The sequence below is a fragment of the Amphibalanus amphitrite genome, unplaced genomic scaffold (assembly GCF_019059575.1).
Source record: "Amphibalanus amphitrite isolate SeventyFive unplaced genomic scaffold, NRLGWU_Aamphi_draft 000567F_arrow, whole genome shotgun sequence".
In the NCBI taxonomy this organism is placed as follows: domain Eukaryota; kingdom Metazoa; phylum Arthropoda; class Thecostraca; order Balanomorpha; family Balanidae; genus Amphibalanus; species Amphibalanus amphitrite.
Genome location: NW_024882061.1, coordinates 1 through 134,867, shown reverse-complemented (window position 1 = coordinate 134,867; position 134,867 = coordinate 1). Strand labels below are relative to the sequence as shown.

Below are 134,867 nucleotides of genomic sequence, written 5' to 3'. Positions count from 1 at the left end.
GCTGTCCGGCTCTACAACTGTAGCCCGCAGTCAGTCCGACAATTGCCCCTTGCAGTATCGGTCCGACCGAGGTGCCCCTGCAGTATGGTCCGACAGCCGCCACCTACAGCCCAACTCCACAACTGCCACCTGCAGCTACCCCGGCGCTCCCTCTAGCCCGCTCAGACAAATGGCACCTAAGAGACAACGTTTTTGTATATGTATTATCCAATGACTACTTGTTTGTGCTAAGAGTAAGGGTGGTTATCTCTACACTATGACGGAATTTGGTGCAGACATTGCCAGCCAGCTGTGGGGTTAGCCGGTGCACCAGTATCTCTAGCAGGAGCAGCAGCAGCGCGGCGCCGGTGCCGGCGAGCAGCACCCCCAGCACGGGCCAGCATTCGGAGAGGCCGAGCGGCGACCAGTGGGAGCGCGGCCGCGCCTCCAGGTCACAGCGCTGCAGACCGCGCAGCAGCCGCTCGGGCAGTCGGCGCCGCCTCAGCCGGTCCAGCACACCCGTCTCCATGAGTCGCAGCAGGGCGGCGTCGAAGGCGCGCCACTCGGCCAGACCGCGCCGGAACGGCAGAGCTCCAGAGTCCTTCGTCAGTGCCTGAGGGTGGCCGCACACTCGCGGACAACGATCCAAAGAACACGCAGACAGAACGTCCGACGCCGCACTGAAGAAGGCAAACTTTCCCGACTGGGCCTGGTCTATCCATTGGTTCATGCCACCTTTGAGATACGCCCGATCAATAGCATGTGTGAAGTTCATCCCTGGCCTCGGGTGGTCACGAAGCGCTAGGTAGGACAGCGATAGATAGTGCACGGCCCAGCGCCAGTCCTCCAGCCGGGTGACGTCGTCCGGCTGCGCGAACGGCAGGCGCGCCCGCTCCATGGTCACCTGCGACAGCAGGTCGGCCGTGTAGAACTGGAACGACAGCATGCCGAGGCCGAGCACCGCGGCGGCGGCCACGCGCTGCGAGAGCCGGCCGGGCCGCAGCGGCTCACCCTGCGCGCAGAAGGAGCCGAGCGCCAGCAGGCAGACTGTGGAGAGGCGCGAGACGGCGGCGCCGCTGGGCCGCAGCGCCAGGTACCCGCCGGCGGCGGCCAGAAGCAGCAGGCCGACGGCCAGCGCGCGCAGCCGGACACTCTCCAAACTACTGCCGAACGACGGCGACGACTTCGGCTGCGGGCTGCGGAGAAACATCAGCTTCCCGTAGTCTACGACACCAATCGGGAAGTGCATGAGCGGATCTCGGTCCGGCGTCCAGCTGAAGAAATCGGCCACAAAATCTACCCGGTTGTTTTGCAAAACGTCGCGAAATTGGTTCATATGATTAGATTGAATGATAATTGATGCATTCAGTTGAAACCCCATGGCGTCTTGCAGCAGGTGTACGATGTCTTCCGCCAGTCCCGTCATGCTGAATGCAGAGGGTGGGCTCGGGTACAGCCAGTCCACCCTGGCGACTCTGTAGGTTTTGTTGACGACTCGGAGGTCCCTCCAGCCGGCCGGAGGTGGCGCCGGCAGCGGCAGCGGGCTCAGGCGGCCGGCCCGGCAGTGGCCGACGGTGGTCACCAGCGGCCCGGAGTCGGCGTACTGGGCCACGCGCAGCAGCCGGCCCGAGTCGGGCTGCAGCAGCTCGGCGCCGCTCAGCCGGCCGGCCAGCCGCTGCAGCCGGTCCAGCGGCACCGGACTGGGCGGCAGCAGCAGCAGCGGCCGCGCCGGCGCCGCCCGCTCGGGCGCCGCCAGCTGGATGGTGCCGCCGCCGCCGCCGCCGCCGGCGCCGGCCGGGGAGCGGCGCGCGAACACGGCCCGTCCGGAGAGCTGCAGCAGCAGCGCCGGCAGCAGCCAGACGGGGTCGGGCGGCTGCCAGAGCAGCTCGGCGGCCGGCCAGCCGTGCGCGGCCGCCAGCTGGCCGGCGCAGCGCGCCACATCCGCCGCCGACAGCGCCATCGGGGGACGCCGGCGCGGTGAGGCTGGGGGCTGCCTGCCCTCACCCTGCTGTGACGAGAGCACCAGGGACACTGGTGAAGGAGAGAAACGGGCAGCTGTGAGCCTATAGATAGAAGATAGCTGTGCGCCACCTACGGGGAGAAGGTGAGAATACTTCCTTGTGCGCCAGGAGTCGTGGTAAGGGTGACGGGAGCGGTGCCTCGATATAAGCACGGAGTGCCTTTGCACCGCCCTGCATATTTTGTCTGATGCTTGTTTTGTTCGCAATACATACTGATGATGATGATGATGGCCTCTTTACTATAAGGATCTGTAATTTTACCAACTATCTTATAGATATTTAGTATTTACCTGCTGATTTTCTTCAACCAGAAGAAGAAAGCTCTTGGAGCCTTTTCACTTATGTGCTATGCGTTACTTTACGTATTGAATTTTTCCCCTGTTTCGATAACTACAACTCGATCACCCTTTATTTAACGCTCGAGAAGGTTCATTGGCTTCATATTCGGAGTCGGGTTCGTTTCACCCAAACTGCCTTGATTGCGACTCCGAAAATTGTATGCGTGTCTGGGCAATGGGTTTGATAAGCCCGTGGAGTTGAGAATCGGTTCACAATTCTACAAATATCTTTCAATTGCGCTCAACAGAAGCCAGCATAAGAAGTGTAACCTAAAATTGGTGAGTCAATTGGCAAGTGCTCCCAGCGCCTAACTGAAACTTGGCTACCTCGGAGTGGAGCAGCACTCCTGCCGACGCGGCCACCCGCAGCCTGAGTTGTCAGCTCAATCAGGACGAATGATCTGCACTAATCAATGATCGATGCATTACGGCAGGTGAGCGGTCTTTAGAATATGACTGGCGTGATAGCCCTCACCTGCACTCGATTCACCTGCCTCTTGCTGGTCTTTGGAGCCCTTCTTGCCCTCTCGTTTTTTGTCACTCGCTCCCTTATGACCGGCCACACGGACCTGCCCTGCGATATTTCACATGCCTTGCATTACGAAGTTAGGGCTCACAAACTTAAGCAGCTTCAGCCATTAACAATTCGTATTAATCAGCACCTACTATGGACGTCAAACCCCTTGAGACCCCACTTTTTTGCGATAATTTTTAAAGGCGTCAACTCTCGTTGACAATATTCTGGCAATGCGTGTTTCAGAACCTGCCGAAACTTTTATTACTAAGGTATTTTGACGCCAAACGATTATGAAAGGTACTTCTCATTCACTCGTAATGTTAAATTTCACGGAACGAATCTGCTGTTTGGGTAGAGGCTACGCGCTCATGAGGCGGAGCCACGTAATGACGTCAGCGCTAAGCTCCGCCCTACCCCTCTGGCGCTCCTTGCCCGGCGACCGGTCACTCGCGTCTCTCGCTCCATTCAGGCTTGATGGTGGGCGGTAGTTGGTAGCGGTAGCGGGCGCTGGTAGATGGCATTTAGGGCAGATGGCGCTGGTGGCGGGGCTCGAGTGTGGCCGAGCGCAAGCCTCTGCCCGGGCCTGAATTGACCTTAGCATTACGAGTGAATGAGAAGTACCTTCCATAATCGTTTGGCGTCAAAATACCTTAGTACTAGGGTTGACTATTAAGTAATGGAAGTGCCTTAAGCAATTAAAGGGGTTTACACGTGCACACATTATTTAGGTGTCATTTCATGCGCCGATCTTTTTTTCTATGCAATGGTGAAGACCACATGTCCCTAGCTACTTTTTGCTATAAGCTATCGTCGTTTTCCCAAGAGACCTCCCGAACCTGTGGCGCACCACCTGGCAATGGCCAAAGCCGCGCGCCAGCGCCGAGTGCAAGGTCATTAGAGCTCAGTTTGTCGTAAGGAAAAGGCCTACCAATATCAGAAAATTTCTTTTCTAAGTGTATGGAGCGACGCAGCCTCCCCACAGACGATATGTCGGTGGTTTCATCGGTTTGAGAAAGAAAGCGCCGATCAGTCCTCTGGCGGCGTTCCAGGAGTGGGTCAAGACGAGGCTGGAATGGTGTGTGATGCTTGAAGGCGATTATGTGGAGTAGTGTATGCTGTCATTTATCGTGCCAATGTGTATTGTTTTGATGAAAATATAGAAATTGTCCATTGTGTAGCCATAACAATAAGCCAATAAGCTCTGATGACCTCGCGCTGGCGCTTGGCGCGCGATTTTGGCCATTGCCAGACTCCTTTTTCATGGTGCGCCGCAGGTTCGGGTGGTCTCTTGGGAAAACGACGATAGCTTGGAGCAAGAAGTAGCTAAGGACATGTGGTCTTCACCATTGGATAGAAAAAACATCGGCGCATGAAATGACACCAAGAAAACATGTGCACGTGCAAAAACGTTTAATTGCTTAAGGCACTTCCATTACTTAATAGTCAACCCTAGTAATAAAAGTTTCGGCAGGTTCTGAAACATACATTGCCAGAATATTGTCAACGAAAGTTGACGCATTTAAAAATTATCGCAAAAAAGTGGGGTCTCAAGGGGTTTGACGTTCATAGTAGTCACCTAGACATAGACGGACAACGTTGATTTCCAAGTCCCGTTTCCAATTTCTTTACCTTTCAAACTAACCCTTAGATAAACTTAAAGATATTGAATGTTGTGAGTAAGGTTTCACTTACCTACATCCGAATGGCCATTCAAGCTAAGCGCCAGGGATTACGTCTGCACTGGAGTGCTCTCTGATGCAACAGTGCGCCGGGCCCTATGCAGCGCCCTGCGCGTTACCAGGCGTTGTTCATCATAACAATAGCTTTATAATGTACAGAACGGTGGGGGGGGAGGAGGTAAAGAAAAGATCAATGGTTCTCCAAGGCAACGCTATTTAGTCGCCATCAACGGAAATAAGTACACGGCACTTGAGACAGGGCAGGCGTGACCCCCGCAGCAAACGAGGCCTAGAATGGCTTTAGCTGCTGAGTATGACAATACGGACGACCTCATTAGCTCCTTCAAACAGTGGGGCATTTGCCCGCCTGGCACACCTGCTGCTGCATGACCCAAGGGTCAAGCGGCAGGGCCTGGATAAAGCGCCGACACGCGTCTTTGACACTGTCAACCTGGTCGGTCTGTGTGATCGATGTGGGTGCTGAGCATGGGCTTATGTTTTCACAGGAAGCATAGGCGCGGGAACGGGGGGGGGGGCAGTGGGGGCAGTTTGCCCCCCCCCCCCACTCTGAGGCCGTGGGGGTGGTGCCCCCAAAACTTTGAGACGGAATACCGCACTTTTTTGCAAATGTTTTCTTTTTTGTTGAAAAAGCTAAGGAATGAAAAATAAACGGCCTAAAACCGGTGAGAAAACTAGATTTGGGGGTACCCTAGGTCGATCTCTATTATGGTGTGCCCCCCCCCCCCATCTAGTCTGAAAGTAGTTCCTGTGCCCCTGACAAAGTGTGATATCGATAACTTTTGGTGAAGGTGCAGGTGAGTGCCAGCTATTGGCAAGACCACGGCATAGTCGCTGAAAGGGTAATGCAACAGTCTTTTGGAGCGAACCAAAGTCAGGTCTTGTTTCCTTTGTTTTGTTTGGAGCAAGCTCTTTCGACCTGAACAGTTAACAACTTGTCATTTTATCATTTGAAATGACATTTCAGAGCTGTGAGATGATAGGGTAGGGCGTAGACGTTAGACTGCGTGGACCACCGATGCTGCACGGCAGCGGCAGAGATCATCCCGTCGGACGGGAATATGTTGATGGGAATATATACATATTAGGGATATTCCCTACGTGAATATCCCTAATATCCCTCATGTTATTGGCCCCTAGCCGGAAATTCCTGGCTTTGCCCTTGCCATCTATGTAGAGCCTAGAACACAGGGTATATAGGGCCTTGCAGGACCACAGTGTGCATAAAAAGTCAAGAACACCAAGTAACATGATTCTCGGTGCCACCTCACGGCGATGGCAGTCGGCGGAGGTTCGTCCGTTTTCCACCAGGGAATCGCGTGGATCCTGCCTCTCGGCAACGTGAGACCACGTCATGCCGACGATGTATGTAGGTAAGTACAGTCCACAGCAGAAGTAATGTGTGGTTTCAGTCATGGGTATGTTCTGCTTCTGAAGCCTAGGAACGATTAGCCAGACTACAATGGAACTTTGAATGTAGCTTATATGTATCGTCACCCTTGCAGCTGCAACTTTAGCTATTGACATCTTCTTTTCGATCACTCCGCAGTAAACAATCGCCAGTCAAAGCCAACCGTTGAGATTGGTAAAACCCTACATTACTTTAGCGGTGGGCTGTACATACCTTCTAGGTGCACATATCTAGGCTCAGGTAGTCAATTACCCTTGTTTATTAGTTGCCCTTGTATATTCTTCAGAAATCAGCTTATCAACCCGGAGACTCAAATATTACATCGTATGATCGTAGGTACCTATATACAAAAAGCATGGCAAATCAAATGGCTATCTCGAAATTTCCAAAATAAAAGACAAAATCTCGAAATTTTCCAGCTCGAAATTTTGATTGCCTGAGATATTTGTGAAATTTGGAAAAATTCTAAAAACAGAATGAGTGTCAGAAAGCACCTTTCTGCCTTAATACTACCTTCCAAAAATCAACAAAACATTTAAACCTCCTATGTAGAGATATAGCAACTTAACCCTATTAGTGGCAGGCTCCTGGCTACCCCCTATTAGTGGCAGGGGGGGGGCTGTTTACGACCCCCCCCTTGATATCTCGAGATCTAACGGGCCGATTTTCAAAATTCAAACGGCATTCGATTTCGCTCAACGTGATCTACATTTCTAAAAAATAAAAATTAAAAAAATGTCAATAGGGGGGTAGAGGGGGGTAAAAACGGGCAAATTGCAGATACATTTTAGACTGTTTATCACGGCCAGGTTTCTGAACCAATCTTAACGCAACTTTTGCCGATCGATAGAGAATGAACCAAGAATTCACATGGATCCTAAAAATATGCATTTTCAAAAATCATAGGCGGATACAGATAATTGAGATTGGGGGTACACAAAAAGTATAGTAAATAAGGTTTTTGTTGGTACTGTTTCTAAAAAGGGTGGCAATGGTCTTGTTATGTTACAATTTTCTTACATGAAAACGACTAAAATTGTATTATTCTTGCATAGGCGGTGTCAGGGCACCTATGTTGGGAGGTAAAACATAACCCCCCTTTTTGGACGCCTGGATCCGCCTATTATAGCAAAAACGTGTCAAAAGAGGATGCACAATAACTGTATATGTTATCACATGATACCTTTCATTCACTGTTCGTAAAACTGGTGCAGCATCGTGATCTTCGGCCAAATGACTCGCTTCACGAATAGGACCCCCCAATTCCCAGTGCTCTGGAGCCGCCCCTGGTAAAGTTATGAACTTGAAATTTTCAGGGAATGTGCCCAATTTAGTTTTAGGAAAAGTCAGAAAATTTCAGCATCGTAGCTTCAGCGGTTTCGGAGATATTCCCGAAAAACCTGAGGGGTGGATAAAAGCAACCCCCCCTGCCACTAATAGGGTTAAAAGACTAAAAAAATGGAGACTGCTTTTATGACTTCACACTGTTTTCAGAATTTGTACTTGAAATTAGTTAAGGGTTAGTATTTTAATACTTACCCATCTCACACTCACTAAATACCTATGACCGTTAACGTCTCTTTTTTATGATCAAAGTCACTTCAGTAATACAATGTTTGCCAAAAAGAATTGGTACAATTTGACCTTTTTACCTTCCTGTGACGTCATAGGGCAAACCAAAATGGCTAAGGAAGTTTCTGTGGCTTCATATGAATATGTATGACATACCCTCATAGATACTCGAATATTCACAATTTAACATGTCGTTCCATGCGTAACAAGCATTTGTCTTTTGAAGGGTCGAGGCTGACCTCTCTTGTGAGTTGACTCACAGGTCATCATCCATTTAGATGCCTATTCTATGATATTCATCATCTTCTGACTCGTTTTAGAAGCCTACCTACCTATATGTACTTTTTTGGGATCGACTACATACTCTGTGGCTTATGTAGAGTATAGCGAAGCAAACCGTAGGCGACAGCTCGATATGTCGTGGATATGGCCGCATATCTACATTCTACATACGGGAGCTTTTAAATGCCCTTTCATGTTTCATTTCCTAATCCTGTGTCTCAGTAAAAGCCGATGGTTTTCTTTAGAATTACTACCAATTAAGTAACATCGTTTGGGCACATCTTTGTTCTTCATCGTCCATTCTCTAAATCAGATTACGATAATTGACATAAGCTCCGATATTTCTGTTGCTGTTCCCACCTGTGGTAGCCGTCGGTCCACATTTCCTTGTACACTGATTAGCATTTTTACGTCGTTATACGCCAGGCACGCGAGCATGTATCATCAGTTGTCATTTCCGTATATTTTCTCGGACATTTTATGACGTGTTCTGACAACTTTCTCCAAATAACGACGATTTAGCTGTCTGGAAAAGAAAAACGGAAACTGACACGCCACGTGTGTATACGGTAGCCCAATTATCCCTAACATTCCGGCTCTTTAATCCATTCTTTCTGCGTGTGTTAAAAATACACACACCCATCACATCGCGGTGTTAGCCGTATAGTTTGCAAACCCGTTTCGCACGCGTTGTTTCACACGGCTCCCTCGATCGGCCGCGAGTGGCGGCACCCGTTAGTGTCTGCCCCCCCCCCCCCCCCCCCACCTGTCCGGTTCGTCACTGTGTGGCCAGCACGCGCCCCCCGCGGCGGCAGACGATCCTCCGTCGGGCGGGGGGGGGGGGGGCTGTACCGTACCGGCGTTCGACGCCGAGTGGCATAGATCCCGGGACCGGCCTGACCTGCCCCGGCACCAGACTCGACGGAGGAGGCACGGGCCGACTCGGAGATGAGCCTACAGTGCTGAGCAGGCTGTGGTGTGGCGTGAGACGGTCCCGCTGCTCACGGAACTCAGCGGCGACTCACGGGAACTCACCGGGTCACGGAAACTGACCGAGGGTCACGGAAACTGGCCGAGGGTCACGGGAGGTCTCGGAAGCGCAGTGAACAGAGAGCGGTGAGGGATCAGCCTCCATTGTGCACCCAGACGTCAAGTCAAAACAGTGGCCGTGAACGGTGGTACCTCCCGACTAGCAGTGCTCACGACCAGCAGTGGCGGTTCACGGTTTGAGTGACACCTCACGGACTACCATCAGCGAGTCAGAGGGGCTGAGCTGCGACTCACAGAGCCGGCTGCGGCTCTTTGAGCTCGCAAAACCATGGTTGGTGAGTACTTAAACTTGTCGCTAAGGAAGTGTGCATGCCATTGACTAAGTCGATGTATGGGTGCTCCGGTTGACATTCATTGGCCCTGAGGTACGCATGACAATGATTTCCCAGATAAAGTTCTGGCCAAGGAGAAAAGGAACTTATTCGACCGAATCCTCAGTGCATGGAGATAAAAGCAGTGCAATGTTGACACCATTGCGCAACAATGCGCACCTGTAGTTGATATTTTTGTTCGGTAACGGTCAATTTGATTTACATAATAAACAAAAACATCGACATGTGATCCTTTTGTATGAAAAGTAACAGTCTACATGTTATTTATAAACCACTGCAGAATTCCATCCAACTTTCTCACACGGTCGAATGGACCCCTTTAGTTTTTACAAATGACTCGCGTAAAAGCGGCAGATCATGACGAAACTTTCAGCACCCACGGGTCCATCAATTTTACGCCTAGCCCCGCCTACTTCAGATGACTTCGGCGTTTTTAGTTTTACACGTTTTGGGTCATCGGTCATGAGAGGTTATCGGTAAGGTTATTGAAGTTACTCGTAATCAATTGCCGATCAAATTGAGCTAGCAAATCGGGAGAGCGGCACCCATGGACTCAGGAAAATATTCCGAATCAAATGATATGCAAGATGATATTGATCTCTTTTGATCAACTGCGTGATATGAAAAGTCATGACCACTGACCACCTCTTACCTAAGGTTAACACATTAACTTATCATTTTCCAGAAACGTATACGATTCGACAGCCTGGTCATGCCACTATGATGGTGCCGAAATCACATCTTGACCATTTTTGGCGAAGTTGGATAAGTTCGCCAAACACCAGACACCTCGGGGGTGTTGACCTGACCCTATAGAGATCACCGGTTATAGCCTGAGACCTAAAAGTCGTGAGTACCAGTTGCTGCGTCTCTAAAGGGGGCACACGCTCATCCTCCCTCGAGGCTCTAGCTCCATTAGGCACAGAGGCGGATCCAGCTCAGAGTTTTTTTTGGGGGGGTGGGCAAACCATAAAAATTTATCGATTCTTTCCATGCCTCGTTCATAATAATAATAATAATAATAATAATAATAATAATCCATAGGCGTAATGTTAAAATTATGCCGTTTGGGAGGGGCAAATGCCCATTTCCCCCCCCCCCCCACCCTGGATCCGCCACTGATTAGGCAGGGGCGTAACCACGCTCAAAAAAATGGTGCGGACAAACTGAGGGGGCGCCATCCCTCAAAGGGGCGCGATCGCCCAAGGGGGTGCCATTGCCTATGGGAATGGGGTATGTAGCTTATAGGGGCGCCTCCATGCGATCGCCTTGGTAGCGGAAGAGTCGTTTGTGTAACTTTTTTCAGAGGCGGTGCGCCGTTTGCGGCAAATATATAGATATTAAAAGAGAACAGAGAGGGAGCCCATAAAAAATGGTGTGGACTTTCCGCACTGTCCGCTAAGGTGGTTACGCCACTGAAACGACTTGTATGTTCTGCCCACCTCTCCCCTAGGCCTAGGTAGCTATATAGAAAACGGATAGGTCCAGCAAGGATTAATAAAGAGAATGACAGAAGCTGAAATGGAGGACGTTATCTTCAACAGCCTCTATGTCTGGGCCCGGTAAAACTCCGTTTCGCAACTCCAGAGCTCATTATGCATGTCAGGAATTATGCACTTACCATGCATTTAATTATGTGATTATTTAATCACAAGACTATATCATCTGATCATGTCATTCACCGTTAAAACCTGCGTCAAGAGGATTTTTGTGGCACATGGTGAAAGCTGGAATGCGATTCATTATTCAGGGCAATCTTTCTTATAAGCCTTACAATTTTTTAGGAGTCTGAACTTTGTCAATCATTAGTGGTTCCATCTTGTCTCAGCGAAAAATGAAAAGAAAAAATGTGTCTGCACTCTGCACTTCTGCAGCTCAAAAATTGGTTTTAGATACATTATGCTCGACTGACAAAATGAAAACTCATGCCAGAAGCTAAACTGGTATCGATCTTCACTGCACGACTAGTGCCCTTGCTTCTGCAACTTTGAAGTCATTCTCTAACTTTGTTTGCATTTGTTATGGTTATTATTTTACAAAGTTGTACTTCGTCCATCGTATAGTGCATTTTATCTTATGGATTGGGTACGCCTAAGGCTAGACTGAAGCAAGCGAGGTATACCGACTATCGTATAATGATCACTTCAGTAGAAAGCATGGACAAAAAACTGAAATCAACACCGCATAGACTAGTATTTCTTTCGTAGGAATCGTTGCCAAACGAGAGGGCCGCCGTAGTCTGTGAACCCATATAGACGGTGGCAGGCAGCTCGCATGGCCGGCGATCTATCAGGTTCAGAAAATTTCGCGGCACAGCGTCTGGATCACTGAAGGCAATCGATTGTCGTCCCGGTAAGTTTCCCCATCGTGCACTCACCTGTGCTGGAGCGATAGTGAGACCTCTGGACAGATAACAATCACTCCCTAGCTCCCAGCAGCAGCCGCTTTTTGCAGTGCACGTCATCAATGATACCACGTATGTCCGCGGCACGTGATGGAGCCAACGCATAGTTTTTTCTTTCTCTTTCTCTCTCTCCCTCTCTCTCTCTCTCTCTCTCTCTCTCTCTCTCTCTCTCTCTCTCTCTCTCTCTCTCTCTCTCTCTCTCTCTCTCTCTCTGTCCATGTAACATTGTGCCTTTAGTCTCTTATTCTTTAGGTATGTACGTTGCACTTATACCCGGCTTAGATGCAAGCTGTATAATACAATTTGGCTCGGCTTATTTAGAAACAGCATATTTTCTTGAGTGCCGTGCCTAATCTGATTGCTAATGGCACGTCCTCACGGTATGCCCATTCAATTATGCATGCATTTGAAACGGTAACAGCACTGTGTCCAACAAAGCTCCCCGGAGTATTTTAGCAGACCAATCAAGGGTAGGTAGTCCGGATCCGAGTTAGCCTATAGCACGGAGCCTATGCACTTAGCTAGTGGCGTTGGATAATCATGACAACTCAATGCCCATGCTATTATTTTTCTACCACGTCCAACAGCACGCAAATATTCAATTATTGAGTTAGCAAACGTGAATGTAAGCACGCATTAAAATATGCCATCAGTTCTATACAACTGAGAGAGAATGATAAGCCAAAAATGGTGCGAGCTTCAATCCGTTGACAGTAATGATACAAATGATGTAAAGAGTGAAGGAGCCGAAGAGAGAGAGAGAGAGAGAGAGAGAGAGAGAGAGAGAGAGAGAGAGAGAGAGAGAGAGAGAGAGAGAGAGAGAGAGAGAGATGCAGAGACAGAGAGGAAGACAGATAAATAAGCAATGAAAGAAAGAGAAATAAGGGCGTGATGAGACGGACGGATCATTACGCGACACGTTCGTCAGAAGGTGTGTAATATGATCGGGTCAGAGCCGTGTCTTTGTACCCAATCGGCGACCCGGCGGCAGTAATGCGGCGTCTCAACAGAGGGTGGGGTCGTATTCAGAGTCTCTGTTCCGGGAGGGATGGAGTCCTCCCTTCCGATCATACGGCGGCGCCTCTCCCAGTCACCAGCACAGCCAACCTCGCCGGGATTTGGGACGAAGAATGGCGACCGACAAAACAAGGGCACTGCCGGGGAGGGGTCGCAGATGAACCAGGTCCTCAGGTCGGATGTGCCATCTCTCTCGGCTTATCTCCGCATTGTCTCGGCTGCGGGAACTCCGGCGCTTTCTAATGATCATTTTTACCGGCTTATGTGCCATAGTGTGCCAGATTTAAGATGATATGAGATCCTGTACACATTCTAGGAAAACTGGCCGGACTGACGAATGATTATATCCTACTTCTTGAACATGATCATAGACCGGTTCCCGTGCAATAGGGCATTAGCCAAAGACATCGCGACTCGGCTCAAGTAGTAAATAACGACTGTCTTAGCTGGTATGACAGCTGAGTAGTGAATAGTTGCATCAGTGTGGCATTGTATAGTATGTGGGTGACTTTGAATTCTAAGGTAGCGTTGTCACAAATCTCAGATAGCATCGCCAAAACACGGTAACAGAAGATTCCCTTTTACTGTGAAATGCTTTTGAAATATTGCATGGTGCATTGTACATACTTACATTGCACAATTCTCATCAACTTATTTTGACAAAACATAAAATAAGCAACGGTTAGATAGAATAACATATCAGCATGACGCACTACACAGTTTGTAGTGCATAGTTCTGTGTCATAAGAATTAAGAACAATAGCCCACGGGCGTGACATTCCGAAATGTATTGGGAGGATGGTAACTTTTATGATATCTAAGTCATTTTCATCATGCAGTGCCATAGGAGTCATACTAAAATCCCGAAATTATTCGTAGGACTCAAGCCCTACCAAGCCTATACAAAACAACATCAATGAATGTACTCAATGTTTGATAAGCGACTGAGGTTGATGAGTGGAAGATTCAAACGTAAGTAAACGGCCTTCGTCTACATGACAACCTCAGAGAGCACTTATAAGTGAGATTCCTGCAGCTTATGTCCCCAGTGACCGGAGAAGACAGCCTTTAACCCGCGCGGGGCTGGGGAGGGGTAAATTTTACCCCCCTCGCGAATTTTTGCGATATCTCAAAAACGGCGGCGCGCAGCGCCGCCAAACTTTCAGTACCTTTTCTTACATCAATCTGACACGCTCCCTGAAAATTTGAGCGAAATCCGTCGGAAATTTTTTGAGAAATTGACGTTTTAGTGACGTCATGTTCGCCATTTTCGCCTCAAAAACGGCAAAAGTTCAAACGCCGCTAACATCTTCATTTTTAAAGAAATCAAGACGTAACAAAAAGGGTTATACGTAATTTTATTTTGTCTATCAAATGGCTATCTCGGTTTTTTGAAAATTTTGGATTTTGGCCTAAATTTAAAAAAAAACTGACTTTTTTGGGAAAATCATTATAAAATCCAAAATTTTGAGTCTATCGAAAAAACCGGAATATATGTCAGAGAAGTGGTCTATGTGCACCTACATACCAAATTTTAGAAGAATCGGTTCAAAAATGTGGGAGTTATTCAAAATTTTATGACGTCACGACACACAAAATTTTTAAAAAATGACTTTTTTGGAAGTTCTAGATCTCGTACGGAAACAAAAATAGCACCATTCGATTCGCCGTGAAAAACTGCATCAGATAGACACCTTTTTAAGCATTAACAACCAACTTCAAAATTTGACCTCACTTGACCTGACCTTGACCTGACCTCGACCTGAAATTCATCCAGAGGTGGTCCATATCACTTATTGAGTGTGCCTATTGAATTCTATGAGTAAAATGACCCATAAAACATGTGTCGCACATGCCCTTTTCTATATTTTGTTTTTTGGTGACCTGACCTGACCTGACGTGACCTTGACCTTGACCTCTGAATGATATTGTATGCAACGAATATTGTCTTGGTAGCCTAAGAACACGTTTTGGGCGATCAGTCTCAGTCCATGACTCCATTCTTCGGCAACTACGGTGCAAGGCCGATACTGTAGAAACTTGCAATTTGTACCCTTGACCTGACCTTGACCTTGACCTCAAACTTTAAAATAAAGTACATGTTTTTAGTAGTTCGTGATGAGAGCTTTCGATTGGCGTTTGAATTTTCCAAATCGGACCATTAGTTCGGGAGATAACAGGGGGGTAAAATTTACCCCCCCCCCCCAGCCCCGCGCGTTCGGCTGGAGACCCCAGCCCCGCGCGGGTTAACTTCTCGACCACGTGTATCTAGTGGTGGTGATTATTGCCCAGATCTGCTGTCAATCGGTAGGTCACACAGCAGTGTGACTGTCAGCCTGTCAGCCACAACTGTCAGCCACAATCCCCTCCTGTCTGCACTGTAGACCGGGCCGATGAACTCACCGAATTAACCGCACTGTCGACCTGCCACCCACCGAGAGGAGGATATCCTGGATTCATTTTTCAGACGGTAGGGATTAGAGGCACGCCATCCTTGTCATATAAATTTGGTGTTAGGCACGGTAAGCAGGTCATGTCATAACTCAACAGCTAAGGTTATGGAAAAAAAACTATTTGATGGCATTGACATCACAGGGATCACTCAGATAGCATGAGTTAATGACACACAGCTATGTAAGCTATAAGGGAGAAAACCGTATGCCTTATTGAGAAGAATACCTTCTAGAGAGAAGAATGCATGAGGAAGCTGTTGAAAACATTTTTACGATGCATGATATGTCAGGCGACAATAAAAAGTACCATGACCATTGACCACCTTGCCGCCTCGCATGCCATCAAGCGATCAATCGTTCGTTAAAACAACTGGTACGCCGACAAGACATTTGCTACGGCTAATTCAGTGCCAAGATACGCTGCAAGATGACTCTTCACTGCCCTGGCCTGTACTACAGGATTCTCGGTGAATGAGACACACTGTGTCCCGGTTGTGACCACGTTTGTACCGCCCTGGTTTCTCCGGCAATCGCCGCGGATGGGTTCCCAGAAGGTGAATGAAACATGACATGTCGACGGTATTGAGGCGACTTTTGGAACAGGCATAAGGCATTGTGAATCCGCAATTTCTCTAACGTACTTCACGTTTCTACTGAAGCTTTCTTTTGAAGCTTCAAACTCAAAACATGACTCAAAACGTATTTATATGGCTAGGGCAAGCTTCCATGCAAACATAGCTGATTCGGCGACGAAGGCGCGTGTTTATCAATAGTCCAATACAGCACGGTTTAGTGCTCGAGTGTACACGATTCCTCATTCAGAACATCTTATGCTCGGCACCTGTAAAAGTACCCTATCACACTGCATCACTACTGTGTGAGCGACGTATTGATCCACGCGTTCGGAATGCCAAAAATCGCATTCCATTTGCGGTAAAATGATTGATTAGGTGATTAGGCGACTGTACCAGACCCGTTTGTAATCATTACGACACGCCGTGAAAAGTCTAGTCGTTTGGCGGTGCAGAATTGCAGCAGGAAGATCTTTGCAGGCATAATTTGATCGATAAACTTGCATGCTATACGACCTCGTTCCTTGAGAGGTGATTGTTTTATAAACGACGTGCTACGCACGCGTGAGTTTCGGGAAAATGCGTAGCTATAAAACATTCAAATGCTAATCGTATGGTTTTATTTCAATTCCACTCAAGACTAGCATTCTTTGAACTTTGAAGTCCTGTAAGGGTCATAGGTACACCGGTTGACCGTTAATTATGTCACGTACCACATTTGCGTGCTATAGCGATTAGCGACGGTATAGGCCCCTGCCACATTTCAGGTAAATTGCACAAAAATGTAGCTTGCATTTCTTTCCTAGGATGCAGCCATATGTCAAAGGAACGACAAAGATGCGCACCTTCTCTTGAAATAAGAGTGCAGATTGGTATGTAAGGTTCTTTTTTTGCAGTCGGTATCCAAGTCGTATGTGAGTCTTCTCATCTTCTCTGAGTAATTTCCAACTCCTCTCGCCCACAATGCTTAGTCTCCTTCGGCGTTTTCTATGTAGGTGCATTCATTTTGCTGAATCAAAGCTATCTCATTTACAGCATATCTCGACGTACATGATAGTTATGCCTCGACAATGAACATATGTGGCTTACGTAAATCACATCCGGACCGGATGCATTGGCTTTAAATCTCCCTGGTCTCATTTTCTTATGAGTTAAGACGTCGGCTCTAATGGAATGGAGAAACCAAAAGAGCAAGTGTGTGGAGGAAAGGCAGATTATGTGCACTAGAAATATAATTGTGGGATATCTCGTTACGGTAATCGTCACTTCCAGCAAACATGGGACAAGCAATCATTCAATATCTTCATTTTTGCGATATTTAAGCCAAAAATGGCACATTCAAAGTGTACTCGAGCACTGCTGTGGGGCGGTGGACGTCAGCAGCCTTGGGTATTTGCTGTGCCGAAGGCCCATAATGCGGCTGTCTGCTGGTAACATGTTCTGTGCCTCTCAGTCCTCAGCGTGGACAGTGGACACGCTATATGCCTATCATCCACCAGCGTGAGCTGAGGCTGCAGACACATTCTGTGTCCGTGCCGGGCAGACAGAGACAGTCTCTCAGACCTCAGCGTGGGCCGAGCCGGCTCTCTCAGCCCTGTAAACCCCACTGGAGCCTCGGTACCGTCCTGGACGATAGTTCTCCGTCCTCGACTGCCCGCGGCCGGCGGCTGACACCGAGTGGCGCCATCCCGGATCGATGGCTTCCGCCGCAGATAACGCACGAGTCGACGGTTGTTAGATATATTTTTACCTCTTCGCCGGCCGCCATCCCGCCTTCTGCCTCGTGACCGGTGCTTACCGAATAGCCGGCTGTATTGCTTTTCTCTTGGAATTGGTACGTATCTGATCAACATTAACCCCATAAGCGCACTTTCCGTGGGGCGAATAATAGAGTGCGTCATTCATGTAGCTCATGGAAAGTTGGCGTGGCTGTACTCGTAATAGCAAGTATCACTGCCAGTGCCTGCGTCAGTTAGCACAATAGAGCAGAAGGTATCCATATCAATCGAAGTTATATGTACGCACACCGTTCGGAGAAGCCGGAACTGATATCTGCCTGGGTGATTCTTGTCATCGATTATTCATTATGTTCACCTCACTGTACCGGTGAGAGCGTACTGTGCTATTGCGTCTCAGACATATCCCGTAGCGAGGTTCAAGTGGAAGTTCATTAGGTACCCACATATCTGCCGTCTGGTTGCAACATTTTCTTCGCAGGCACCATTGATCTATTTCTCATTCATGCCTTGAAGTGATAGCACCTATAGGCTATAACGAAATGCTTTCAGGGCTGCTCGACTTCTCTGAGAAAAGAAGACACCACGTAGCATTCGGACGTGTTTGTGATAAATCGCACAACGACCTATTGGAGTCACTGGACAGATTGACACTGCCACCAACAACAGATAATGGAATGCAGCATGACGAACCTATGTAGACGTTCAACAGCCACTTGCAGCCATGCTTGGTTGTTTGTCCGTTTGTGACGGTCCGTTGGTGATTGGCAAGCGTGAACTACCTACTACTTTGGTTTAGAAAGAAATTGAAGTATTATGATTTTTTATCATTACCTAATGAATAGGACTACATTCGACACCTTAGGCTGCAAAGGTAGACCTTTTGATGAGCTGAAAATAATTTCCTAGTCGCAGGACGTTTTCAAGTCATGCCTGCTTAAAGTGAATGAAAATAATTTCTCGGACCCCGTGTCCCTGTCTCTGACCCCGTGTCTCTGTCTCTGATCGTGTCTCTATGTCTATGTCTCTGTCTCTGACCCAGTGTCTCCGTCTCTGACCTCGTCTCTCTTTCCACAGCCGGCTGGCTGGAGGTGCCGTCCGGCCTGTGTCTTTCCGTCTCTGACCTCGTGTTTCTGTCTCTGACCCTGTCTCTGTTTTTTTTTTTTTAGTCTGACCTCGTGTTTCTGTCTCTGTCCACAGCCGGCTGGCTGGTGGTGCCCTCCGGCCTGCTGATGCTGGCCCTCTCAGCCTGGTACGGCGTCAACCAGTACAGCGCCTCCAACGCACCGTCACTGGCATCGGTCAGCGCTCGCCGCTCCGGACCAGGGCCCGGCCGCTGCGAGTGCGCGCTACCCGCCTCACTTCGCGTGGTGCGCATGCTGCACCACGTGTTCCCGCCGCCGATCCAGCACAGGATGGGCGGCGCCGAGGAGGTGCCCGATTTGTCCCAGCTGAGCACCGCCGAACTGCAGGCGCTGCTCGGACTGCCCGATGATCTGATCCCAACCGAGCAGGAGATTGCCGAGCTGCAGGCGCTCCTCCAGGAGAACGGTGTGCCTCTCAGTGTGCTGATGCAGGCCGGACAGCAGAATAAGGCTCATGAGGATGAGCTGGCTACCCTGGAGACCGCTTCCGCGCCTGGAGACCTGCACGACGCCATGCTGGACGCTCACCCGGTGATGGAGGACGTGCACGCGCCGCCGCCACCCGATCCGCACGTGCTAGACGCCCCGCCGGATCCACACGTGCCCGACCCGCACGCCTTCGACGCGCCCGTGGCGGATCCTCACGCCGCGCCGCCGCCGCCGCCAGATCCGCACGAGATTCCGGGCGCGGCCGCGCCGGCGCCGCCGCCGCCGCCGCCGCCGCCCAACCCGCTGCCGTCGATGACGACTGGCTCGTTCGGCGTGCCGTTCAGCCAGGCGGCCATGGACGCGGCGCACGACGTGTTCGACGGGGCCAACGTGCCGATCGCGGCTGTGTCCAACCCGTTCCCGCAGCAGCCGTTCCCGGCCGACTACGCCGACTACGGCCAGCAGTTCCTGGGCCCAGCGGCGTTCCCGCTGTCGCCCACCTCCTACTACCATCCGGTGCGGACGTTCAAATTCAGGGTGAGTGTCAGGGGACAGGGGTGGAGGTGCATGGAGGGTGGGGAAAGGGATGAGTGCGGAAAGAAAGACAGCAAGGAAAGCCAGACCCACAGGAGGAATGTCGTGCCGTCAAAGAACGTGTTCTAACACCGACAGCTAATTGTTTTCAATGTATTTGCCCTCAAAGACTGAATCCGGTAACCAAGTAATAATATTTCATGGAGCTTCAGCTTCCAATGCACTTGGTCGCTAGGCTTTCTCAGCTCCCACCATAAATGGTGACGGTGGCTTCCGGATAGGAAATTTGACAAAACAACAAAAATACCTAAACATTTGTCTTTAAATGTGCGTTATATGTCTCAGTATTCCCCATCTTTCCATTGCATTGGGCTGCGATGTTACAGTTGGACTATTTTCCCAACTATATTTTCCACTACATAAGTATCAATAGTTTGTTTGAAACCTCGGCAATAGCGAAGGAGCGAGAGCTGGCCTCAGCGGCGCGAAGCGTGATAAATGGTTTGATGCAACGGAAAAGATCGAGCGTGTACGTAGAATGCAATGCAAGTTTAGACGGAGATGAAGAGTCACGAGCTTGAGCATTGTGATTCTGGGAGTTTGACCGATTATCTTGTTGTTCCGCTGTATCAAAGTAATCCTAGACACAAAGATGCTGCTCCATTATCTAACGGCATTTCTCCGTCGAGTTTCTAGTGGGTCATGCAAAGGTTATAAGGTACATGGCATTCAGATTGATGCGTTGGATTGAATTAAAATAATGAAATCACTCCTAATTCAATAAACCCTGGAAATCACTCGCAATAGAAATAGAGTACATGTCATTTAATGCTCCGGATCTCTCGTTGGTTTCTAAAAATACCAGCTAGCGATACTTTAATAGCCTAACTATGCCAACTTAACTCAACTCACTCGGCCAAATGGCAGTTCTTATCATATGCCTTCACGTCTTAGCCTTTTATTCGACGTTGAAAAAAGATAGCCTTCAATAGCAAAAGAAACCCAGCATATGTCGCGAGAGTAATCATGACAACCTAATTGTACCTAAAGGTGCGATATCAATCGTGAGCTCAACAGCCCCCAGAACCATTTCGGATATGTCTCTTAATTAGATCATACAACGTTGCAAACCTTTCAATCTAAACCAGACCAGATAGTAAATTGGCATTTAGTTCATACCTAATTATTCTTCGAAAATTTCCCTCACATTTTTCCCTATGTCATCCAATGTCATCCAATGGCATTTAGTTCATCCATGTCATCCAAAGTCATTGCATCACTATCTGTAAAATATGTGATCCCATTGATCGGGTTAGTTCTTGGATTACAAGGTAGATAGGTACATACATCTGATTGGCTTTTGACGGCAATGTGGTTGATGACATAAATATTGAGTGTCCGTCTGTCAATGTATCTGCCTATTTTCATGATGATGTCTGTATGTCGTTTTAGGTTTACCGGGCTGTCGATCTGTCGACCTGTTCGTCTGTCGGACGGTCTGTCAGGTTGTTTGTCGGTCTATCTGTCGGACTGTTTGTCGGTCTGTTGGTCTGTCGGTCTGTCAGACTGTCTGTCTGTCAGCCTATCGGTCTGTCGGTCTGTTGGTCTGTCGGTCTGTCGGTCTGTCAGTCTGTCGGTCTGTCGCGTTCTGTTTGTCTGTCTTTCCACTTGTCATTCTCTCACTTAAGTATTTCCTTCCCTCCTGTGCTGCACCTCCCCTACATAGATCCCTCGACTGCAGTCAGTCTTACATTCCGTTTCTCTTTTCAGCTGTTCGTGCCGACATTCCGCGAGTTTTTCGGCTTCCAGTTCGCCTCGCAGACCATTGTGGAGATCTACGTGGCCAAGAAGCCGGGCGCCAACCAGTTCACCGGTATCCCGGATGCCTTCTTCGAGAAGAAATACTGGAACGTTCTGTTCGAGGTGGACGGCAATAAGGTCATCAGCACGATGCCGACGGTGCTGGCCGACACGCCTGCCGGCAGGACAGCGCCAGGAAAGGATGACATAGTGGCCGAGACCGAGTATAACCCGGTGATCGGCCGGTATGAACCCAAGACGGGCGGGGCCAGCCAGCAGCCGGCGCCGACGCCCAGTGAGGACTACGGCTACGACTCTGGTACTGTTGACTTTGAAGATTACGACTACGAACAGGAGTCTAGTGATTATGGATACGATTCAAACAGTTATAGTGAGAAATCCAATGGATATGAATATGATGAGAATGGGTATGAATACGACTCGGGAGGCTACGAGCAGAGTTCGAGCGGCTATGACTACGAGTCCGGCGGCAATGATTACAGCTCCGATGGATACGGAAATGGGTGGCCAGCCAATCCAGATGACCAGTTCTCACGGCGCTCGGGCGCAACCAGTGCATCGTGGCGAAAACCGAACAAAACTCCCGGCGGCGCGTACCGTCGGGGTCAGAGCCGCACTCGGCAGCGGTCACCGGCCCGCGGCGTGAACCGCATGGGAACAGCCGCAGCTGGCAGCCGAGCCGCGCCGGCACGAGCGAAAAAGAGAACTTCGCACAACTCCAACCGGAGGCCGGCGCAAAGTTCTCGGCGGCCAGTTCCTTACGGACCTAACGCGGGAGTTCCGTCCAGAAACCGGCAATCTCCGGCGAGCTCACGGCGCCGGACGAAGCCCGTCGCCGCCCACAAGTCGAGCAGGAGAGGTTCGTCGCAGCGGCGCGGCTCGGCCCCCGCGCGGACAGCGCAGCAGGGGCATCAGGGCCGGCGCCCGGCCCGTCATGGGAAGCCGGCTCCTGCGCCGACCCCGCCGGGCTGGCGGCCGCCCCAGTCCACCAACTACCGCTCGCGGTGGCCCGAGCAGCTGGTGGCCGACTACGAGGACAACGAGCTACGCCGAGAGGCGCACAGGAACCAGCTCAAATACAAGGCCAAGCACGGCTACATGCGGCGCATGTCGCCCGAGCGCTACACGGCCTGGCAAAGCTCGCGACACCGGCGGTCGTGACGCGTTCGGCGCGCCCGACGACCCATTTTGCGACGCGCGTCGCGGATTTGGCTGTGCGAGACCGGTCTGGCGGGCAGTGGTGCGCCGGGACGGTGACCTGGACGCGTTCTGGGCGCTGACGCGCCAGGGGAGCGGCGCCTGCCGGGTCCGACTGCCGAGGGTCGGAGAGGGGAGCCGATCAGAACGGTGATAGCCGAGTGAAGTTGTGATTCGCGGCAGGTGTGGACAGACGTGGGACTCACACGACGTGTCGGGAGTTCAGTGTGAGACTGTGCAGTGTGCGCGGTGCGCCGATATACCTATGAGCATTACGTGATGTGTTCATCTGACTGACGGCTGGGAGCCGGCGGGCGGCTGGGTCCGCTGCCGCTGCCGCTGCCGCTGCCGCTGCCGCTGCCGCTGCCGCTGGGAGGTCGCCACTGGCAGACGGTCCGACCCACAGCGCCGTGGCCGGCGGTCGCCGGCGGTCGCAGCGCGCGCGGCACCCGTGCCTCGCCGGCGCCGGTCCGGTCCGGTCCGGTTGGTCCGGTTGGTCCGGTCGGACGGTTCCGGTTGGTGTCGTCTGCCGCAGACCTGCCAGACCTGCCGGCACATCCTCCCGGCTCGGTCAACTGGGTCAGCGCGCGCCAGCGGCCGGCTTTCTCTCGAGCGACGCGCGCTGCCGACTCCGAGGTACGCCGCGGAAGCGTCACAAACCGGCCCCTCCAGGAAAATCCGACACAGGGTACACGAGCAGGCGGCTGGCATTGTGCCGGCTCGTAGAGAAGCGATCGAATGGGCACTGATCGGGCATTTCTTGTCACTCCGGTATTTTGTTTTTATCCGCAGGGAACATGCTATACTGGTGCACAAGATTGGAATTAATGTCGCCGAGTTTAATGGCGGTCGAATTTCTAACGGCGATTGGTCTAGATTACCACGATTTTCATGCTGTGCAATGTTACATTTGAAGCTCCTCTGACATGGCATTCGTATTTTATTTATTTATTTTCAGAAAGGTAGCTTCTAGCTAAGGAATAGTCATTGTTATCTGTCTATGCCTTGGTGATATGTACTTGTATATTGACGGTGTTGAATGCCCGTTGATTAAATATTATTTTGCTCAATCGCCATTTTATGTTGGAGTGATGTTTGTTTCTAATATGTTCGACTCGGCATTATGACCAGTGTATGGTATGCTCCTGTCCTACCCTGTGAGGAACGGCTGGTAATATATGGGTGCGTGAACAGTGAGCTTTAACAGTGAGCATTTTGGCTTTATTTTGGTGGTATGGTGATATTTGATAAGATGGACCAATATTCACGTAGCAGAGCTCGATTCTAAGAAAACCAGATGATCTATAGATCATTGAGATGGCTCAAAGCGGTACTAATAGTAAGCATATTTCCTGTTTGTTTCATTCATACAGGGAAAAATTTGGAAGACATAGTCATGCACTTAACATTGAGCGCGTGCTCTTCATGAGCCCTTTTTCGCTCCAGACGCAGACCGACCATGGGAAGGGTCTTTTCATCAGACGGCCGCTCGTCTCTATCCCGATTCCCGACCCCGTGAACCGCCACCTCGATCCTAACAGATGCCCTGGACTCCGAACCGGTGAGCTGTATTTGAAGCATCCTGTCCTGTCCTGTCACGTCCCTCAGCTACCGTTTATGCAGGCTGCAGCTGCCATACTGCTGCTAAAGGCACACATCCCACCAGTCACTGGCACACTTCGAGGGCCACCCTCATCAAGTTGTTAACCCGCGCATGACTTGGGGTATTTTCCATAACGCGAGTGACTGAGGGGGGGGGGGGGGGCTCTCCAGATCCCCCCTCCTATCTCCGAAACTGCTGCGCTGATCGTCATAATTCAAAGAGCGTCTGATAGCCGTGGAAAAACTGTCGGGCGAAAGCTATTTTCATTGACCCCGAGGTCACTGATGACGTCACAGGTTAGGTCAAAGTAAAGATTATCAGCATTTTTGCTTGTTCACAATTTAGGCTCTCACCACCGGCTGACAAGTCCCATCAGGCTCATTTTGGGCTTAGACACGCTTGATATATGCACTTTAGATGCCCCTGAGAGTACCAAACTTTTACTTAGATTTTTTCAGGTCAAGGCCAGGTCATCCTAGGTCACGAAAATTGTATATCATGTATTGGTTACGTCACGCATGTTTTATGCTCCATTTTACTCGTAGATTTCGAAAACAATGTCGTCTGTGTCATTTGAGGTAATTTTCAGCTGAATTAACCGGAGGTCAGTCGTCTTTCAGGTCAGAAAAGGTCAAATTTTAAAAAACAATTTTTTTCAACAAAAAAGGTGTAGCAGATGCAGTTTGAGCCCAGGAACACGATGGTGCCATTTATATTGCTGTACGATGTAAAAAATGTACTGTAAAATTGTTATGAAAAATACACAATTGTAAAATTTTGACAATATGGTGCAAATAACTTAACCCGGCCGGGCCGGGGGCTAGTATTTGTTTGCGGAATAGTGTAGCGGAGAATCTGTATTAGAGTTGCAAAATTTCCCTACCGCACTACCGGCATGCCGGTAATTTTTCACTACCGCAGGTTTTTTCGTGGTATCTGGCATGTCTTGCCGGTAGCATGCCGGTATTTTTGATTTTGCACAAAAAATTATCAGCATATGATTCAAACTTTGGACACTAAGAGGCTATTGAATTGTAATAAGTTGGACAATGGGTGGCTGTTGGGTGGGGCGGTTACTGAAATTGCCAAAATGTGGCATCTCATGTAGGGGTAAGCCAGAATCAAGAATGCAGGTTTTTTAGTATGCCGGTAATTTGGCGGTTTTTTTTTGCTTGGGGCGTGGTAGCATGCCGGTATCCCAGAAAATGTTTGTGGGGCGGGGCGGTGCCGGTAGCAGCCCATTGGGAAAACTTTGCAACTCTAATCTGTATTCTGCCTCCTCCGCACCACTCCACCCACCAGGCGAGCGCGGTCGAGGCAGTGCAGTGTGATGAATTTAAAAACTTTTCAATGCCGTTTCTCTGCTTATGAGTCGATGTGTTCAAAATGCTTAAATCTCGAAAGTCTAACCTTCTATAACATGTATAGGTCTGGTCTACGATCTATCTTTAACCCTATTAGTGGCAGGGGGGTTGTTTTTATCCACCCCTCATGTTTTTCGGGAATATCTCCGAAACCGCTGAAGCTACGATGCTGAAATTTTCTGACTTTTCCTAAAACTAAATTGGGCACATTCCTTGAAAAATTCAAGTTCATACCTTTACCAGGGGCGGCTCCAGAGCACTGGGAATTGGGGGGTCCTATTCGTGAAGCGAGTCATTTGTGGCGAAGATCACGATGCTGATGTATTATAACTGTATACACCAGTTTTACGAACATTGAATGAAAGGTATCATGTCATGTGATAACATATACAAAGTTATTGTGCATCCTCTTTTGACACGTTATTGCTATAATAGGCGGATCCAGGCGTCCAAAAAGGGGGTTATGTTTTACCTCCCAACATAGGTGCCCTGACACCGCCTATGCATGACCAATACAATTGTAGTCGTTTTCTCATAAGAAAATTGTAACATAACAAGACCATTGCCACCCTTTTTAGAAACAGTACCAACAAAAACCTTATTTACTATACTTTTTGTGTACCCCCAATCTCAATGATCTGTATCCGCCTATGATTTTTGAAAATGCATATTTTTAGGATCCATGTGAATTCCTGGTTCATTCTCTATCGATCAGCAAAAGTTGCGTTAAGATTGGTTCAGAAACCTGGCCGTGATAAACAGTCTAAAATGTATCTGCAATTTGCCCGGTTTTACCCCCCTCTACCCCCCTATTGACATTTTTTAATTTTTATTTTTAGAAATGTAGATCACGTTGAGCGAAATCGAATGCCGTTTGAATTTTGAAAATCGGCCCGTTAGATCTCGAGATATCAAGGGGGGGTCGTAAACAGCCCCCCCCTGCCGCTAATAGGGGTAGCCAGGAGCCTGCCACTAATAGGGTTAAACAGTCCAAAATACTTTGTTAATTTTACTTTTGACGATCGTCGCTTACGATCGCAGCTTATATCTAATCGTCAAACCGCTGTGGCTGTGCTATGCGAGCATTTTGAATTAGCCTGACCACTTTGGCCAAGTCATGGCTACTACATATATATTGTATTGACTTTTGCCAGCACTCCACATACACCGGCGTGGCTATTCTGTGCCGATAGTCACAATATAAAAACAGGTAAAAGGCGGAATGGGTAAAACAGGCAAACATCAGGCACACGTGCACATCATAAAGCTTGCACTCCTATGCCCCCTCCCCCTCCCACTACATATCCCTATTACACTTAACCATCTTCACGGCACGTTTGAAAGAAATGGGGTCCAGCTCAACGATACTCACAGGCAGTTCATTTAAAAGTGATGTTGCGCGATATAAAAACGATCGCTGCCCGGCGGCCGTTCGCATAGCAGGAGGCCTCAAAAGGCGATCCTGACGCGTACTGCGCTCGGACTGCTGGCGCGAGTCACGAAACGTAGTGAACAGAGTAGAGATGTCCACAGGCTCGCCATTGGTGATCGCCTTATGGGCTACCGTCAAAGTCGACACCTCATACATTTGTAAGGGGGAGAGAAGTCTGAGGTCCTCTCGCGCGTGAGAAATGTGGTCGTATTTTCTTAAGCCAGTGATCACTCTCGTCGCAAAGTTGATAATGTTCAGAAGCCTCGCATCATTCTTTGAGGTTCCGCCGCCATAAACAGAAATACAGTATCTCACGCGCGAGAGGACAAGACCGTCAACAACAGCTCGCAGAACACCCCGCGGGAGGTAATGCCTCAGGTGACGGAGACCGATCAGGAGGCCAATGCATCGACGGACCACGTCACTGACGTGCGCGTCCCAGGTAAGGTGGCGATCAAAGATCAAGCCCAAGTTTTTCACGGTCAGGCTCTCCTGAACGGTCTCCCCACCGACCCGTACGCTGACAGGGGATAGGCCACGTGTGTTCTGTTTGGTACCAAGGAGGAGGATTTCAGTTTTGGATGCGTTGAGCTTTAGGCCATGGGCATGGAACCATGACGAAAGGGTGCAGAGGGTGGTTTCCATGCGTTGGATGAGGTAAGGAAGGTTGCGTTTGGTATCGGATAGAAGGATTTGGGTGTCGTCAGCGTACTGGGTCACATGAGCGTCCGGCGCGTGCAGGCTGAGGTCGTTGGCGTATATGGTGAACAGGAGAGGACCAAGGACAGATCCCTGGAAGACACCCATGGTATTAGGGAGGGGATCTGAGACCACTCTGTCACCAGAGGAAGATGTGATAGAAACGGACTGAGTGTGACCGGAGAGATAGGAGTCGAACCAGGCTGGGTGAATGTTGTACTGCTGGAGTTTGGTGAGGAGCTGGTTGTGTGGAATGACGTCAAAACACTTGCTGAGGTCCAAGAGGCAAAGGAGTGAGAGGTGGCTACGGTCCATATTGGAGAAGATCCGGTTTGTGACTGTGAGCAGAGCGGTCTCAGTGGAGTGACGGGGGCGGAAACCGTGCTGGGATTGGGACAGGAGGTGATTGTCGGACATGTATGAGAGCAACTGCCGCTGCACCACACGCTCGACAACCTTGGAGATGACAGGAATTATGGAAATAGGACGGTAATTGGATATCAGAGTTGAGTCACCAGATTTGAAAATAGGATGGACCAATGAATGCTTCCAGGTATCAGGGATGTCACAAGTGGTAAGGGAGGTATTAATAATGTGGAGAAGGATAGGTCCGATGGCTTCGAAAGACAGGATTAGGATGCGAATACAGATACCATCAGACCCACACGCACCGGAACGCTTCATGGAGAACATGACCTCCCGCAGGGCGCCCAGCGTCGTGCCCGACACCCGAAACCCGCACGCCCCCACACGCGGCAGACGGCACGGAATGTCCGGCGGCGGCCCGAGATCGGACAGGCCGGCCGCGACACGGGGTCCGACATTCACGAAGTAGGTGTTTATCTCATCCGGTGTGGCGGCAGGAAGGCTGGGCGCGCTGCTGCGCTTGCCGGCGATGACTGGTCGTATGACACGGTAGAGGGAACTGCTCCTCGGATCACGCAGCCTCTCCTGAATGTCCTCACGACAATCGCGCCTGATAGCGGACCTGACCTCCCTGTCTAAGTCGCGGAAAGCAGGCGACCTTCCCTCTCGGCGCAGCACGCCCCGCCGCCGTGCCATCAGGTCCAGTGTGGCCGGCGTAACCGCCGGCGCATCGGGGTTTCTGACCCTCACAAGTCGAATCGGGGCTAGCTTGTCAATGACCGATAAAAGACGACTGGTAAAATATGTCCACATGTCAGCTACAGAGGTACAACTAAAAATTCCGGTCCAGTCGACCCGGTTCAAGTCATTTATAAGAGCAAAACGATTTACATTTTTAAACGACCTTGATCTAATGCGAGAAGCACCCTTACGACATTTCGGTATAGATAAAAGAGAGCGAACAAAACAGTGGGGGCTAAAAGCACACGGGAAAACACCAACGCGTCGGACAATGTTATCGGAGTTTGAGATCACTACATCTAAGAGCGAGCCAGATGAAAAAGTGGGCTGTGAGACATATTGATACAAATGAAACGATTGAAACATGTCAAGCAATCGGTCTTTACAGATGTTTGGGTCTGCGTCTAAAAGATTACAATTAAGATCGCCCATGATGATGACATGTCCGGTATGCTGTAGTATCGCCCGCTGATACTGGAGCTCCAGCTCGCCAAAGTCCGCCTGGAGCGCCGCGGCCGTTCTCCGCGGCGGCCGGTAGACGGCGGCGAGCGTGAAGTGCGGCCCGGTAGCCGGCTTCACCCGGAGCCACAGCGACTCCAGCCGGCAGTCCGCGCAGTCAGCTGATGGCTGGGCGATGACAGCAGTCTGGTAGTTATGGTGCGCCAGGATAGCGACACCCCCGTAGCCCGCCTCGCCCGGCCGGTCGGCGCGGTGCAGGGTGTACCCGGGGAATGTCACCAGCCGGCTGGCAGTGGCGGATCGGAGCCAAGTCTCGGTGAGTACAAAGAAGTCGTATTCAAACCTCTTCAGTTGGTCGTGTTGTAGCGACACCACCTTGGGTAGCAGGGATTGGATGTTAAGCATCCCAACCAGTAGATGGTGTCCGTGTTTGGAGCGCCGCCACGCCTGTCCGCCCCTGCACCCCCGGCGCCGGGCGCTGGCGCCGCGCCTGCCACGCCGCGTGGCGCGGCCTGCCGAAGGTCGGTCTGGGTCGGAGCGACGGTGACCGGGCGTCCGGGCCTGGGCGTGCTGGGGCTGGGACGAGTGGAGTCGCTCAACGTGTCGGCAGCCTCGACGGTCGGTGTGGTGACCAGCTGTGGGTGGTGCAGGACCGCATTCCCGGGATGCAGGGGCCGCGGCCGTCACCAGCAGGTAGGTGAGTGCCAGGAACAGCAGGTGTCTGATCAGGTCACGGTGCATACTGATCGTCGGCAGCACCGTAGAAGTTCAGCCAGTCGTCACAGCACTCCAATTGCACTCACACCCTCACACACACCTTTCACACGGGAAAGGAATGACACACAGCGAAGTGGGAGCGGAACGGAGCTCCCGGCGCCGCAGCCGACCGCGGGCGCGGCGCGCAGGTAACTGGTCGAGAGTCGAGAATCCAATAGTCATCCAGAAAACCGAAAGCCTATTGGCAGCCCGCGTACAGGTCGCATTACTTAATTGCTTTCATTTAGGTATCTTATCACTTTCATTACATCTTTATTTCAACACTCCTTCAGATATCCATTTACTACGAATAGATCATCGCGGTAGGTAAGAAGAGGATGCAGATGGCGTTCTCAGAATCCTGAGTGACCTTCCCGTGACCTTCTGAAGCTTCTTGCCAGATCGGAGATGCACGAAGCCGATGAACCCATTTTAGCTAAAATTTATCACATCAGTCCGCGCCGGGCCGGGGTGTGGGATTGCGATCATATAGCCATTTTCACGACGGGCTATCCGGCGAGTGCACCTAATTTGACCAAATCTGCACCTAATCTCTTTTACAGCAAATATCTTTATTTTATGAATTCATTTCAGTGTTTTAACCCTCGCATGTGTAGGGGGGGGGGGGGGTCGGATGGACCCCCCCATGGTTTTTCGCGAATAACTCGCGTAAAAAGCGGCCGATCGCAACGAAACTTTCAGTACCCTCGCATTGATCAATTTTACACCTACCCTGAAAATTTCATGACCCTGACCCAAATGACCTTTGACCTGTGACCTCTTTTCCGAGACCATGTTTGGCCGGAATCGCGATTTCGCGTACCTATGTCGGCTCGCACTAGCCGCGTGTTTGCAAGCTTTTCGTGGTTTCAAACGTTCAAACATGTGATTTGATGTTACTCCCGTGTGTGTCAAGGTCACCTGAAGGTCAGGTCAGGTCATTGACCTTTGGTGACCTCAGGTGACCTCGGGTCACTTTTTTCGAGTTTTACATGTTTCTAGGCTAGTTTTTGGAGCTGAATTCGAATTTAGCAACCATTTGAACATTTATGAAGTAGTTTTGGTGACTTCGTAACATGTTACGAAGCTGTCAGAGGCGGTTGACACGTACTACGAATACCCGTCACGACGCCTACTGGTTGACCTGACCTGACCTGACCCGACCTGGTCTAAATGCTTCAAGACATCATCTGTGATCAAAACTAACACGATATTCGTGATCAGCACCCCGAAAAACCCCATAGCAGCCACACTTTACGACTTTCTAACAGGTCCCGATTTTCCCGACTTTGGGTCATTGACCTGACCTGGAAGGTCAACCAATGACCTAGGACCTTAAAATTGGGTATCATCGGCTTCCTCTCGTCACGGGCAACACGCTCGTTTTTTCCGCGAAGCTCTAGCTCAATCAGGGGCCAAACGGCAAGGGGGGTCCAACCGACCCCCCCCACACACATTAGAAGCTGGCAAACGCCGCACACATGCGAGGGTTAATCAATGATACTCTCTGATAATATGACAAAAAGCAGGCTTATAAGCAATTAGTGCAACCCTAGCTGATAGCTACTAAGAGACTCACTGAACCTAATTTGACCAAATCTGCACCTTATCTGCACCAGATGTGCACCAAATGTATACCAGATGGCCGTTGTGAAAACGGCTCATGTGGGATTCCATAAATGTCTAAAAGAAAATGGCGGCAAGTAGGGCCACAGTTCTTGGTACACCTTATCGTATCATGCCTCTTTATTTCAGATTTAGTTCTTTCAAGGTCAGTTCACAAGGTCAGGCCAAGTAACCTCACCTCATAAAAAGTTCCAATGCTTGTCTTGCATATACACTGAAAAAAACTTACTCCCCATTTTCTAATTTTAGAATGCCAAAAAGCACTCCTGCAATCGAATAATTTTATGACCTGGCATAAGCGCCTAAAATGGGGAGTTTTGGGGAATAAAACTAGCATATAGAATATATTTAGTATCCGAACGCTTATTTTATTCGTGCTCGGGAGTAATTTTATGACGGAGGATAAAGGTATGCTATCTTTGGATAAAATTACACCAGATGATAATTTTATTAACTTAATACTAAAATTGCTCCCATTCGGGGAATAATATTGCCATGCCAAAAAGCACTCCTTTTTTTGATAATTTTACCCCGGAGTAACTCCCCGGTAAAATCAAGCCCCGGTGTAAAAGTACCACCCCTGATAATGCGGGGTGATGTGATAATATTATGACCAAGTGTAAAATAAGGAATGCATTTAAACAATGTATTGAAACACCAACAATTGATTAACGAATGGTACCTGAGCATCAGCAGGTACATCTTAATTTGGACGCACTTCCAGTGATGGCGCATTGCGGCCGACAGGGACGTAATTTTGCTTCCTAGTTGAGAAGCGGCGTCTCAACTGGGAGGCAAAACTTCGTCTCTGCCGGCCGCAATGCGAAATCACTGGAAGGACGTTCAAGGTCACAACTCACAAGGGCGTTATGGTTAACACTGAGGCTAACGAATAACATCTGCGCACAGAACCACCGCCACGGATGACAGATAAAACGAGCGTGTATGGTTAACACTGAGGCTAACGAATAACATCTGCGCACAGAACCACCGCCACGGATGGCAGATAAAACGAGCGTGTATGGTTAACACTGAGGCTAACGAATAACATCTGCGCACAGAACCACCGCCACGGATGGCAGATAAAACGAGCGTGTATGGTTAACACTGAGGCTAACGAATAACATCTGCGCACAGAACCACCGCCACGGATGGCATATAAAACGAGCGTGATCTGGGGTATAAAAGACGTATGAGACTCATTGGCGTACTGAGACCGCCGCAGCTGAATTAGTCATAATACAGAGGCTCCAGTAGTGTGAGCCACACGTTGTGAGTCACTTGAGCCACAGGTGAGCCACAATTGTCACGAGTCACTTGAACCACAGGTGAGCCACAGGTCGCCAGTCATTCGAAGTGGGCATCTCCGATGCTGGTTCTACACTACCTGGGTAACCTCCCACACCTTCTGTGATAAGCCAGATAGGTTTACATCGAATCCCACACTCCGGTAAAGAATCTCGGACAGGGCCCTGCAGGGCCCCGTGAACTTTGTGTAGAAGACAGCGTGGGCGGCCGTCATTAGGGCCACGGTCTCCAACATGGTGGCCGGCAGTTGGCAGACCACCACACCGTCCACCGATAGTTCCTCGCCTGCCTGACGAACCCCGTTTCTCGGATCCGCCAAGGTGCCAATGGTTGTTCCACAATCCACAACCATAGGCAAGTAGAGCTAGCAGCTCGTCGTCTGCCGTGAAAAAGAATATTGCTGTCAGTTGGCATCAATGCATATCGTACAAATAAACGTAAAGGAAACCTAGGAGAGAAACAAGGAACCGCGTTCGTACAGTAGCTGGCTATGCCATCTACAGTATCTGGAGACGATTCTTCGCTTCTTCCTGATTTCTTTTCTTTTCACTCTCAAAATCGTAGTACGATGCGTAGTACGTTTGCGTAGTACGATACACTACAACTAAACGTGGTGCATAATTACAAAATAATTATACGTCGTTAAAATATTTCAGTGAAATAAGAAATTAGTACCCGATGTTCCGCTGTCATGGTTAAGTATGGAGTGCAAGTAGGTATCAAACTGCATGTAACTGTGGTAGATTTGGAGACAATGAAGACAACCATGAATGGAGACAACCTGAATGGAGACAACCATGACTTTTCAATATCACTAGAGTTAAACAACACTTTTTGACTAATAGCAAAACCAACGACGATTGGCTGTCCAAAGGTGAGGTACAACATGTTGTCCGGCCCGTCGTTAACCCTCGCCCGTAAACGGCGATCTGCCACCTTCGCCCATGCAGGGGGGGGGGGGGGGGTTGGTGCGACCCCCCCCTTGGCGTTTGAAAACGGAGCGTCGTAGAGCTTAGCGGAAAAGACCAACGGATTTCTCTCGCCGAGATCTCGCGATTGGTGGTATATTTTTTGGTCCTAGGTCAACATTTGACCTACTTTTGACCGGTCAAAGGTCAAATTTTCGGAAAAATAGACTTTTTCAAATTTTCCGCGGCGATTGCGGCAAAATGGTAGGAGATATCGACTTGAAACCTTCACTTTCGTGTTCCTTGATCAATTCTCTATCGTTTGGTATGTATTTCGTTTCCCTAGCTCTAAAAATGGCGCGTTGGGAGCGCCGGAAGTCGGCAAGGTCACAGTCGGTGGCAGAAATTCGAAAAATCAAAATTTAAATTTTTGAAATCTGATTGTATATTTGGATTTGGGATGTCCATTTGCTCCCTATAGAAACTAATATTGCTGCATATTCCCATTGAGGTGACAAGAATTAGCAAAATAGTGGTTCGGGCGCTTTTCAAAAATAGTACCGGACGCTGTTCCTCTTGTGACGTCATAGCTCCGTGACCTGACCTGACCCGGTCAAGTTTCTTATACCATATGATAGCCAATACTTGCCCCAACATGCATGGGAAGTTTCATCACGATCCATCAACCGATGTCCGTACCACCGGCAGGAAACCTCGGGCGTTGGCACTCAGTTTGTGAAAATCCGGCCGGAGGCTGTTCCCTTTGTGACGTCATAACTCCGTGACCTGACATGACCCGGTCAAATTTTTTTATCAAAAGATGCGCAAGGTTTGCCCCATAAGGTACCCAAAATTTGGCGGCGCTGCGCGCCGCCGTTTTTGCACTATTTCCGAAAAACCTCAGGGGGGGTTGCACCAACCCCCCCCTACATGGGCGAGGGTTAAAGTGCCACCTTTTTACGGTTTTCGGTTTAAAACGGTTTTCAGTAGACCTGACCCACCTATGACCTACCCTGAAGTCCGTTTCCCGAAATTCGTCCTAGTTTTCGAGATATCCGCATTCGAACTTCACATTGATGCCATCACAAAAAGTGTGGGAGATGGGATTTTAACATGGTAATGTTACATTCCCATATTCCACACATTTGTGATGGCTTTAATCTGAAGTCCAATTGCGGATATCTTGAAAACTAGGCTTCAGGGTAGGTCATAGGTGGGTTAGGTCTAGTGAAAACCGTTTTGTGTAAAAAAGGTGGCAGTCTTCCTTTAAGCCAAAAAAAAAATCATCAAGAAAATAAACAGCCTGCCCTCTGCTATTAATGTATTACGCCATTGGGATATGTGAAACGTCATTTCTCCATCGTGCAGGAAGAAGCATGCGTGGGAAATACCTTCCTACACTTGGTCTTGGCTAATGTTTTGGCCTGACCTCGTATTTATCGAAAATACCCCGGGCCTAACTTTACATTCGCTAAAAAAAATCAGTCAGATCTAAACATTATTCCAGCCCTGGCCAGGAATATATTGTCTACGGTGATCGGCTCGAGCCCAGTTATATAGAAGAAGAGTAGGTATCCCTCCCCCCCCCCCCCGGCACGATGTGTTGCTAGCGGAACACCTCATCCGAAAAGGTGTGCTTGTGCCCGTTCAAAACTCACCGTCTTTGTCGGCCGGCTCCACGTTTATCATCGTCTGGGCATACCTCTTCGCGGTATGTCTGATTTTGTGCAGGACATGCTCCTTCACGTCCTCCTCGAGCCCCATGATCATTCCCAAGTCAGTCCACACCTGGAAACATCGCAAAATCACATTAATGAATGGAATTAACATCAAGCAACATCAAGTGAACATTATATCATTGTGGAAGGTCAGGTCAGGTAAGGTCAGGTCAGGTCAGACAAGGGAGCCCAACCAGGTAAGAGAACCAGGTAAGAGAACCTGCACTTAAAGGGACCCTCCCACCTTCAAAAAAGTTAATGAATTGGCACGAAAGTGATGTCGCTCGGTTCAGAAAGAGCAAAAACGCATATCTACCAAATTTCATCGAAAAATATTCACCGGTTTTCAAGATATTAGACTTTTACTTTTGTTTACTTTTTGGGATCTCCGCTGTTCCTAGCGACTATTTGAAAGTGCGGCATTTGTTGCGCGCAAAGCAGCATATACCACCGCGTGCTACCAAACGTTTTAGTAAAAGATTTAAAAATCGTTAGATCTGCGCTGACGTCACAAATTCTAAGGGGGCATACCAATGCACTAGCCCCTTAGAATCCGAAAACTGCAAGTTTGAAATTCCATATCTCCGAATTGAAGCATTTGTCGATGTTGTGAGTGCCCAAACCGGTATTTGCAGGCCATGGCCACCAATTTGGCTATCTCAACTCAAAACTAATGTTAAGGTGGGAGTGTCCCTTTAACATGTTGGACGAGTTCCTCCCTGCTGGGGTGCTTGCCTACCTACTTTTCAGCACCTAGAGCCCCTGCCATACGTAGGTATTTGGAGCATTTCCATACAGTGTCCCTGAGTGAGATGCTTATATTGTTACTTACACTGTGAGTTGCATGGTTTAAAAAATATCACAAAATCTATAACTTATTAGCTCTACATAACAATCTTGATCACAACTTGAACTAAATCAGGGTAATTGACATGGCTGTTTCCCCTGGTTTCAATGGCCTTGAGCATGTCATGGGTGACAATTCGTCTTCCAGAATTTCATCATCGCGGAAATCTTCGTCCGCAAATCTACGTCAACGCATTTCTTGGATTGTATGGTCATACTACGGATTACTGTAAAGTCATACTAACAAAACACAAAGTATACAGTAATTTCAGCTTACCTTCGAGGACTGGGACGCTTGCTCGGTTCTCTGATGCAGAAGGCCTTGGTTCTGACGACTTGAGCACAATGGCGGTCGCGAATGCAGTCGCGAAGTGCAGAGACATTCCGAAAATATTATTCTTGGAATAATACTGTGCTGGACGAATAGATTAATCACTTTTAGATTAGTTATGTCACAACGGAATAGGATTATCAAGAAAGTGATACAGTATTGCTTGAAATACGCTCCCGAATACTCCCGAAGAATAATGTTAGTAATGCTACCACATAATATTACTCCATGGTTATAAAATTATTGTCCGGACATGATAGTTTTATCACGAAGGAAGTAATTTTTACACCTACATAAGAATAGTTTTATTCTGTTGCGTCAATTTATCAGCCGTAATGGAGTATAAAAATTACCCTAATTACTCCACAGCGGTTTACTTTTATGCAGTTTTGATAAAAGTACTCTAGCTGTCAATTTTATTACCATCTAATGGGAGTTCAGCACAAATATATTCCAATGACCTTGTTTATCACTGTGAAATAAGCTAAAATTACCCCATGCCTCTTTGAGACTGATATAAATTTATAACCCGAAAGAATAAAAAGGACACGTGATAAAATAAGAAGATAAAATTAGCACTTGCTAAAACACAAAATAAATGATTATAGTACCAGGTTTAAGAATAACTTTCAAAAACGCCCTTAATGCAATGCAGAGAGTAAGAATACGCTACAAAACATAATCATTATATGCCATTGGTGCGTGATTATTCGCCAAACTGGAGTGGGAAAACTCCAAAAATAACTCTCTAGGTGTAAGTTTTTTTCAGTGTACCTAGGACTAATCGCTTTGAAATTTTCAGCGATTGATGAAGGCCTGAGAAGTGAGAACTCATAAAAACGGTTTATTTCAGTTTTTATATCGGTTACCTAAGGTCAGGTGAATTTTGCGACGTCTCAAATACCTACCATTTCCTATAAAAAAAATGGGAAAATTGAATTGTGCTTTTTTTGAAGTAAACACTCGATCAAACATCTGGCAGCAGCTAAAAATGAAGTATTTAATCGAAAAATTGCCCTGTGACCATTTTTTATATTCCTGAGGTCATCTCAGTTCAGGCGAAAGGCCCCCAACACTTTTTTGACAGTAACTTTAGATAGAGACATACTGGAGCGATGAAAACACCTCAGATGTGGATCGAGTGCAATAACACGACCATTTGCGGTCAGGTCATGACGTTGACCTAAGGTCATATATTTCAAAGTGAACCTCCAAGGTCAACTTTTATTCATACGACGTGTCTCGACAAGAGAAACACGATGCTGGTAAATACAATTTCGTGTAAGTTTTAACCCTCGCCCATGTAGGGGGGGGGTTGGTGCAACCCCCCCCCCCCCCCCCTGAGGTTTTTCGGAAATAGTGCAAAAACGGCGGCGCGCAGCGCCGCCAAATTTTGGGTACCTTATGGGGCAAACCTTGCGCATCTTTTGATAAAAAAAAATTTGACCGGGTCATGTCAGGTCACGGAGTTATGACGTCACAAAGGGAACAGCCTCCGGCCGGATTTTCACAAACTGAGTGCTAACGCCCGAGGTTTCCTGCCGGTGGTACGGACATCGGTTGATGGATCGTGATGAAACTTCTCATGCATGTTGGGGCAAGTATTGTCTATCATATGGTATAAGAAACTTGACCGGGTCAGGTCAGGTCACGGAGCTATGACGTCACAAGAGGAACAGCGTCCGGTACTATTTTTGAAAAGCGCCCGAACCACTATTTTGCTAATTCTTGTCACCTCAATGGGAATATGCAGCAATATTAGCTTCTATAGGGAGCAAATGGACCTTCCAAATCCAAAAATACAATCAGATTTCAAAAATTTAAATTTTGATTTTTCGAATTTCTGCCGTCGACTGTGACCTTGCCGAGTTCCGGCGCTCCCAACGCGCCATTTTTAGAGCTAGGGAAACGAAATACATACAAAACGATAGAGAATTGATCAAGGAACACGATAGTGAAAGTTTCAAGTCGATATCTCCCACCGTTTTGCCGCAATCGCCGCGGAAAGTTGAAAAAAGTCTATTTTTCCGAAAATTTGACCTTTGACCGGTCAAAAGTAGGTCAAATGTTGACCTAGGACCAAAAAATATACCACCAATCGCGAGATCTCGGCAAGAGCAATCCGTTGGTTTTTTCCGCTAAGCTCTACGACGCTCCGTTTTCAAACGCCAAGGGGGGGTCGCACCAACCCCCCCCCCCCTGCATGGGCGAAGGTGGCAGATCGCCGTTTACGGGGGAGGGTTAAGTCACAAGTTTACGGAGAGAGCGAAGCGAGCGGAGTCTTTCGTAAATTAACGGAAATTTCTGAGTATGAGCGGCCGGCCGGCCGAACAAAAATACAAAACATGGAAAAATAACCCGCCAAAACGTTTTAATCAAGTTTTTGCCCCACTGGACTGTAGAGGCTAAAACGTTGATTTAGGGCATCTCTGAGGGAAATATGCAAATGGACATAGTAAAAAAGGGTAACAAAGCTATCGAATGCGCTTTTCCGAGGCGCTGTACCTCTGTCCGCTCCCGATTTATGCCGAGGCAGGTTCGAGGAGATTTGTCGAAGCACAAATTTGTACAAAATGTAACTATAGGTGAAATTTTACATTTGATGAACTCTGGGCTCGGGTGACCTGACCATTGACCTTTGGCTTTATGGCTTTAAAAATGACCGAAGTAATTTTTTACTGAATTTTACTCTCTTTCGAACGTCGCCTAATGCTTATCACTACGTGATTGTTTGTCGTTTGTTTTGGTGGGTTAGGCACTTTCGGTCCAATGGGACCATTTCAGAGCCGGGAGGATGATAGGATATCCCTCGCGGGCCCGGGGGGCGTTTTTCGCCCCCCCCCCCCCCTGGCGAATATTTGCGATAGCTCCCGAACGCTTAGGGATAGGAAAGCGAAACTTTCAGTACCTTTTTTCCCATCAATTTGACATCTTCTGAAGTAAAAAATTTGGACCTGGCCCCCTTGATGACGTCACAAGGTCCATTTTTCTAGACCCCTGCACGGCAAACTTCGGCGTCACAGACGCAAACTTCAAATAGCTACTAAAAATAGAGTTTTAGAGATAAAGACAAATTACGAGCACGGTTGTGTAGCGTTTGACCTAGAGAAAAATAGAAAAATAGTTTTGGTGACCTGAGGTCAGAGGTCAGGTCAACGACCCCGAAATGTGGTTTTAGTTTTTCGCAAATAACTTCGACAAAAATGGTCCTAGAGCTACGGCAGTGGTACCATCGCATTCGCCTTGTCAAGCCGCGTCGAATGATATATATTTTGTTCGGAAAAGGTCAAATGTTATGTTGACCTCATGTGACCTCGAATGACCTCTGGTTGACCTTGACACATGAAAGGTCGTATATGATGGATTTGTATCCGCTGATCACGAATCTGGCATCTATTTTCCTCTTAGCCTTCATTTAGAGCTTCCAGATGGCAAAATTGTCTTATTTATTATAACTAACTTGAATTTGTGAAATAGCCTCTAGCAGGGATACTCTTCTGTGACCTTGACCTTTGAGCAGCCTTGTATCGTAAGATGAACCACAAATAGGGAACGGATAAGCCTCAAAACATTTCAAAACATCTTGGAAGTTAGCACGCAAGATGTGCGAAAAAGTGCCAAGTTTGAGGTCAATTTTGAGCGTGACCTTGACCTTGACCTTTGATTTTGAGCACAGTTTCGGAATCCCCAAATTCTCTTCTTTCGTTTGACACCCAATTTTACCGGTTTGATGCAGCCTGCCGTCCTCTAGAAGGCTTACTTTGAGATCTCTACACATGTGCCGGTTTTTGCCTTTGACCTTGACCTCTGACCATGAAAATTGACCTGAGGTCAAAAATTTTAGGTGCTTTAGAATCGTCTCGTAAGTACCTTTCGTTTGGTATCGCTTTTGTTTCCGTAGCTCCCTTATTTACGGAGTTAGACAGGGGGGGGGGGCGAAAAACGCCCCCCCCCGGGCTGCAGTGGTTGGGATTACCCCCCGGGCCCGGCCGGGATATAGGGGGAGACATTGGTCTGGGCAGGCACCCTAGTGAGTCACCGGGGCTGAGCCCGTCCAGAGGACAGGCCACCCAGCCCCAATGTACTCTGCAACCGGCTACGGGGTGCGCTCCCTCGGGAGCAGCGATGCCGCTCCAAGGGAGCAGCCCGCATGAGATAAAGTTGCCTTTCCAGCCCGGAGTGTGGGTTGCGACGTGGAGGAGAAGGATTTCAGTATCCTGAGGATAGAAGCACGGAACGGTGCACTACGTGAACCAGAAGCCGAGTTATAAAAGGGAGGGAGATGTTCAAGCACCTCCCAGAGGTCGTAAAAATCAAGAACTCATGAGACAGGAGGCCCAGAGGGGCGCGGGATAAAGCAACGGTGGATTCCGAACATTATTTCGCTTCAGGGTAGTTGCCTTTTCGATGCGAAACGTTCTCACAATTACATTTCCCTGATGAGTCGACAGCCGATGGTTTTTAGCTGCAGCAGTGCCCACTACCCACCTAGGGTCTCGCTCGTCAAACTATGTTTCGATTAATGCCTCCTAGATGGCACTAGAAGTCAACGCCTGAAGTCATACTGTACCGCAAGGCCCGGCCGTCCGAGTCGGGCGGCAGGGCTCGGGCCCCAGCCGCAATAACTAATATAACTTCAATTAGGTAAAAAAGGGGGAGCAGAGGAGTAGTTAGCTATCGGATTGAACTCACAGACGTCCTGATCAAGTTCGTTATAGCTGCTGCACTAGGCACTAGGCAGCATACAGGGTTGGGCAGATAAATTGGGACAAATTTCAACTTCCTCTAAAACGACTATTTTTTGAGTGATAAAGATAATTTTTGAACGTAAATATAGGCTAATGAATACGTTTCCATGTTATGCAGGTTGCGTTGTAATTTTGAGCCGGCTGGTCACAGAACGTGGGCTTGAGCAAGCCACTAACAACTTAGTCCGCGCGCACATGCATGCCAATACTCTAATTATGCTCCATCAAATGGCTGAAAGTAGTGTGCATCGAACAGACGTAAACGTTGGAGGAAGAGATGATATTGACTCATCCTTACATACCTATTGCATTGACACCGGCCGCTCCCCCGGTTTTCCAGGGGGCTAAAAGGCAAAATTCAGTTAAATCAGAGGATCCTCGCGAAAACAGTGGCGCGAGCTTACCACGAAGGTAGCCGCGCCATGAGAAAGCGACATACCAGCACCTCAAACATATACTCTTATGCATTGATGCATATCAACCTGTCAACATAGATGTTGAAGCAGCTGTGACGTTCAAAAGATTGTTTCCTCTTGAAGGGCTTGGAGAAGCGAGCAAGCACGTGCAGATCTTTTTCGACGATGGTATCCCCATAACCGAACATATGAACAACCGCAAACACCATGTAACATCGCAACCAGCCCAGGAGACGTGATCTTAGTTCCAAAAAGCAATGCAGCAGACATCGGTGTTGCCATTCCACTCAATGACTTCTGACGGTCACGTGGGGCCCCCTTATTTTACGGAATCGGGAGGGGGTTCGCCATTACAGGGTACCTAACGATTATTCCGGCAGTTCGAATCAACAAGATGAAAGAAGGCAACATCCTGCATGGAGTGATGCTCTTCGAGGAGTCAGCTCCCCGGCATACAGTAAATTAAATGCAAATTCTCCTGAAACGGAGGATCCCGCAAACTGTACCCAAGGGAAAATGCCCCCTTCCTCATTAAACCTCAGCCCACACAAGTTCTGGTTGCTGGGGCGTTTTTGCGGGTGAGTCTAACGAACGTCCCCATGTGACTGTGGTGAGCCTCAGCAGTGCCAGTTGACTACAATTACGAGCCATTTCAGACGGGAGATCTCGCCGCGCGTGCGGCCAGTTCAGGCACCGATAAGGACTGATGCAGGTGGATCACGGTGACCACATTTGGTGAAAATGTGTAAAATTGGTGTGACAATATGTGATCCGAATTTGAAATGCCTATGTTTACAAATTTCTACGCTACGGCGTTCTAAATGCAAATATGTATTTTGTCCCAATTTATCTGCCCAACCCTGTACCTACCTCTTTAGCATTCATGTCCAAGATAATTGATAAATTTCTGTGGTTTCGCCTCGGGCGGCTGGTGCAGGCTACTACAACCACACACGTCTTTAAATTAGCAAACCTGTCACGTTTCAGCAACGCCCCACTCCAGAGGGCTCCAGCTGGTCATAATTTCTTGTTCGGCCGATAGCCTTGAAGCGGAGAACAGGTGGAATGCGGACTGCCCGTGCCTCGGGCCAACCGAGCTGATCTATTTATAGTCCAATTACTGGGTAGGTAGCGCCGTGCGCCACCCAGCAGCAGCAGAGAGGGGGGGGGGGGAGGTATCGATACAGTCGGCTCCCGCTGCACACACCTGCAGCCGCCCCAGGGCGGGAAGAGACGAACGGCAGATAGTGAGGTAGGTGCACGGCCATCGCACCGACATCAAATTAGGCGGCCAGCTGCCGTCAGGGAGCCGTGATGTGCATACGGATGCGGACATTATGCAAAGTCAATCTATGAGCGGCGCCGGTGGCTATAGTACGTGCCATGTGTCCGTACGACTACGGGCAGGAGCGGACTGTTACTATAGTGCCTACTGCCTACACCTATGTGCTGGGGGCAGGAACGACGTGGCGGCATTAGTGGTCCGCCTTGCTTGTGGTCTGGGCCGACGATTGCCCGTGACTAAATGATGCAGATTTTACATTTTACAGCATTTAATTCCATTTTATCACTTTGGAGAGCAGTACGTGTGCCTCTTCCCGTACGGCGAAAATACATCATGTGAAGTATGAGGGCAAAAGGCTAAGAACGGGGAAACGGCATAGATTCGAAAGGCATAGATTAGATTCATGATTAAATACTTGCTACCGGTAACAGCCGTGGACAGTCTATATACAGTTATAAAATAATATCGGGATAGGTTGCATCGGTGCACTGTTACCCGAGCATAGCTAGGGCTTGGTAGAAAACAATTACGTAAATAATTGAATTTAACAAACTAAAAACGAGTAGGGGGACCATTTTCCTTCAATCATTTTTTAGTCTGATCCATTCAGCCTTTACTCGTTAAACCTTATCTTTGACCTTATCTACGTTACGAAACAATCGGCATAAGTGGCACCGTAATAGCGTCACATGATCATTGCTAGAGGTCGGCAGTAAATAAATGAAAGAAAGAAAGAGACAAATAACAAAGCAAGTAAGAGGGCTTGTTGTTCTTCAATTATCTTTAACCTATTCGTAATACACAGACAGCACAATCAGACAGAAGTAGGTAGAGCCGGTGAGTCCTTTGTCCGCAATCGAGGACGGGATATAATCATTGCGTGATGGACAGAATAGGATACAATGTAACTAAAAGAGAAACCTGCACTGCCTGCTCCCCTGTCCAACGTAATCAAATGTAACTACAGAGCCACTGGCGATACCGGCGATTACAGCTCTGCCCATCAGACGGAATGAAGTTAGATCGACGCGCATCTTGGTAGAAAACCGTTACACATTATTACACATTATAGAATGCCGTTACACATTATTGATGATGCCCATTTGCATAATCTATACCAGAAAACTTTTGATCCATTTCATGGCGTCGAAAGCAACTTTGAACCAGAAACTCAAAGAATGTTTGAGGACATTATCGGTAAATGTAAATTCTACTCAGTTGATGTCAATAGATCTAAACCTGATGATCTAATAATTCACCAATGGTCAATTTTACACCTGAATGTCAGATCCATCCTCAACAATGAAAAGTTTGACTCACTCACAACATTTCTACACACAACTGGTATCAAATGGGATGTAATCTGTATATCTGAAACCTGGCTCAATCGTGATACTGAAAAACAGCGCACAATGGCTGGCTACTCTGCCTTCTTTGAAAGCAGAGTAGGAAAGGCAGGTGGAGGAGTGGCCGTTTACGTGCGCAACGATCGAGTCAAATCTTGTGTGAAGTTACAAACAGAAGGTCTGAGAGGTACAGAATCATTATTTATTAAATGTGAACTACCTTGCTCTAAGGTATTAATCATAGGACAGATTTATAGACCTCCAGGTGTATGTCAATCCGAGTTCATTGACTACATGGACACCATTTTAGAATCACTTACACGAGCTCAAACCAATTGCTCATGCATAATTGCAGGTGATTTTAACTTCGACCTTTTCGACCTTGACAACGATGACTCTACCCGTGACTTTTTTAATCTCCTTACATCGTACGGATTCCTCCCATCCATATGTAAGACAACAAGGTATGGAGAAAAAAAGTGGTCACTATTAGACAACATATATTGTAATAATATAGAAATTGTAAACAGCTCTGGAGTGATCAATGATGATCTGTCAGATCATTTTCCTGTGTTCCTCACGCTCAGCATCAAAAGCGTTGAGCGAAAACTGCAAAGGGAAGAAATAAAATCTTTCGACTACAGGAAAATTGATGCCCTTAAAACACACCTTCAAAATTCATTACATGGATTCACTAATGTAACAGACCCGAACATTGCCTGTGAAACTTTACTACAAGCATACACAACAGGAATAGATAGGTATAGCATTACCTATAGACCCTCTAGGAAAAATACACCAATTAAACCGTGGATCAGTCCAGGTATTTTAGCATCAATAAACCGTAAAAATGTATTGTTTCTACAAAAGAACAAATATCCCAATCGAGAAAACATATCCACATATAGCAATTACAGAAATGCCCTTAATAATATTCTAAGGGAAGCAAAGAAAATGTACATCAAAAACGAATTAAAAAATGCAAACCCTAAGAAAACGTGGGATATCTTAAGAAAGATAACGAAAGGTTCATCTGGCCACTCAGCTTTGCCAAAATCCTTCCATACCGCAGATGCGAATGTCGAAGGGCCTCAACAAATAGCTAATGGATTTAACACATTTTTTTCTAATGTTGGTAAGCAGTTAAGAAATAAAATACATCGAAATGATGTAGATCCAACAAATTATATACCTGTATTTACAGGGAATAGCCTGGATTCCCTATCACTCACTAATGAACAGGAAATTACCAACATCGTAGACAATATGAATAAGGTCGGTGGAGGCCATGACAAGATAAATACTAGAATATTTAGAGCAACTTATGCCTCAATAATGCCAGAAATCGTACACTTCATGAACCTCTGTCTGCAGGAAAGTACTTTTCCTAAACTCCTAAAATTTGCTATTGTTAAACCAATTTTCAAAGCAGGCAATAATCAGCATTTTAATAACTATAGACCGATATCCCTTTTACCGGTGATTTCCAAACTATTGGAAAAACTTCTACATACTCGTTTTAACGATCATTTAGTTACAAATGGTATTATTAATCCACACCAGTTTGGATTTAGAAAAGGTATGAGCACGTACATGCCAATATCACTCTTACAAGAAAAGATTGTAAGTGCTCTTGAACTAAACCACATTGCATGTGGGCTTTATTTAGATATCCGAAAAGCCTTCGACACGGTGAACATAGACATTTTATTAAACAAAATCAAGTGTTATGGAATAAAAGATAAGGCGTACGATATGATATCATCGTATTTGAACGAGCGAGCTCAATGTGTTCAAATAGACCAAACAAGATCTAAAACAGTATCAATAGATATGGGAGTCCCGCAAGGATCTATCCTGGGACCGCTCCTGTTTATTTTATATATAAACGATTTTCCGAACATTAGCAAGGATTTTACTGCATATTTGTATGCAGATGATACAGCAGTCTTCATGGAGTGTGAAAATGAAGCAGATTTACAAAGTTCCATCGATGCCATTATGCCCAAGATATCCGAATGGTTTTCTGCAAACCAGCTATCAGTTAACACAGATAAAACCTTGTACCAAATATATTCAAACAAGAAAAACAGACAGGATGTAATGCTGAAACTAGGAGGTGTCGAAATTCAAAGGACTGGAACTGTTAAATACCTTGGAATGTTTATTGATGAAGATATGAAGTGGAACACACACATTAACAAGCTATGTACCGTGCTGTGTAGAAATGTTGGTATGATTACCAAAGTAAAATATTTTCTAAGCAGTGACCATTTGTTACTGCTTTACAATGCTTTGTTCTTATCGTATGTCAATTACTGTTGCTTTATTTATAGTAATACATACTCATCAAGCTTGTCAAAAATTGAAAAACTCCAAAAACGTGTTATAAGAGTTATAGATGGTCAGCCGAAGATGGCACATGCTGATCCAATTTTCAAAAAACTTAAGCTTCTCAAGATAAAAGACATTGGAAATCAGCAAATGCTGCTCATCTTGCATAGAAAAATATGCAATAATCTACCAGATGGAATAGATCGGATGTTCAGATTTCATCCCATCGGCAGAAGCAATCGCTCTGCTAGACATTTTGAAGAAATATTTACACTGAAAAAAAATTTTACTCAGGCCAGGCATTACTCAGTAATAACTCATGAAGAAACTCAGTGAATACGATAGTGGTGCTCACTTATTGGCTGGTCTAACTCACATCACCAGGGTGACTTCGTTATGCGTGAGTTCTGAGTGCTTAGTTTCGTGAATTCGAACTGAGTCGGAAATGAGTTTTGCTTGGGCAAATCTAGTTTCCTGCGCAATGCATGAGTTCTCGCGAATTCACGTGCAGTTGTGCGTGAGGTACCCCCGGCTTGAAGATGCGCGCATGCGCGGCAGGGTGAGTTTCCTGCGTGATGCGTGAGTTCGCGTGATGAGTATTATAGCCGTTGCGTTCGAAAACCGCGGCGCGCGCTTCAGTCCGTTGTGGCGCGGTGACTCGCGTAGTTCACGTTGAATTGTTGAGGCTATTGTGAAATTGTGCGGGAGAGTGCAGGAGCGGGGAAGGCGTGCAGCGAAGGATGGGACGGGTAAGTTATCTGTGAAGAGCTCGGTGATTGTCGATGAAGCTTTTATCAATCGCATGCGCCGCGGAGAACAGGGAGGTGAACGGATGGACCAGCAGACATTCCCCGCCGGCGTCAGGAGGTCGGTGCCAACCGTGAACGGCGGAGCAGATCGATCGAGAAACTGAGGGATACCTACCCGGCATAGTTCGAAAAAGAAGAGGTGAGTTATGTTATATTTAAATTTAACCCTTGCATGTGTGCGGCGTTTTCCAGCTTCTAATGTGTAGGGGGGGGGGGGTCGGTTGGACCCCCCTTGCCGTTTGGCCCCTGATCGAGCTAGAGCTTCGCGGATAAAACGAGCGTGTTGCCCGTGACGAGAGGAAGCCGATGATACCCAATTTTAAGGTCCTAGGTCATTGGTTGACCTTCCAGGTCAGGTCAATGACCCAAAGTCGGGAAAATCGGGACCTATTAGAAAGTCGTAAAATGTGGCTGCTAAGGGGTTTTTCGGGATACTGATCACGAATATCGTGTTAGTTTTGATCACAGATGATGTCTTTAAGCATTTAGACCAGGTCGGGTCAGGTCAGGTCAGGTCAATCAGTAGGCGTCGTGACGGGTATTCGTATTTCGTAGTACGTGTCAACCGCCTCTGACAGCTTCGTAACATGTTACGAAGGCACCAAAACTACTTCGTAAATGTTCAAATGGTTGTTAAATTCGAATTCAGCTCCAAAAACTAGCCTAGAAACATGTAAAACTCGAAAAAGTGAACCGAGGTCACCCGAGGTCACCAAAGGTCAATGACCTGACCTGACCTTCAGGTGACCTTGACACCCACCCTAATGCATGGGAGCAACATCAAATCACATGTTTGAACGTTTGAAACCACGAAAAGCTTGCAAACGCGCGGCTAATGCGAGCCGACGTACGCCGAATCGCGATTCCGGCCAAACATGGTCTCGGAAAAGAGGTCACAGGTCAAAGGTCATTTGGGTCAGGGTCATGAAAGTTTCAGGGTAGGTGTAAAATTGATCAATGCGATGGTGCTGAAAGTTTCGTCGCGATCAGCCGCTTTTTACGCGAGTTATTCGCGAAAAACCATGGGGAAAGGGGGTCCATCCGACCCCCCCCCCCCTACACATGCGAGGGTTAAAAAAAAACATGTTTGTGGGATAATGTTGTCCTTATCCTAAAAGGACGTTCATTTGACCCTTTTTACTTCTTTAAACAAGAACTCCGTCACGACCCGATGTTTTTTTTTGGGGGGGGGGGGCGAAGGTTGTTTGAAGTCGATTCTTTCCATGCAGCATCCATAGGCACAATGTTAAAAATGTAAAATATTGGGGGACACGTCCCCCGTACCCTTCCCCCCCCCCCGGTGGTGGAGCCCATGGTCTTAATTCCGCTCGCTGAACCGTTTAAGATTCTTTTGTCTCGTTTGTGCTTGTTATTTTTCCACTGTTATTATTTTTTCCGACTGTTTTTTTTTTTAATGCCTACACACATATTTTCGTACACTATTCGATTTCAGCGAGCATTTTTAACCTTTCTTACATATTAATTATTAGATACCGCGGCGAGACTTGGCGTGACATACTTATTTCCATTACTGTTAAGTATAACACATTTTATGTGATTGTTTCAAGCTGATTTTAATATTGGACGCCCATGGAAGTGTTTTGCGAGTCTAAAACCCGACTGTTAAGGTGACCATCCGACCTTGACCCGCGCTGTGCTGGGTGGCGTTTTACGCCCCCCACCCCGCCCCCTCAGGTTTTTCGCGAATATCTAAGAACGGCGGCGCGCAGCGCCACCATTTTCGGCACACCTGCTCATACATTTGTTTCTGCATATGAAGAAATTTTAGACCCAGGTCGTTCAAGGTCAGGTCACGTCAAATGACTTAACATCGGAAAAAATTTCAATGGTCGCTGACGATCGCACCGTTCGCAACGTGCCATGGAAACCGTTCGATATTTTTGTCATTTTCGCTCAGGGAATTCACCGCTCGATTTCACACCAGTTTGAGGTAAAATGTCAAAAAAATATCGAACGGATTTCATTGTATAGCGTTTTTGATACTGTCCCATCACCATGTCTCAAGTATCAACCTTACGGCATGTATAAAATATATTTGCTAGTGCAATAAAACACCTCATATGTGTTCAGCTTGACGGTTTGGATCGACTGATATGCAACATGACCTGGTCAGGTCAACCTAAGGTCAAGTTTTAAATATGGCCTTTCAAGGTCTAATTATAGTTCATTCGTCCCGACGAGAGGAACACTATGCTAACGGCAAAATAAATGTCGTGACTCTTGAGTGGAAAGTATTACAGAAAACATTTTGGTAAAAACGGCTTTTTTAGAGTTCTTGCTCTCTGGAGGCTTAATTGTTGACCTGAGGTCAAATCTGAGATCAAACGCCAGCAAAAAAAAAGTCGAAAGGGCTTTTGACTGCATTTTTCCGCGGGCAGCTCTTTTGGTTCCGAGTTAAGCACCAGTTTTTCGAAAATATTGAAATAAGCAAAATTTGGCCTTTCCTGACCTCTGGTGACCTGGCACTTGACTTGACCTTAAAATTACCCAAGTATTTCCTTAAATATCTTTAATGCTTTTTCGAAAGCCGCTTACTGCGTGTCGCTACGTGGCCCAACCCCAACAGCCGAGTTAGAAGAGGGGACGTGAAGACGACCCCCTCCCCCCAGTACATCACGGTAAACTCAGAGCACCAGCACGGCGCGGTTTAACATTAATTTTGAGCTGAAGTAACTTGATAACTTTTGATATTTCAATCACCTTGCATGCCCTATAACTTCTGTTTCTCTTACTGGCAAAAGAAAATCTGACTTTTTTATTGTGTTTTCAGGGAACGGCCCATTGAGCCTCCTCTGCATCTTGGCGGAGAAGGCGTCAGTGGTGGCGTACACGGGTGACGAAAATTTGGATCACCCCTATCATAACAAGTCCGAAGAAAACGAACGGTGCCGCCTCATCGTGGAGCGAACGGAAGTCTTATGGGGATCCATGGTTTGGAAGGGAGTCTTTTGCTGTGGGCGACGGCGCACTTTGTGCTCAGTCAACAAACGGCGCACAAAGTGCGAAACACGCTGTGGTTTGTGTGTATCCATGTGCTCCACACACCATTCAATGCTGAGCGCCAGCCACCTGTAGCCGCGAAGACTGAGGTCGAGAAGCTGGCAAAAGAGTGAAGCTGAGCTGACGTGGAGTCGATCCCCCCCCCCCCCCCGACGCAGTTTGGCGTGTGTCAGAATTGAAATACAGCGCAATGCGACCGTTTCTACAAACATGTATTTCTTGTAAGGGCTGGGGCGAATAGTGTAAGACTAGACGTTGGTCGGGCATGGTATAATACAGATATGTATGCTGGTTTTGGGCAATGATTCGTTATATATTGGCCAATCCCAATATATAGACTAGCTGCCTGGTAGTGGCTGTTGTATCAGCATCATGCATGCATATTGCATAATGCTGATGCGGCAGCTGTTATCATGGGCGGCGAGCCTATACATTGGCTTGAGCCAATATAAAACGAATCAGATCAGCCGTTTCAGGCGGCGCCTGAGTAACACCCGAGTATCGTATGAGTTATCGACGTGAGTATGTCCTGAGTACAGCCCTAGTTTTCACTGAATAACCGATGAGTTCCAACTGAGTTATGGCCGTACTACCACCTGAGTTATACATTAGTACCAGCTGAGTTACATGTGAGTTACTTCCTAGTTTTTCATGAGTAATGACTTACTAATACCTGAGTTTGGCCTGAGTTGTCTGAGTAGGACATGAGTTACGCATGAGTACTTACTGTGTTTTATCTGAGTTTTACCATCGGACAAAATGGCAACTCACTTTGTTACTCACATGCTACTCACTTGCAATGAGTTTTGCCCGAGTTTTACCTGCGTTCCGCCCTGAGTTTTACCTGAGTACGCGGATTTAGAGTGAGTTTTACCATTGGACAAAATGGCAACTCAGTCATTACTCAGAAAAGTGAGTAAAAAATTTTTTCAGTGTACTTACAAAAAGTACAAAACGCAAACAATAGCATGGACTGGACCTAGAGTTTGGAATGAAATTATAACCCCCCTGTTTCCTCAAATTCAACATGTACCTCCTTCCAAACATACATTGAAAAGAATTGTAAAAGAGCGTTTAATTAATAAATACTGAGTATTGATAAACGCATTACTCGCAGCCCGCAGGCGATGTTTTTGACTTCTCATCCTATACCTACGCTACCATGCCTATGGTAATGAATATGTATATTTGCCTAGATACGTATACAAGTGTCTATAATGTATGTAGTATGTATATGTATAATTGCTTGTGCATGTATTTGTACGTAAGTGTGAATGTTTATGATCTTAGGTGCGTACCTACATTGATTAGGTACGCCCCGTGCAGTGTACATTGTGACAATTGACAAGTGTGTAATGAGTAAGTGTATGACATTCTGTTCATGCCTACTCTTGTGCATAATGGCATTTAATTATGTTGAACTAAGTACACACAAGTGTGTAAGAGAATGAGAATGGACCTTGTTGCACACCTACACTGTTGGGTGTGCATCATGGCATTTTATCATGTTTGAATTGAGTACACACAAGTGTGTAAGAATATGTGCCTAAACTAGGGCGCATACCTACATTGGCTGGGTTGCATGATATCATTTATTTGTGTAAATGAGTGTGTAAGTGTGATGTGTGCATGATACTGTAATATGCCACCCCATCTGTTTGGCGGCCTGGGACCTTGGAGTGCCCGGCAACAAGCCTCGCTTCGTTGGGTGCTCTGGGAGCCCGGGCTACCTTGCTGCTGACATGCGCTGAATTTGACCAGAGTTTGATGATGACTTGGCTATGACTGTGGATCCCCCTCTAACTAACCTGCCCCAGTGGACTTTGACACTTTCCCCGGCGTGTGTGGGTGTTGTGAGTGTGATGGATGTGTGAGTGTGCTGATAAATTGGGGGCTTTCAGTAGTGGGCAGTCACCACTGATTGCAGTGTTGACTACTTTGCTTCTTTTTTGTTCCCCTAATTCGTATGGCTTTCTCCCTTCTGCTTTTTTATGTTACATTTCATTTCCTAGCAGGGAGTGCCGCGACTTGCAATTTTAAGTTATTATGGTGTTAACGTAAGGTTCTGTGTGTCGCTGGGATAGAGGGAGGGGGCACTCCTGGTCACCTGATAATGGGTGGCGGCATAGAAAAAAAAAAAAATCTGATCTGAGAGGCTGCGTCCACCCATCAGACGAGTGGCCACAGCCAGCAGTGTGTGCCCTCAGCAGTCATAGCAACTGCACGGAGAACAGGCACGGAGCGGCGGTGGTCACTGGTCGATGCAGACGCGTGTGTATGTTCATTAACGAAGCAGCAGGCGAGTCGGGCGCGGTAAAATGCCAGTCCCAGAACACAGAACACAGTAATATCGTGCTCTAGCACTGCACTGACGTGGCCGGTGCTGCTCTAACGATTTATTCACATTCAAACTGTATGTGCCGCGGGTTTCAGACTTCTAGTGGCGCCCGGAATGGCAGTGTATCACGAACTTGCGGGACTGTGAATCTGTGGAACGGCGACATAAAATACGGTAGGTCAGCACTGATTGCGCATATATTACGGAGCGGATACGCGCCAGTACACATACACATACGCACACACGCACACAAACGCAGACGGGGCGCTCTGAACATCGGGGCGCCACTCGGCGGAGGCTGGATATGGCACCGCGGCGCGGCGGCGCCGGCCGCTCGTCCCGGCCCGGCCGCGCTGAACACCCACACGGCGCGGCGGTGTCGGCCCAGTCCCGGGGCGGCGCTGGACGCCCCTCGATCCGCGGCGCCCGGCCGGCCGCGGCCGCGACTAGGAGGCGCGGCCGGTTCGCGACCTTTGTACTGAGAGGAGCCTGAGAGAGGGAGACGCGCCGCGCGGCCGGCCGGCGACTGCTACCGCGTCGGTCGGTCTGCGCCGCTCGCCGGCGGCAGTGGCAGCTCGAACAGCATCTCGGAGGAGGGAGGGACGCCGCCGCCGGCCGGTGCGCCCGGTGACGACAGCAGCACGCGCGACAGCGGCGCCGGAGAGCTGACGGGCGCTGCCGGCGGCGCGGTGAGCAGCAGCGCCCCGGAGCGCGGCGGCGCCAGCGAGGCCAGCTCCACCATGCTGTAGCGCGGCTGGCCGGTCGGCGAGGTGAGCAGGAGTCGCGGCGGCGGCGGCGCCACCGGCCGCGCCGAGGCCGGCGGCATCACCATGCTGCAGTTGGCCAGCAGCAGCTGGTTGATCTGCGCCAGCTCCTGCTGCTGCTGCGAGATGCGCTGCTGCAGCTGGTGGTGCTTGAGCAGCAGACTGTCCTGCACCTGCAGCTGCGTATGGGTTACCGCCGAGCGCTGCGGCGCGGCCACCAGTTGCTGCTGCGGCTGCTGCTGCTGTGCCTGCTGCTGCTGAGGCTGCGCCTGCTGCTGAGGCTGCGCCTGCTGCTGAGGCTGCTGCTGCATTGGTGCCGGTAGCGGCGGCGCCGCGTGGTGTTGCCGGTATTGCTGCTGTTGCCTCTGCTGCTGCTGCTGCTGCTGCTGTTGTTGTTGTTGTTGCTGCTGCTGCTGCTGCTGCTGCTGCTGCTGTTGCTGCTGTTGCCGCTGTTGCTGCTGCTGCTGATATTGTTGCTGCTGTTGATGATGCTGCCGTTGCCGCCGCCTCTGCTGCTGCTGCTGTTGTTGTTGTTGCTGCTGCTGCTGCTGCTGCTGCTGCTGCTGCTCCGGTGTCACAGTCTGCTGCTGTGGCTGCTGCATCACCTGCACACAGTGCAGCCCCAGTGGACTGGGCGCACCCTCCGACTTGCAGAGGGGCCCGCCGCCAGCCGGCTCGGCGGCCGCGCTCGCCAGGTACAGGCTGTCAGCCGGTGAAACGGCCTCGTAGCTGGCGCAGGGCGAGGCGACCGTGGCCGGCGGCGGCCCGCTGACCGCCGGCGACCACAGCGGGTCAGCGTCAGTGAGCAGCTGCGGCGCCGGCGCCGGCTGCGGCGTGGCGCAGCGGGGCCGCGGCTGCTGGGCGCGTACCTCGGCTAGACTCACCGCCGAGTGCGTGCACACGATAAACTCGGGCTTCGAGTTCCACTGGTGGTAGGTGATGTAGTACTTGGTCTGCAGCCACAACCACTTCTGGCCCTTGGTGAGGAACCGGTAAAAGCACGAGGTTCCCTGGCCGACCCTCATCAGCTGCTCGTGGCAGTCGGCCACCCCGTGCAGGTCGTCCCCGTGGTAGTAATCGTACACAGACGTGCCCAGAACCTCCATAGCCGAGTAGCCTATCAGATGGGACGCCCGATGGTCCAGGAACAGAAACTTCCACTCGAGACTGTGCCGGGAGGAGAACTCGCGGCGTCCGTTGTCACTCGGCGTGAGCACCAGTTCGCGCACCAGCTGGCACGTCCGCAGCCGGCAGATGCCGATATAGACGGCGCCGGCGTGGTCGCCGCCGCTGCCCGCCGCGCCGGCCGCCGTCGGGTGCACGTGGCCGGCGAGTTGCACCAGCTCGTACTGCGGAGCGGCGCCCGTCGAGCCGCCGCGCCGCAGGTGAAGCATCACGGAGAATCGGCCGCGCTGGCCGCCGTCCTGCGCCGGGGCGTCTCCCCGGCTCAGCAGGTCGTACAGCGCGGCACTTTGTTCCGCGGGCATCAGTTCGTACAGCGACTGGAACAGCACGTCCTCGGGCAGCAGCGACAGTAGCGACGCCACGTTCTCACTCACGTACAGGATCTTCCCTAGCCGGTTGAACGCCAGAATGAACGCGTCCAGACCTTCGAGCATGAGCTGCGTGAACTCATCACTCGTCAGAAAGGACGGCTTCCACTCCTCGCGAGTATCATCGTCTCGGCTGCGCGCTGACGTCTCATTGTGCGCGCGCAGGAAGCCGATGGTGGCGCGCAACACTGCCGATTTGTCCATTTTGCGGCTGGCGCCGCCCACCAGTCGCGAAAGCTCATTGACGAGCACATTGAACTGGTCGCGACGTTTTTTCTCGTTGGTGTTGCGCGACTGCCGCTTGGTCTCATCGCGATCGTCGGCGTCCGAGCAGGACATGTCTGCCGGCGCGCCCGGCGGAGAGACGGCCAGCCGGCGCTCAGCCCATCCGGGCCGGCGACGGCGCTCTCCGGCGGCGCCGGTCCGCGCCGTGCCGGCCTGCGCGCGCTGCACCGGACGCCGGGCCCCGCCGCGCGCCTACACTGCACTACGGTGGCCGGCCGGCGGCGGGCTCACTGATCACCGGCCGGCGGCCGGCGCGCCAGCGAGACCGACACGCGCTGCATCCAGCTCTGGTCCAGCGTCTCCAGCTGCGCCAGAAACTCGTTGGTCATCAGCTGGTGGCACTGCTCGGGGGACAGGCCGGACGCCGTGCCTGCCGGAGACAGAGACATACAGTCAGGATAATGTATAGTACGGTCTGTAGGGCGGGCAGGGAGGGGAGAGAATGGGGGCCTGCTGGGCACACAGATATACTATACAAGCACGGTATAGCATAGTACGAAATGTATGTCGAGCGGGACTGAGGGTCGGGGTCTGCCGAGCATACAGACATACAGTCACGGCACAGCACAGTTCATTTACAGTGCACTGCAGAGCGGACAGATGGGCGGGGCTGGGGTAGGGCCTGTGACTCGGGCGGGGTATATGCTGATGCCGGACTGGGTACGCCAAACAGATTCAGCCATTGGCACACACACGGCCACGGCCACAGTTCGCTCTGTGGGCGGGCCGGGCGTCGCGGGCCGCGGGGAGGGGCCTTATGGCAGCAGAAGGTCAAACAGAGGCACCCACTGACACACAGTCATGAGAACGTGGCCAGTCGCGCGCGATAACTCGCTTATGTAACCGATAAGACGCGCCACGGACTCCACATAGCAAACACAGTACAAAGTCCCCGGTGCGAGTGTCCCGCGGAGGCGGCTGTGCTCGCCGCTCGGACACCATAGGCGACTCCAGTGACCCCGAGGCCGGGACTTAGCGATGCAGCTAAGAACAGAACGGGATCAAAGTTGGGGAAACTTCTTTTGAGTATTTAACTTTTGCATACGAGAAAAAACAAGGAGTTATACAACACGTTCCAAGAGGTTGGTGTTTTTAGCTTAACCGCCGAAGATAAGCAGTCAGACATTTTTAGATCAAGTCACTGAAGTTGAGCTGTGTTCTTTCCAGAATATTCAAAACACCTCATTTTATGAAAATGTTAGCAGCATAACTGGCGGGCTTCTACTGGCTTTAGCAAAATTTTACATTACCCTAATGCAACGATGCTTTTGTGCTACTGCTATGAAATACAGTAGGTGTTCGAATAAAATTCAACCATAACCGCTATGTTGAATAGATCGATATATCACCCAGTCAAGTAATCAGGTACCTAATGAGGGAAAATATGAGGTCATTTCTCATTTCTGTTTCTGTTTTTACCGATACTGGTATAGCAGAATGGCACGGATGCTCGCAAGTCGCAAATAACAAAGAGCTGTATACGTAACGCGACACATGCAATATGTGCCAATAGCAATGAGCAACAGGCTACCGGACTCCGGAGCCACCCTTCGCTGCAGCCAGTCGAAGCCAGCAGATGCGAGTCAGCCACAGCCAACACCGGCCAACGCAGACACAGCGAGCCACGGGAAACCAAAAACCAGCCCCAGCCATGCGCCGTCAGCCAAGACGTCCAGGAACCAGCCACAGCCTGTCGAGCCACCGAAATCCTTTCGGCACCGCCCCCGCCGCGCGCGGCAGCGTCCGATTCCGTGAGACGGTCGTGCCATGCCTGGCACGAACCCGGGGCGGGACCCGAGCGCCGCCACATAGTAACCTCTAGTTACGAGATTCGCCGCTAGGGAAGGAACGAAAGCGACTTCAGCATTCTGGACACGCTTACTAGGTATGCATCATCACACCCTTGTCATTGACGTGGACGATGTGTTTGAATAAAGCACACACGTAACCTGAGCTTCACCTGTTGATCTGACATTCCGTTTTTGAGTCATGTTCTTTAATTAAGTGTTTTGTCAACAGAACGCGAAAACTCTGTGAGCGCTGTGGTCGTGAGCCCGACTCGCCCAGTGTGATGGACGCTTGCCAGCATACTTCAGTCGGTCTCTGAGGTTTGAGAGGAATCCCCCAGTGCGGGCAGAGTCTCTCCTGACCTCAGCACTGGACAGGACAGCTCGAGTACCTGATCACCCTCAGAACCACAGGCACGCGCCGGTACCCACACGAACCCATTTCGAATGGCTGCAGACAGGTGTCAGCTCGAGGGCGGAAAGGCGTGATTTATCGCCACACGCTCGGTATTTGTAACCGTACCACACAGCTGAGCCAGGACTGAGGACGACCCGTAATGCAATAGATAGATACGGACAAGAGCACCCTGGTACTGGTCCAGGACCATAAACTGACGTTCTGAAAACTTTCTCTGGTTCCAGGGTGGTATCTACATATGAACCGAGGACTGGGCACGTTATCAGGCTGTGGAGTAGGACGTACGAATTCAGATAGACTGAAAATAAAGTATTGGCCAGAGTCCGTAACTCAGGTGCGCCAGATAGGAAGCCAGCACACGCCGCATAGCACAGCGCACGGGTACAGTCCACAGCAGAAGTAATGTGGGGTTTCAGTCATGGGTACCTTACCTATGTTCTGCTTCTGAAGCTTAGGAACGATTAGCCAGACTAAAATGAAACTTTGAATGTAGCTTATATGTATCGTCACCCTTGCAGCTGCAACTTTAGCTATTGACATCTTCTTTTCGATCACTCCGCATTAAACAATCGCCAGTCAAAGCCAACCGTTGAGATTGGTAAAACCCTACATTACTTTAGCGGTGGGCTGTACCTACCAGGCGGGGCGCGCTAGCCAACCCAGACTGTGACTGTACTCGGGTACCGGGGTACAGCAAGACGATATCCGTGAACTCAGCCGGTTATGCAACTAACCGTGCCCGAGTCCCATGGGGACAGACAGGGGTACATGAACCCAGCACCGACTGCAATGTGGTCGTGAATAGCATGACATGCATAAGTCAGGGGGCAATGATAAAATCATAGTTTGACGTAAATATTGCCGCTGTTAAAAATCCACAGTGCATAATAATTGGGTGCCTGCGGACATGAATGAAAGAAACAAATTGTAACGGCATAACGATTCGCTATTAGCCGTGCACCACGCCATTTAGCATGCAGCGGACAGGCAACCGGGCAGACCTCACGGAAATCACGCAGGAGCGCGGGGGGGGGGGGGCGCCGGCGGTGGCGTCACCGACCTGAATAGGCGGCGGCCGCTGACGTCATACGCTTACGTCAGAGGTTCGCTCGAGTTGACGGCTGTGTTGGCGATCGCCAAAGATACGGACCACGAACACAAAAGTCGAGATTCCAACAGTAAGAAACGGCCAACTTAACGGCATGAGCTTCGGCTGTAAGTGTAGGCGGACAGGACATGCCTAAAGGTACGAATGCGGCACGGCTGCAGATATACGAGTATAACGGCGACACAAATGCAGTTGCATCTGCACGCACGACTGCATATTCGAGCGTACGCATGACTGCAGGTCCGACGCATGGGCGCCTGAAAATAAGGCCCGAACTGATCATACCGAGCCCATAGGGCGGAAACACAGGAGCCGCTCAGAGGCGCAGGCATTGCTGAGGAGGGCAACGGAGTACAGACTGAGACGTGGTCCCAGCCTACCTTAACCGGTGCTCCTTGAAATGAATTAACGATATATTTCAGAAAAAAAATATTTGGTATGTTAAACAAGAAACTCAGTGAGGCAATAATCGAAGCCTCACAGGTTCATTCTTTTATCAATCGGTACTCAAAAGCGCCAACAAAACCTATCATCAGAAACTGTTCTAAAAATATAGGCATAGTCATTCCCGATGTCTATGAATGCGGGTCTAGCGTGCCGCATTCATGCCGCGATAGGATACTCTGTAGTGCCATTAGTCTTCTGGCGGGTAATGTTCGGCGAGTTGATGAAAGCGAATCAATGCCATGCCCATGTCGCGCACTTTGACAAAATGCCAGGGGAGTGCAGTTCACAGAGCTGGGTACTTGGAACAGCAGCAGCAGTACGGCAACAGCAGAAAGCGCCAGTTCATGGCAATTTAGCAGGCTGACATTTACAGTGGTTATATAACTAGCTGCAAGCTTCAGACACGGCAGGCTTAGGCTTCAACACAAGGATTAGAGGAAGTCCTCAAATGACGCATTTACCCCTTTTTGCGGCGTTTACCTACGCAAGCCTTGCACAGTGAACATGAACCGCTGTATAGAATAAAAGATTGACACAGGAAAAGACAAATGACAATTAAATTGGATATTAATTATTCATTGTTTAATTTCCAAAAGCTGCAGCATATACCGCGAACTGTGCTGGTGATATCTCAGAGAAGGTTAGTATTTCACAGGGCCTCCTCTAAGGATTTTTCACTGGGTGGGCAAAATTTTCGCCACTTCCCCGCCCAAGGGCGGATCCAGCCACTTGTTTTGGGGTTCAACCAATTTCAAAACCTGTTACCGGGGGGGGGGGGGGGTGCGGGGATGAGACGAAATAAGCTGTGCCATTATTGGAAATAAGATGATAGTTAACGTTTGTCGTATGTTTTATGGCTAGCGATGCTCGAGCGATTCGTTCCAGATTACATGTACAGCCCTCAGCAGACTGCGTGGTAGGTATTCTTTTTCCGACAAAACTGATTATAATTCAAAAGTCATGTTATCAGTCGGTCGAAGCTCACTGCAAATAGATGCGCCATGCTCCACTCCTTCGATAGGGCCTATTTATCAATAAACAAAGCATACCTACGCCTTGTGTGGCAACAAAATGTTTAAAGGGATTATCAGGGTTTAAAAATTGAAAGGAATCGGCATAAATTTCCAATCAATGAACTCCCCAGACTCTGCCGATTCTAAAGATATGCATAAAATGTAAATCGGTACCAAAATTTGCGAGATATAGCCGTTTCAAAATTGACAAAATTGTACTTACTCACGCAAAACAAGTACTTGGGCGGCCAAGTTGGCCCATCGCTAAAATGTAAACAAAGAGCAGCCTTGGGAAATTTCGCCAAGGCCGCCGCACCGCACTGGCGATTTCCACAAGACTGTTTTGTTTTTGTCTGTTGTTTTTAGGGCCTTGCAACAAGATTTCAGTGCTTGGCATTGGATTTGGATATGAACAAATTGAAGATTTGCTTTTCAATAAGACAGCAAGAGTTATCAACATTGCCAAAATTATTATATGGGTGTGATTTGAATAGCTTGTTTGCTGATCATCAAAATCTTGATGTTAATATCATTTAAATGTCAACAATTTTCAAGGGTAAATTTGAGTGTTTTATTTCAATAAATTGAAATGTAAGTGCATCAGGCACAAGAGCTAAGTTTCAATCTGATTATTTTGTCAAGAGTGGTGAATCTAATGTAATGTCTTGCGAGAAAGCTTACCTAAGTGACTGAAGAAAGCGCTACAGTTTTTCAAAATCAATGTTGATCTGTTTTTTCGAACAACAGGTTGTACAACATGATGTGACATGACCTCTGTGCCCTGTACGTCCCCCCTGCTGCTGCAGCAGAGCCTCGGCTTCAACTATAGTTTGTTATGGGTGGGCTCTCCGTGAACGTCTTGGTGCGTTTCTACATATTGTTGCTGTGAAAGGACTTTACATGAAAAAAATATGTAACTTGTATGTTTTTTATTGTCCTGGTACCTACTTAATGTATATTTTTGTTGTTTATGAGTGATAAATGAATATATTTTGAGGAAAATTGAGTCATTTCAGTTTTAGTTTGTGGAACAGAACAGAAGAAGCTGCTGAGTGTGGATCATGCTTCAATTGAGAGAATCATCCTCAGTTATCTACATATAAGCATGCTTTGTAAGCTCCTTGCATTTTGCCAGCTTCTACTTGCTAATCAAAGTTGTAAGAAGGGTTAGGGAGAACAATTGGTACACATGCCACCATGTGCAATCACCAAACGAATGAACGTGAGGGCCAAGTCCTTCACACAGCATGGATACTTATAGGTACTGCACTAATGTATAATGTTCATTATGTTCATATTAGCAACTCACCCAGGCAGCCTGCCTTGTGGTATTTCTGAGTTTAAGATTTTGCAAGACTCACACTAATCAGTAATCAATAAGGTAAATTATATTGATATGTATGGATGAACAATGTGCAAAGGGGTCGCACGTGCCTGCTCAGTGCTCAGCCATGGATGCACGTGCCTTCTCAACAATGGTCATGCTTGCAGACATCTCCATGGACGAACAATGTGCAAAGGGGGGGGGGGGCGGGGGGGGCGTGCCTCCGCGGCCGCCTGTTGGCTCAGCCGCTGCTGCTGCTTGGCGCCGCTGCTGAGCGCTGCCGGAGACGCCGCTCGCTGCCGGAGCTGCCGGAACAGTCACCGGAGCTGCCGCCCGCTGCCGGAGCTGCGGGAGCCGGGCCCGCCGCCCATCTGTCAGGACCGCCGACGGCAGCACGCCCGTCTGTCAGGGTCTGTCAGTGCCGGCAGTGGACGCGCGCGGGTGCGGGCCGGGTACGGACTAGTGGTGTCAATCGGAACTTGAATCTTCGGAATTCCGATTTTGTCCAATGTCCAATTCGGAATTCGGTTGGACAATGACAGCAGGCTTTGGACAGCTTTGGACAATAGCTTGCTACACCTCAACATTTTTATAAAGTAATCGTGTTTAACATTGCTTGGCTATTAGAAAGCTCAGCTTTCGATATGATTAACACTTTTGAGCTGGTAACGATACATTAAAAGCAAATTAAATAACGGTGTTGAGTGTAAACTATTGCGTAGATGTCGGACATCTTTGGACAAATGGCTGGCTTGGACATTTTTGGACGGACAGTCGACGTAAGTATTGGACATTGGACGGACATTGGACGAACACTTTCTGAAATTGACACCACTAGTACGGACGCGCGCGGGTGCGCGCCAGGTACGGGTGCGCGCCGGCTATGGACGCGCGCGGGTGCGCGCCGGCTATGGACGCGCGCGCGCTTGCGTGCCGACGATGGGCGCGCGCGCGTATGCCGACCATGGCTGCCGCCCGCTGCCGGAGCTGCGGGAGCCGGGCCCGCCGCCCATCTGTCAGGACCGCCGACGGCAGCACGCCCGTCGGTCAGGGTCTGTCAGTGCCGGCTGTGGACGCGCGCGGGTGCGCGCCGGGTACGGACGCGGCGTTCTCGCCGGGTAAGGACGCGGCGCGCGCGCCGGCTATGGACGCGCGCGCGCTTGCGTGCCGACGATGGGCGCGCGCGCGTGCATGCCGGCCATGGCCGCGCGCGTGCGCCCCAGCCATGGACGCGCGCTAATGCGCGCCGGCGATGGGCACGCACGTGCCTGCTCGGCAATGGATGAGCGACGAGCGTGCCTTCTCGGAAATGAGTATACATGCAGACATCTTCATGGATGGACGCTTTCAATATGTTCAATGTGTTGAGACGGATCTGAGTAAATTGGAGAGAAACTAGGATAGTTTTAGTCCTGCTCAACTGGTTCTGCCAATAAGTACAAACACCACCTTGCTGCCAACTGCTTACCAAATACCGCATCTGTTGTACCCTTGCATGATGCATATGTACATACAGAAACAATTACAGTCTGTTGAAATCTGAAAACATGCACTGCTGAGCACTGTGGATGAATCTGTATGAACCGTGTGGCCCAGCAAAACCTTCTGGACCAGGTTATAATTGACAGTGAATTAGTAATCAATCCTTGCAAAGAGAAAATAGATGATTGTGCCTTAGATGAGCATAATGAAGAAGCGTTCCTAAAGTTGAGTTAGTGGCTTTCCATCATCCATGCCAGATGGCCAAAACACACCATTTCAATACTGTCCCAAAAATATATTTCAAAACACTTATTGCATGGCTATACACACCAGCTTACTCGGTCACCACACTCAAACCAAGGCCACATAAGGGTAGTAGTATAGCAGGCGTCACACTTGTTTTTTTTTTTGCAACCATGAACGAACGAAGAGAGGCGCTGTAGGTTAGGTTGTAGGTAAGGTTAGGTTTGGTTGGGTAAGGTTGGATGACAAAGCAACTCTGGGTATAGCGCTTCTCCTTGGTTGCAAAAAGAAGTGTGACGTGACGCCTGCTTTATGACTACCCATATAAGTAGACTCAAACACAGTCTACTGATACAAACGTCACTGGTCTCAAGTCTGTGCTCAATGCACCAGCTGTATACTACTCACAATACGTAAGGACTCAACGTCAGCCACCAATTTTCTACATCAAATTCACATCAGGTTTTCAAAGTAACAATGTATGTGCCACTTCTGTACTTTGTGCTACAAACACAGAATAAATGATATCAGTCAGCAATGCATTGCTCATTGTCAGCCAGTCTGCAAAGTCAGTCCGCAGGCTTTGCAAGTAAGTGCAAAGTCTGCGGAGATCAGTTGCTTTACACCACACCACCAATATCATGCTGCAATGTGCTCAAAATATGCCCATACACCAACAACAAAGCACAACCATGAAGCACCACTGATAACACTCAAAGCACACAACATGATAATTTATTTATTTTGAGTACCTACAGAAACAGAATGTCTCAAGGCCACTCGTGCTCACTCCGAAATCTGCCAGTGGCTCAGCCTTGAACATTGACATTATTTCATCTGAAATCTATTTTCTTCACTTGATCAAAGTTGATCTGCGTCATACATCTTACAACGGATGTCTCGAATTATTGGTAACGTTCAGCACTTGCAGCATTTGCATTACAAATGATAGGTAACTTTGATTCAACGTTCCATCCAAGCTTCTTCATTGCTGGAGCTATATCACTTTCAAGTTAAATTGCTTGAACTAAGACATTCTTGAATTACACTCGGGATGAGCTTAGTTTGAAAGCACACAACATAATTTTTTAATTATTTTGATAACCCACAGGATATCTAGAAGCTACACGCACTGGCTACAAAGCCCACAAGTCTTGAACATTCAAATATGAATAGGAACAGCTTTGTTTCGCACAGATTTCGCACATGGCGGGATGGCGCCATTCCGTCCAACTCATACAGCCTCAGAAATTACAACAACACACTCAACTTACGGAATATACGTCAAACAAATCTTATTTACGACGACACGAGCCAATGCTAACAACGCTTGCCAGTTGCGCTAGAGATATTGGAGTGGAGACGTCAGAGAAAAAAAGTCTTTAGATTTCTCCCATTTCCCCACGTAACGTTGAACGGCCGTTGCGGCCTTATCTGGTATGCGACGGCCTTATCTGGCATAAAAAATATCTCTAGAAGTCTCTAGCTAGTGTTAAGCCTATGGACTTATAGGGAAATGTATCCGAGTACTTGGTACTGCCTCCTCCAGGTACTGGCTGGCAGACGGATCAACTTTGGAGGCCCACCATTTGGAAATTAGGCAATTTTGAGACGAATGACTTCGGATTGGGGCCTCAGCCACCTTCTTCTACACGTTTCACTGAGTAACTCCGAAATTTCGGAAAAAACCCTGATAATACCTTTAAGTTCGTTTTGGGGGCAAATATAAACTTTTGGGTTTTGTTGCCAAACTGGATGGAAAATGCATACGATGATAATGCCAATCTAAGCTGCGGAGTCTCGCGCATCTTTCTGTTACGATTTCCGAGTGCCCGATAGCATAGTATTCGCGTTATTCTCGGTTTTGTCGAAAAAAGGATACCTAGCAGTCTGCAGAGGGCTGTACTTACAGCCCTCCGCAAACTGCGTGGTAGGTATTCTTATTTCGACAAAACCGATACCTAATATCTCAAAGGTTATGATTATCAGTCGGTCGGAACACATTGCATATAGATGCGCCATGCTCCACACCTTCGATTAATTCAGTCACTGAACAATGTGTACTCTTACCGTAGCAAAAAAGCAAAAGTTTGTTTTGGGGGGAAATATAAACTTTTGTGTGTTGTTGTCAAACTAGATGGAAAATGATACCAAAATAAGCCCAATCTAAGGTGCGGAGTCTCGCCAGTCTTGCTGTTACGATTTCCGAATGACCGTTAGCGTATTCGCGTTATTCTCGGTTTTGTCGAAAAAAGATACCTACCACGCAGCTTGCAGAGCGTTGTACCTTTATTGTACGTGCCTTTTCACTTACGAGACAATTACTTGATAACTCCAATATCGGCAGGGGCGTGGCCAAGGGGAGGGGCCACGGGGGCAATGGCCCCCTCCCTTGAGCGCAGAAGGCGCCATGGGGGCCTCACAGGCCCCGGGATATTTTTTCCAACACTGGATAAAACGTATTTTACTCGGAAGCAAATTTATATCAATTCAAGTTTCATTTCTGTTTCCCTGGTTATCCGAGGTGCCCCTGATTACCCAATGGGCCCCTGCACTCATCCGAGGACCCCCGGTTTCCTGGGGCCTCTGGTCGCCCAGGGGGCCCCTGGTCGCTTGGGGGAGCTAGTCGCCTGGGGCCCCTGGTCACCTGGGGTCCTGGTCGCCTGGGCCCCTGCCCCCTGGTCGTCTGAAAGAACGTTTGTCACCTGCAGTGGCATAGCCAAGGAGGGGGCCAAAGGGACCATGGCCCCTCCTGGAAGCCAGGGGTCCTTATTCCATAGGGCCCCTGACTGACACAGTGGGCCCTTGGCGACGCAAAGGCCCTGCGGCAGATCCTTTGACACAGCTGAGTAGTTATTCTTTGGCCAAGAGAGACCCAATTTTAGAGCCTTGGGGCCCTATTGAAACCAGGGGGCCAGTTGGATGGGATGGGTCCAACTTGGGTCCAACGGTGTGTAAACAGAATCAATGCGTTCAGACTGTTGGTCTGACCCTATATCGGTTTGAGGGAGCTCGGATCGGATCCACTGTCGATCTGAGGGGCCCTTATCGGTTTGAGGAGGCCCTCAAATGACCTGAACGGGCCCTTAGTTTGTCTGAGAGGGCCCTATGTCGGCCTGACTGGGCCTCTGCAAGTGCAAGGGGCCTTTTGTCGGTCTGAGTGGCCCTAGACGGCTTATATGACCCTCAGACGGCTTACGAGGCTCTCATGGGCTATAGGGGCCTGTGACGGTCTGAAGAACCCTCATCCGACCTACGGGTCCTCAGACCGCCATCAGAACCGGCTGGCGACTCTATGAAGCTATTCGTGGGCCTGTCTAACAGGGGCCCATATACTGCTTACCCCCTCAGTTCTAACATTGTTTGTTAATGAATATTTTTTCCATTTATTTGGGCCCCATCCAAAAAAATATTGGATGCAACCCGATGGCTTTTTGGATTTTGAGGGGGTTATCTTGCGCCCTTGTGCGTTTAGCCCCCTCCTTGAGGAAATCCTGGCTACGCTCCTGAATATCGGGCAACCAGAAAACTTTTTTTGACCTTCAAACAGCATCCAGTTTGCTTAAGACCGGAAAGGTAGTACCGGACGTCCGGCCGGACCTTTATTTTTGCATTTGCTTCTGGGTGGGCAAATCGACGCCACTGGGTGGGCAATTGTGGCGACTGGGTGGGCATTTGCCCACCCAGTGGGTATGTTAGAGGAGGCCCTGGTATTTCAAGTTTTAATCTATATTATGATTTATAAGTCGTCCGTGCGTTCTCCATCCATCCATCCGTGTGTCATGTCTTATGTGTCTTATTGCGCCTGAAAGGCGCCGCGTATCGGCGTGAAATTTGGCATGCCGAATCTGTGGGCGTGGGCGGTCTTTGTATTAAAATTTGGGCGTGATCGGGCCAGGGGTGCGCCGTCGGCACGTGCAAAAGGGTGCTCCCATAGGCTTAACACGTGGCGGGCGAAAACCGCCAACGGGCGAAAATCGGGCCTGCAGCGCTCCTTTCCCGAGCTTATATCTCGGTAACCGTAAGTCGCAGCGACATGCGGTTTTCACTGATGAATACAGAAGAGATGGGCCTATCGTATGCAAGAAGTATTTTTCTTAGGTATGTACCACGTGCAAAGAAATAGCCTCTAATCTCGAGAAAACGGGCATTTTTTACACATTTCAGGAAAAACGTTGGCATTTGAAAACGATGCATTGGAATGACACGGGATGCATTTCACGGACTACAAGAGGATCTGAACTGTTCAGAAAAGATATATTTTTGCCCATTCACTAGCACATTTTTATAATTAAACGCTTACAAATTGCGAGTTTTACGTGAAACAGGCACGCTCACCTTTACAGCATCATAATATATTGATAACGTAGACGTATGGCTATAAGTCCTTAATATATTGAAAGAGCACTCTTTTCTGATCAATATCCACCCAAAATACTTTCAAAAAGTCATCAAGGGCTCTAAGAAACAGAGCAATGATTATACCGTTTTCGACGCATTTTTACCGGTTGAGCGGCGGCCGGGCTTGAACGCGGCAGCCGCGCGGTAATATTACCGTGTGCTTTATATTTGTCTAATACTCGCGGTATCCTCGCTGACAGCGCGGCCGAGTGGTTAAGATACCAGTCCGATAATCCGAGGGCGAATGGTTCGAGGCCGGTCGGCTACAAAGTTTTTCGCCCGTATTCGTCCCTAGGTAGCATTTGGCCGGTGCAGCCGGCAACCGCCGAGAGGGCTGCGAATGTTACATTTTAACGACCTGGCGTACCGTTAGGGATCGACTCAGCAACAGATCATTCTTAGTCTCAGTTCAATATACCGATCCTCACGGATATATGCGTATTGCGTTACCCGGAATATCACAATGCGTTATCGCGCAAAGCTGGCCATCTAGAGTACCTATAAGTAGTGTATGGGCAGAGTAGGTATGGGCAGGGTAGGGTACAGGCTAGGGTATGGTTAGGTGAGGGGTAGGATAGGGTAGAAGTTGGGAAACTTTTGGATCTGTAGTGCTCCTCGAAAAGCCATACCTACCTACCATGCAATTAAATGAAGTAACTACAAAACTCAACCCTACTTACTTATATAAACATACCAGTTTTGACAACCAAACTTTTCACATATAACTTAGATCTATACAGTTATCGCGCAAACATGGCCATCTAGTCTATATTATGATTTATAAGTCGTCCGTGCGTTCTCCATCCATCCATCCGTGTGTCAGGCCTTATGTGTCTTATTGCGCCTGAAAGGCGCCGCGTATCGGCGTGAAATTTGGCATGCCGAATCTGTGGGCGTGGGCGGCCTTTGTATTAAAATTTGGGCGTGATCGGGCCAGGGGTGCGCCGTCAGCGCGTGAATCTCTCCCGCATGACGGGCCGCGGCTGGCGCCGAGCGGAGAGCACGTGCTCTAGGCTCATTTTCTTCGCTGCCAAAACTGAACGAAAAGCAGCAGAGCCGGCAGGTCATTGAACTTTGACAACGAACACCGGCGCAGGGCACCGCTCGCCAAGGGGATTCGCCAGTAAATAAAGCAAATTTATTCTTGCAACAACTCAGCCACTACTGGGCCGATTGTGCTGAAAGTTGAACTGTGGGTGGGCAGGGCACTCACCAGGCGATGCATGGTCATGTGATACAGGTGCGGTGGACAGACTGAACGTGCGCACGTGAGGGGTCGGTCCTATATCTAAGGAACGGCGGGGCCAATTGCGCTCAAATTTGGTACACAGCTTCAATCGAGTATGAGTAGGGTATGAGTAGGGTAGGGTAGAGTATGTGGAGGGTATGAGCAGTGTATGGGCAGAGTAGGGTATGGGCAGGGTAGGGTATGGGCAGGGTGGGGTATGGGCAGGGTAGAATATGGGTAGGGACCCAAATAATACAAATAAACTATTTTTAACCCAGCATAATGCATCCGTAAAACCAATTTAATCAAAACGTACAGTTATAGCGCAAAACATGCCGTCTAGTCTATATTATGATTTATAAGTCGTCCGTGCGTTCTCCATCCATCCGTGTGTCATGTCTTATGTGTCTTATTGCGCCTGAAAGGCGCCGCGTAGCGACGTGAAATTTGGCATGCCCGATCTGTGGGCGTGGGCGGCCTTGGTATTAAAATTTGGGGCTGATTGGTCCAGGGGTGCGCCGTCAGCGCGTGAATCTCTCTCGCATGACGGGCCGCGGCTGGCGCCGAGCGGAGAGCACGTGCTCTTGGCTCATTTTCTTCGCTGCCAAAACTGAACGAAAAGCAGCAGAGCCGGCAGGTCATTGAACTTTGACAACGAACACCGGCGCAGGGCACCGCTCGCTAAGGGGATTCGCCAGTAAATAAAGTAAATTTATTCTTGCAACAACTCAGCCACTACTGGGCCGATTGTGCTGAAAATTGAACTGTGGGTGGGCAGGGCACTCACCAGGCGATGCATGGTCATGTGATACAGGTGCGGTGGACCGACTGAACGTGCGCACGTGAGGGGTCGGCCCTATATCTAAGGAACGGCTGGGCCAATTGCGCTCAAATTTGGTACACAGCTTCAATCGAGTATGAGTAGGGTATGAGTAGGGTAGGGTAGAGTATGTGGAGGATATGAGCAGTGTATGGGCAGAGTAGGGTATGGGCAGGGTGGGGTATGGGCAGGGTAGGGTATGGGTAGGGATCCAAATAATACAAATCAACGATTTTTAACCCAGCATAATGCATCCGTAAAACCAATTTAATCAAAACGTACAGTTATAGCGCAAAACATGCCGTCTAGTCTTACTTAATAAATTTCAAGTTGTCTCTGCGTCTGTCAGCCTCATGTGTCTTCTTGCGCCGGAACGGCGCCGCGTATCGACATGAAATTTAGTGGGCACAAACTTTGGGTGGGGCGGACCATCGTATCAAAAGATGGGCGCAATCGGACCAGGGGTGCGGCGTCAGCGCGTGCATCTCTGCCCTAGGCTGGGCGCGGCCGGCGCTGAGCAGAGAGCACGCGCTTTAGGCTCAGTTGTTCGCTTAAAAAACTGAGTGAAAAGCATCAGAGCCGGGAGGTCGTTGACCTTTGACAACGAAGGCCGACACAAGGCACCGCTCGCCAAGAGGATTCGCCAGTAAATATACAATTAATTTGTTTGTTTTTTTCAATATCTCAGCCGTTTCTGAGCCGATTTAGCTGAAACTTGGACTGTCGGTGGTAGTGTAGTGCAGTGTAGGGTAGGGTAGGGTAGTGTAAGGGTAGGGTAGGGTAGGGTAGTGTAAGGGTAGGGTAGGGTAGGGTAGTGTAAGGGTAGGGTAGGGTAGGGTAGGGTAGGGTAGGGTAGGGTAGGGGTAGGGGTAGGGTAGGGTAGGGTAGGGTAGGGTAGTGTAAGGGTAGGGTAGGGTAGGATATGGTAGGGTAGGGTAGGGTAGGGTAGGGTAGGGTAGGGACTAGGGGTAGGGTTGGGTAGGGCAGGGTAGGGTAGGGTAGGTTAGGGTAGTGTAGGGGTAGGGGTAGGGTATGGTAGGGTAGGTTAGGGTAGTGTAGGGTAGGGGTAGGGTAGGGTAGGGTAGGGTAGGGGTAAGGGAGGGTAGGGTAGGGTAGGGTAGTGTAGGTGTAGGGGTAGGGGTAGGGTTGGGTAGGGTAGGGTAAGGTAGGGAAGGGTAGGTTAGGGTATGGTAGGGTAGGGTAGTGTAGGAGTAGGGGTAGAGGTAGGTACCGTTTCTGATTGGCTGAGTGATTCCATTTCAAATATCATCTTCACGAGGGTAAACAAGATCCACGCATGAAACGACTATCTGTACACGAGTCACGATACCCAGAAGGAAAGAGTTTTCGTGATGTTCTGGATCGCGAGAGTAATATTGATATTTACATGGTAATAATACTCTTCGCTGGCGAATAAGTTCATATTAACCACGTACCGTTACTATGCACATAATGGTAGCAAAGAGTTACCCTACAATAAAATGTCCACAGAGGCTCTATAGGCGATGAACAACACGCAAGCACAATCACCAACGGCCACGCCGCGCGGCACCGACACTGCTCACATCCGCTCTCGGAGACCAACGGCCGAAAACTGACAGATGCGCGCGGCCTTCAAACCGCAAACGGCCGATCTCGTTGTCTCTGCGTCTGTCAGCCTTATGTGTCTTCTTGCGCCGGAACGGCGCCGCGTATCGACGTGAAATTTATTGGGCAAAAACTTTGGGTGGGGCGGACCATCGTATCAAAAGATGGGCGCAATCGGACCACGGGTGCGGCGTCAGCGCGTGCATCTCTGCCCCAGGCTGGCCGAGGCCGGCGCCGAGCAGAGAGCACGTGCTTTAGACTCAGTTGTTCGCTTAAAAAACTGAGTGAAAACGATAAAAGCCAGCTCGGGAAGTCAACTCTGTGGATTTAAAGAATACAGGTTTTCAATTAGGATCAGGTATAGGCGCAGGTACAGGTATTTGGTACAGGTTTTATCGGTAAATGAAATAAATTTATTATCAAGCGAGCGAAGCGAGCAAAGTGCGAGCGAAGCGAGCAAACTTTCGGATCTGCAGCGCTCCTCGAAAAGCGCATATACCTACATGCCTACCATACAGCTAAATGAAGTAAGTAAACAAACTTCCCTACTGGCATAAACATACAAGTTTTAACAACCAAACTAATAATCCCCTTAAACATATCTCTCGAATCTATACAGTTATAGCGTAAACCTGTATTCTAGGCCGGCCGGCCGTGGTCACGTTTTTGCGAGGCTTATATCTCAGCAACCACTTGACCGATTTACATGCGGTAATTTTTGCAGGGTAGCTTCATTCTTTCTACCAAGTATTGGACTATTCCCGATGTACGTGGGTGACCACTTATGCACGTGCCACGTGCAAAACGAAGAGGTGTTGGTTTTGCAACAATTGCAATATCTCGGTAACTACTTGGCCGATTGCGCTGAAAGTTGGCATGTAGTCTTACTTAATAATGTGTCTCAATGCTTCTAAATCCTCTGCCGCTCATTCTTCGTCACTATATCCACCGTAATCTGTGTTTTCATTTAAGAGTAGCGAACCAACTTTCAACACGGCATTGCCGTACAGTATGCACTCAGGCGGCTATAACCGCCTGAAGCGACATTGCGGTACAGTATGCAATCAGGCGTTTGATGGCTCTGCCATCTAGCGCGAAACAGGAAAGGTGGGGTGGCCACGCAATGGATAGTAGCCGGTTCACGACGGCCATCTGGTACAAATTTGGTGCAGGTTTTGTGCGATTAGGTTCAGTGTGTTTCTTAGTAGTTTCATAGTATCAGACATTATTATCGATCAACCCTATTACTGGTGGGGGGGGGGGGGGGGGGGCATCGGCCCCCACCTGTAGTATTTTTGCTGTCGATGGAAAATCGCCTTAGGGGTTCGAAATTTGGCGACTTTTCCTTAGCTAGAGACGTATCCAGGATCAGTTTCTCGGGGGTAAATCTGGTCACACTTAAAACAAAAATAATTTCAAAACAAACGTGTCCATCTGTATGTGTGCATATGTCCTAGAGACAGTATTGCGGTACAGTGTGCATTCAGGCGGTGATACGGCAGACGCGGCACTGCGGCACAGCGTCCATTCAGGCGCTTGACGCTCCTGCCATCTAGCGAATAAAAAGGAATGTTTGGGCGGCTATGCGAGCCGCACTTATTGGGTAGGTATGCGCACGCGATTACCTACCTGGCAATCTTCAAGAGAACAACCTTTCAACATTTAAAGCATTAATTATGTCCATGATTTTGAACAAACGAATGTGATAGAATACAATTAGAAGAGTTTACAGTACTCATGTTAAGAACGTAGGTGTGTTATGTTACGACTTACTGGTGGTTATAGGAATGCACTAGAGTAAGGTGGGAATAGAGCCTATGAGTAGGGTATGGGTAGGGTATAGGTAGGGTATAGGTACTAGGTAGGGTAGGAAATGTACATGGGTAAAATAGCGTTTTTTGCGGCGTTCCCGATTGGCGGCGGGCGGGCGGGCGGGCGATGCGGGCGATTTTCATTTCTTTTGTGGCGTTTGCGGTTGGCGGCGGGCGGGCGGGCGCACGGTGCGGGCGGTTTTCATTTTTTTCGAGGCATTTGCGGTTGGCGGCGGTCGGGCGGGCGGTTTTCATTTTTTTTCGAGGCGTTTGCGGTTGGCGGCGGTCGGGCGGGCGGTTTTCATTTTTCGCGGCGTTTGTGGTTGGCGGCGGGCGGGCGGGCGATGCGGGCGGTTTTTATTTTTGCGGCCTTTGTGGTTGGTTACGGGCGGGCGTACGATGCGGGCGGTTTTTTGCGGCGTTTGTGGTTGGCGGCGGGCGGGCGTGCGATGCGGGCGGTTTTTGCTTTTTTGCGGCGTTCCCGATTGGCGGCGGGTGGGCGTGTGATGCGGGCGATTTTCATTTTTTTGTGGCGCTTGCGGCAGGCGGCTGGCGGGCGGGCGATGCGGGCGATTTTCACTTTTTGTGGCGTCTGCGCCCTGCGGTTGGCGGCGGGCGGGCGGGCGCACGATGCGGGCGGTTTTCATTTTTTCGAGGCGTTTGCGGTTGGCGGCGGTCGGGCGGGCGGTTTTCATTTTTGCGGCGTTTGTGGTTGGCGGCGGGCGGGCGTGCGATGCGGGCGGTTTTTATTTTTTGCGGCGTTTGTGGTTGGCGGCGGGCGGGCGTGCGATGCGGGCGGTTTTTATTTTTTGCGGCGTTTGCGGTTGGCGGCGGGCGGACGCGCGATGCGGGCGGTTTTTATTTTTTGCGGCGTTTGCGGTGTTGTTTGCGGTTGGAGGCGGTCGTTTTTTTATTTTTGCGGCGTTTGCGGTTGGCGGCGGGCGGTCGTTTTTTTTTAATGATTCCGTGTCCAAACTTTGGGATCCGTAGTGCTCCTCGAAAAGCCATCCCTACCTACTATACAATTAAGAGAAGTAACTACCAAACACCACCCTACTTATATAAACATACAAGTTTTGACAACCCAACTAATGGCCCCATCAACAGTATCTATCCAAACGTACAGTTATCGCGTAAACCTGTATTCTAGTCTATATTATGATTTATAAGTTGTCCGTGCGTGCGTGCGTGCGTGCGTCATGCCTTATGTGTCTTATTGCGCCTGAAAGGCGCCGCGTATCGACGTGAAATTTGGCATGCCGAATCTGTGGGCGTGGGCGGCCTTTGTATTAAAATTTGGGGGTGATCAGCCCAGGGGTGCGCCGTCGGCACGTGCAAAAGGGTGCTCCCATAGGCTTAACACGTGGCCGGCGAAAACCGCCAACGGGCGAAAATCGGGCCTGCAGCGCTCCTTTCCCGAGCTTATATCTCGGCAACCGTAAGTCGCAGCCACATGCGGTTTTCACTGATGGATACAGAAGAGATGGGTCTATCGTATGCAATAAGTTTTGTTCTTAGGTATGTACCACGTACAAAGAAATAGCCTCTAATCTCGAGAAAACGGGCATTTTTTACACATTTCAGGAAAAACGTTGGCATTTGAAAACGATGCATTGGAATGACACGGGATGCATTTCGCGGACTACAAGAGGATCTGAACTGTTCAGAAAATATACATTTTTGCCCATTCACTCGCACATCTTCATAATTAAACGCTTACAAATTGAGGGTTTGACGCGTTACGTTCATGCTCACCTTTGCACCGTCATAATGTATTGATAACGTCGACTTATGGCTATAAATCTACCCCAGATCGAAAGAACACTCTTTTCTGATCAATATCCACCCAAAATATTTTCAAAAAGTCATCAAGGGCTCTAAGAAACAGAGCAATGATCATACCGTTTTCGACGCATTTTTACCGGTTGAGCGGCGGCCGGGTTTGAACGCGGCCAGCGGCGCGGTAATGTTACCGTGTGGTTTATATTTGTCTAATACTCGCCGTTTTTCCGCTGACAGCGCGGCCGAGTGGTTAAGATGCCAGTTTCATAATCCGAAGGCGGATGGTTCGCGGCTGGTCAGCTACGAAGTTTTTCGCCCGAATTCGTTCCTAGGTAGCATTCGGCCAGCCGGCAACCGCCGAGAGGGATGCGAATGTTACATTTTAACGAGCTGGCGTACCGTTAGGGATCGACTCAGCAACAAAGCATTCTTACTCTCAGATCAATATACCGAAAGCTGGCCATCTAGGGTATGAGTACTAAATAGTGTATGGGCAGAGTAGGTATGGGCAGGGAGGGTATGGTTAGGTGACTGGTAGGATAGGGTAGTAGTTGGGTATGGGCCGGGTAGGGTATGGGCAGGGTAGGGTAATGGCAGTGTTAGAGTATGGGCAGGGCAGGGTATGGGCAGGGCAGAGTATGGTTAGGTGATGGGCAGGATAGGATAGAAGTTGGGTATGGGCAGGATAGGGTATGGGCAGGTAGGGTATGGACAGGGTAGGGTATGGGTAAGGACCCAAATAATACCAATAAAACGATTTTTAACCCAGCATAATGCATCCGTAAAACCAATTTAATCAAAACATAAAGTTATAGCGCAAAACATGCCATCTAGTCTATATTATGAATTATAAGATGTCTGTACGTCCATCCATGTGTCATGACTTATGTGTCTTAATGCGCCGGAACGGCGCCGCGTATCGACGTGAAATTTGGCATGCCGAATCTGTGGGCGTGGGCGGTCTTTGTATTAAAATTTGGGCGTGATCGGGCCAGGGGTGCGCCGTCGGCACGTGCAAAAGGGTGCTCCCATAGGCTTAACACGTGGCGGGCGAAAACCGCCAACGGGCGAAAATCGGGCCTGCAGCGCTCCTTTCCCGAGCTTATATCTCGGTAACCGTAAGTCGCAGCGACATGCGGTTTTCACTGATGAATACAGAAGAGATGGGCCTATCGTATGCAAGAAGTATTTTTCTTAGGTATGCACCACGTGCAAAGAAATAGCCTCTAATCTCGAGAAAACGGGCATTTTTTACACATTTCAGGAAAAACGTTGGCATTTGAAAACGATGCATTGGAATGACACGGGATGCATTTCACGGACTACAAGAGGATCTGAACTGTTCAGAAAAGATATATTTTTGCCCATTCACTAGCACATTTTTATAATTAAACGCTTACAAATTGCGAGTTTTACGTGAAACAGGCACGCTCACCTTTACAGCATCATAATATATTGATAACGTAGACGTATGGCTATAAGTCCTTAATATATTGAAAGAGCACTCTTTTCTGATCAATATCCACCCAAAATACTTTCAAAAAGTCATCAAGGGCTCTAAGAAACAGAGCAATGATTATACCGTTTTCGACGCATTTTTACCGGTTGAGCGGCGGCCGGGCTTGAACGCGGCAGCCGCGCGGTAATATTACCGTGTGCTTTATATTTGTCTAATACTCGCGGTATCCTCGCTGACAGCGCGGCCGAGTGGTTAAGATACCAGTCCGATAATCCGAGGGCGAATGGTTCGAGGCCGGTCGGCTACAAAGTTTTTCGCCCGTATTCGTCCCTAGGTAGCATTTGGCCGGTGCAGCCGGCAACCGCCGAGAGGGCTGCGAATGTTACATTTTAACGACCTGGCGTACCGTTAGGGATCGACTCAGCAACAGATCATTCTTAGTCTCAGTTCAATATACCGATCCTCACGGATATATGCGTATTGCGTTACCCGGAATATCACAATGCGTTATCGCGCAAAGCTGGCCATCTAGAGTACCTATAAGTAGTGTATGGGCAGAGTAGGTATGGGCAGGGTAGGGTACAGGCTAGGGTATGGTTAGGTGAGGGGTAGGATAGGGTAGAAGTTGGGAAACTTTTGGATCTGTAGTGCTCCTCGAAAAGCCATACCTACCTACCATGCAATTAAATGAAGTAACTACAAAACTCAACCCTACTTACTTATATAAACATACCAGTTTTGACAACCAAACTTTTCACATATAACTTAGATCTATACAGTTATCGCGCAAACATGGCCATCTAGTCGGATATATTATAAAAGAGAAGTTGTCGGTCTGTACGTCTGTGTGTCACAAACGAAAAGTGTCATCCACATCTGGGTGTCTTGCGCCGGAACGGCGCCATGTAGGGGCGTGAAATTTGGCAGGCTCCAAGCGTGGTCAAATCGAACGATCGTATTAAAATTTGGGCGCAATCCGACCAGGGGTGCGTCTCTGGTAGGGTCAAGAGCACGAGGCACGCTCGCCATTGGTTTAACACGGGGCGCGAAAAACGGCGCCGTCGGCCGAAATCGGTCCGACGCGTGCTCCTTTCCGGGCTTATATCTTGACGACCGGTTGTCACAGCGACACGCGGTTGCCACCGATCGATAGAGGAGAGCTAAAGCTAGCGTATTGATGTGGTTTTATAACGTTGGGCGCGTCACGTGCACATCAGGACCAATTGTTGTGAAAAAATGACCGATTTCGTGCCTCGTGGAGGAAAAATCGTTGTCGTTAGAGAACGCCTTGACCGAATGAAATCGGTGTGGTACCATTTTTTAGGTAATTGCACGTGTGATGCAATGAATAAAAAGAAAAAGTGATTGTTACTACCACTTTCTTAATAACGAAAGATTTATTTGAAAGTTTGATGCGCGCAGAATGCGCTGTCCTTTACAACATCATAACGTATCGAAAACGTTGAAAATTGTTCATGAAACACACATATTCGGATAGCGCATACTTTTCTCATCAATATTCACCCAAAATATTATCAAAAAGTCAATAAACTTCCGTGAAAATGACTCAGGCATACCACCGTGTTTTGTTAACGTTAGACATATTTTCCGATGAAATCCGATCGATGGCTTATAGCCGGCATGTCATTGCACTTTTGCCAATCAGTCAGCACGGCATAGGCTGCAAGGCACCGCCCGCTTAGGGATATTGCAAACCCTTGAAAATTGTACTTATATATAACTCAGCCGTTTCTGGGCCGATTGCGCTGAAACTTGGACTGTCGGCAGGCAGGGCACTCACCAAGCGATGTAGGGTCATGTGTCACAGGTGGGGTGGACTCATGCACGTGCGCACGTGAGGGGGTCTGCTTCTACATCTGATGAATCCCTGGGTCGATTTCAATCAAATTTTGTTCACTGTTAGGGACAATTCAGACAGGTGGCTGACATAAGCCATCTGGAGTTTATTAAGCGCGTGCGCACATGCAGGGGCCCATTTATATATCTCAAGAACAGGTAGGACGATAGCACTCAGATTTGGTAAAACCCCTCGGTCAAGTATGAGTAGGGCATGAGTATGCCGGGTATAGGTAGGGTGCGGTATGGGAAGGGTAGGATATGGGTAGGGTAGGCTTTGGGTAGGGTAGGTTTTGGGTAGGGTAGGCTTTGGGTAGGGTAGGGTAGGGTAGGGTATGTATTGTTAGGGTAGGGTAGGGTAGGGTAGGGTAGGGTATGTATTGTTAGGGTAGGGTAGGGTATTGTATGGGTAGGGTAGTGTATAGGATGGAGGTAGTTTTGGGTATGGGTAGGGTATGGGTAGGACTAGGGTATGGGAAGGACTAGGGTATGGGTAGGACTAGGGTATGGGTAGGACTAGGGTATGGGTAGGGTATGTATATTGGTAGGGTAGGGTAGGGCCTTTTGCGGCTTTTCCGATTGGCGGCGGATGGGCGTGCGATGCGGGCGGTTTCCTTTGTTGCGGCGTTTGCGGCGTTTTGCGGTTGGCGGCGGGCAGGCGTGCGATGCGGGCGTTTTTTTTGCGGCGGTGTTTGCGTTTTTGCGGTGTTATCGTTTATCGGCGGGCGGCCGTTTTTTGCGGCGTTTTGCGGTTGGCGGCGGGCAGGCGTGCGATGCGGGCGTTTTTTTGCGGCGGTGTTTGTGTTTGGCGGCGGGCGGGCGGGCGGTTTTGATTTGTTTGCGGCGTTTTTGCGTTTTTTGCGGTTGGCGGCGGGCGGGCGATTTTTTTGTTTCCTTCTTACGGTGTTTGCGTTTGGGGCGAGCGCGCGCTTTTTTGCGGTGTTTGCGTTTGGTGGCGGATGGGCGATTTTTAGGCGTTTTCGGTTGGCGGTTAGCGTGCGTGCGATGCGGACGTTTTTTAGGCGTTTTTGCGTTTTTTTTTTGCGTTGGGCGGGCGATTGTTTATTTTTTTGCGACGTTTGCGTCGGCATTTCGGGCGTGCGTTTGGCGCATTTTGCGGTTTTAGCGTTTGGCGGCGGGCGGCTGTTTTTTCGAGGTGTTTGCGGTTGGCGGCGGGCGGGCGTGCGATGCGGTTTTCATTTTTGCAGCGTTTGCGGTTGGCGGCGGGCGGGCGCGCGATGCGGGCGGTTTTTATTTTTTGCGGCGTTTGCGGTGTTGTTTGTTTGCGGTTGGAGGCGGTCGTTTTTTTATTTTGGCGGCGTTTGCGGTTGGCGACGGGCGGGCGTGTCGTTTTTCTAATAGTTCAATATCCAAACTTTTGGATCCGTAGTGCTCCTCGAAAAGCCATGCCTACCAACTATACATTTAAATAAAGTAACTATCAAACTCAACCCTACTTATATAAACATACAAACCAAACTAATGGCCCCATCAACAATATCTATCCAAACGTACAGTTATCGCGTAAACCTGTATTCTAGTCTATATTATGATTTATAAGTCGTCCGTGCGTTCTCCATCCATCCGTGTGTCATGTCTTATGTGTCTTATTGCGCCTGAAAGGCGCCGCGTAGCGACGTGAAATTTGGCATGCCCGATCTGTGGGCGTGGGCGGCCTTGGTATTAAAATTTGGGGCTGATTGGTCCAGGGGTGCGCCGTCAGCGCGTGAATCTCTCTCGCATGACGGGCCGCGGCTGGCGCCGAGCGGAGAGCACGTGCTCTTGGCTCATTTTCTTCGCTGCCAAAACTGAACGAAAAGCAGCAGAGCCGGCAGGTCATTGAACTTTGACAACGAACACCGGCGCAGGGCACCGCTCGCTAAGGGGATTCGCCAGTAAATAAAGTAAATTTATTCTTGCAACAACTCAGCCACTACTGGGCCGATTGTGCTGAAAATTGAACTGTGGGTGGGCAGGGCACTCACCAGGCGATGCATGGTCATGTGATACAGGTGCGGTGGACCGACTGAACGTGCGCACGTGAGGGGTCGGCCCTATATCTAAGGAACGGCTGGGCCAATTGCGCTCAAATTTGGTACACAGCTTCAATCGAGTATGAGTAGGGTATGAGTAGGGTAGGGTAGAGTATGTGGAGGATATGAGCAGTGTATGGGCAGAGTAGGGTATGGGCAGGGTGGGGTATGGGCAGGGTAGGGTATGGGTAGGGATCCAAATAATACAAATCAACGATTTTTAACCCAGCATAATGCATCCGTAAAACCAATTTAATCAAAACGTACAGTTATAGCGCAAAACATGCCGTCTAGTCTATCTATATTATGATTTATAAGTTGTCCGTGCGTGCGTGCGTGCGTGCGTCATGCCTTATGTGTCTTATTGCCATGGGCGCCGCCACCGGGGGGGACGGGGGGGACGCGTCCCCCCCACTCTCAGAATTGAAGGGGGACGTCCCCCCCCCAAACTCATTACGGAGCGAGCGAAGCGAGCGTAGTCTTTCGTAGGTTAACGGAAATTTCTGAGTATGCCGTGGTCACGCTTTTGCTAGGCTTATATCTCAGCAACCACTTGACCGATTTACATGCGGTAATTTTTGTAGGGTAGCACTAGATTCATTCCTTCTAACAAGCATCGGAATATTCCCGATGCATGTGAGTGACCCCATATGCACGCGCCACGTGAAAAACGAAGAGGTGTCAGTTTTGTAACAATTTCAATATCTCGGCAACTACTGGGCCGATTGCGCTGAAACTTGGCATGTAGGTAGGTATACCCACTAGACAATGCATATCCATGTGCCACAGTTGGGGTGCTGCTGCACGTGCGCACATGCAGGGGTCGATTCCAGATCTCGAGAACGGCTGAACCGATTGTCCTGAAATCTGATACATGGTTAGGGACCGGTTAGTAAGGTGCCGTGCAAAAGTCATTTGGGACCCATTTTGCACGTGCGCACGTGCAGGGTGCCGCTTCCAGATCTCGAGAACGGCTCGGCCGATTGCGCTCAAATTTGGCACATCGTTAGGGACCGGTTAGAAGGGTGCAGTGCACAAGTTGTTGGAGGTATCCCCTCGCAATTTCGCACGTGCAAGGCCCATCCCACCCTCTCGCTCGCTCCGTTGGTCGCCCCAAAAGGCGTTTTACTGGTTGTTATCCTACTCGAAATTTGATTAGGCCCTTCGGTCCAATGAGACCATTTCAGAGCCGCAAGTATGAAAGAATTAGTGGGAGACATTGGTCGGGGCAGCCACCCCAGTGAGCCACTTGGGATGAACCCGACCAATTGAACAGGCAGCCCAGCCCACTGGCACTCACTGCACCCGGCAAAGGACTATAGCTCCAGTGGAGCCATTCCCGCATGGGATAGAGTTGCCCGTCCAGCCCGGAGCAGGGGGTTGCGGCGTGGAGGAGAAGGATTTGACTGTCATGAGGATGGAAGAGATGGAACGGCCGGTGCCGAATCTGAGAGGGTCCAGGAGGTTTAGAGTTACTCAGTATATGGGGTGTGGGCCTACAGGCATTGGTCTGACCCCTGCCACTTCGGCCATCAAAACCTCCAGCTCTTATCCGACCTGTCATCGCGGAACTGCCGATTTTTGATATCGTGATCAACGTGTGTCGTATAACACGACTGGCTGAACACGGGCCTAATATATTTCGTCTAACCAGCCAAGAGCATGACTTTACACCAATCCGACCTCGAAGTTAAAATCCGAACATTTTCGAAGACTTCAACTCCGACTCTGGCCAAAACTGGCCAAAACAGTCAACTCCGACTGATTCCGGCTCCGACCCCACACTTCTGCAGTCACGCTACACTAAATTTCCAGCTTCTAAGAAATAAGCTATACGGTCGACAGGACCACAAAACTTTGAGGCGACTTGACTACTTGACTTGGTTTTCCTGACCTAAGGTTTTCTGGTATCAAGCTTGTTACACGGGCTGCAAAATTCGTATTTTGGAGCAGTTTTGCCTAATGTTTTTTTTTTGCCAATTTTCGCGGCGCTTCGCGCCGATTCGTGCACAAACCAAAAAGAGAGATTTGTGACTATACAACGTCCCCTCCCCCACGCGGGTATGCAATATGCATTACCCATGCAATATGCATTATCGATCGTATTAGTGGCATACATCAGCAATCATACCGTGATAGAACACGAGGCTTTGCCGTGTCAAACTGAATCGGACATCAGATGTGTATATAGGTAGGTACTCGGTGGGAATGCGGTCTATAGCCATTACTTTAAGGAAATACCTACCAAGCATAGTACGTAGTTCAAACCAGCTGAATGCTGATTGGCTAGCATTTTTCCGTAAGGGAATGGATTCCTCGGTAAGAGAATGACAAAGTGTAATCTATGGGAATGACTTTAGTCTTCAAACCTAAAATCGATACCGATATATTTGGCTAGGGTGATCGTTGGGCCATAAAAGCTCCTGATTTGTTCTCGTCTCAGCTCAAGCTATAAAACTGTTACTTCAGTTCAAAACCCTATGTTAAAAGTGGCATATTTGCTTTAAACGTTGAATGCATCCGACTGAAAAAGCCACGGTAAGAATGTCTGCTATTGGGTTTTCAGTCGGTCAGTCCGTCCCCCCCAGTCAAAAATCCGTGGCGGCGCCCCTGCTTATTGCGCCTGAAAGGCGCCGCGTATCGACGTGAAATTTGGCATGCCGAATCTGTGGGCGTGGGCGGCCTTTGTATTAAAATTTGGGGGTGATCGGCCCAGGGGTGCGCCGTCGGCACGTGCAAAAGGGTGCTCCCATAGGCTTAACACGTGGCCGGCGAAAACCGCCAACGGGCGAAAATCGGGCCTGCAGCGCTCCTTTCCCGAGCTTATATCTCGGCAACCGTAAGTCGCAGCCACATGCGGTTTTCACTGATGGATACAGAAGAGATGGGTCTATCGTATGCAATAAGTTTTGTTCTTAGGTATGTACCACGTACAAAGAAATAGCCTCTAATCTCGAGAAAACGGGCATTTTTTACACATTTCAGGAAAAACGTTGGCATTTGAAAACGATGCATTGGAATGACACGGGATGCATTTCGCGGACTACAAGAGGATCTGAACTGTTCAGAAAATATACATTTTTGCCCATTCACTCGCACATCTTCATAATTAAACGCTTACAAATTGAGGGTTTGACGCGTTACGTTCATGCTCACCTTTGCACCGTCATAATGTATTGATAACGTCGACTTATGGCTATAAATCTACCCCAGATCGAAAGAACACTCTTTTCTGATCAATATCCACCCAAAATATTTTCAAAAAGTCATCAAGGGCTCTAAGAAACAGAGCAATGATCATACCGTTTTCGACGCATTTTTACCGGTTGAGCGGCGGCCGGGTTTGAACGCGGCCAGCGGCGCGGTAATGTTACCGTGTGGTTTATATTTGTCTAATACTCGCCGTTTTTCCGCTGACAGCGCGGCCGAGTGGTTAAGATGCCAGTTTCATAATCCGAAGGCGGATGGTTCGCGGCTGGTCAGCTACGAAGTTTTTCGCCCGAATTCGTTCCTAGGTAGCATTCGGCCAGCCGGCAACCGCCGAGAGGGATGCGAATGTTACATTTTAACGAGCTGGCGTACCGTTAGGGATCGACTCAGCAACAAAGCATTCTTACTCTCAGATCAATATACCGAAAGCTGGCCATCTAGGGTATGAGTACTAAATAGTGTATGGGCAGAGTAGGTATGGGCAGGGAGGGTATGGTTAGGTGACTGGTAGGATAGGGTAGTAGTTGGGTATGGGCCGGGTAGGGTATGGGCAGGGTAGGGTAATGGCAGTGTTAGAGTATGGGCAGGGCAGGGTATGGGCAGGGCAGAGTATGGTTAGGTGATGGGCAGGATAGGATAGAAGTTGGGTATGGGCAGGATAGGGTATGGGCAGGTAGGGTATGGACAGGGTAGGGTATGGGTAAGGACCCAAATAATACCAATAAAACGATTTTTAACCCAGCATAATGCATCCGTAAAACCAATTTAATCAAAACATAAAGTTATAGCGCAAAACATGCCATCTAGTCTATATTATGAATTATAACATGTCTGTGCGTGCGTGATCCGTCATGACTTATGTGTCTTATTGCGCCTGAAAGGCGCCGCGTAGCGACGTGAAATTTGGCATGCCGAATTTGTGGGCGTGGGCGGCCTTTGTATTAAAATTTGGGCGTGATCTGACCAGGGGTGCGCCGTCAGCACGCGCTCGCGTGCGCCATAGGGTTAACACGGGAAACGGTCAAATCGAAGATCGGGCGAAAACCGGCCTGCGGCGCTCGCTTCCCGGGCCCAAAACTCGGCGACGGATTGCCGTAGCGAGGTGGGGTTGCCACTGATGGGTAGAGGAGAGATGGGCCTAGCGTATTGATATGGTTTCATAGTATAGCACGCGCCACGTGCAAGACAGCACCCCCGGTTGTGAAAAAATGACCGATTTCATGCATTGTGGGAAGAAAACCGATGCCGCTGGAAAACGGCTTGACGGAATGAAATCGGTGTTTTATCATTTTGCAGACAAATGTACGTGTAATAATAGGAAAGCAAATAAAAACTGCTGATCCGTACCATTTCTTTAATAATGAAAAATTAATTTGAAAATTTGATTTGCACGGAGCGCGATGTCCTTTACAACACCAAAACGTATTGAAAACGATGATCAACCGTTATGAAACCTACATATTCGGAAAGAGCATTCATTTCTGACCAATATCCACCCAAAATATTATCGAAAAGTCAATAAACTTTTGTGAAAATGACTCAAGTATGCGACCGTGTTTTGATAACGTTACGCGTATTTTCCGACGAAATCGGATCGGTGGTTTCGGCAGGCAGGCCCAGGCAGCCGGCAGGCCATTGAACCGTTGACAACAAACGGTAGCGGAAGGCACCTCTCGCCATGGGAATTCGCCAGTAAATAATATATATTACTGACCGGGCCGACGAAATTATTTGGAAACGAGGTTTGCAAAATTGACGGAGGCCCGAGTGCGGAGCACGAGGGCCGGAGTCAAGTTTTGCAAGCCGAGTTTCCAAATAATTTCGTACGGCTTAGGTCAGTAAGATTTTTCCTACATGCCGCATACCTATTAAAACGTTTTGACAGGTTTTGGTGACACTTATACAATTGTTTTGTCCATAATTTCCTAACAGTGATTGCGCTTCTGCTGTGGATAAGGCTTTGAAGGAAATTCGTAGAAGAAAATGCGTCAAAATACCTTACTTCAAACGGAATCGTCTCTGAAAATATTACCTCAGAATGGCACAATTGGATATCCAAGAAGGAACATAATACATAAACGATTTGGCACGACATAAGAACAGGAAGAAGATATACTATTCCTAATGATTAAACGTGAATTTTCCTGTCCTTTTGCAAGAATGTTTACTTTCTTTATGTAATCCTGCTTTGTTGATGCCCTATGGCAAAACTTTCGTGAAATACATTATATTTTCAATATTTCACATGTTTGTTTCATGGAAAGGACTACGACTATATCAAATAATAACGCAATAGCCAATAAATATAGGTATAAACTTTGGCCCAAGGAATCGGTAGACATATAAAACGAAGATAAGACAACAAGCGATAATGGATTTCGGTCATAGTTTTGGCTTTGTAATTAATACAAAATATTTCAAAGCCCTGATAAACAGAGTAGATATTTTTGTTCCCAGAAAATGTTAGTTTTCTAATTTTACGATGCAAATATCATGCAATTATGATGTCAATTATACATTCCCTGGGTCAATACCTCTGGGCTGATGCGATAGGCTCTATAGTTTAGAGGTCATTGCCCTGGGCAGTAAACCCAGGCAGTAAACTTTTGTTTCCTGCCCGGCCTATCAAATAACATGGCATTTTGACACCGGCAGTTTCTTGGTCATAGTTTTACTGCCCGGCTCGTGCTGTGCTTAAGACATACCCCGGCATGTAGGAAAATAAATTTATTCTTGCAATAACTCAGCCGCTGCCGGGCCGATTGTGCTGAATTTTGGGACTGTCAACGGGCACGTATCGAACGACACATTACCATATGTAGGGTGCTAAATGCTAATGCACGTGTACACCTGGAAAGGAGCAGTTTCCTATCTCAAGAACGGCTGGGCCAATTTCTCTCAAACTTGGTACACACTACAGAAATCGTAAAATCAATTAAATACCATACAGTTATCGCGCAAACATGGCCATCTAGTCTATATTATGATTTATAAGTCGTCCGTGCGTGCGTTCTCCATCCATCCGTGTGTCATGTCTTATGTGTCTTATTGCGCCTGAAAGGCGCCGCGTATCGACGTGAAATTTGGCATGCCGAATCTGTGAGCGTGGGCGGCCTTGGTATTAAAATTTGGGCGTGATCGGGCCAGGGGTGCGCCGTCAGCGCGTGAATCTCTCCCGCATGACGGGCCGCGGCTGGCGCCGAGCGGAGAGCACGTGCTCTTGGCTCATTTTCTTCGCTGCCAAAACTGAACGAAAAGCAGCAGAGCCGGCAGGTCATTGAACTTTGACAACGAACACCGGCGCAGGGCACCGCTCGCCAAGGGGATTCGCCAGTAAATAAAGTAAATTTATTCTTGCATCAACTCAGCCACTACTGGGCCGATTGTGCTGAAAGTTGAACGGTGGGTGGGCAGGGCACTCACCAGGCGATGCATGGTCATATGATACAGGTGCGGTGGACCGACTGAACGTGCGCACGTGAGGGGTCGGTCCTATATCTAAGGAACGGCTGGGCCAATTGCGCTCAAATTTGGTACACAGCTTCAATCGAGTATGAGTAGGGTAGGGTAGAGTATGTGGAGGGTATGAGCAGTGTATGGGCAGAGTAGGGTATGGGCAGCAGGGGCGTCGCCGACGGGGGGGTCGGGGGGGTCGTGACCCCCCCACTCTTGAAAACTGGGGGTGTCGACCCCCCCACTTTTTGCGATGCTGAGTATGCTTTTTTAGCTTTTATGTCAGTGAAGCAGGCGTCAGCAACACCAACAAATACATCAGATTCAGAATCGCTTCAAGGGCTCCCTAAAGCCAATTAGCCAATTACCTAAAGTTCAATTAGCTGTGGGCGGGGAACACCAGCACAACAATATTTTTAAGTAGCCACCATTCTAGTACCTTTTTATCCCTCAAAGGATTGGACGCGCCAAAACTGCCCCGAGCGTTCGTCTGATCGATTAAAAAAATGGTCGCAGTCGATTCGTCGGATCAGTACCTAACTACAAAACTACAAACTAGCCTCAGCCCCATGGCTACCGTCACAACTAGCTGTACAGTGCACGTGTAGGGGAAAGGGAGTCAGATGAAACCGCCTCGGGCTTTCGCAAAGAAGTCGCGCAAAAAGGAGCCGATTGCAACGAAACTTCCGGTGCGCTCGAGTTAATCACCTACTTAAAAATAAATCGATATCCCTGATTCAAATAAAGATTACCTTGGTTCACTTTTTCATAACATGCTTTTAATTTAGGTATAGGATAGTTTTTGGAGCTGATTTTGAACTTAGCGCCCATCTGAACATTTTAGAAGTAGTTGTGTTGCTTATACATTTGTATAATATATGTTAGGAAGCGATCGGTGGTGGTCATCCCCTATTAGGTACTGGTCGATCTGACCTGACCTGATCTACCCCAAATGCATGGAGTCATCATCTTCGTTCAAAACTAAGATAACATTCGTAATCAGAACTTCGAAAAACCATCACAACCTACATTCGGAAAGCTCTAGCAGGTCCCGAGTTTCCCTACTTATTGGCGATGACCTGAGTCCTGAGATGACCCGAAACCTTGTAAATGGGTATCATCGGCTTTCTCTCGTCACGGGCAGCATGCTCTTTTTTCCGCAAACCTCTAGATCGATCAGGGGTCGAAAGCATACCTCAGCGTTACTTTAGTACGTTATACGTTAGCGACTGGGAACCCACCAATAGAAGGGCTACAGTGAAGCAGAAAACATATTCGATAGCTCTTTCAATGCTCTTTCGCTAGCTTCGCGTCAGATTTCATCTCAGGTCTATGTTTTGCCCATAGAAGGCAAACAGCTAACTGGACAGATTCTGCCGAAACATTTGCTTTGCAATAACTTTAGATTCCGTGAATTTGTATGGTATTTACATATTTTGTCTTGTCACCAACGTGTTTATCTCTTTGAGACGCGTCACAGAGTTAAAATTTGACCATTCAGAATTAACGTCAAAACGACCTCAGGTCAACGTTATGTCCTGATCGAAAAAGGACCTCCTGCTGCATATGAATGGATCCGTGTTGTTGAGCTGAACAGTGAACACCTTCCAGGTGCTGTCATCGCTCTACGGCGTCTTCGTCAAAAGTTGTAAAAAAAAAAAAAATGTTGGTGGCCATCGATGGACATTTCCACTAATCACCTTTCGAGTCATCACTCGCCATAAGTTGCACCCTGTCCCTGGCAATGATGAGCTGATTTGTCATGGCTCCAAAGATATTTTGCGTTTCTGACGAACTTTTTCAAAGCAGGAGGCATTCGTGCTTTTTCTAATTTCTCATTATTTTCTAATGATGAGGTCACGTATTTGACCTGCCTCCAGATCATAGATGTAAATCCTCAGAATCATGAGTTGCTGACACTTATAACCCCATACATTAGGTATACAGTGTACACTTTCGAAGTTATGGGAGAAAAGCTACAAGAATGGCGAGAGGGGAAAGTTTGATAGAGGTATACCGTATAACTGAACTTGACATGGCGACCTGACCTTAAGTGACCAGTGATAATTTTTACGCAAGTGATGTAGGTAGGTATACGTACCTAATAGGTTATACCAAATTTCGCGGCGCTGCGCGCCGATTTGTTACACGCGCACACACACAATACGCACGCACAAAACTGGGAAGTGTGGCAAAAAAACACCCCTACCCATCGGGTGAAGACTACAAACCCGACCCCCCCACTCAAAAATCCGTGGCGACGCCCCTGATGGGCAGGGTAGGGTATGGGCAGGTTGGGGTATGGGCAGGGTAGGGTATGGGTAGGGACCCAAATAATACAAATAAGCGATTTTTAACCCAGCATAATGCATCCGTAAAACCAATTTAATCAAAACGTACAGTTATAGCGCAAAACATGCCGTCTAGTCTATATTATGATTTATAAGTCGTCCGTGCGTGCGTTCTCCATCCATCCGTGTGTCATGTCTTATGTGTCTTATTGCGCCTGAAAGGCGCCGCGTAGTGACGTGAAATTTGGCATGCCCAATCTGTGGGCGTGGGCGGCCTTTGTATTAAAATTTGGGGCTGATTGGTCCAGGGGTGCGCCGTCAGCGCGTGAATCTCTCTCGCATGACGGGCCGCGGCTGGCGCCGAGCGGAGAGCACGTGCTCTTGGCTCATTTTCTTCGCTGCCAAAACTGAACGAAAAGCAGCAGAGCCGGCAGGTCATTGAACTTTGACAACGAACACCGGCGCAGGGCACCGCTCGCTAAGGGGATTCGCCAGTAAATAAAGTAAATTTATTCTTGCAACAACTCAGCCACTACTGGGCCGATTGTGCTGAAAATTGAACTGTGGGTGGGCAGGGCACTCACCAGGCGATGCATGGTCATGTGATACAGGTGCGGTGGACCGACTGAACGTGCGCACGTGAGGGGTCGGCCCTATATCTAAGGAACGGCTGGGCCAATTGCGCTCAAATTTGGTACACAGCTTCAATCGAGTATGAGTAGGGTATGAGTAGGGTAGGGTAGAGTATGTGGAGGATATGAGCAGTGTATGGGCAGAGTAGGGTATGGGCAGGGTGGGGTATGGGCAGGGTAGGGTATGGGTAGGGATCCAAATAATACAAATCAACGATTTTTAACCCAGCATAATGCATCCGTAAAACCAATTTAATCAAAACGTACAGTTATAGCGCAAAACATGCCGTCTAGTCTATATTATGAATTATAAGATGTCTGTACGTCCATCCATGTGTCATGACTTATGTGTCTTATTGCGCCTGAAAGGCGCCGCGTATCGACGTGAAATTTGGCATGCCGAATCTGTGGGCGTGGGCGGCCTTTGTATTAAAATTTGGGCGTGATTGGGCCAGGGGTGCGCCGTCAGCACGCGCTCGCGTGCGCCATAGGGTTAACACGGGAAACGGTCAAATCGACGATCGGGCGAAAACCGACCTGCGGCGCCTGCTTCCCGGCTGTATAAATCCGCAACGGAGGGTCGCAGCGAGAAGCGGTTTACACCACTCGATAGAGGAGAGATGGGCCTAGCGTATTGACATGGTTTCATAGTATAGCACGCGCCACGTGCAAGACAGCACCCCCGGCTGTCAAAAAATGACCGATTTCGTGCATTGTGGGAAGAAAACCGATGCCGCTGGAAAACGGCTTGACGGAATGAAATCGGTGTTGTATCATTTTGCAGACAAATGTACGTGTAATCAGAGGAAAGCAAATAAAGGGCGATGCTTCGTACCATTTCCTTAATAATGAAAAAATAATTTGAAATTTTAATTCGCGCGGAGCGCGATGTCCTTTACAACACCAAAACGTATTGAAAACGATGATCAATCGTTATGAAACCTACATTTTCGGAAAGAGCATTCTTTTCTGACCAATATCCACCCAAAATATTATCGAAAAGTCAATAAACTTTTGTGAAAATGACTCAAACACCCGACCGTGTTTTGTTAACGTTACAGGTATTTTTCGACGAAATCGGATCGGTGGCTTCGGCAGGCAGGCCATTGAACCTTTGACAACAAACGGTACCGGAAGGCACCTCTGGCCAGGGGAACTCACCAGTAAATAAAATAAATTTATTCTTGCAATAACTCAGCCGCTACCGGGCCGATTGTGCTGAATTTTGGGACTGTCAACGGGCACATATATCGAACGACACATTACCATATGTAGGGTGCTAAATGCTAATGCACGTGCACACCTGGAAAGGAGCAGTTTCCTATCTCAAGAACGGCTGGGCCAATTTCTCTCAAATTTGGTACACACTACAGAACCCGTAAAATCAATTAAATACCATACAGTTATCGCGCAAACATGGCCATCTAGTTGCAGTCATTTGTAAGTCAATATGTCACTAGATGAGCCAAAACATGATTTTTTACTAGTCCGCATGCCAAACGATACGCTACCTATGTCTAATTGTTCATATCTGATGGTAACATACTCAACTGCGCAGTGATGATCGACACATAAGTGACAATCGTTGTGATGTACCTAACTACTACATGGATAACAGAAAATAGATATGGGATCTGATTTCACAGCTCCTGCTCATGGATCCGATGGGATCATAGATCTAGATCTTTAATAGTAGGGAGATCAACTGGGATCATAGATTTGAACCTAATTTTTATGGAAAGACCCAAAGTGAGATCACAGATCCTTATTCAATTTCATCGATACTTTCAAGACAAACCTGTTGCGGTTCGCAATTGTTTAGTTAAAGCGATCTTATGTGATCACGCATCACATACCACAATTTTAGGGCGCTATTTGGCACAGGACACTGGATTCACGGCTTCACAGGTTGTATGTTGTGGGATTCACTCGTTTCATAGACCCCTGTAGGTTAATCGTCAGATCCTAGGATTTCATAGATAGTTTCACATCTATGAACTCCTATCACTAATCACTAGTAGTTTCACTACTACGAAGTTTGTAGTACACGTACACGTAGTTCACTTGTACAAGTTTGTAGTTTACTACACGTAGTTTGACGTGCAGACGTAGTTATTCAACGAGATCATAGGCCATAATTTTGAGTTTGTTAAAAACCCTAAAATCTCAGATCCTAGGCACTAGGATCCTGGCACACGTCTGCACATGAGACAGCCTGCTTCATCAGTTATAACAATACGGAAAGGCTGGCATAAAACAAGAGGGCCGCAGAAGACAGATGACTTAAACAACATTTAAATAGGATATTTTCAGTTTATTTGTTTAAATTTAGCCTTCACCATTTGAATGGACATATTGTCAGAGGCCAGAGCCCACGCTAAGAAGCAGAGCCTGTTGCAGAGCCCCCTACACCTATCGTCCGATCAGGTAATCCAGGTATCGGGAGAATTCGGTTGAACGTACCAATTCAAGCAGGAGGCGGACACACTCCGCCTGCATCACTCCAACTTCAACTGGCTGCGGCTGATGCTCCCACCAACCGCGGACCATCCCCGACAGGTGCCTCGTCTATCGAGCGTCGAAGCGACTCTAACTTCGGCTCTCACCATCTGTCTGTCTGTCTGTCTGTCTGTCTGTCTGTCTGTCTGTCTGTCTGTCTGTCTGTCTGTCTGTCTGTCTGTCTGTCTGTCTGTCTGTCTGTCTGTCTCTCTCTGTCTCTCTCTCCTCTCCCCCTCTTTCTCTTTTTCTCATTATGGCAGTACAATAGACACACAGAAGGTCAAACGTCGGGCAACAATTCAGTTTATAATATTCGAAATATTGTTATAGATTTGCAGTCATACGGATGATGTTGACCGGCTTCGATATTGGATATAGCAAACGCAGCACGTAATCGAGCTGCGATCCGAGGACACTGATGAAAGGCCTAACGGTATATTGCACACTGCTCACAATGGAAACACACGAGCTACATGGAAGGGACGGCGTTATATAAGCGTCACTATTTGTTTTACTCTTTTATTTTTTGCTTCGTCTAACAAGCAATAAGAGAGTATATAACGGCCAATTAGATGTTTATCCGGGCGGGATCGAGCCGGGAGCCATTCCGGGACGGCGATTGCGACTCTATGGGGACTGACGCATAAAGCGCGATCGGCACGTCACACCAGACTACTAAAAAACGTCCCTATGTAGTTAATGCATACATCCTGTCGAGCCTGACCCGAGGGCTGAGGAACGAGCCAGCGAGCTCAGCGCCGAGAGAGTGTATGTGCGGGCGGGAGTAGTTTTCCCGCTTCGGTGCTCAAACCTTTGATCTTTGACGTCAAGAGGTTGGACATTGTTACGGGACTGTAAAAGCGATAAAACCTTTGATGCCTGGCCCACGACCATACCACCCCAGCCACCTCGATGTGAAATTGGGGCACTGATTCCATGCAAACCCGTGACCGATGCAGTATTGGCTCGACGTAGGCTGCGAACTCAACACGTGTCTATGCCGCTCAATGTTGCATAGTTTCTTCTCGCAGTCTGACCATCTGCAATTTTCTTCAGTCACAAAACCCTCATCACGCGAGATTGGATATGTCGCGTGGAAACTGATGTATTCATAGAACCCATCAATGGTAGGCTATAAACCGTGGGTGGCAATGGCAGTAGGGTAATGGGGGCAACGTCCGCATTCATTATTAGCTTACTGACGACTAAAACACCGAGTAAACCATGAAACAGCTTACGACAGTTCACAATCAGTTTGGTACCAGTCATACTTGCTGGTCAAGCTCAATCTATGGGGAGCACAGACTATCGCGTTCTGCTGTGTCCACATAATGTAACGGGTGTGCACTTAGTTTCTGGAAAAAGTTTGTGCTGCCATAACTTTAGTGTTTTAACTTAGATTAAGATGATATTTGACACATATATAAATTGCAGCAATAGTCGAGAGTTTTCAAAAGAATTAGGCGCTCTCTCCTCCCAGGCGGTCTACAGCCCACGTGCTATACAGGCGCCCCCTGTTAAAATTGCGCGGCACCTCCGGGTCCAGGTGTGGCGATGGCTAGCGGGTTATGGACTTCAAATAGACGCTAATATGCACTTAACATCTTCCTTAGTACTATATTGTCTTCAAAAGTCCCGATTCGGTCGCCGTGAGATATACCAAGAAGATTCTCTTCGCGGCTCACAAACGGTACATGTGCGCCGTCCCGTAGATCCAGCGCTCCGCGCGCACAGTGACTGTATTGTGGTGTGATCATGACACCTATACTTTCCTCGGGCAGTGATGTTCCCAATGTGACAAAAATTCCTTATTTAAGCACTGCTGGGGCATTCCACGATAGATCGTACCAGGCCCGTCACCCTCATCTCTCAGATTTGAATGAAAATTGGTACAAGGGGTAATGATAGGCTCCAAAAACACCTGCCAAAATATCAGGCTTCTCAGATGAAAACCTTTTGAGTTACATTGCATAATATTTTCTAAACTTCAGATTGTAAGGGTGAGTTTGATGAGCTATAACTCAAAAACGAGCTAAGCAAGCAACAAACGGTAAACAGCTTTGAACTAACGATGAATCAAAGATTAATACAGTATTTTTAAAATTGGAAAGAAAAGCTTTACATATTGAAAAAATCGTAATATTTTTTTTAAATTGTCTACAATGGCCCTTGGGACCAAAATTTTTGCCATTTTTATTTCTTCAAAATAAACCTCAGGTCCTTTAAAATCGACATGCAAAAAATTAGAAAGGTGTTCTTTCTATAAGTTCCTCATTTAAATGTATACAAAATGGGTTTCCGGGGGTTCGGTACGACCCCAGCTCGCCGTTTCGCCTCTAATGGAGCTAGAACCTTGCGGAAAAAAACGAGCATGTGCGCCGTTACAAGATGCATCGAATGATACCACATTTTAAGGTCTCGGGTTCATTGGTGACCCCTGAGGTCATTTCAAGTGACCCAAATTACGGGTCCGGTTTTTGATAGATAACTTCGCAACAAATGGTCGCAGAGCCGCGATTTTAGCATCTTTGTGTTTGCCTAGCTCCGGCGCGTCGAATGGTATACTGTTTGTTCTGGTGAGGTCAGCTTAAGTCGCTGACCTCGGGTCAGCACACTGCCGTGTATTTGGCTCCGCTCCCCGACCGGGCGGCCCAGCCGGCAGCCAGCCGCCGGGCATCACGTGACCGCCCCGAGTCCGCGGCAAAGCCAACCAGCTCGGCGCTGGACAAACAGCGCCGCCACAGAGATGGTTAACAGTCCGGTCAGGCCACGAAGCTGGGTGAATGAGATCATATTGCACATCATTCGATTCGCAACGTCTTCCCGAGTCCATTGGTAGCTTTCCCGTCTCTCTAGCTCAATTTGATCGAGAGTTATTGACGAAAAACTCTTATGACCCTAGTGACGTACGAATGACGTCACGCAGAGGTCAACAAAGCAAAAGTGAGGCAAAAATCACTTCAATTGAACTTTCAGTAACCAGTGATGTCACTAGGCAGCTTTACCACACCATTTGTAGGCTCTCTTCCGAAATCACAATTCGAGACCATTACGGTGACGCAAAATAAGTACATTTATAGAAAGAACACCTTCCTAATTTTTTGCATACTACTTAAAAATGATCCAAAATTGTTTTTAAGTAAATAAAAATTAAAAAAAAATTGGTCCCAAAGGCTTAAAAATGCAAATGAAAGGAAACTCGAGGTGTTATATATCAAAAATAATATAAATTTCAAAATTTTAAAAATGCATAATATTCTTTGTTTCAATGCAAGTTCAATGCCGTATAGCATTTGGCATTTGGATTATCCGTCTTAGAGTTACAGCCCACCAAACTTGGGGCTGCAACGCAAGATCCAAAACATGTTATACAATATAACTCAAAAACCACTCATTTGATAAGCCTGAAATTGTTACAGGAGGATTCAGAGCCCCTGATTACCCCTTAGACCAATTATCGTTAAAATCCGAGAGATGAGGGTGTCAAATTGGAAAAAAGTGGTACGATCTATCGTGGAATGCCCCTGCTGTCAAAAGATATCGACGTCGGCATCGGCTACATAGGGCTAACATAATGATTGGATACCGCACGTGGGGATATGGCGGTCCACTGACCAGGAGATTGCGTCGAAAGTGGTCAACAGGCTAAGGTTCCACATTTTGTGAGCGCCTGCTTCTCGAGGTGGTGTTTTACCCCATTTTCATTACATAAAATTTCCCTTTTAGGTGATCTAATTCCAGCATCCACAGGTGATTGCTTGATTCGTCTGTGCACTCAGCATTTATCGTGATAGCTTACAGATCCATGTCTCATTGCTCCTCTGCTGCTTTTATCGGCTGCCGAGTGCTGGATCATGGTATTTCTACCCTTTTTGGATACAATATCACAATTTGAAATTTTTTCTTACAAACTTGGAAAACGGGAGGACGGGAAGCGTATCGGGAACGCTTACAAGATGGTGAATGCCTTTTACCAGAACGAGCCTCTTCTGCTGGGGCACTTTCGCCACGAATCAACACACCTGCACACTGTGCATGTGCCACGCCCTTCCCCGTGCTTGTGTCGTTCCTCTAATGGCACAAGCTTTCTTTCTAGCAATACCTAGAAAGCGCCAGTGGGAAGAGAAGTTGTTTCTCTGGAATTTTTGTTATTTTGGTGAAAATTCCGCCACTCTTTTCCGCGTTCATGACTTAGTTGTAAGCTCCTTTCTGTATGAAAAAATAGTCAGTTAGGTCTGAATTTGGGCATGCTCATTCCCAAATGAATGATTATTCACTATACGAAAGTTTGTATTGATAGCTTTAATAGTTTAAAAGACACGGATGATCAATCTTTTTCCAGAAACTAAGTGCACACCCGTTAAGGTGCAATGTTACACGGACAGGTCACTGGGAACGGTATCAAATATTGATGATGTCTGCAGCCAAAGTAACAGCTTGCGCTGAAAGTTCTTGGGGCACGTCGTAGCTTGTTATTTAAAGTTCTTTGGTGCTCTATAAAAGTTTAACTGTGCCCCGAGTAAATATGTATTTTATGCTTCGAGAAGTATACCTATTTTTAAGCTAGAAGCATATGCAATATGCATTACATACTCATCACATCCGGGTATTTAAGACTGTAGTGTTAAATTAACCGCAGGCCATTTTTTAAATGCAATCTTCTGGATTCATATTGTTCACGAAGCACGACAAAAAAAAGCTCAGCATGATGTGTCAAAGCAGCAGAACAGCTAACGAACAGTATCAGCGGGGACGGTGGGAAGGCACCACGATATGTTCTCGGGGACCCGGCACAGCCTGCGTCTCAGCACGGGCCGCTGGGACGCTGCGCCATAGGCGGTTCAACACACACGGTATACGAGCGATCGATGACACTGAAGGTCGACACACGACCCGACGGCCACCAATGGCCAATGAGCAGCCAATGACAGCGATAAATGGGTCAATTAGCGATAGCTAACCACCAGAGGCAGCTTGCATTGATCTAAAATTCTTAGAGCTTACTATCAGTCGAACAGGATATCTTTCGCAGACGAGCAAAGGCCATCGGGCAGACGTTCGAAGAACCTTCAGATAGCCTGCAGGATACATGAGCTAGCAAACAAAAAGTGACGTGATTTCAGTTTCCAACTACAAAGTTGTTCGCACTTCGCGGACTTCACGCAAATATCAAATTTGGGACCGGTTAGGTCACGCTGCGTCTGACCTTGGACACACAGGATTCAGAAAGCGGAACACAGAAGTTGATAGCGTACCAAGGTGGATGCCGGGCCTGTCAAACGATCGGGCACACAGTCACACGGCCAGGTATAGGCCAAACGCCAGTCCAAAGTTGTACGTAGGCAGCCACAACTTGGATTCCGATGAGACTTCATTATCCAAAGGGAGACGTCGATTATCATCTAACCTTCAAAGGCCAGGGGTCAGTTTAAAAGCAATGAGAGCGATAAGTGTCGGCCTGACGCATAAGTCTTTTGATTAATTGTCGCAGGGCTCCTGCAGCAGGTCTCGAATAGCCTGATTTGATCACGCTTCTTCTAATATGTTGAAAACCTGTGTCGAAAACTCGTCTGAATATACCTGTGTATACTGAATGTAGGAATATATGCGACGGTTGCTGGGGATTATCAGCCCGACCAGTCGACGGAGCACACACAGTGCGTGTCTGACGCAACTGCTGCTTATCGTGCACCGGCTGCCCTGCAAGATAGTGTTACGTCATATCAGCAGCAGAGGTGGACATTAAGCGGCAAGCGCCGGCCTGCTTTGAGAGCTCAGATCTGCTATACACAAATGGAGACGGAGCAACGACCTGCTTACAAAGTACCTACCGACCTGCTTAGCCGACAGCTGCCTGCCCTCAGCATGCAGCAAACAAGCCCTCTTCCTCTCCCATCTCTCTCCTCTCTCTCTACCCTACCTTTCTCCTTGGATCAGACTACCTGCTGTCGCGGAATACCATAAAATGGGAATTTACAGAAGACTAGACTATGAGGATCTGTTGGCTGTGACGCCGTCGATTTTTGTGGCCATCAACAAAATAAAATAAAAAAACCTCACAACGAGTAAATACATTGCCGCAAGAAACTTGGTATAACTAAACCGGGATCATGATAAAACCCGACGTGGCAGCGGATCTTGTTTGTGCAGAATCACATAAACCGATTCCAAATTGGAATTCACCCTATAATTTAAAAGTCGGAAATTCGAATATCCGAGTGACACTCCGGTTTCACATACCTCGAAAGGCCCGGAGTTTGGTGAAATATGTACAGTTCACGCCTTATAGCCGAGCATCAAGGGAGGTATTACCGGTTGAAATGTCACCACAGCCAGAAGGCGAAAGTGAGGTGTTTCCGGAGGACCCCTGTGACTTGGGGACCGGCGGACTACTCTTCGGTAAAGAATGCAGCCGTGACATATAGCCTGACACGTGATATGCAACATACATGAAGTCAAGGCATCTCATTGATTATCAATCACAGCATGCTGAAATGAGTTGAGTTGCTGGGTAACAACAACAAAACAACGAGTTTTTCATACATTTCACTGTTTCAACTGTGACTGTATTTTCGTAGAAATCTAAAGGAAAAGGTAATTTGGCCTCCACAGTTACTTAACATTTCCAATTCAAATTTTAAAACTTTCACTTCCGTTCGATGGAAACTAGAGCATGTAAACGATTCGCGCAGAGAAGAGCAGCCAGGCCAGGCGGCAGCGATTCTTTCTCAGATGAGCTGTGCTGCGCACGAGCCAATATCGACGTTCTGCGCCCCTCCCCCCCCACACACAATAATTGCGACGTTCCCTGGTCTCTGAAAGACAGCACGACGCCATCGGTGCAGGGTGGCGGTCCCATTCAACGCAAGACAAGGCGTTGAACTGATATTGTCCAATGTCCAATAGATTCCCTTCATATCCGTGTTCAGCCTGAACAGAATAAGACACCAGCATCCCGTGTCGATCACACACATGCACTCATACAGTATGTAGGATGTGTATGTATTGTAACAACTACTGGATGGATTACGCACAGCGACGCCGCGGGGAATCCGGAACACACCAGGCCGACGGACGCGCTTATGTCACCCGATACCGCATGGATGGAGACAGAAAAGCGATAGCGCCGGCACTCTCCCTGTATACAATAATGCGTAACCCACGGTCCGCTGCCTATAGTTGTGTCCCTCAGCCCAGCGCCGGCAGCAGTGAGGAGGAGCCTCAGCTCCGCGCTGGTAGCAGTGAAGAACGTCCCATAAAAGCCCGGCGTGTCTCCCAATCCAGCCCGCAGTAGCAGTGATACTGTTCCCCCGTATATAACCGGTAACAGTGGTGACGTCCCTCAGACCAGGGTCAGACCAAAGCGAGACCGTTTCGGTAGAAGCGAGCTTGACCCTCAGCCCAGCACAGGCAGCAATGAGACAGCCCCTTATCCCAGCCCACCTCCCCACGCACCGTCCGAGCAGCGTCCACTCGCCAGCGGACAGCCGGGATAATATCCCGACTGGTCAGTGGTCAGTCGCCCTCGGGATGGCACCGCGCCATTCAGAGTACACGGAGCTCCAGACGAATCGGTCGGCCGTGCACACACTCCTCGATCGATCCGGACGGCGCACGGCACCGCTGCCGAGAGCTCTCCGACCCAGACGAGCTATTGAGCTCCGCGACTGAGCGCACGACGCTCACTCTCATAATGCAAAAACACCGGCCGACGAGCGTGGAACAATCCGAGCCGGGGACGGCGGAGCGCGGGAGGATCGCGACGGCAACTAGAGATGGGCGGTAATTCCGTGCGGGCTAGTGAGGCCGAAAATCGGAGCGAGGGAGTTGAGAGAGGAGAGAGGGATAGTAATGAACCGGGGGAGGGCCAGGTGCGTGTGGAGATGAAGGGAGAATGGGAATAGGGTGGAGCCGTTCACCTGAGAGGACACGCTCCCGCTCTCCTCTGCGGGGACTTTGACCTGATCGACTGCGATAAATACACCGCTCGACAGGCCGGCGTCTACCGATAAGGACGGAATATGAATAAGAACATAGGAGAACAATGGGACAAAAATAGACCACAGACAATAGAAGCCAGAAACCCTGAAAAGGGTGCGAGTGTTGGTGAAAAGATGCCGTGTCTGCAGCTGCTGGGAAGCCCGCCACCTGAGAGTTACTCAGAGTGAGTGGGAAAGTCAGCGGCACTGGTCAATAATATCTCTACCATTGTCACAGAGACGAACAAGGCAGCAAACTTCGTATAGCAGGTCATTATGAGAAGAACTTGAAGCTTAGATTGTTTGTCTATTGTCGAATCAGATTCAGGTCAAATAAGTAGGGTGATTGGGATTTCAAGGAACTTCAAAAACTTGTTCTGATTTTTTTTTGTCATAAACTCGGTCAGAATTGTACAAAATCTATCGTACATATACAGCCATTTGAGGTCTGCCGAAATGGGTAGCAGTCGGATTCACAAAGTCACTAGTCACTACCCTCAAACAGATTCGGTTCACGTTTTCGACCTTTCTTATTCATTGTACTTTATCGATTTATGACAAGCACTGAAGATTAAGCACGCTAAAGAGGATGACACCCCCTACCTGAGTGAATCGTTAGTAGTTGAGGTTGATTTAAGGTTAATAAAATTGCAAGTTGCAAGCACCTTTCTGGGTAGCTATGAGTTTTTACACGCACACGATAGAGAACAACTCTTACAAATGTGTCGCATACGGTAAATATACCAGTTAGTAGTTACGTCACGCAGACACCGACGGAAAGAAAGCAGAACAAATCAGCTGATGAGAGGAGACAGTACCTACTGTCATCTGATGTACCAATGAGAGGAGGCGGCCACTGTCACGCACTGTCATCTGATTTACCAATGAGTGGAGGCGGGCACTGTCACGCACTGCCGCACCGCAATCGATCCTGACGGACGCGACGCGGGTCTGCTTTTGGAGACGACAGGGGATGCCAGACAGAAATCCAGCACAAATACGGTACATACCCGGAACACAGAACCTCTCACCAAACAGAGAGACAGTCACAGAGGACTTTCAGCGATGTAAGGACAGCAGCCACACAGCCTAAAACAGAGGAAGGTGAGGATAGACACTCGGCAGATCAAGGACAGCAGGCAGGTACACAGACCAGTAAAGGTCAGCCAGTGCGGGACCTGACCGACCCAGGGCTGTTCGATAACAGACTGGTCGACTCTGCTTCAGGCAGCGTCTGTTCGGTGTCTGCCTATTCCAGACAATATCAATGTTTGTCACAAGTCTGATAGTAGGGGAACTGACGTCCAAATCAATACAAACATGCCCTGACCATCCATTCAGTACCAATATCCGAAAACAAGCATAAATAGACCGCTTTGCGGTCACCTTGTATGCATCGAGCACAAAAGCAATGGTCGCAGTCCAGAAGCAATCGACAGCCAGAACCTATGCACCATTGTAAAACGTGGGTAGGTATATAAAGCTGTTGTCTGACCGAAATTCAACCGAATTAGAATGAAGATGGAATTAAATTGAGCTTGTCAACGATTTATTGATTTCCGATCACCATTTACGAAAGCAGTTAACCTGTAAGAGGGGACCGATCTAATTCGCTCGCCGAGCCCCTTTCCCCCTCATTGGGCGCCCCTCCCTTTCCCCTCCCTCAGTACCCATACTGCCACCGGCCGCACACCTGTGAACGGACGCGTGCCGGTGGCTCACAGCCCACAGCTCGCAGCTCAGTACAGCTCGCGCATCCCGTCGGCGCGCAGCTCGTCGGTGCGGCCTGCCGGCCATTACATAACCGCCAGCTCAGTCCCGGCTGGTCTGACGTCCGCAGCGGCCCCCCCCCCCCCCCCCGGCGTATTACGCAATCGGCGCAGGAGCGGCGCCAGCGGAACCGAGAAGGTCGGTCGCACCGAGTCGCCGGGCGGCCGGACGGCGACCTTCGCTCGGCGCCGGCCGGCGCAGCGTCCTCCGAGCGCTCAGCGTCGGCCGGCCGGCCGGGCGTGCGGCGTGCACATTCAGCGCACCCGTTTCTGCGCGACGGCTGCCTATCATCCCCTACACACACGACACAGCCGCTGCAATGCAACAGTGCACGCCGGTGACCCACATCACCATCTAACGCGGCCGTAACTGACACACAGACGTCATACCAAACCATCACGCCATAGCTCCCTTCGCCTGTCATCGCTCGACCCGCGATGGTCCCGTGCACTCGTCTCGGAGAGCCCCACTCGACCGGGTCGAGCGGCGCGGGCGAGCTCCAGCGGCATTCCAGAACGCATCGATCGCGCAGGGCGCACGAACGGTGGCGGCCGCCGGTCGAACGCGTAGGTGTTGGACAGGGAGGCAGGGAGGTGGGAGGGAGGCAGGGAGAGCGGGAGGCAGGTAGGCAGGGAGTAAGGGAGGCGGTAAGATGAGGCAGGAAGACAGGCAGGTAGGCAGGGAGGAATCGCGACGAGGCAGGGATGAAAAAAGGCAGAAAAGAAGGTAGCCACCATGAGGCAGGGAAAGCAGCCAAGGGAGGTGTCGCGCTGAGGCAGGGTCGCATGGAGGTATGGACAAGGGAGGCGTGTATGGCAGGAAGGTGGGAGGAAGGGAAGACAGAGAGGAGTAACGATGAGGAACAGACGCAAAGAAAGCAGGGAGGGGTCGCGGCGAGACAAGTAGGAAAGGAGATGTGAGCCGCGACGAAGCACGGAGATATGTAGTTGAGGAGCCACGGTAGTGGAACAGGAAATGCACCCGACAGATAATAAGGCAGCGATGCGGCTAGATGGAGGGCAAGATAAATGAGATGGTCAAAAGTAAATGAACACTGAACATCTCAGAAAGAACAATGTCGTTCCAATAGAGCCTGTAGGTGGAATGGAACATACTGCAACTGTATCAGCGATGCAGAAACACTTACAAAAGGTCGAGTAACTGTATCACGAGATAATATATACCGACACATCCAGTCACCCCAAACCCACTGTCCGCATAGCGATCATTCACGGCGACTCATAGAAGATAAAAATCTCCAAAACGAGAGGAATTCCGTGAGAGAAGGGATTAGACATTAACTGCTAGCTCCAAGGATCAGCTGCACTTCAATGTCATAAGGATTACTTACATAACTTATATAACTTACATAAGCGCTGCAATGAACTCCATAATCTGTCGGGATGATAACCAAAGCTAACAGCTCATGTGGGTTTTCATGGCAATGAGTCTTAGTTGTCATCATGCTGATGCTCACAGACGGCGAATGGAATGATTAAATCAAATAAGCATTAAGCGTTTCTTCTATTCAATTTCTATCAGTTCGACGAGGGTACTTGGTGATAACTAATTAGTTGTAACTAGCTCTTCAGCCTCAGCTCACCCATAATAGCCACGCCTTTTCACATTATTGTCAGCACGCTCTACCGCGTGTTCTCCTGGCTCTGGTGCCAACCGGCCACTTTTCTGCTAAGACTAGCTGCTGTAGTGCATTGGCTGGCTGATGGGAAGCCGTAGAGCAGTCAGCCGCGAACGACGGACGAACGAGCGGAACAGACGGAATACAGCGGAAGGGAGCGCTTCTCTGCCTTCCCCGCCCCACCTACGTCCAAAGCGAACTGCAGCGATCAACCGAGACACCTGACCTAGCCGCACGAGCAGGGGGAGCAAATCAGGAGGCCCGCTCTCGCTGCCGGCAGCTATTATCGCATTACTCGGGCCTCGGCCGGCGCTGCGTCCGTCCGTCCGACGGCATGGTCGATAGCGGCGCGGCGACGACCGACCGCGCGTGCTGACGACAGGCCGACAAACAGGACAGGAGGAAAGGACAGGGCGGTGCGGTGAACAGTGCGGAGGACAGACGGAGGACTTGGGACAGGACAGTACTTACAGTGCAGACAGTACAGGACAGGACATAGGTGGGTAGTGTGGACGAGGACAGGCCGGCAGACTGAGAAGTCTGCCGGTCTGTCGACACATACCCATCACGGGACGGGGTGGTGGATACTGGGTAGTGGGTAGTGCTGGCAAGTACGGACGAGGACAGGCCAACAGACCGAGGAAGGACGAAGACAGGCCGACAGACCAGGACGGACGAGGACAGGCCGACAGACCGAGGACGGACGAGGACAGGATGGGGGACGGACGGACATGACGGAGAACAGGATGGGAATGGACGGAAGACAGAAAGACGAGCGCACAAACGGAGGATCAGGATAGGCAAGGTTTGAGCGAAGAACAGACGAGGATAGGACAGAGGACGGAGGACAGACGGTCCAGCTGGACAGCAGAGCTCGCGGCCGCCCTGTATGCCGCTGCGGACCGCCCACCAGCGCGGTGCTCCCAGCCAGGTGCGTCAGTGCAGCACGGCGGGCCGACCTGAGAGAGCGCCCAGCCGGCCATGGGAACTGGCGCCTGGCCCGGCCGGTCGGGCTGGCGGCCAAGGTCCGTCCTGCGGCCACCGGCCACCGTACATCACTGCCCCCCCCCCCCCCCCAGCTAAAGGCAGCGACCTTCTGTTTCGGCGCCTACCGCCCCCGGTCGGATGGACCGACCGCGCCTGTCCTGTGAGCTAACACTACTGACGAAAGCTACTCCCAACACTATTTTTTCTTTTTTTTTTTACTATTGACACTATTGAAGCACTTGAATCGACTCCACCCACCAGTGCTGAGCCAACACTATTGACCGCTATTGAGCCACACAGTCCATTTGTACGGAGCGGATAACGTTTACCAAGGTGCGCAAACTGCTAACACTACAGCCCAGTACTGAACCAATATTTTCTTCCGTTCCTGGGCAACACTTCCGACCAAAACTGAGCGACACTCCGTTCAGTCGGAGCCGACATTTCGGATTAGCTGCTTACGACAGAATGGATTTGTTCCGTCTGTCCACCTGAGCCAGTTTGTCCACTGCACACTGCACAGCGCCAGTCTGTCTCCCCACCACAGCGAGCCAGTCCATCCACCTGAGCCAGTCTGTCCACTGCAGCGAGCCAGTCTGTTCACCTGAGCCAGTCTGTCCATCGCAGCGAGCCAGTCCATCCACCTGAGCCAGTCTGTCCACTGCAGCAAGCCAGTCTGACAAACTTGTCCGACCACCGCAGCGAGAGAGTTTGTTCACCTGAGCTAGACGGTCCACTGCAGTGAGCAGTGAACCAGTCTGTCCACCGCAGCGAGCTAGTCTGACCATCGCCTCTCTGTCGCCGTGAGCCTGCCTCTCTGTCGCCGTGAGCCAGTGTCTCTCTGGCACCGTGACCCAGTCTCTCCATCTGTCCATCGCTTGTTTTTCCATCGCTGTGAGACAGTCTCTCTGTCAACCGTGAGCCTGTCTCTCCACCGTCTATCGCCCCTGTCGCCGTGAACCTGTCTTTGCCGCCGTGAGGCCCACTGTCCCTTTCGCTCTAGTCCAGCGCAGTGAGCCCGTCTCTTCGTCTGTCCCTCGCTACCCCTGCCGCAGCGAGGCCCACTCGCGGTCGGTAACAATAGAACAGATGATGATATCGCCTCGTTCGAGGTCGGTGCTGTCCGGCCCGAAATTCTTGTCCCAGGACGGACGGCCCGGTCCGTTCACGGTGAACAGGCAACCGTTGCGTCACCGGTGGCATAACGAGGAGCCGCGCGAAATGGGGGCGGCTACCAGGACGAGATGGTTACCAGAGCGGGTTACCAGGAGGAATGGCAGCCAGGAGAGTTGGGTGCCAAGAGGGCTGGCCACCAGGCGAGGCGGCTTCTGGTCAAATGGTTACTGAATACTGGTTGCCAGGTTTTGTCCAGGACTGCCGCTGGTCACCGAGTCACGGACCCAGGTGCAGCGCCATGCACCCAGAAAAAGTGCCGCTACCTCAGCACCGATACACTGGGCACGTGGGCATGTCAGACAGTCCAGGGTCGGTCGGAGCTCCGTGACAAATGGTCCTCGACAGGCATGGCCGCACTCCTGAACATGGCCACGACTCGGCCGAGCGCAAAAATATATATGATAATAAAAAGGAGAGTATACTCAGACTTCACCCAGGCATCCCCGGGCCTCGGATGCGAGCCAGCTGGCCCAAACGCGCCCTGAGCGATCATGTGATCATAAACACCTACAGAGAGCACGGGCGTCACAAGATCAAGGATAAACATAGCTCAGAGTCGAGAGGAGTCCGTAAGAGGCCGCCATACGCCACGCCAGCGAATCTATAGTGTAATCATACAACTTTTTCGAGCACGACCCGCCGGCATGATGCTACGAAGGCCGTGAGGCTAGGGCACATGTCCCGGAGGTCGCGCGGGCCATGTGCGGCCCGGGGAGCACGGCCGGCCCCACCCCCCGAGGCGCCACGTCAGCCGGGCACGCCGCCGCGTCCCGGTCAGCCACTCACCGATGTTCTGTATGTGGCGGCGGTCGCTGGCGCTGGGCCGAAGGTCGCCGCGCCGGTCACACTGTCCTGCCCCACTGCGCGGCGCCGGCTGCCTCCGAGGAGCGGCCGAGGCCGGTCAGACGAGCGCGACGGCCACAAACCGGCCGCACCGGCACACCGACCCGGGCCGGATCTGATCCCACCGAGACGTGACTCCACTCAGCGGCCGCCGCTCCGTCAACGCGGGCTGAGGTAGCACGTCTCACCACCGTAACACACCGCACTCCACCGCCGCGGCCGTCCGACGCCGACTGACGGCGCCGGGGCCGGCTGCGCGCGACGCCCCCCCCCCCCCCCCCAGTCCGCCGTCCGCCGCGGGCGGGGGCGGGGGCGGGGGCGGCAGAGCACGCCGACCCACCGACGGTGACGACGGCGCGGTGCTGTGAGCAAGACGAGATCCAAAGGGAGCGCTCAGGTCAGCAGCAGTGGCGGCGGAATAGGGGGTGCAGGGGGTGCAGCTGCACCCCCATCGAAAAACATGGGGGTGCAAACATATCTTTTTGCACCCCCAAAATCCGTACAAGGGGCCCGTCGCACAATCCAACACATTTTCTCCTGAAAACCAGTGATCGAGAAACGAACACTGATGTGGCATCATCTGGGATGTCCAATTATGGTCAGGGGCGCCCCATGCTAGTCTTTGGGGCCCCCACGCCGACTAGAAGTGTTCCGAGCCGCGTTTGGTGCTCCATGCGGCATCTGAGGGCCCCCACGACGGCCTCAGAGAGCCCTTTTATGACGATCTCTGAGGGGCGAGGGCTCCCACGACGACCCCTGTCCCCTGGGCCCTACAACGGCCACTAAGGGCCCTCATGACGACCGCTGAGGGTCTCACAGAGACTCTAGGGCCCCAAGGAGACTCCAGAGGCCACGCTGGCTTCTGAGGGCCCTATGACGGCCTCTGAGGGCCCTATGACGGCACGGCCTCTGAAGGCCCTTACGATCTCTGAGGGCTCTCACGACGACCTCTGTCCCCTGGGGCCCTATAACGACCACTAAGGGCCCTCATGACGACCGCTGAGGGTCCTACAGGACTCTAGGGGCCCTGCTGGCCTCTGAGGGCTCTCGTGACGGCCCTAGACCCAACTTAAGTCTGAGGGCCCATTTGGCTTCAGACGGCCTAGCGACGGCCTCTGAGGGCCCCAACACAACCAGGCTGCAGGGGCTATGCTGGCATCTGAGGGCCCTGCAACGGTCTATTGAGGGCCCTAACGATGGCCTCTAGTGGTCTTACCAAGGCCTCTGAGAGCCCTGCAAATGTATCTGGGGGCCCATGAAGACCCTCACTATGGCCAAGGACCCTCATGACGACCTCTGATGATTCTCTCGAAGGCTTTTAAGGGCCCTCACAACAACTTCTGAGGACCCAAGGATGGTCCCTGAGGGGCTGAGGGCCCTGACGACGACCTCTCTGGGCCCTCACAATGGTCTCTAAGACCCAACGCAAGCTCCAAAGGCCCACGCTGGCGTCTGAGGGTTCCACGACGGCCTCTGAGGGCCTCGACGCAGGCAGGCTCCAGGGGCCATGCTGACCTCTGAGGGCCCTCTTGACGGCTTCTAGGGCCTAACGAAGGCTTCAAGGGCCAACGCTGGCCTCAAGAACCCTACGACGGCCTCGGAGGGTCTCACCTCAACGCAGGCAGGTGCCAGGAGACATGCTGGCCTCTGAGGGCCCCGCAGAATTCAGATTCAGAGGACCCAACGACCTTTGTGGACCTTACGAAATACGAAGGTCTCCGAGAGCTCACGCAGGCTCCTGGAATTCCACACTGATTTTCAGGCCCCATGCCGGCTTATTGCGGCACTTTATCTGCTCTTGGTGCCCCGTCGCTGGCCTCTGAGAGTCTCAATGTCGGAACTTATAGGGCCATGGGCCCAACACCGGCTTTTATGGCCCCTACATCGACTCTTGGGACTCATGACCCATGAAATGTGGGACTAAGCGGCTTCTAAGTCCTCAGAATCCCCATGCTGGTTCTAGTAGCCGCCAGCCGAATATTTGGGCACCCACGCGAGCTCCTGGGACCCCGTGCATATCCCAGGGGTCTACCTGCCTCTAAGACCCCACACATACTTTTGGGGCTCAAACGCTTGCCCCTGAAGGCCCCACTGAGACCCCTTTCTTCTATTCAGTCCTCCATACATGGGCTCCTTAGGCTAAACATCGGCTCCTGTGGCCTCCATCCCGGCTTTGGAGGGCCTCCATACAGGTTTTTTGGGGCCCGATGCCGGTTTCTGAGAGCCCTCAAAAGACTTTCGAGCCTATAATGCCTTCTGAAACCTTTCAGCAACTTTCAAGGGACCGACCCTGATCGGAGGGCTCATTCAGTCTGGGGAGTCATGTAGGTCTCTGGAGGAGTCTCTATGTGGTCGGTTTCCAAGGGGCTTCTAAACACGGTCTTCTTGGAACGGTCTCGTAGGGCCCTCAATGGTCCACTGCGTATCCAGAAAAGTGGTTTGAGACGCTGCGGGTGGTGGCTAGACTCAAAGATAAGCCGATAAAAAACTATCTGCATTTGCTTCTTTATGCTTTCATTATTTGAGATAGGTATGTACGGCCCTCCAGGTATTAAGTGGTTGGTTGCCAACATCACAATAATCGCTCTGCATTGATGAATACGTTTTATGGCTGTTGAAACCCACTGCCGAAATGTGTGCACGAACCCTCTTCTCATTTCTATTGAGTCATTTTACAGGAGTGTCTCCGCCATTTAAAGTTATTACACCAAAAGCACATAGGCTAACCAGTAACCAACCACTCTTTTGCTGGAGGGCCGTACGTACACTGCAATTTTAAACCTTTTACAGAACTTGTGTGTATGGGGATAATTTTCCAAAATCTTCGTTTTTCATCAATCAATAATAAACACTCAAAAAATGAAGGGGGGCCCAAAAATTCCGGAGGGGCCCCTTGAGAAAACTTTGCACCCCCATCCAAAATTACCTTCCGCCGCCACTGGTCAGCAGACGAGCGAATAACGCTGCGGGGAGGATGGGGTGAGGTCACGCATCGTCAGGACGACCCAATGATGGCTCGCCGAAGTGGAAAAGTACAGATCAAGGACAAGGACAAATATAGCACAACAGAGTCCTGGCTCATGAAAGGAACATCAACATGGACATAATTTAGGGATTCCATTGAAAAGTGACAAAATAACATTATTTCACAAAGCTGCTTGTATGCAAAGGGTATAAACCGTTCATTGTTATGAGCGAATGAATCAAAAGTCCATCTTTCCTAGTATCGTTACAGCTACATAGGTCATACGACACCGTTAGCCTCTTCCTCGATAGTCACTATTTCCTTGGATAAGAAACGCTCCTCCGATCCAAAAATAGAAGCCGTGCCCATTGGCCACTACATGCCGCGTCGGGGAGCGGAAGCCTTGATCATGCCACAGGGTGACCTTCGCGGGTCGACGGCGAGCCGCCACAGTCATACCATCCGCTGAGGTCAGCAGCTCAACTCGGGTCACGGCCCGGGGCACCACAAGCCGACCGTGAGTGACACGGGAGGCCCCACAGAGCCCGGGTAACTCGGCACTGGTCTCCGCCCGAGCTCGCGGCGCATCCCGAGTCACCCGCGCGGTCAGCACGGAGACAGCGCCAAGGTCAGGCCCATACAAGCTGATCGCCGGCGTCCCCGATGTCCGATATTATTCTATGAGCGTCGCTGGCGTCGGACGCAGAGCGGCGTGCTCAGTGCGCGGGCCGGTCTCCGTCTGAGGAGACGCCGCCGCCGGGGAGGGAGGCGGGCTGTTGCCGTCCGGGAGGACGCACTCTGATCTGATCGACCCGGCGCGCCGCCAGCGGCGGAAATAAATATGATCTGCGTCTGCACCAGTCCGCGCCGCCGTCTCCACCGACAGGAGAACCGGAACGGATCAGAGGTCTGACTCCGACCTGCCCGCCAGCCAGGACCAGTCAGCGCCCACCGCTCGGGGGCCACGCCGATGTCTCTACTCTCTGGCCTGGTTGGCGACCTGCCGCCACCGTCACCAGTTACACAAACATCCCGGTGGACCGCTGGACCCGGCTACCACCCAGCTCGCCGGTCCCGTGCAACCCGGCCAAATCGTGCCATCAGGCATGCAGTACATACCCGTATCACGCTCCCAACGTCAGTCGCTCATAGACAGATATATAGGTAAAACGAATGAAACTCTCACATAGATGGTTGATCCTTATTGCAAAAAAATATGAAATAAGACAATGGAAATATGGTTATTTTTCGAGCAAGACCCGCCGTATAACCGGTCAATATAGGAGTGACACTCTGACACCCTTTTATAACATTGCATAGCATTGCTTATCGCACCTATTGTGGAACTTATGCGTCACAAGAAAGGATTGGACCATGGAGCAAGAAGCAGGCACAACTGGCGCTACCATAGGCATAGCGGTACTGCTACAAGCAGCAAAAAGACAATAGAAGAATCAGGAGTAAGACAGTTCTAAGCACGGACAGATAAACACGTAGATATGATTTCCATAGTTCTTTGCAATCCTGCGATTCGTCGTGCTGATTTTCAACGCTCTTTTTCTAAGAAATATTTTCAACACGATTAGCTTTTCATAATAATCAATCAATTATTTATCACATGCTTGCATGCCTAGTCGGACTAAATTGGGTAATCCTGATGCGGATTACAAGTGCCACTGGAAACAGGGCTAGAGAACATACATAATTTTGCATTCATAGAAGGCATATTGCATTCATATTACATTCATTACATCGTCAACAAATCGTCAACAGCGGCAATATATTCATCAGTTTGGTTTAATCCCCGGGTCAGCTAGTATTCCGAGTTCAGATGGAAGGACAGTTATTTGGTAAAACATGGAGACCCCGGCAGTACAGTACGGCAGCACTAACCGAAAGTGCGCGTGGGCAGCCAAGCCGTCACTGAAAGTTCCCGAAGTAATGGCTCGCCGTCCGGCGACGACAAAGTTTTCAATTACAGAGTGCCTTTGCCACACGGCAGCCGACCTGCAGTGACCTACAATAACCTTGAGACAGGCGTATGAACAAAATGGAATGGAATATAAAACCGCGTCCGTTTACCCTGAATGCGTAAGCTGGAGCACATATGGTCACAATTTGACAATGTCTCAATCCTTCCATGTTACGATTAGATGTGAAGAGACTACAGAGGGAGCGAACGAGTCAAAAACATTAAAATCTTACACTTGATGACCATAAAGTAAAGCTGCCGTTGATCCGTTCGTCAGCGACGAACTGGCCCATGACTATACTGGTCCAGGTAACCCCCTCGAATAAATGAACATAGCCCATTGGACTAACCAAACTAGTAATTGGCCCGCTAAACTACCCCATTGGACTAACCGAACTATCCCCATGAACTAACCGACCCAACCCGATGGACTAGCCGTACTAGCCCGATGAACTACCGACTTACCACTGGACTAACCCACTATAGCCAACTAGCCAGTTGGACTAACCTATAACTAACCACTGGACTAACCAAACTGACCCGCTGTAGTAACCGAGCCAGCCGGCTGAGCACCGTGCCGGCCAGGCGAGCCCTCGCCGTTTCACTCATAAAACTAAATGCACGAGACGAGCCATCTGGAAAGGTCAGAAAGTATCCTCCCAGGAGCATGTAGGCTGCATAAGAATGACGCACCCGACGGCTCACGGAACAAAAGTCACAAATGTAATTGCGTCACTTGCATAATGCAAATGCATGACTTGCGTCATGGGCTTGGCAAGCTGACTGCTGAGTAGCTTTAAAGGTAGTGTGCCACCTTTGAAAGATTTCCCATTTTATTTTTCCTAGGATAAGAAGCTTCTGTTTTTACCTAATATCGCAAAAAAAAAATCAAAAATGGGCCTGGTATAGTGCCTTTTTCGCCTAAAAGTTTATCGGTTTTTCGATATGTATAACAATTGTAGTGGGCTGACCTGTAAACAGGCGTCGGCAACAATCGCGAATGCGGCACACATGTGACAATAAGCAAAGGTCATTAGAGTTACGACGTACGGGAATGAGTTATCAGCTGTCTAATCGTAGACAACACAATGTCGAGCATTAAACTGTAAGCCTGTATTGGTATTGTTTCTTTTATTTGGCTGTCGAACATTATTTATGGTTTGAAATATGATTTTATGTAAAATAATTGATATGAAAAAGCCGTCTCTTAAGTTATGACCCCATTTCACCACACGCAAGTGGCAGAAATGACAATGATCAGCTGACGCATTTTTCTTGGCCGAAGTCAGAGCGCACAGCCCGACGCACCACCACCGCACCACAAAGTATGAGCAGAAGCCGCGCCCAAAGCCAGGGCCCCGGTAACGTGAGGTAGCCGAGTCGGGGCAGCGTGCGCTGCCGCTGACCCAAGCCGGGGCCGCAGCTTTGGGCGCGGTCTACCGCATCCCCGCGGGCAGCCCCGGGCTATCACATGACACCAGGAGGACGCGCGGCCCCGGCTTGGGTCAGCGCACGCTGCCCCGACTCGGCTACCTCACGTTACCGGGGCCCTGGCTTTGGGCGCGGTCTACCGCACCACCTAACAGGCGTGTTCGAAACCGCAGGAGATGATGATGAACGGGTTTATCGAAACTTGATTGGATGAGCATATCGGTAATAGCGATTTCAGTGTGGGCATTTATTGTTCATAGTGGTGTGAAATGTGGTTGGGGTACGACCGACAACCCGTCGGGGCGAATTTCGCACTGGGGTACTCAAAATTTGAAGAATTTAAGACGTTTCCATGAGTTTTGAAGGTATGGATAAGTTCTAAAAATCCGGTTCTCCTTATCTGGGCCATTAACTCCATACGGTCCAGGAAAGCTGGCACACTACCTTTAACTTATAAAACACTTGTTCCGTAAAAAAAAACACTTTGAGGTAACATTAGGATCCTGGTAACCTTAGCACATGGATATCAGCATCAAGCCATAATGAATTATAGGCAATGGCTGGCTCACGTAAGCTTAATTCAGGATGATGGAAAGCCGAAAGGCGAAAAAATACATGCCAAAACGATACAACGATAAGCATTTTCTATTAAATATAAAAAATGGGTAATAAACACCAGTTAGCAGCACATAAAGAAAAAAAATGTCCAGCTCTCGGCGGATGATTTGACAACTGATCGGTAATGGCGGACAAGCAGTCTGCGTAGAGCAGTCGCGCTTGTAAGGCGAGTGACCTTCGAGACGGGAGCCTCCTGAAGAAGCTGGGCAAGCTCGGTTGGCTGGCCGGGCGGCAGCTGTAACGCTGGTGCCGGGTGGGACGGGGAAGCCCCGCCGGACCGACACGCCTCACTGTCTCCGTCCCGTCCCCCCCCCCCCCCCCCCAGCGCGGACAGAAGCCAGGGTCACCCACCCTCCCCACTCCCCAGCGCCAGTCCCCACGACGACAGAACGGACACAACTCGGCTATGGCGTCATCGCGGCGACAGGGGAAGGGATCGCGAGGCCGTCAAACTCGGTCACAAGGACGGTCGATGATCGGTGCAATCACTGGAGCTCCCCGGCCATTTTGTTCTTCCTATCCCGAAAAGCCTCAAAATATTCTAACACGATGTTTCGTTCCATTTCGCGGTTGAGAGGTAAGACAACACGCTGAAGTCTCAGGCGATCACAACATAATTTCCGAGCGTCGACAGCGCCAGCACAGACGTTCCTTCTCCCTCTTCCCCAGGAGTACCTCATCCCCTCCCACCCAATCAGACGGCCCCAATATGTTGCCACTAACTACAATCAGCGCATTTGGCATCCTGACGGCGGGGGCGCCGACTGCATCCGCGGCGACCCGCTCCAGCGATCAGCCGAGCGGCTGCGCACAGTCTTCTCTCCCAATGTTCCCATGTTGGCGGGTCGCCGGCGGGGCACTCGGCCGTCATCAGCGGAGGGAAGTGGCGTCACCGCAACTGCCCACTGCTGACGTATTCGTCACCAGGGGCTGTTGTCGCCGGCGGCAGCGGCATGCGCCGGGGACTAATACGGCAAATGAGGCCGTCAACCGGATCGATCACTCATGTCCGACCGAGACGGGGTGGCGCCGGGACTGACTGGGCGTGGAGAGACCGACGTCCATCTACAGGGTATCGCCCGTCCATGAAGAGAGACCGCCACCAAGGTACAGAGCGGCGCCCATCCATGGTAAGAGACCATCGTCCATCCATGAAAAAGACCGTCCGACCATCTACAGAGCGGCGTCCATCTATGGAGAGAGACCCGGCCCGCGGCCGTCCATCTACAGAGAGCCAACCGTCCATGCAGAGAGATCTCCGCCAATCCATGAAGAGAGACCGACGTCCACCTACAGAATGGTGCCCATCCACTCAATAGAGCAGCGCTTAAGCTAGCCACATCAGAGCCTGTCCAGTGTCCACTGCCCGTCCTCACAACGGCACCTGTGGGCCGTCCAAAGAGCTTCACTGTCGGCCGACATAGAAAAGTCTGCCGCCCGACTACAGAGCAGCAGCGGAGCGTTCACAGTTCACACAGCAGTGTCCTCTGACCGTCCACACAGCAGTGTCCTCTGACCGTCCACACAGCGGCCCCAGAGCGTCCACACAGCGGCACCAGAGCGTTCACACAGCAGTGTCCTCTGACCGTCCACACAGCGGCCCCAGAGCGGCCACACAGCGGCCCCAGAGCGGCCACACAGCGGCCCCAGAGCGTCCACACAGCGGCACCAGAGCGTCCACACAGCAGTGTCCTCTGACCATCCACACAGCAGTGTCCTCTGACCGTCCACACAGCGGCACCGGAGCGTCCACACAGCGGCACCACCACAGCAGTGTCCTCTGACCATCTACACAGGGGAGCCGTCGCCGATTCGCTCGAGCAGAACAATACTAACAGGCGAACGCAATGAGGACGGGACGGCCACCCCAGGTGAGAAGAGGGGGGGGGGCAGTGTGTTTCATGGGAGCTAGCGGCGCTGACCTGGGCCCCAAGGAGAATGAGTAGAACAGGTGATCCGCCCACTCAGCAAAGAGTGCTCAATGCTCATCCAGCCACCAGCCAGTCCTGTGCAATCATCACAGACCAGAGCTGCACCACGCAGAACTTCGGAACTCGCGCACAAGTTGTATGCAGAGAGCTGAAACAGTGCTGGAGGTGCACTTGTAGAGCGGTCATTTTAACGTTACAATAGCTCAAGGCTTTCCAAGTTTCTGACACCAAACACGAAGTTTCGGTGAAAAGGCAAGACACGCATATTCAGTCTGGATGGCGCAAGAACCCCATTATATTAGAAGACCCCAATAAATAAAGGCTGCAATAAAGGCGCTGCTATTTCTGGCTCAGCATTTCTATGTGTTTTCCCGTGTTTCCTCATTCAGTATCTGTTTGTATTATCTGCCGCGCTGGACGGGGGCTTTCTTACAGGTCACGTGGCCAGCGGTGCGAGCAATGTTCTTATTCAGAGATATGATACCCCAGGGATGCGGCGGAACACGTGACCAACGCCCATCGGTCATTAGTGGATCGCTAGCGCGACTTTGTTTTGCACTTGGTTACATGTAAATCAATTGTTGATGATAGGCTCGCAACAGTCAGCTTGATTCAGAACACTTTGGTCCCGCCCTGCATAATACAGCTCTGAATTGCATCATGCATTGCAGCGCCCGAGCCAATAACCTTATGATAAAAATACAGCAGCCTGAATAGCCGACCCGACATGACAGCGCCGACCTTGCGATTCAGCCGCCAGCTATGTCTATTGAGCCGTTGTTCGACAAGTGGGTTTGGCAGGCAGCGCGGCCGGCGCGGTTAGTGACTGTTTGAAATCTCGTTTGTTACATAACTGTGCACGACCCCACCAGCTGATTCACCGCGCGGCTCCGAGAATAGCGCACACGGTGTGAACATTTCCTGTACGAACACTGGGTAGTGTGAAAAAGGGTGCCCGCTGGGGTCACCCCTCCCCCATCAAACGGGATGGCTGTCTCTGTTTAATTACGTACCTAATGACCTCGTGTTTCAACGCGCAATAGAACATTCCAACCGGAACTGGCAGCCCCTGTTCATAGAAGTCAGTACCAGCTACCAGCCATTCTTGGGTGAACTGGCTCAATCGTCAGACGCAGCAGCCCGGCACCATTGATCGACATTTGAATCACATATACAGACAGGCAGTTTGTTATAGCACAAATTCAACATTTACATTCGAGCAAACAGGAAAGTACGATTCATTTTTTATCACATCTTAGAGCACTATCTTGTACCGCATGTGACTTTAGTGAGGCTGAGCGTTGGTGTTGTTCTATATGTTCTTGACATTCATTTTTATTTGTAGACGGTCTGTTCGGGTCGGAACTTTGCATGCAACAGGCTGCAAGCAGATCGTGCCCATGACAACCTTTATTCGGGTCGTACCCTGCCAACAAACCGCTAGCAATGACATTTTCGTTGTGTCCAGTTATACACATCCAGCTATCATTACGGAGCGAGCGAAGCGAGCGGAGTCTTTCCTTAGATTAACGGAAATTTCTGAGTATGAGCGGCCGGCCGGCCGGCCGGCCATGCGGACGCTTTTGCGAGGCTTATATCTCAGCAACCACTTGACCGATTTACATGCGGTAATTTTTGTAGGGTAGCTTCATTCCTTCTACCAAGTATTGGACTATTCCCGATGCATGTGGGTGACCCCTTATGCACGTGCCACGTGCAAAACGAAGAGGTGTCAGTTTTGTAATTGTTGCAATATCTCGGTAACTACTTGGCCGATTGCGCTGAAAGTTGGCATGTAGGTAGGCACCCACTAGGCACTGCATATCCATGTGCCAGAGTTGGGGTGCGGCTGCACGTGCGCACGTGCAGGGGTCGTTTCCAGATCTCGAGAACGGCTCGACCGATTGCGCTCAAATTTGGTACACAGTTAGGGACCGGTTAGTAGGGTGCCTTGCACAAGTCAGTTGGGACCCATTTTGCACGTGCGCACGTGCAGGGTGCTGCTTCCAGATCTCGAGAACGGCTGGGCCGATTGTGCCCAAATTTGGCACATCGCTAGAGACCGGTTAGAAGGGTGCCGTGCACAAGTCAGTTGGAGGTACCCTCTCGCGATTTCGCACGTGCAAGGCCCACCCTCTCGCTCGCTCCGTTAGTCGCCCCAAAAGGCGTTATACTGGTAGTTAGGTACTATTCTGGCTATACCTGGAACTGGCTTGAAATGGGAAATGACGCTGACGTGCATGTGTCTGATGTTAGTTTTTGATTCCAGGACGTCAACCACCATCATAAATGTGACGTCCGTCATATCGTTAGAATTGAAGTTCGATGTCCCCTATCATTAATTGACTGTCGCTGCTTCACACTGGTTCAATACGGCCGATGAGCGCAAATTGAACTTAGCACTGGCGTCTGCTGTAGCCTGTACCGTTTGAAATTTAATCTGAATGGTTTTCATCCATAAAGCTAAGTATGGTTAAGTATGTGCTTGCGTGTATCAAGCTTGGCACATGATTTGCATCGGTGCCAGCCAAGTTTCAACGTCAATTTCATGTCACACGACCTAAAAAAAAAATTGACAGAACCGGTGACATGATGCCTCATTACGAGATGAGCGGCTCTAGGAAACGAGGCTGTGCGATGTTCTGACATACAACCTTTGCAAATTTTCTTGCAACAGTCGCTATTACGCCTCTCTAGCCCCAGTTCATCATCGAACAACGTAGAGTTGTTCAATGCCTTACATGATACAGTTAAATGCAATTTATTTCTAGCTATGCTTCTAAATCTGTTAAAGATGTTTTGCATTATAATCAAATGTTCAGTCATTAACTAGTGAATAAGTCGCTACTTTCGTATTGATTGGGTCGCTCAAACGCTCAGGTAAGACGAATACCGCATATACCCTCGGGCACCCTCGGGCTTTGACTGCATGTAGCTGCCACACTGCCCCTGATAAACTGCCTATATGTGCAATGTGCAGCTTCACTAGCCATACTGTTTGTGCCTGTTATTGTTACTTCTTCAGTCGTTTTTATCGGTGTGCTGGCAAAGACAGGCCTGCTTTGTTGGACATTCGGATTAGTTTCTGTGGTTCTTGAATGAATCGTTTCTATTGTATTATTGCTTCAGATGTTATTTATTTTCATTCGTTTCTTTTGTACTGGAATACCATAGAAACACAAAAAGACAGATGAAACATGTTATGAACGTTCCTTGTGATCGCGATTTTTAGTTAAAAATAAAAGATGTTCTTTCTTTCTTTTAAGGATATTAAGTCCAAATGGCTGAAGGTTGGGAACGGGTGTCAGTAAAGCAAATTTACTGCAAAGACCCAAGCGCATACTGATTACTGAAGTCACAATTATTTGTAAAACATCTTAGTTCAATGAGCCTATCCTCGTAGTAAAGGTTTTAGCATAACACTTGAATATCAATAATGTCGACCACAGCTCTTCATCAGAATGCCAAACAGTTTTGATTTGGTATTCTGATGAAGATCTCTGCTTGAAATGATCAAACAACACGTGTTTTGCTTCTTAGACTACGAGGATAAGGTCATTAAAGTAAGATGTGGGCCATTGTTGTATGGTGAAATTTAGGTCGAGGTCAGGTCAAGGTGAGGTCAAATGAAATCAAATATTGACGTCAGTTTTCAAGAGCAAAAATGTGCGCATCTGATGCAGTTTTCGCACGACAAATGCAAATAATATTCCCTAACTTAGGTGATTACGTACAGCTCTCTGCACACTGCGTGGTAGGTATTCTTTTTTCGACAAAACCGAGAATAACTCAAATACTATGATATCTGTCACTCGTAAATCGTAACAGCGAGACGCGCGAGACTCCGCACCTTAGATTGGGCTTATCATGGTATACATTTCCCATCAGGTTTGGCAACAACACACCAAAGTTTATATTTGCCCAAAAAACAAACTTTTGCAATTTGTTGTCACACAAGGCGTTTACTTCTCTTAGTGATAGACCCAATCGAAGGAGAGGAGCATGTCACATCTATGTGCAATGAGTTCCGACCGACTGATAACATAGTTTTTGAGTTATCATCGGTTTTGTCGAAAAAAACTACCACGCAGTGTGCAGAAGGCTGTGCATACGTCTGCCGTCATACAACTGCCGTCAGAGGCTAACAATGGCTGAATTCGAAACTGTGTGCATATAGTACGGATCGGAACGGATTAGGCACTTTCAATCAAATCAAATCAATTATTTCTAAAGACGATGGTAATGGTTGAGCAGTCTCGTCAGAAAACGATTATGGTCGTTTTAGGACATTGGATAGTAGATATTAGAGCAGTGGTCGGCACGTCATTCGGGGTCGTGCCCCCTTTTTGGGCGCCAGGCAGGGCCATTACCCCCACCTACCAGACCCCATTGCTGACACAACCAAGTTTACTGAAATTCCGTACCGTCCTGGAACTCTTTGGGTATTTGTGCATTTCCAATGCATCAAATTTAAAACATGACACTTCCTCCACAAAACATTTAATACCTAACCCAGTTATATCCCAGTAGCGGCGGAACACCTTCAATTAAGGGGGAGGGGGGGGGGGGCACTGCCGACTTTTGGTCCCATTCTTTCCATGCAACGCCCATAGGGCTAATGTTAAAATGCAAAAATCAAAGGGTGCACGGTAGAGCACTTCATGGGCCGGATAAATCCGTTATCCACGGATAAATCCGCGGACCGGATAGGATTGGATTCTAAATTTGTTAAAAAAGAACGGATATGGGCGGGCCGGATTTGGGAATTGAAGGTTGAACCCGGATCAAAACGGATCAAAATTTTAACATTCAACATTGAAGTTAAAAATTGATACCTAGTTTACCAATGTGGTGATTTTCATTTGGTTTTAGGTTTATAAGCATGGTTTTTGGAACCATGATGGTCTGTGAGATGTATGGCTGTCTGGTCCCTTAGATTGAATTTGTTAGTCCAGTTTTGGGTGAAACCAGTTATTGGTGAAACGGATTATTACGGATATTTTTTGGAAGTTTGGCTGCAATACGGGCCCAGGGTGGGCCGGATTCTGATATCTTTCTAGTTGAGGTTTATTTGCCATTGGGTCTACAGTGCAGGGATATTTCTATCTCGCACTCCTCTGAGATGCAGAGATAAGAATTTGTTATCTCTGCATCCCTCTGAGATGCAAAGATAAGGTCTCGAGGGTTCATAACGAAAAATCAAGAGTTCAAGTGATGATGGGTCAATAACCGAACGACATTTTTAATGGTTGTTTATGGATGAAACTTATGAAATAAGAACAAACTACTCTGAATCTATTTTTACATGGATGAATGCATTTAAATATATTATTTTCTTAATTAAGAATAAACCTCAACATAGAAAGATATAGGATTCCTCATGGCTCACTCGTGGAAGATCGGATATCTTTTCCTCGCGTGTTACAGAAAAACCTCGCTCCTTCGTCGCTCGGTTTTTCAGTAACCCGCTTGGAAAAGATATCCTTATCTTCCACTCGGAGCCATGAAGAATCCTCTATATTCAAAGAAAGGCGGATAATGGGCGGATCTGGATATGACTTGCCGGATATGGGCCGGCCGGATCCTAAAAAGCCTACCGTAAGGTGGGGCTATTTGAGACAGTGGGGCTATTTGAGACAGTATTTAAAATTGCTATAAAATAAAAACCACTTGAAAGTAATGCTTATTTTTTTGCTCAGGCGATTTACTGCTCGATTCCACACCTCCCTGAGCAAAAATATCACACAAAAATCAAACGATCTTCATTTTATAGCGATTTTAAATACTGTCTCAAATAGCCCCACTGTCTCAAATAGCCCCACTTTACGGTATCCGTGAAGTGCTCTAGTGCACGGTGCCCCGGTGCCCTCCCCGTTCCGCCGCCTATGCTATATCCCATTTAACCCTTGTACGTATAGGGGCGGCGGGTGGTTTTTCGTTAAAGGCTCACGTAAAAGGCATTGGATCACGACCAAATTGTACCCTCGAGCCCATCTTTTTTTTACCAGCCCGGAAAATATCATGACCTGCGACCAGTTTTACCAACAGAAAAATAACCGCCTGCCGGAATTTTTGCCTCAAGACCGCTTCACATACGGAGCGTAAACGCGATGGGCTCGTAAGCGGATAGGGCTTTACCGTTTACGCTCCATATGTGAAACGATCTTTAGGCAAAAAATTCCGGCAGGCGGCTATTTTTCTGTTGGTAAAACTGGCCTCTGGACCCATAATGACCGCTGGCATATGAACTTTTTCTGGAGATCATCTTGAGCCATAAAATCTCACTTCAAGAAGTTATAGCGGGTCCCGATTTTCTCGACACTTGTCATTGCCCTCTTGAATGAGACGAAATGACCAAGGACCTTAAAAATGGGCAGCAGCGGCTTCCTATTGTCACGGGTAGCACGCTCGTCTTTTTTATGCACAGCTCCATCTCACTATCCGAGAGGCCAGGGGCGGATCCAGGAATTTTCGGGAGGGGGGGGGGGCGGCAAGTTGAAATAGGGGCGACCTGGCAATCCGGGGGCGCCAAACCGTCGTCAAAATCGAGAGTTTAAAACCCACGCCGTGCGTTGTCATGTCACGTCCCCCTAGGTTTTTCGCAAATATCTTTAAGACGGCTGCGCGCAGCGCCGCCGTTTTAAAGATATTTGCGCCCAACCTCTGCTTGGATCGCCCAATCCGTCATGGGGATTGGGGAGGCTCACTTTGCTGAAATCGCCTTCATTTCTTCTAAGAACGACCAATTTGCTGTAGGCGGCCCACTTATCTGGGACGCCCATTTTTTTGCTAGAAGTGCCCCTCTTCTTCTTGATGCGTCCCGCTTCTACTGGGAGTGCACCTTTTCTGTTAGGGCACGCCTTTGCTGCTGGGGAGTCCCTTTTTCTACTGTGAATGGGGCGGCCCTTTCCTGTTCGGCGACCCCAAATTCTGCTGGGGGCGCCCCATTTCTGCCCAACTTTTGCTGGGGTGCCCCTCTCCTGCAGGGGCACTTATCTTTTGCTAGAGACGCCTCTTCTGGGGGCGCCCTTCCACTGCGGGGGACGTCTCTCTCCTGCCAGAGGCATCCCCTTTCTTCTCATGGGGCTCCTCTTTTTGCTTGGGCGCCCCTCTTCTGCTCGGAGCGGGGCACCACTCAGCACTCTCCTTTTACTGGGGCACAGCCCCTCTGCTGGGGTTGCCCTTCCGCTGCCTCAGGGGCGCCCCTCTTGTGCAGAATATACTCCTTTTCTTCTTGTAATGAGGCGCCCCTCTTCTACCGGGGGCGCCCATCTGCTGCTGGGGCGTCTGTCTTCTGCCGGATATTGTCAATGGGCCGCCCCTATCCTGCTTGGCGAGCCCAACCTCTGCTGAAGGCTCCCCAGCTCTGATCAACTTTTGCTGTGGCGCCTCTCTTCTGCTGGGGCGCCCCTCTTCTGCTGAGGGCGCCCCTCTCCTGCAGGGGACTCCTCTCTTCTGCTGGGGCGCCCCCTTCGCTGGGGCGCCCGTCTCCTGCTGGAGGCTCCTTTCTCCTGCTGGGCCCCCTCCGCTGCCGGGGGCGCCCCTTTTCTGCCAGTGGCACCCATTTTTTTTATTATGGGGCTTCTCTTTTTCTTTATTGGGGCGCCTATCTGCGGTTAGGGCGCCCCTCTTCTTCTTGGAATGGGGGCGCCTCTCTACTTTTGCTGGGGCGTCGCTCCTCTTCAGGGGGACACCTCTCCTGCCAGGAGTGCCCCTCTTGAACAGAAGGCATCTTTTTATTCTTGTAATAAGACGCCCCTCTTCTGCTGGGGGCGCCCATCTGCTTCTGGGGCGACTCTGAGCTGCTGGGAATGGGCAATTGGGCGTCGCTCTCCTGCTTGGTGAGCCCAACTTCTGCTGGAGCCTGGAGGCGCCCTATTTCTGCTCAACCTTTGCTGTGTCGCCTCTGTTTTGCTCGGGGCGCCCTCTCTGCCGCGGGCTATGGGCGCCTTTTTCGGATGTCGGGGGGGGGGCCGCCCCCGTCGCCCCCCCTGGATCCGCGCCTGCGAGAGGCCGCGGGGGTCCGATCGACTCCTCCCCCTTACGTTAGCGGCTGTTGAAACGCCAACAGACGGGCGACGGTTAAAAGTTGCAGCTGCTTTTGTAAGACTGTACGGAGGGGTGAGATGGTGAGGCGAGCAGGTACGTGAAAATTGGTATCTAATCAATGTGTGCTGTGCCTTTGGCCTGGGCTAATCTTTGAACCCTGGGATGCAACAGTCACGATGGCTCCATCACTGGAGCTACAAACTCTAAAAAGATAGGCTTTCTCAGAATCCCTCATTACCCCCACCGAAAGGGCTCCATTACCCCCAAAGGGGGCATGCCCCACCATTTGCCGACCCCTGTATTAGAGAATATCATTGAATGGTATAGCATTGAAGCAAAGGCACTGGCTATGAATGCTTAACTAGAACAGTATCAATTGCCTGGTAGTAAAACGACACTCACCAAGAGCATAAGCGGATGTAAATCAAGCCACACCCTTTTACGCTGTAGTAAGGGTAGTCGCCAGTGGGGTTGATAAATACCGGCATACGAGTCGGGAATGCTAGTTCCAAGGCCACCTCCTCCCTGGCCAGGTATGATAAACCCCCGAATTCAAGGTCAAACTGGGCCTATATTTAGCCGGCCTTTGGTTACCGGCACCGCTTCATTGCCACATAAAGTAGACACGCAAATATCTGATAGTTTGTTATGGCACCTATAAGTCATTTGTGTAAATCACTGACAACATGGAAGCCATTAATTATACTGATATGACTTGAGCTGAATAGCGAATAATCAGCAAGTAGCCTGATCACCACTTGTGAAATGCGACCGCTGCAAAAGAACGAATGATGTTGCCATAGGTATGTTGCCATGTAAATGAAGCTTCATTGAGCTTGCAATCGTGCACGTTTTGAGAACGATGAGACATATGAATATACGCCAGCAATGGCAGCGGCAATGCCGTGCTTGATGAGAAAATAAAATTCAGCATGCCATGTCAAAGGCAAACATCTAAAGATGCGAAGACATCTAAACACTTATTCGGAATACCGCTAAAAGCTGCTAGCTGTCAAGCGAAAATAAACATGCAATTTCCGTAAGGTGAACGGCGCAGTATTAAAAAAAAACATGAAAGTTCAGCCTCTGCAAGCCTATAACAATTCATAAATTTGGAAGATGAGTTGCATGTTTGACATGAATAGTTACCTATATGAGAGCACAATTGTAACAATTGTAACACGATAGTGGGGAACATACTCATACTTTATTGAGGGAGTAAGCTAAATCCTTTGAAGCACAGGTTACACTCTGAAAACTCTTAAAGTAAATTGAAATTGCCTTTCTCATCAAACGCTTTGAAGTCTTCAAAACCTGAGCAAAATGAACAAATGAGAGATAATCTCTTTGGTGTCGTCAAGGGCATTGAACTGGCAGACCTGGCAAAATCTAATTTCGTTGTATTCCGCTGGCTTCAAAGCCCCACGCGCATAATTTGCCTTTAACTCCTGCATTCCGGAATGTTCAAACGCAACACGTCTAGGGTCCCACCGGGGCATGGCTGTCAGTGCCCTGGACAACTGCCCACGATCACTCGATACACGTGTCTGCCGACACATCGACACAATTACGTCACGCTGACGTTACAATGACCTCAGGCCGCTCGTCATTCCCAGTCCACCAATCAGCCACTACCTCAGCCCAACACAGAATTCACTCACCAAAACAACACTCCGTACCGAAATACAGCGGACCCCAACCTACACAGCCCGGACCACTACCTGACCGTGTCCCTCTCCCATACCGTGTGTCACATGTACAGTCCACAGCAGAAGTAATGTGGGGTTTCAGTCACGGGTATGTTCTGCTTCTGAAGCTTAGGAACGATTAGCCAGACTATATATACAATGAAACTTTGAATGTAGCTTATATGTATCGTCACCTTTGCAGCTGCAATTTTAGCTATTGACATCTTCTTTTCGATCACTCCGCATTAAACAATCGCCAGTCAAAGCCAATCGTTGAGATTGGTAAAACCCTACATTACTTTAGCGGTGGGCTGTACCTGACCCTGTCCATCACCAACCACGTGTGTCACCTGTCACCATGTGTGTCACTATGTGTTAGCTGGGGCGTTCCACGACAGATCGACCAAAAAAATCACGAAATAACACCCTACCTCTCATATTTTGATGAAATTTCGTCTATGGGGTTATCTTGTCCGGCGATTCGTGTTGTGACATTTTCAATCTCATTCGTCCAACACTTTGGGAGATATTGCCCCAGGCAAGTTAATGGCTACCATAAAAACTCTAAGTTTCATCCGCAAATATTTAGCTAAATACTGATTAGATTCATATAAAACTGCATATCATCACAATAAGAATTAACCAAAGATTTTGGTGATATCAATTATTTTTGAAAATTTTGCTCTTTTAATTTTTTAACATAAAATTGATTTATAAAAATTAAATTTTGAGAACGTGGCCATCTTTTTTTACAATTTATTTTTGCAGCAAAAGTCTTGTCAACGCATTGACTTTCAATGATGAAAATATTAAAAACATGTTTTTTCCCCTAAAGGTCGCTATACAACATTGAATTTCGTCGTACAGTGAAAAAAATAACAATAACTGTCAACCGGTCTAAACGGAGTACGGTGAAATGTGATCAAGAGCTAATTGCGACGCTGTTAATTCTTTTTAAAGATGCTTAAGACACCTACGAAAGCTAAGTTAGGACCCAAAGATCCAAAAACGTCATAATGGCGTATTGTTTTCAAGAGAGCGAGGTTTAACCCCCTGTGGCCGAGGGAGCGAATGCCTTTGACGGTTTTCTCATCACTGCTGGGGACGCATTGGCGATAGAGTGCTGAAGCCGGACAGTTATTACAAGTTATCTAGTTGATTTATCTTGTGACATCAAATGAACTTTCATATAAGGTCACTTTACTGAACTATGACGTCACGTAAGTGAGCCTGTCTAATGCTTAAAAATGTTACTTTTGCGAAACGCCAAACAATAGTTTACGGAGAGAACGTATGTAATTCACGCATTCTTTGCAAGTTCCGATGCTTTAGTTTTGCTGGTGGGCCTTGCATGACGTCATAATGACGCAACGTCATTTATGACGTCACTAACGCTGATTGAGTCAAGAGTTTTTCGTTAATAAATTCCTAACAAAATGACGACATTGAGGGGAGGGACATCAATGTACTGAAAATGAGCTGTCGAATCGACAGATACTTTTGCCGTAGGCCGGTATTATCTCAATTAACCAGTTTCGGGACCTGAAATATTTGCCAGATACCGAAATGACGGTTCTGCGACCATTTAAGTGATTTATTGACCGAAAATTGGATCCCTGCCTCAAGGCATTTGACCTGACCTCAGAGGTTACCGGTTGCCGGAATGATAAAACTTGGTTTGGAAGAGGTCAGCTTAACCCTCGCCCATGTAGGGGGGGGGTTGGTGCAACCCCCCCCCTGAGGTTTTTCGGAAATAGTGCAAAAACGGCGGCGCGCAGCGCCGCCAAATTTTGGGTACCTTATGGGGCAAACCTTGCGCATCTTTTGATAAAAAAAAATTTGACCGGGTCATGTCAGGTCACGGAGTTATGACGTCACAAAGGGAACAGCCTCCGGCCGGATTTTCACAAACTGAGTGCCAACGCCCGAGGTTTCCTGCCGGTGGTACGGACATCGGTTGATGGATCGTGATGAAACTTCCCATGCATGTTGGGGCAAGTATTGGCTATCATATGGTATGAGAAACTTGACCGGGTCAGGTCAGGTCACGGAGCTATGACGTCACAAGAGGAACAGCGTCCGGTACTATTTTTGAAAAGCGCCCGAACCACTATTTTGCTAATTCTTGTCACCTCAATGGGAATATGCAGCAATATTAGCTTCTATAGGGAGCAAATGGACCTTCCAAATCCAAAAATACAATCAGATTTCAAAAATTTAAATTTTGATTTTTCGAATTTCTGCCGCCGACTGTGACCTTGCCGACTTCCGGCGCTCCCAACGCGCCATTTTTAGAGCTAGGGAAACGAAATACATACCAAACGATAGATAATTGATCAAGGAACACGATAGTGAAGGTTTCAAGTCGATATCTCCCACCGTTTTGCCGCAATCGCCGCGGAAAGTTGAAAAAAGTCTATTTTTCCGAAAATTTGACCTTTGACCGGTCAAAAGTAGGTCAAATGTTGACCTAGGACCAAAAAATATACCACCAATCGCGAGATCTCGGCAAGAGCAATCCGTTGGTCTTTTCCGCTAAGCTCTACGACGCTCCGTTTTCAAACGCCAAGGGGGGGGGGGGGTCGCACCAACCCCCCCCCTGCATGGGCGAAGGTGGCAGATCGCCGTTTACGGGCGAGGGTTAAGATGTTTTCCTCAGGTCGAGGACACATCAAAACCGCTGAGGTCAAGAAGCTGTTCAAATGAGACCATTTCAGCCGTTTTCACGACGGATATCAGACGAATCTAGCCAAATCTTTTACTACAGCTATTTTTATAACGTAATTTTATTGTTATGCTTGAGTAAAAAGTAACGACTGATAATTTGATAAATAAGGTCAATAAGCAACTAGCGCAACCTAAGCTAAAAACAATTAAGAATCAACTATGAACCAAATTTGACCAAATCCCATCAAATATCAGTTAATGTGTGTCAGATAACCGTCGTGAAAACGGCTATTGTAAGTATATGATTCAGTTCAGCAGGGTTCCCTGAGTTCACTGGTGGCTTATTCGACTCGTTTGATAAATTCCATTCAGTCATTGACAAAAAGAAAACTGATGACCTCACACGACCGTACAATGTAACGGCATATACGGCGCATTGCAAGGTCCTCAATGCAAAAACCTAAGACGTTAGGCGGCACGGGCGGACATCGATAGCAGCGCCTCTATCGGTCACTAGGGAAAGCTGGGCTGTAGGCGACGAAATACCGGCTGAGTTGTCACACGTTGAATAGGTTTATAGACATCCGTCTTGTGAACAAGTTAAACTTTCGCCTTCAATATTTCTACAGGCAATTTTAGAAGTGTCTTCACATAGATTACAACACCGTTTAGATTATTGTATTCACTTCAAGCCTTCCCTATTGCTCTTGATGATGCGGGAACTATTTCTAATTAGTATTTTTAGCTTAATAAAAGAACATATTGTGCAAACGATGAAAAAAGCATAGATGGAAGATTTTAAATGCAATTTTCTCTAGCAATTAATGGTAAATTCTCTACAGATCAAGGAAAAGATGCATGCTAACTGATGATTTAAAGTTCTTGGGGCCAGTTGTTTTCTTCTTTTCTTACGTCGCCCCAATGGCCGCGAATACACTTGTGATAAAGCTTATCGAATCGCTCATCGCAAAAGTGTATGAAATCACGATTACAGGCGTTTGAGATGGGCTTGGATCATTTTCGGCATCCAAATAACAGTTCAAATGTTTCAATATTTCCCATTGACTTAGTGAAGTCACGTGACCAGCTTGACTTCGGGTGAAAATTTAGGAAAGTTAGGGGAATTGATGTTGTGAAATCTCAACAGCCGTTACTGCCGTTACTTGTGTCATCCCCTGCAAAAGGTTCCCTTACACTGAGAGTACAGTGCAAAACTGCAACTTTTTGCATTATTCCGAGGTTTATTTGTGACGTCATATGTCAGTAAGCTGACCTGAGCCTGTTCTGTTGGCGTCAACAGATTCGGAATGTCAACTTTCAGCTCTCCAGCCTTACACCACTGCAAACAATATCGAGAAAACCGTTGGGGCTGCACATCAAACCCTCCCCTTCGGCCGGGTGGGAATAAAAATACTATGAAAGTGAATGTTAGTGAAACATGGAGCATCCCAAGCCACTAGCTACCTCGAAATGCATTAATTTCAAAACGTTAGAGATGCTTCCAGTTTCAAGAAAACAGAATTCAATATCGGCGAATTTTCAAGTACTTGTAATTTTGTCACCCCCTCCCACTCTGACCTGGTCACGCCCCTGGCAATTGCAATCAATTACCTTCAAATGCCGCATTTTGGTACTCAAATATTTTTTTGTGGCAAATTTATTCATCAAAATTACTGAAAGTCCGTTATTACAAGGACAGAGCGAACTTCATGCGATTACTAGCTAGAGCCTTCTCCTCATTTAACTCTAACACAGCCTCGGCTCTTATGAACGGAAGTTGTGTAGGTATGTCCAGCCACAATGTCCGATTAGCAATTTTGATAATTCCTAACGTTTCATTGGCGGATCGAGCCGGACGTTTTTTTTTTGGGGGGGGGGGGGCAAATGGCCGAAATGGCCCCTTCCTTTCCATGCACCGCCATAGGCGCAATGTTAAAACTCGGGTTTTTGCGGGGGGGGGGGGTAAACGGGCTTTGGGGGGAGCATGGCCCTACCCCCTGGATCCGCCAGTGTAACGTTTCACCAGTGCAAGCTGCTTAGAAGCATATCAGAATTCAGAATTACATGCGAGGCGGCCGATATCAGTGTTCAGCTCATTTTTTTTTTTTTTTTTTGCCTGAACAATGTTCGAAACTACAGCGAAAGTGAAGCAAACATCATTCAATAATCGCATGCCTGGTCTGTGAGTGTGAGTGCCAGGCTTTTATTTCTAATTTTCATGAAACAGTTCGAGGATATGTGGGTAGGAGAATGATTGGCTCTGGAAGGCATCACCAAGTGTTCCCTTTTACTACAAACATTGTCGTAAACAAAAAATTATATAAAAAGTTAAAGGCAAAACATGTCTCTAATTTTTTGGACATTAAATTTCCATATCCAGAGGCATCTTTTGGCATAATATTTTTGTCAAAAATTAAATGGCCACCTTTTGAAAATCGAAAATCAAAAATTCATTATTTCAAAAAATCTTGCGATTTTGAAAATTTTCAAAATATTTTGGTTGGATAATTTTCTACTGTCAATGAGGATTCCAATGATATGCATATTAATGTAGGTTACTGGCTATATTTTTTGATAATACGAGTTTAAAAGAGGGTTACTCTGGGCATTTTGAAAAATGCCTCTGGCTATAACTCGTAAACCCTTCGTAGTATAACGCTAAAAATAAGAGATTATGAATCTACGGTACGGATAACCCCATAGACGCAATTTCATCAAAATCTGAGAGGTAGGGTGTTATGGCTTGGTCGATCTGTCGTGGAACGCCCCAGCTGTGTGTTACCTGTGTGTCGCCATGAGTCACCGCTATGCCACTGTGTGTTACCTGTGTGTTACCTGTGTGTCGTCATGTGTCACCGTTACGCCACAGTGTGTTACTGTGTGTGTTACCTGTGCCGCTGCGTCGACACGCCGTCACGTGGTGGTTGGAGGCGATCCGTGAGAGGCTCTCCAGCTGGCGGCGACAGACGCGCTCATCCACCGAGCTGTGCTCACCATGACGGAACGCCTCGGCCACGCAGCCACGGATGTACTCGCCCAGGTCCCTGAGAGATCACAGAGGTCATATCAGGTCACAGAGGGCCTTACAGCCGCAGATGTACTCGCCCAGGTCCCTGAGGGCCGCAGGAGGTCACTGAAGGTCAATGTGGGTGGGTCATATCAGGACACTGAGCTGTAGATGTACTCGCCCAGGTCCCTGAGGATCACAGAGGTCACATAGGTCAATGCGGGGTCATAGCATGTCAAAGCAGGCCACTGAAATGCGGATGTATGTACTTCCCCAGGTCTCTGAGGGGCCACAGGTCAAAGGGCTGCGAGTTGCGACTGTATTCTCCCAGATCTCTAGTGTCACAGAAGATCAAATAGGTTACTTAGCCGCGGATGTACCCCCCACAGGTCTCCGCGAGGTCATCACAGGTCACAGAGGGTAACAATTGGTGAATGTACTCCCCCACATGTCTGCGAGACCACAGGTCACGGAGGGTCACTGACATACTCCCCAGCTCCCTGAGAAATCGCAGCAGGTCAACAAGTCAGGGTTTTATCTTATGTGTCTGCGTAGGATCACTACAAGACATTTCAAGATATATGTACGGTACGCGTTGCACTGTACTCACAAAGTCGCGTTGAGGTCATTAGTAACGTTACGTAACGAGTGGCATCAAATGGGGCGCAGTAGTCACTAGTCAGTCAAGTCGCATGTCACTAATTGCATTGCACTTCAAAAGAGTAAGACCCTAGATCAAACGTCTTTCAAATGTATATATAATTTTTGGAAGTTCACAGAAATCCAGATCACGTAAACAAAGAAGACGCTCAGGTAGAGAAGAAAAGTAGATGTGAGAACCTTGCAGATCATTTGGGCACCAGGCCGACTGTAGTGGGCGAGAGAAGCGCGCATGTTTCAATCAGATCAGCCATGAACCCGCTGTCTAGTTTAAAAAATTGTGACCCCATGCGAGGGACGGCAGCAGACATGGAGCGGTTACAACCGCTTTCCCCCGGAGCCCAGCTAACAGGATATACAATTACAGCACTGCGGCAAACGGAGACCGTAAATCTGCACGGCCGGCACACCATTAAACGCACCACCCGTCCAGACAGTCTAAATTTGGCCCGGGGGCTGTCCGGAGCGGAGGTAAGTGGTGTCGGTAAAAGTGCCACGCCCGCGACCGGGAGACAGGCAACGAAAGGGAAGAAACTGGCGCCACGCGAACGTCAGACAGATATGTGAGGTAATGTGGGTGTGATGTAATAAATGGCGCTGAGAGAGAGAGAGGGAGAGGGAGAGGGAGAGGGAGAGGGAGAGGGAGAGGAAGAGAGGAAGAGAGGAAGAGAGGGAGAGGGAGAGAGAGAGAGAGAGAGAGAGAGAGAGAGAGAGAGAGAGAGAGAGAGAGAGAGGGAGAGGGAGAAAGAAAGAGAGGGGGAGAGAGAAAGAAGAGAGAAAATGTTGCCTGCAATTTATCATGGAAAGGTAAATTCAAAACTGAACTGACCTTCGGCTCGGGTCGCTATGAACTGTGGAGTGTTCAAGCCATCACATTTCATGAGGTCAATGCAGTGAGTCAATGACTAATAACAGGAAACGCATTACCCATGCCGCTGGTCCCTACTCAACCCAATTATCTAACACCAGTATAGCGCCTTTTGGGGCGACTAACGGAGCGAGCGAGAGGGTGAGCCTTGCACGTGCGAAATTTCGAGGGGGTACCTCCAACTGACTTGTGCACGGCACCCTACTAACCGGTCTCTAGCGATGTGCCAAATTTGAGCACAATCGGCCCAGCCGTTCTCGAGATCTGGAAGCGGCACCCTGCACGTGCGCACGTGCAGAATGGGTCCCAACTGACTTGTGCACGGCACCCTACTAACTGATCCCTAACCGTGTACCAAATTTGAGCGCTATCGGTCCAGCCGTTCTCGAGATCTGGAAACGACCCCTGTACGTGCGCACGTGCAGCAGCACCCCAACTCTGGCACATGGATATGCAGTGCCTAGTGAGTGCCTACCTACATGCCAACTTTCAGCGCAATCGGCCAAGTAGTTACCGAGATATTGCAACAATTCCAAAACTGACACCTCTTCGTTTTGCGCGTGGCACGTGCATAAGGGGTCACCCACATGCATCGGGAATAGTCCAATACTTGGTAGAAGGAATGAAGCTACCCTACAAAAATTACCCCGTGTAAATCGGTCAAGTGGTTGCTGAGATATAAGCCTCGCAAAAGCGTCCGCACGGCCGGCCGGCCGGCCGCTCATACTCAGAAATTTCCGTTAATCTAAGGAAAGACTACGCTCGCTTCGCTCGCTCCGTAAAAATCAAGTGGTGTTAAAGGGACCATCCCACCTTAACATAAGTTTTGAGTTGAGATAGCCAAGTTTGCGGCCAGGCTCAGAAACCACCATTTATCCTGGTCGCAACCCCCGCAGCTTTATGGTGTTCAAGAAATTTCTTCCCTTTACTTGCAGGGTGGGACCAGCTTAGTCCCTATCTCTTAACCATTAGCGGTTTGTTGATGACGTCAGCAGTCATTTCAACGCCCGCCATTCCTTGAACCCGAGTTTTGCTGACCTTGAGCTCCCTTTTTTATCAACGTGAAATCCGTCGTCGGCGCTGAGAAAGCCTATTGCTTTTCATTTTAATTTGAATATTAGAAGATACCCACCACTGGAACTTGGACTGATATTATACCAAGGCCGAAGATGATCAAGCTGCCTGCTATATCTGGAGCTTGGTGTTCAACTTCAACATGGAATGAAAAACAAAATATCAAAGCAAACTGGATATGGTACTGCAAGTTTAAGTCCAAAGAAATTTGAAGAGCTGACAATTGACATTAATTCTTTTCCCGCAAGTTTTCCATAGGAGATCACACCATGAAGAAATATTTTTGATGTTAACAGTTGAAAGGGGATTGATCTTCCAGTTTTGACGAAAGATGCTGCTGACTGTCTTAGGAAAAGGATGTCGGCATGAGGTGCAATTGTGCTTGTGAAGTGGTTATAACTGGTCTTTTCACAGTGTTAAATTAAATGTGCCATTGCAGCCAAGTGTGTTATCATGTAAGGTAAAATCAAAACTACAATGTTGGTTTTACGAGCATTGAGAAGGCTGGTAGGTAACACCTGCCTGTGCTCGTAAATCATGCTGGCAAGGCAGGAGATGTGAGTTGTGGCAGTAGATTTTTGATTCAACATATGTCAACCTTATATTGCTTGAGACCTCTGTGACAGACAAACAAATATTTATAGTTTTTGATAGTTTGGATTCTTGGCTTGATTTAGCAGATCAGCTGTGAACCTTGACTTTGAAATCACATAAATGTCATGGTACCCGAACGAATCCTCGCATGACATTTCTTCGTCCGCATTTCTTCGTCTACAAATCTTCGTCGGTGCATTTATTTGTCCATCAATGCTTACTCTTGCATATTTGCGTTGAAGAAGAAATGCGAGCCGATTTTCATATACCCTGATGCGAGACAAAGTAATGCGATACGAATAAATGCCTGACGAAGATTTGCAGACGAAGAATTGCGATACGAAAAATGCCATAAGAAGAATTGTACTGGAATCCTTTGTTGGCCATCATATTGACCTTGATAGTAAACAGTGAGATAAAACGCATCATTCGCGCAATATTTGTCGCACTTTGATACCAAATTATTGCTTCCAAATGCCGACGTAAAGAAAACTTTATGTG

General features: G+C 49.0%; 2 protein-coding genes across 3 annotated transcripts; one reads left to right on the top strand and one right to left on the bottom strand.

The window, feature by feature from the left end:
- Positions 1–8,669: 8,669 nt before the first annotated feature.
- Positions 8,670–23,700, top strand: LOC122393983 (nucleolar protein 3-like). Its single transcript, XM_043390506.1, has 3 exons — positions 8,670–9,142; positions 18,582–19,492; positions 21,260–23,700. Exons 1-3 carry the CDS (start codon positions 9,136–9,138, stop codon positions 22,469–22,471), a joined length of 2,130 nt encoding a protein of 709 aa, XP_043246441.1. The 5' UTR covers positions 8,670–9,135; the 3' UTR covers positions 22,472–23,700.
- Positions 23,701–53,140: 29,440 nt separating this feature from the next.
- On the bottom strand, positions 53,141–131,204 carry LOC122393990 (circadian locomoter output cycles protein kaput-like). 2 transcript variants are annotated; one of them, XM_043390513.1, is made up of 2 exons: positions 131,053–131,204; positions 53,141–55,933 (listed from the first exon to the last, which is right to left on the bottom strand). In XM_043390513.1, exon 2 carries the CDS (start codon positions 55,615–55,617, stop codon positions 53,491–53,493), a length of 2,127 nt encoding a protein of 708 aa, XP_043246448.1. In that variant the 5' UTR covers positions 55,618–55,933; positions 131,053–131,204; the 3' UTR covers positions 53,141–53,490. The 2 variants fall into 2 exon arrangements, with proteins under 2 accessions (XP_043246448.1, XP_043246449.1); XM_043390514.1 differs by lacking the exon at positions 131,053–131,204 and adding an exon at positions 106,786–107,056.
- Positions 131,205–134,867: the final 3,663 nt, after the last annotated feature.

What these genes read in the sequence shown, in the direction of transcription:
- LOC122393983 (XM_043390506.1), top strand. An exon ending in TGCGGACGTTCAAATTCAGG is followed by an intron (nt 19,493 to 21,259) that starts GTGAGTGTCAGG and finishes TTCTCTTTTCAG; the next exon opens with CTGTTCGTGCCGACATTCCG.
- LOC122393990 (XM_043390513.1), bottom strand. Translation starts at nt 55,617, where the DNA reads ATGTCCTGCTCGGACGCCGACGATCGCGATGAGACCAAGCGGCAGTCG.